At 40.8% G+C, this 144,179-nt stretch overlaps 3 protein-coding genes across 3 annotated transcripts; 2 read left to right on the forward strand and 1 right to left on the reverse strand.

Annotated features, from left to right (window-relative positions):
• Positions 1-2,859: 2,859 nt before the first annotated feature.
• On the reverse strand, positions 2,860-59,960 carry abcc3 (ATP-binding cassette, sub-family C (CFTR/MRP), member 3). The gene is made up of 31 exons (XM_069664699.1): positions 59,706-59,960; positions 42,505-42,681; positions 40,977-41,102; positions 38,140-38,277; positions 35,489-35,614; positions 35,157-35,218; positions 33,576-33,707; positions 29,610-29,855; positions 28,646-28,823; positions 28,319-28,480; positions 28,089-28,181; positions 27,302-27,505; positions 25,089-25,235; positions 24,890-24,977; positions 24,513-24,579; positions 24,288-24,414; positions 21,928-22,104; positions 21,500-21,667; positions 19,261-19,444; positions 19,059-19,167; positions 18,766-18,919; positions 17,706-17,913; positions 16,822-17,132; positions 10,501-10,700; positions 9,430-9,556; positions 8,179-8,280; positions 7,509-7,655; positions 7,266-7,424; positions 5,672-5,838; positions 5,349-5,543; positions 2,860-3,963 (listed from the first exon to the last, which is right to left on the reverse strand). The coding sequence occupies exons 1-31, from the start codon at positions 59,739-59,741 to the stop codon at positions 3,852-3,854; spliced, it is 4,629 nt and encodes a 1,542-aa protein (XP_069520800.1). The 5' UTR covers positions 59,742-59,960; the 3' UTR covers positions 2,860-3,851.
• A 10,948-nt stretch (positions 59,961-70,908) lies between these two features.
• LOC138593578 (ras-associating and dilute domain-containing protein-like) lies at positions 70,909-101,612 on the forward strand. Its single transcript, XM_069664650.1, has 18 exons — positions 70,909-71,036; positions 73,574-73,770; positions 75,395-75,569; positions 78,006-78,235; positions 79,175-79,626; positions 83,886-84,182; positions 84,281-84,685; positions 85,824-85,861; positions 85,949-86,175; positions 86,536-86,648; positions 94,291-94,555; positions 94,857-95,029; positions 96,191-96,335; positions 96,469-96,653; positions 98,702-99,131; positions 99,212-99,426; positions 100,516-100,655; positions 100,740-101,612. Exons 1-18 carry the CDS (start codon positions 70,909-70,911, stop codon positions 100,831-100,833), a joined length of 3,909 nt encoding a protein of 1,302 aa, XP_069520751.1. The 3' UTR covers positions 100,834-101,612.
• Positions 101,613-103,010: 1,398 nt separating this feature from the next.
• sult2st2 (sulfotransferase family 2, cytosolic sulfotransferase 2) lies at positions 103,011-112,230 on the forward strand. Its single transcript, XM_069664648.1, has 6 exons — positions 103,011-103,175; positions 108,505-108,716; positions 109,178-109,304; positions 110,016-110,110; positions 110,201-110,381; positions 111,801-112,230. The coding sequence occupies exons 1-6, from the start codon at positions 103,037-103,039 to the stop codon at positions 111,908-111,910; spliced, it is 864 nt and encodes a 287-aa protein (XP_069520749.1). The 5' UTR covers positions 103,011-103,036; the 3' UTR covers positions 111,911-112,230.
• Positions 112,231-144,179: the final 31,949 nt, after the last annotated feature.

Raw genomic sequence — 144,179 nt, forward strand, 5'->3', positions numbered from 1 at the left:
TATGATGTGAGAGTGATATTAACCTTCTCATTGGTGTCTATGCCAGAAAAGTTCTAATTGGAAACAGGGCCGCCCATAAGGGGGGAAAGGGGTGACATTTCTGGGGCCCAGATGCTAGAGACCCCCGGAGGCAACCAGAAACCTTGCTCAGCCTACATATAAGCAATTCTTAATTAGAACAGAAATACTGCACCTTTCACTGGACCTTTTCAGGGGCCCAGCCATTTCTGTGTGCGAGCCTGATTGGACAGCATGTACCAAAATGTTGAACTCTTTCTTTAACCTTTTGATAACTATATAATGAAAGAAAAAAAACAGGTTGGTATTCACACAGAGGGTTCCATAGCGTCACCCATTTCATACTGAAGACTCTAGTTTGGCATTTTGGCTGTGACAATATTTAGATGAGAGGTGGTAACGCATTACTCGCCACGCTGTTAAGCACACCATGCTTTATCATGTATTTTAGATGGGATCATCCACCCGTCTGTTTTCCACACCGCTTATCCTGCCCAGGGTCACCGGGAGGCTGGAGCCCATTCCAACTGCCATTGGGCGAGAGGTGATTGCCAGCCAATCACAGGGCCAACACAACCTTTCACGCTCACACCCACACCTACAGGCAATTTAGAGTCACCAATGACCCTAACGAGCATGTCTTTGGACTGTGGAAGGAAGCCGGAGTACCCAGAGGGAACCCACACATGCACAGGGAGAACATGCAAACACACAGAAAGGCCCAAATGGTCTGAACTGGGGTCCGAACTCGGAACCTTCCAGCTGTGAGGCAACAGCGCTGACCACTGCACCACCGTGCAGCCAAATGGGATCATAATTCACAAACTAAACATCATCCTCGGCTGCACGGTGGTGCAGGGGGCTCACAGGTCACAGCTGTTCTGTGTGGAGTTTGCATGCTCCCCCCGTGTGTGCGTGGGTTCCCTCTGGGTACTCCGGCTTCCAAAGACATGCTCGTTGGTGAATTTAAAATTGCCAGTAGATGTGAATGTTTGCGTGAAAGGCTGCCTGTCTCCATGTGTCAGCCCTGTGATTGACTGGTGATCAGTCCTGGTTGGGATCGGCTCCAGACCCCCCGTGACCCTGAACAGGATAAGCGGTAAATATAATGGATGGATGGATGGAACATCATCCTGTATTGAGGAAGACCTTTGAAGAACATGTGGTCTGAGGTAATGAATCATGTTTTAAGTCGGGTCACTGACATGCAGTTGGACATGTTTTTGCAGTCAGTGGAGTTGCCCCTGCTGGCCATTATAAAGAATGCAGGTTTAGGGCAATTCTACATTTCCTTCACTATTAAAAAACCAAAGGCTACATCCACTTCTTACAGTCTATGAACAACACTGAAAAACCCTGAGTAGTATCTGGAAAGAAAACAAAGAGTTCTTGCTTTGTCACCACTTTGCTGAAGTTGTTTTCTCCCTCTCGCTTCTGGTTCCTGCGCCCGCAGCACAAACTGACAGGGCAAGTCAGCAGACAAGCAGAGCCAAACCTCCCTGCCGTTTCATGAGGCTTTGCCCATAGGCAGGGACATTACCAAGCAAGCTGGCAGCTGCACACTCATTCGTCTGTCAGTTTTGGCACATCTGAGACACAAAACGAGTCCGTGCCTTAGTAATTGGAGCAACATTGAGATGTACTAACCGCAGCTTCTCTATAAAACATCAGAACACTCTGTGAATGTGTGTGTGGGGGGCAAGATTCATCTTGCTGCTAAGGGACTTCATAAGGTGCACGCTGCGTGTGTTTCTGTTGGCTGACATGACTTCCTCTTAATCCTAAATCAATAGTGAGAGCAGGGGACATCTGATTTCTCACCCTTAAGTGCTTAAACACATCCTTTCCAAATATTCATTGAGTCGTCATTATCATTGTTAAAATGTGCATAAAACACAAAAACAGAAATGTCATCTGTTTGTCTGAACAATATTAAGTTTAACATCTGTTGGAAATCATGTTTGTCCTCATTTGGTGTGTGTGTATGGGGACCTCCATGGATGGTTACGTCTGACGCTGCTTACAGTAGCCTTCTTCTGCTGGTCTGCTAACAGTTGACCTGACCTCAGTTCCAGCAGAAAAAATGTTGCCTAACATCTTCATAAGCGAAATTTTGTTTGTAAAAAATTCAGAGTGAGAGTGAAGCTTGGGACGGGAGAGAGACGTGCTTCTTGTGGATCCCTGATAGACTGAGCGCACTCTTGTGGATAACTGGACTAATTACAGTTATTTGTTCACATTAATTCCACCAGGACAAATTATTGTTATGACTGAAGGTAAATACACATCCAGTTTATTGGATAAAATGCTTCCTTTATGAAGGCTGTAATGTTTGGATTGTTTTTTAAATGTTAGTGTCAAACTTTTGGAGGCTCAAGTTTGCGGTGCTGTTGATTGTGTTCCTTACTTTTCCCACCTCATTCACAAGTTTCTGCCTTTGTCAATTTCATCCAGAAGCTACTGAACACACAAGCTGAAGACAGCAGAGACGCCGGCTCGCTGAGTACTTTCAGAAAGAAGCTAAAAACTGGACTTTCATGCAGGCTTTTAAAACTCTATTTTACACATTGTGTGCTTGACAAATTTGAACCTTTCATCTTTATTATTATATTATTATTATACTATTAATATCATATGGGTTTTACTTTCCATTTGATTAACATTATAGTAGTCTATTTATCCCTGTTATCCCAGCACTTCGAACTGCAGTTCTTGTGTGAAAGGTGTCATGCAAATAAAGTTTATTGTTATTATGAATGATTGAAGATTCAAAGAAATGCATTTGTTAGGTGTACCATACATCCTGGGGACTGAGTGTTTTTCCTTTTCCTTAAATAAATAGACCTTTTACCTCAAAATCAATGGATATCATGTGAAAGCTCATTGTGATCAAATACTTAAGTTGTGCTGCATTTAGACAATGATTTCTCCTCAGTCTGTGGCTGACATTTTAAATCTGATCCTTGTTTCATTAGCAGCAGACTATTAACTGTAATTATCAGCATGATAATGAGTAGGAATAAATGCTTACATTATCCTCTGACTTTGTATGAAGGAGTCTCTGTTAATAACCAGTGGCCCTTCTAATGACTAGTAAACAGCCCTTTGATGTGTGAAATCGTGGGATGGCTTACTCCTTACATCACACATCATCCAGACAGCACACAAACATTGTTCTTCCTTTTTTTAATAAAGGCATTGTCATATCTCATATTTTGGTAGTACAGAATTCAAGTTTTTATAGATTTGGTTCACAAAAGAATCACATATTTAACTGAGCAAACTTCCCTAGATGAAACAGTTCTTTAAAAAGTAGCTTAAATAACGGTACAGTACAAAAATAAGTGGGTTTATCACAAAAGGATGTTTTTTTTCTTTTGAGGAAAGTACAGTGGCACAGCATTTTTCTTTGTAGAAAAAATAAAATAAAAAAGTTCCTCCTTTTCTTTCTTTTTGTTGTTTGTTTTGCAGCAGACAGCTGATAAAAAAAAAAGATACATTCACTGGCTTTCTTTATCCCACTGGCAGAAGGCACTAAAGAGCAGACTTGGATCAACTAGTACTTGCCCTTATGGCTTGTTATGATTCCTATTCAGATGCCTAAGGGCCGTTGTTTGCCACACAGGACAACACAGTCAGTGCCAGAAACGTAAGACGATCACAGAAAAGTATGTACAGTAAGTGTCCTGATGTGGGTGCAGACAAACACTACAAATATTGGCAACTTCTAATTGATCCAAGTCTGCAAAGCTTAAATCCAAGCTTAATTCAAAACCAGCAGTACGTGCCCTGATCCTCCAGCCTGGTTTGTAACATTGGGACAGAAGGCGCTTCTATTGTGTCAGTCCTGCATCCTTCGCCATGCCGTAGAAGATTCCTCTCTGTGATAAGAGGTTTGTAGGAGTGTCAAACTCGGCTATCTGTCCCTTGTCCAACACCAGCACTCTGCAAGAGGAGAGAGGAGAAGAGAAGTCATTCACAGAGTCTGTACTATATCTGGGCTATTTCGCTATTTTAAACCTATGCTCTATTGTTTACATATTTTCAAATGACTGGTAAGCACAAAACGTTATGGAAGAGCTTCAGTAGATTTTAAGCCTGACATGTGTAAGGGCTTATCGCTACAACACAATATCTGCAAGTACACCTGATTGAATGCAGGGTCACATTGTTATTCTAAGGCTTTGTTCACACTGCCTTAAAGCCTTAGTGCTCAATTCCCATTTCTTGCTCAGATCTGATTTTTTTCTTTGGCTGTTCACTTTATTTTTAAAATGTTGCTAATATCAGATTGCAGTGTAGACTGGTCCTTAACTGACCCGCATGCGTAAAGAACAATAACAAAGACTACACGCAGCATGCTGTTGTAGTCAGCGTTTACGGTTTCATGTATAAATTGATGTGCCGTTGGAAGCCAGCGAATTAGCCCCAACCAATTTATACATGAAACCGTAAACGCTGACTTCCACGGCACCCATGTTTGTTTATGTACGACAGCGTGCTGCGCGTAGTCTTTGTTACTGTTCTTTTGCGCATCAGTCAGTTCAAGACCGTGACTTGTTCACACAGCAATCTGATATTGGCCACATTTTAAAAACAATGTGATCAGCCAAAGAAGAAAATTGGATCTGACCAAGAAATCGGAATTGAGCGTTTGCAGAGTGAATGTAGTCAAAGTGGCCCAAAAGTTCAGATTCCATGTGATTTGTGTTGTTCACACTGTCATGAAAAAAACAGACCTGAGTCACATATGAGCAAAAAAATCTGATTTGGACCACATGTGTCTGCAGTCGGAACGTAGCCTAAGTGTCTGAGAACATTACAGAAAGGATCCCCACAGAGAAAGACCTTTCTGATAAGGTAAGATCTTTTTTCCCACCAGAATCTGCCGTAGCATATCTCTCTTTAAAGCCACCAAACTCTGTTGACAAAATAATCTAATATTTGGTTAATTTGTTTTGTTTGTTTGTTAGTTTGGAGCGAACACAAGATTTGTTTAACACACAATAACGCACACAAAGAAAACAACCAATCAAGAGAGACAAAGAACTCTCATGTCCTGTGAGGTAAAATTACTGTTTTTGTCTATGGAGTCTGGTGGCTTTGAAGATAATGTCTTTTTTATTGTATCTTAATCTTTAAAGGTCCATCTCTGTAGGAATCCTTACTTTTACTGCTGACAACTTCTCACCAGTGATCAGCAAGTGGCTGAAAACACACAGATGTGCTGTAACATGCCAGCAAGAACACTGAAGAAAAGACTGCTCAAAAGTAAAGATACAATACAAGATACAAGTACTCATATAACACTACCACTCAAAATACAGAACCTTGTATAATCCATGATTGTGTTGAGTCTGTGAGCAATGGTAAAGACGGTGCAGTCTTCAAACTGGATCCGGATGGTGGACTGGATGAGATCATCTGTCTCCAGGTCGATAGCAGCTGTAGCTTCATCCAGGATGAGGATCCTCGTCTTCCTCAGGAGAGCTCGAGCCAAACACACCAGCTGCCTCTGGCCCACACTGTCATCAGTACACAACACATCAATCACAGCACTGCAGAGAAACTTTCCTCTGTCTACTCCCACTAATACACACAAAAGTTTCCTTTCCAACGCTGCTTTACTGCATCTTCTTCCCCCTGAGCTTACCTGAGGTTCTCTCCTCCCTCTGAACACTCCAGCTCCAGTTTGGCCGGCTGGTTGCTCACAAACTTGTGGAGGTGAGAATGTTCCAGAGCTTTCCACACCTCTTCATCGTTGTACTTCTCAAAGGGGTCAAGGTTCATCCTCAGAGAGCCTGAGAACAGGACGGGCTCCTGTGGTGGAGAACAGACTTTGAAGGTGTTGAACGATAAGAGACCAAATACACCTGGACTAGCCCGCCTTTCATTCGTCGTTGGCGGTTGTACGGTAGTTACACAAGTTTTTAGTCAGGTCAAGAAGAAATACAGAAACTATCAATAATGCATTCTCTTAATTGTGGTTTAATTAATTAATTCAGTATCTTTTTTTTTTAATTGCCTATCATTCATTTCATTTGCAACAATAGAACATAAATAAATCTTGTGTTTGAGAAGTGACAATATCTTTTCAATTATTATCAGCTGTCATGATTCAATTTTTAAAGACAGATGTATTAGTTTCCTGTCCTCATAAGTCGTCTCTACTATCTGTACACTGGAAACAGCAGGCACAGCTAAGCTTAGCTACAACGTTATAATGTCATTTAGCAGACGCTTTTATCCAAAGCAACCTACATCTGAGAGTTCATACAACACAAGCAACGATCAAGACAGGAGGAAACAAAGTCAGCAACAGCTCCGACTCTGCAGACCGAATGGAGATTGGTAACTCATCCCACCACCTTGGGACTACTGAGGAGAAGAGTCTAGTTAGCAACTTAGGGCCCTGTTGTTAGCGTAGTGGGCGGGACGGAGTGTAGACCTGGATGAGGGCGTTCAGGTAGGCAGGAGCCGTTTTTGTTGCTGTTTTGTAAGCGAGCAACAGGGTTTGAATTTTATGCGAGCGGCGACTGGGTGACGTGCTGTTTTAGGTTGATTAAAGACCAGTTGCGCTGCTGTGTTCTGCATCATCTGCAGGTTTGAATGTGCATCCAAGAAGGCCTGCCAGTAGGGAGCTGCAGTAGTCAATGCATGATATTACAGGGGCCTGTACCAGCAGTTGCGTTGCATGCTCTGACAGGTAGGGTCTGATCTTCCTGATGTACAGGGCAAACTGACATGCCCGAGCAATCGAGGCCACATGAACCTTAAAGGTTAGCTGGTCGTCAGTTATGATGCCCAGGTTCAGGCAGACTTAGTGGGTGTAAGTTCAGTTTGTTCAAGCTGGATATTGATCAGTGGTTGCACAAAGAGGGTAAACAGCTAGCCTGGATCAATCGAAATCTAAAAACAAATCTGCAATCAGCACCTCTAAGGCTAGCTAGTTAAAATAATTAGTGGTTTCACAAAGAGATCTGAAAAATGTTGTGGGAAGACAAGTTACTTTCTGCTGTGGTTGCTGGTTGTTGACAACCTCATGATGAAACAAGATTTGGGTAAGTTGCTGCTCCTGACCACGAAATATTAAAACCAAAGGTTTTACAAATTAGCTTTTCTGTTGGATTGCAATATCGAAACCACAGATGAAAAAAAGTACTGGGCTTAAAATGTGATATCCATAGAACCAAAGTTTATCCTCTCTCTGCTTCTGATTGGAACGTGTGTGTGAATGTGTTGGTTACCTGTGGAATGATGGTGAGTTTGGACCTCAGGTCGTGCAGGCCTATGTCGGCTATCTTAACCTCGTCAATGGTGATCTCTCCTGCAGCAGCTTCCAGCAATCGGAAGAGGCAGAGCGTCATGGAGGACTTGCCGGCTCCTGTACGACCCACGATACCAATCTGTAGAGAAGCACAGCTGTGATTAGAGAAGCCACCCTGTTGACCTATTATTGTTTATTGATGGATTCAGCACACCCTCCCCACCTTCTCTCCGCCTTTGACGCTCAGAGTGAGCTTCTTTAGGACGAGGTCCAGTCCCTCTCTGTACCGAACGCTGTAGTCGTGGAACTCCACGTTCCCCCTCATGGGCCATTCAAGTGGGGGCTTCTTGTCCTCCACCTCCCAGGGGGCCTGTGAACACCAACGCAGCATTTCTGACTAGGAAAACTTTCTGAACAACTCATTAGCCTGCTGGGCTTCTAGCAGAACTGATTTGTTTATCACTCTGAAAGTCGAAGAGTTGGACCTCAGTGTGAGCAAAGTCACCGGGAGCTGCCAGACATTTATTTCACACCTGGGACACACTGGATGCTCCGAACAAAGGCTGGTGCTGAGAAAGAACGCTGTGTACAGTACAAATGCTCTGTTTGTCTTACGTAACAGAGGGGCCCTTGCTGGCACCAGGTAATCTAACGTCTCTGGAACTAGTTATGGTTTATAGGTCTTGTGTTGTTTGAGAACATGTCTTGGCAGCAGGACAGCTTTTTTGGAATGTGGGTAAATTCCTACGTTTAATAGCAGCACGAAGCCAACACTATGTAACTTTTGAAAGCAAACACATGCACAGCTCAACTTCTGTGGAGGATTACAAAGGGACAGCAGCGGGCACATCGTCTATGTTCAAACATACAAACACACATATAATACCAGATACCTCTGTCTTGGTCTCAGAGTACTCCTTCACTCTCTCCACTGCTACTATGTTGTTCTCCAGATCTGAGCACATTCGCACCATCCAGTTCAGGGACATGGTCACCTATGAAACAATAAAGGTCAATGCCATGTAATGTATTTCTGTGATATCCAATAGGTATGTCTGCTGTAGCTTGGAGGTATGATTAATTACAATATGACTTCAACTATATCCACAATTAGAATCAGCTGCATGTGAAAACTACTTCATATGTTGCAGTTGAGTGCTTAAGATCATAACCAAGGTTTCAGTAAGTAGCAAAACATATTAGATAAATAATTAAATGCATTAGCTAAAGTAGGTAAATGGTTAGAAAAACAGTGATAAATTCATATTGTTGAATATTTAGCTTAGAGAAAATGGTATAGATAAATGGTTAAAACAGTTAGCATGAAGTTATAATTAAAGGGCTAGTTAGCAGAAAGTAATCATCATATGGTGAAAATAGTTAATCTAAAGTAACTGAAACTATATAATACTTAGGTTAAAGTAAAGGATAAGTTGTTGAAATAGTTAGCTTAAAGTTAAAGATGAATTAATATTTATCTTTATATAAAATCAGCAATAAAAGTTTAGAATATGGTGTTTGGTCGATCATATCTCTGTTGTCACTTTATCATTAGCATTTAATCCGGTATCATTGGAAAGCTCGTTAATTTCCCTTTCCAATGATGGTCCATTTGTAAGGATCGTGCATTTGTGGGAAGACCAGTACATCTGAGAAGTGGGTGAGGTCCCAAGGAAAATGTGCCAAATTCCCTCCCATTGAAAAACAGTTCAGACTATTCTCCTGTTGGTATTCACTCTATTGTTTTGTTGTTTTGTTTGGGGGATTGTATGATTCAACTCTATCAGTAACAAGAAACAAAGAAGACATATTGGTAATTTGATGTTTTATGTATTGAACTACAGTGACTTTTTTGCTACTAAATGCTTTGCTATGTTCACCCGGTAGTTATTAACTTTGTCTGATGCTTGGTGATGTGTTTATAGTGCTTGACGGGTTTATCGATTTTCGGTTAATCGGTTTATATATTTAAGTTTTTTGGCAGGCAGTTGGAAATTAGGTTGATGAGAGCAGAGTTTGCGGCCGTAGAGAAAAATCAGCTTAAAAAGAGTCCAGAACATTTAACTAATGATAGCTACTGCTGTATGTATGTAATTTGCAGTAAAAGCAGTTAAATGCTACACATTGCAGTAGTAAGTGATTACCTGTAGAGCGTAGGACACTGACAGGCCCACAAGGCCGGGGTTCAGACTCTCCTTTCCAGTCACAGCAAACAGAGCTGCAAACAACACGATGCAGTTCCCAATGAACTCGATACGCACACCAAGCCACCTGCGCGAAGCGTGATAGTTAGAAGAAGTCAGACCTGGTGGAAAACTGAGGAACTTTTATATGTTTCAGGTGTAAATATGTTACAAAGTGCAACAACCATAGGATAAATAAGCATTCAATCACATATTTTCAGGCATGCTGTACTACTGGTCACTGTAAATGAGCGATGTCACAGCGGTTGATTTGATGATGTCTTTGTCGTTCTGTACTCAGCCACTAGTCTGATAGGAGAGGCAGTTTAGATTAGCATTGGCCGAAGCTTTATTATGTCGACGTGAAGCACAGCAGGTTTAAAGTTTAGCATCTTCTATGAGATAAATGTGTGATCAGCAGAAGTTTGAATTCATTCATAGATGATTTTTTATCTTTTAAGTACAAATTTTGTTACTGATATTATGACAAACTTATATGATATAGGAAAAGTCAATACTTTGCACTTTGAATTATGACAGAGTTCTGTTACGGTAGAAGCCATCTGGAGTCGGATCGAGCTACAATTTTGACCAATTTCCTAATAAAGGGATGATTTTGTAATCATGTAAAAGAGGCTTTTGAACCTAATCGTTTATTTTAATTATAAATCATTTTGGTTTAAAAAGGCAGTTATGTGTCTATGTGGCTTGAAGCAGTGACTTTCTACAGTCTTGTCATCCTCATGAGCACGGAAACAAGCGGAGAGTCAGGCGAGCTGTTTTCAGTCTTTGTGCTTAGCTAAGTTAAACAGCTGCTCGCTGTATTGTAGTTTCATATTTATCCTACAGATCGGTATAAAATCTCCCCTTTTAATTTGAAGCACTTTTCCAAAAATATCCCCCCATATCTCTACAGCTGCCTAATCCATTAACACCAGCGGCTGCGTACAGAAGGATAAAAGATGATGCAAAGTCTTTTCAACAACACTGAAACACAGCTGCTGTTCTTCTGAGCTGAAACATGAAACTTACCTGTTCGACACTATACCAGGGTAGTAACTCTTTTGGTTCTCATCCACTTTCACATCACTCATCAGAACAAATGCAGAGTGTCTGCCATAGGCTCGGATTACACTAGAGCCAGTGACGGTCTCAGAGAAATGGGAGTATATGGGAGAGCGGCTGACCGACTCCAGACGCTTTAGCTGCCGAGACGTGGCAACATAAAATCTCTACAGGGGTTGGGGGGAGAGAAACAAACACAACATTACAACTGAACAAGTCCTCACAGATGCTCAGATATTTAAAAAGCAATAATGATGCACACAGATGAGCCCACACACACTCACACACTCGCAGGCACGCAGAGAAAGCCTGTGTGAACAAAACACCTGCAGTGCTTATTTAATATTCCAATTTACACGTTTGATAGGATGCCAACTAAAGTTACATAAGCTCCTCAGAGGAGGTGAGTTCAAAGTCTGCATGTAAATCAGCTCTCCTCTGTTTACCTCAGTGATGCCTTACACTGTAGGCTGCATGTAACCCTATAATAAAGTTACCAACATAGAAAGAGGACCATTAATCGCTTGTTAAATGTCCATTTCTGTACAATAAAATAAATGTGTTGTTAAACTGCAGGTGTTTTCTTTTATCACACATATTAAACATCAAATTTATAGGCTAATAATTAAATACAGTTCTTTCAAAGATGTTAGATTACTTTCTACACGTCATGTTAAAGAGTGGTTTGGCAGAATTGTTTGCAGAATGTCAACGAGTATCATTATAAAAGAAGCCCCTCTACAGGAAAGATTATAGACAGATGATGCAACAAAGAAACAGGCCATGCAGGAGGGATGCCATGACAGACATATGAGCTAGTGTCAGTACAGCTGATTTCATTAGGAGGTCCAGTTAGTGTATTATATTGAAGGTGAGCACAGATCAAAAACGCCCCATAGTCAGATTCCCTTCAGTGATTGATGATTTCAGGTGAACAAGATTTGTAAGTGTAGCATGTTTAGGAAATGAGACAGACTCATTTGATTGATTGTCTGATTTACTGCAGGCTCCTTACATTGCTTTGAACTATATGAGAGGTTCTATTAATTGAATGATTGATAGTGTTTTATTTTTAAACTTGATAACTGAAGGCTAGGCTTAAACCTAATTTAGTTTGTATGATATCTACTCAGAAGGGTTAAAGGGCTCCTCCAATGCAAGCTGTGTCAAAAGCAAAGTGGCAGAGTGACTTGGATCAAGCTCCACTTGGTACTAGATCCTTTCTATTTCAAAAACAAAGTCTCAAGCCCAAGATGAAACATCTCTTTGTTTGTTTTATCCCTTGCAATCTTGGTTGTGTATTTTCACAGACTGATAAGTGTTCCTTGCAACAGAAAGGATTTTGGTGGAGTGCACCTTTAACCAGACGTGATAGCAGAAACAGGCCAAACTGTGCCATCTGGAGGTCCGGGGAAGGGGTGCATTTTTCTTACCTAATAGTGTATTATCAAATCTGAATCTAAAATGGCCATTAAAATAAATTATATAAAAACCACTTACATGAGCACCTACAGCTGTCACAAGCTCTTAATCTCATTTTAAGAACAAGAAGAACCCAGAGATGAACCACAACCCATCGGTCTTAAAGCTAGTCAGAATCCAATACTCCTCATCATGCAAACAACTAGCTATTTTTTTTGCAACAAAGTTGCTGTATTATTTGGAATTCATTATATTAATGGTATCATTAACAAAATCAATGCAGCAGTGATGAACACTATAAACCCTTCATTTAATAAATGCTGTCAGGCAGAGCTGCTCCTGTGGCAGGAATAATCACACTGACCCTTGGTGAAGAGGTCTCTTCTGGCACTCAAGGTCTTTGCAGATCTGTAAGTATTGTTAGATCAACACTGGATGGAAAAAGAGCTCTCCTTGATCTATAGTGTAAATAGTTTCTTTCAATCCTGAGTAGCAACATAACAGTATAACTAGTAAGATTAATTCTGCCTCCAGAGCGGCTCTGCCTCTGAGGATTAATGCCATACCAGTAGAATTACAAAAAATCTGAATAAGAATTTTACTTTAGTCAAGCTTTGTTTCAAATGATAAACTTTAAAGATCATTCATGTAGCAAACTGGAACAATGGTGCTGCTGCCACAGACTAAAACTACAGATCAGCCACTGAGCCAATAAGGCCCAGCCAGCTATGACTACTGGCTAGCAGAGACCAAACTACACTGCAGCTACAGCACTAGAGCAGCAGTGATCAACACCCCAACCACATGCAACAGTCTACCAGCACACACACCCAACACTCGCAGACATGCATGTTGTATTAATGAGTTAGCAGACTTGTTTCCTATTTACCTGAACCCACCAATAGAACACCATTAATGGGGCTATGACTATGAGGAACATTGGGGTGAGGGCAGAGCATATGAGCAGCACATTCAGTGTGTACCAGAAAGTGCGCATCCATATGTCAATATTGTCTGGGATGTGGGAGTCTATAGCATCAACGTCTTTGCTGAAGCGGTTTAGTAACCGCCCAGTGGGGGTGCTCTCGAAGAAGGTCTGCGGAGCTCGCAGGACCCCCTGAAGCATGTTGCAGTGCATGAGCTTGGCTGCCCGCAGCATACTGTAGCCCCGGCACAACAGGCAGTTAACCAACAACAGCACACCTGTGAGAAGATGGATGGAGGGAAGGGGGAGGGATCAAGTGTGACAACACAACAACACCTGCGTTAAATGGATTAGGAGCTGTTCCTAATGTCTTATGAAACATCTACTGTAAAGTCAGATTTTACAAAGTCACATTCCCCCATTGAGACCGAAAACAAGATGGTTAAAGGTTTTTTTCTATTATCAGTTCTGCTCAGTTTTTTCTTGTTGTGTGTCATGTCCTGAATGGTTCCTACTACTCGTGCTTACGAGAGTACAAAACCATCATGTAGCTAACTACTGTTTTGTGACTACCTGGATGCCTGCCAGTGGCAGTAGACTGAGTGGATGTCTCCTCACGCTCTGCACAGCTCAAGATCTCATATGAAAAAAGTCACATAGGCAACATTAGCAATGTAGCTTTAAATACAACGTGGTAGCTGACTCTCGGCTTCTCAGAATCTCCTCTCCCCAAACAGGTACCGAGAAAGCAGCATGACTTCAATTCTTCCAGTCTGTTTCACTCTTACTGGCTACCAGTGGCAGTTAAGCAGGTAGATGATTCATACCAGCAGTTTCACATAGAAACAGACACTCAACTACTGGTTGACCCCAGATACAAATGGTAGAATGGCGGATGCTACAGTGGATCCAGAGGCAAGGCAGGTTTACCTGCTACCCCACAAGCCTCTTTGATTGTCTCAACAACCTAGTTGGAGAGCCTTTTTAGACCGATCTCGTCCCTTGCTTTGAGTGCTTGAAGATTTGCATTGCTCAAATGTTCTGCCACTGTCTGAAATGGACAAACAACAAAATCCCATTCTTCACCAACTGACCTTCAATCAATGTTGCCATGGCGTACAGATATAGCTGCCACTTGAACCTTCAAGGTTGTAGTAGCCTTGCTTATTTTTAAAAGAAAGTGAACTGAAACTACCACAGTTTGTCTGACAAACAGGTCCCCGTGTAACTGGCCGAGGAGTGTGAAGCAACCATATGCTTCATGGCCACCTGGGGGCAACTAGGGTAACCCTGGAATTTGACAATTTTACCCTGTGCAGCACGAGAGCTATCAAAGAGATTGAAGGGAATGCATAGCCAGCTGTTGGGGAGAAAGTCCAATTTAGGTGTGATACCGGAGAGGACAATGAGTTGTGCACTCTCAGGCAAATAGGTGTAACTGGGCTCCCATGTACCAATCCTAAATCATCTGCACTACCTCAGGGTAGTAACCTACATTCCCCAGGGAGCAGCCTCTGGCCTAAGAGGTAATCTGCCACAGAGTCTGATTGGCCTGGGAGGTGCACTGGTCTCAAGGAGGACAATTGGGAATGAGCACATTTCCATAGTGTCTGTGCTTCCCTTAGGGACTTCAGTGACCTTGTCCATCCTTTATGGTTGAAATGACACACAGCTGTCATGTATGTCCAAATGAGAAAATGCTTGCCCTTGGACTTGAGTGTGTCAGGACAGGAATCAGAACCTTTCAGCAAACATAACACACAAATGCAGCAGGTAAACAGATAGCTAGCCAGTCAGGCAAATGTCTGACGATGACAGAGGAGCTGTCCTGAAGCACCAATACCAACTTGGTGACTGAAAAGCTCGACAACGCCTCTTCTACCTGAGGAAACTGAGAAGAGCGAACCTGCCTCAGAAGCTTCTGGTGAATGTCTACCACTGTGCCATTGAGAGTGTGCTCACATACAGCTGCACAAAGGCGGACCACACTTGACCTTTTGCTCTCAGGCAGAAGATACAGGTCCATCAGGCAAAAAGGTCCAGGATGATGAACAGTTATTTCCCCCAAGCAGTCGGAGGGTATCCAGCTGCACTCTGACCTTTGAATCAAAGGCAGGATAACAAACACCGAACAACACAGAATGGGCTTTCCTCCTTGGACTTGCAACATACAGAACCAAAAAGGCGCAGGCTACCACGTGGTCTTCATACGGGTGATGGGACTTACAGTTTGACTACATGTCACACACATTCCTTTGTATATATGAGATCTCAACCTGCGCTGCGGGCAAGGAGACATATCCAATTCATTTACTGGTATGGTAGCCAGGAGGAGTTAACAGAACTACCATAGATGTGTACTACGGGCAAGTTTGACAAAGCCAGGTGTTTCTTTGACAAAGAAAATAGATGGGGATTTTAATATAATTGGAATAGTAAATACATGAAGAGTGATCGATTACTGAAATCAGTATTCCACTGGGATTATTATTTTTGGCTTTGGCTAAATATAGCATGTATCATCTGCAGACTGTCTTACAGATTGAAATAGTTGACTGAACTTCAGGGCAATGATACAAGTATATATTAAAAATGTACAATGTGTGTGCAAACAGAAAACGTAAGGTGCAGCACTTCTAGTGTGCCAGCAAAGTGGAGGTGGGAGTCAGCTTAAATAAAGTGGTGCAACACAACACATCAATATCCAGAAGAACAACATTGTTTTTAAAGGTGATAAGAGTGCTGTTGATAGACTCATGCAGGCTACTGATTAACCTTAATATACTGCACTCCAATACAACACCAGTCCTCATTTAAAAGTTAGGTTCAATCTGTATACCTCAATGAATGATACTTAGAAGAGTCTTTGTTAGACTCTTAATGAGTCAGTCACTTTTAAGAAACTGTCTTTAATGTGGATGAGTCACATCATGGCTGATACCTATCTGGTGGATCAGATCAGTGCAATAACTGCCCTAATCCGAACTCTTATACAACGTACCTCAGGAACATTAGAGCCTATAACTAAGCTTGATGCGTGTGTAATACATTGGTTTTAAGCACTTTGTTCGGTGTTCGTATTACACGAAGATTAAATAGAAAATGTGCTCACTGGCAATTCTGTACTCTCCATCTCCTAAATTACAAAACTGTTTAAAAAATCTAAAATCTGCTTAAAAATCAGTAATTTGATTTAAATATGATTTAACACGTAGATACTTTTGAAGGAGTTCATTAAGAAAACTGTGAGGATTTCTCTACAAACACAAATAACCTTTCAGCTAACCAGCCAACTGCTCTTATACTATCTTAAAATCAGACTCATTTTGCCATGACAACAAAACAGCTTCAGTCACATAAATAGGCTACACATAACAAGTGTTACATGTTCAGCTTAATAGACATCATTAGAGTGATCCTATAAAACAAACCCAGACACCCTTCAGATAGTCACACTGGCCTACAATAAAGACCCATAAAGGAAAGGAGATCCTGTTGTGTTAACTATTGTCCTCCACTAGAGGGAGGTTAAAGATCACTAAAGACTGAGAGGAATTACTTTTGGAGCATCAACTTCAGTATTTTGTATGCATGTCGGGGCCGGCTGTATTGCTCAACATGACTGTGTGCATGTCCTAGTGTGTGTGTGATTATGTGTGTGAAAGGGTGTGGAAGCAGGCTGCGGGCAGGACAGGAAGTGCTTTTGCTGCGGAGAGAGCAATGTGAATTCATGATTGAAAAGGAGATAATCACGACTGCAGAGGCTCATCACGGACAACAGCACAGGCTACGGAGGAACAAAAGCAAAAACTGGAAGGTTAAAAAAGCTGCTGCGCCAACATGCATGGCATGCCATTCAGGAAGAGGAAGAGTCAAAAACTTGGAAAGAAAAGAGGAACAGGAAGCATCATCTGGCACATGAGCATCATTCTCCTCAATACCTGGACAAAGACGTATATGAAAGCCAAGGGCGCTATGACAACAGCAAAGATGGGTGTGCTGGAAACGATAACTATCATGGTGGAGAGAGAGACGAAGACAGTGCCCAGTAACATGAGCACAGTGGCTGGAAGAGCCTCGTCTATGATGTAGATGTCCTTGGAGAAGCGGTTGATGACGCGTCCTATGGGCGTGGTATCAAAGAAAGACTGTGGGGTGTGAAATTTGTTGTCGAGCAGATTATAATGCAGCTTCCTGGCTGCGCCGATGTTTCCCATGGCTAGTGTGAAGGAAGAGATCATGACCAGGATACCTAGAAGGAACCAGAGGAGGTGGAGTGGAGGAAAAAGATATTGGAGAGGAAGGTTTTAATGTAGAATGAGAAAGCGATGGAATTACTAGATGACACCGACTGCAACTATCCTGAATGTAAAGATGTAAAGGTTAGAGATCCAAGTAACATTGTGTTGCACATACACAGCCTTTGTGCATTGACCCAACAAAAACCACCAGACAATAACAATGCATACTAATTGGTATACATAGTTGTAATGGTGGCCCTTTATGTCTGTGCATTTTAGCTATGTTCTGTGAGTCCAAAGCACCTCTTTACTGAGCAAATTGTACAAAAAGAAACATTTAAACCCAAATACACTCAGTAAATATAATGAGACAAAAGCAACATAAAGCTGTGTGGGTGGAAGCCGCATTTGGCACCATGGGGTTGAAATAGCGTTTTAAGTTCAATAATAAATTCAGCACCATGATGTGGCAGCACATTAAACACAGTTTAAACCTCTTTGCAAAAAACAGGTATCTCTTCAATAATATTTCAGTAAAAACATTACAACATTTATTCTTTTGAATTTTAAAATGAGCTTCTTACCTTGTGCAATGCCCAGCGCTGCGTACACCCCCACCCTCATATTAACATTCTGCTGAGTCTGATTTCTTGAGGCGTCATTGGTCCATTGGCTGAGCCAGACGTTTGCTCCGATGGCCGCTGCGCTCTGACAGCAGTACAGGAAGCAGATGAACACTGACAGCAGAGGTCCCACCGCCTTAGCATACTCCAGGTACACTTTTGTTTTCACCTGGTGTGGAGAACGGAGACAGAACGGTTTAAAGACGAGATCGTTTAAAGAGTTTAGACAGAGTTAGTTCATAAAACCTCAGTGACAAAGGCAGAAAAACCACCATGTTTTTATAATGGAGATGATTGTATTTGTTACTTTATGTTTTTTAAACACATAAATGCTGCACCACACTTGTATAGCGCCTTTCAAGTCTTCTGAGACTCAAAGAGCTTTACACTACATGTCAGCATTCTCTCTGTCATATACACATTGGTACACTTATTTAGTGCCATACAGGGTCACTAATCTGCTCATCACTGGCTCACATTCACACACCACAGGCTATGTATCCAGGAGCAGTTCAGGGTTCAGTCTCTTGCCCAAGGATACATCGGCATGTAGACTGGAGCTGGACATTGAACCACGACCTTCCGAATGGAGGAAGACTGACTCCACCTCTGAGACACAACCGTCCCCCATGGTGTGATATTGCACATTATGGGGATAAAGACACCGAACTTTTGATTGAGAATCGAATGCCTTGATCTGTCTGCAGCATGATGCATGTATGATCTGAAACGTTTTGATGGGAAATGTATCAGGTTTTATTCTATTCCTCTTCTTAACTGTGATGCCGCCTAAAATACTGGATGAGAAGTGAGAGTAGTGTTCAAATGAAATCAATAGATTACCTATGGCATTTAAATAAGACCCATAGTTTTAGTCTGTTAGAACAACATTCTATTTCTGTGTCAAAATAAACTTACAAAACTTTTATAAAAAAGGCTAAATGTCTTTCTGAAAATAGAAAAGGACATTTAAAGCTTTTTGAAAGAGAGAAATGTGGAAATAGGAATTTGACGGACTGACCCTTCCTGTTTCCGTTGTCTCTGCCTGGATGAGTTTCTCCCCCTCATGTGACTTCTTCTTTTCCTGCTCACCGTGTTTCCTCTGGCTGCAGCCCTGCCTCCTCACTGAGCGGCATCTGGGGTTCTCTCCGTCTGCTGAAATAACGCTTATCTGCCTGTAGGGAGATATGAGAGAGATGTAGGGTATATATTTGGAGAACGGAGGATCTTTCATGAATATGTCTTCTATATTTTCATTACATTTTAAAACCCTTTTTAGTGACCAAATGTTTCCTCTTAAAATACTTCCTTTACCTTATGAACTTCCTCTTGGCTTCATTTATCACTGGTTCATTGTCCACCATGTCTGTGTGGTTGCTAAGGGCATCCTCAGGGAACAACTCCTCCTCTTCCAATAAGTCCTCTGTAAAGCATTGACAGAATTTTTAAAGGGCTTTCTTCAAACAGCTCATCCATAAAATCCTGCATGTTTGTAAAGAAGGAAGTAATGCTCTACCAGTAGCCTCCTCCTCCTCTACGATGTCCTCCAGGGTGTAGTTCCGGAGAAACTCTGCGAAGGCTCCGTTCTGCTTGAGCAGCTCCTGGTGGGAGCCCATCTCTGACACCCTGCCATCCACCATCACCATTATGTTATCGACCTGCGGCAGGAAGCTGATGCCATGTGTCACTAGAATACGTGTCTGAAATCAAACAACAAAAGAAAGCTTGTTATGTTGCAACCACACGCATGAGAACATAAAAGCAAAGATAAAGACGAACGTAAGCACACTTTATATTTCAAGCTCTGCTTTAGAGACATCTTTAGTGATATAAAATGTGCTCTTTCACAGCAGATACACAGGAACTCAAAAGCTCTTATCAGAAACTGGTGTCATGAATATGAAGCAACAAGTAATAAAGTGATGAAGTGATAAAAGTTACAGCTTCCTCTCCAGTAAAAGATAAGATACAACTTCCTATACTGAAACATGGCAGAGTCTTCAGCCCCTGCTAGCAGCTCTTTGAAACAATATTATATTTGCAACAAGTTGTTGAGTTGTTTCCAACTGTTTGATTATACTGTGCACTGTGTGTGCTCTTTGTTGTCTGTCTCTTTGCTGCTGTTTAACACCGGAAATTTCCCCATTGTGGGATCAATACAGGTTTTTTTATCCTTATTCTTGAAGCAGAACCATGGTCACCAATTTAGGTTTACATACGAGTATTCTTATGTTTGCTAATGAGTTTGTTCTTTGCGTTGATGTATTATACGACAATTAAAAACTTAAAGGAATACTCGACTCAAAAACATGATTCACTTTATTTGCAATGTAAGGGAACATAAAAAATAGAATGTTTTTTTGTCTTATGCTGTGCAGCTCCGAAACGATTCAGATAACAAATATGAAGAAATGCACACACCTACATCCAAACATTGCCTTACAGATAAAAATAGAAAGAATACATAAAAAAATAATGTGTTTATTGGCTCCAAGTAGGAATGAAAATGAGGCATAGGCCTATATGTGTGAGTGAAGAAGGCTAATAAGTAAATGTAATGTGATTCAGAGTTAGTAGGGGCTGCTGTGTTGCTGTGTTTTTCTCATTATTACATCTGTATGACTGCTGTCGGGGGCTGAGACAAAATGCAGGCCCTTATCCAAAGCTGGCAGCTGTAGTGAAGCGCTTGCTTTGCATCCCTGCCTCATCAACCATTTCAAAGAACATATTTTCTGGTTTTCTTGAGCTCTATTGAACACTGAACTTATGCAGACTGTGTGCAGGGCAGATGTGCTGCAGAATGTTTTTACCTGCTACTCCTGTAGTGCATGTGTGGTGTACGGTTAGAGTCTTGGCCCAAAAGGACACATCATCAAGTCAAGATTGTGTCTTCAGTTTTTAAACCGGCACAGCTTTGTGGAACTTAAGTCTTTACAGTTGAGTTTGTTTCATGGGTATGTTAAGATCTCCAGACTACAGTAGGGTGTAAGGGACAAAGTAACTCATCCACTGCAGGCTGATACTGGGAAATCAAATGGTGATAATAACAGACACACCCAAAACCAAACTGCCAATAAGCTTAAGTCAGTGGGCCCTTGGGCTCATAGGCACAGCTTACGCTCTGCTGTCACATCTGTTGTGGCCAGCTTCAATGATAATATCGTTAAAGTAGTTGCAGCAGCTGCTCCACGATGGTCGGCACAGAACGTAAATGAATATATAGTACATAGTAATATATGTACATAGTGGACGCAAATTTGAGGAAAGCATGAAAACCTGTCGAATATTTGCACAGTCATTATGTGTGCATGTGTTTGTATGCTAAAACCGACAAACATGTGGGTGTTTATCTAGATGACTGTGTAGCAAAATCTGTGTCATGGCAGGATGTGACACCAGTTGCAGCCACTAAACTCCTAAAATGTAATCAAGTATTGGACCTGATGATGGTGCTGGATGAAAGTCAGGAGAACTAAAGGTCTGAGGACCATGTAGACTATTTAGTAGTTGTTGAGATATTAAGGCTGACCTTGAGTCCGTTATTGCTGTGCATAGAGAAATGTCTCTAACATGGTAAAAAATGACTGAGCTACTGAAGTCTAAAACAGTCCTGATTTGGTGCAACACAATGTTATATATGAACTAACCACACATTGTACTTCATTTACCTCTGACGTGCCTTTCATGTAATCACAGACTGGACACAGGTAATTTCTTCATAAAAAGATTCAAACGTGTATTGAGGATCTCCTTACCTTGCCCTTTAGCACACCTTCTGGGCCAATGAGGTTGTCAAAGATGTGTTTGGCCACGTGGGCGTCCACAGCAGACAGGGGGTCATCCAGCAGGTAGACATCTGCGTCGCTGTACAGAGCTCGAGCCAGACTCACCCTCTGTCTCTGCCCACCAGAGAGATTGATGCCCTACAGGATCGATGCAGGTCATTAGAATCACTTTGATTTACCATCAGTTATATATCAGTAAGTTTTCTTAAGACACAAACTTATCAAATGATGGGAAATGACAGGAAACTAAGAATTAATTAAATGTCTGAATCCTGATGTTTGATAACAAATATAAAAACATGGCTGAAAGGAAACTAGAATCACAGCTGATTCCTGAGAACAGAAACAAAAAGGTTACTCAGTAACAGAATGGAAAATGAAAGCGCTTCTTTTTTAACCTTCTCGCCTATCTCAGTCATGTCTCCTCCAGGCAGCACTTCCAGGTCAGGAGTTAAGGCACAGGCGTTCATAACGCAGCAATACTTCTGCTCATTGAAGGGCCTCCCAAACAGGATGTTGTCCCGCAGGGTGGCATTCTGTATCCAGGCCTGCTGAGGTACGTATGCCACTGATCCCTAAAGAGACATAACAACAAACTTCTCTTTATTTAAATCACACATCAGGTTTACAAGATTCCTGTCCCAGATTTCCAAGAGTGTCCTCATATTCCACTCTCATATCTATCGGTTAAATAAGTCCAAAGTCAAAACATTTCCAGGACACCTAAAGTTCGCTCGCTGACATGCTGCAATTTGTTGAATTGATCCCGAAGTGTAAGAACAACAAGCCTAGCTGTTTGCACCTGCTTCCAGAATTTATGCTAGGCTAATACCCTGTTTGCTGTAACGCTATATTTAGCATACAGCAGGCATGTGAATAAGTGTATATCCTGATATGTTTGACTTTTGATACCACTCTCATATCTGTGAGTAAAATGAGAAGATGTGTTTAATGTGTTTTTATTAAATCTAAAGCTGTATCAAGCTGGTAATTAGCTTAAGTTAGCATAAAAACTATAATCAGGGAGAAACAGCTAGCATGGCTCTGTCCATTGTGACAAAAAAATCTTAAGAAATTCCTACTTCCTAAAGAACACTTATTGGCATCACAATGTCACTTTGTTAGATTAAAATGTGCTTAAAACTAAATGCAAATACAACAAGCAAGCTAGCTGTTTGCCCTTATGTCAAGACTTGAGCTAATACCCTGTGGGATCTCCCTTCATATTTAACAATCAATTTAGTTGTATAAACCAGTGTTGTAGTACTCCTGGTTTATCCATCCTGATTTTCGTGACTCGTGACTAGACTTGGACTTTAGCACTGATGACTCCGACTTGGACTCGCGCGTTGACAGCATTCGAACTGGGAAGATGGACAGGAGGACTCAGACCTTTTCACTGATAAGAAATGTTTTATTATTTTTTAATAATAATTTACTCAGTTTCGAGTGAGAGCTGGCACGTGTGTTCATCTGCATGTGCTGGGGATTGGGCTAACAGGGTCTTAAAAATTTTAATTTTGGTTAATAGCGGGTGGGTTGCAGGTATTTAAGAGTTTATTAGACACCTGCAGTGATCACACCGCAGCATAATGAGTGTGTCTCCCGGCGCAGTGCACATTTAATCACCACGCACAGTGCTATATCTTTATTGATAATTTAAATCTCTAGACACACTGACCGGATCAGTCAGAGTCTAATTATAATGAAATGAAATGTGTTTCCCACACAGTCAGTCGAGGTTCATACAGTGAAATACTTGTGGAGTGAAACAGCGGTCTCGGACTCGGACTCAGGTAATGGGAACTGGACTCGGACTGGACTCGTATTCTTCTTTGGTGACTCAGACTCGACTTGGACTTTAACACTGCGGACTCGAGACCTGACTTAGACTCGAGTTTTCGAGTCGACTACAACACTGGTATAAACATTATGCCGTGCATCCTTTCACTGAACTTGCCATCAACGACCACTTCAGCAGATTATACACAGACAGACACTGATAACTTAGATTAAGTATTATTGTTGTTTTGAAAATTCGAGTGCAGTTTTGGGTTTTTCTGTAAAGGTCTTAATTTTCTTACATTGACTACAAATCTGAAATGCTTCTATTGTGACGCATAAACTCAGAAAACCTCTGTAATACTCTTTGCTATTTTTGTCTTTCATTTCCTTTTAAGAGTTTTGAATGTTTTGTCAATGAAATTTGCATGTGACCTGCTTGTGACACACTTTGAACTCTACTAATTAGCCCTTTTGTACACACCTTATGCGCCAACTTGTGCATACAGCACTATATAAATAAAGTTCAACTGACTCACTGGTTCCACCTCTTTTTCCACCTTTTGTGAATGTGTGTACACACTGGGCTAATGTATAACAGAGCTGGTTCTTTCATAGCAGGTATAGAAGTAAAAGTGAATAAAAAAAGCTACATTTTGAAGGCTGCTTAGTTCTGCACTTCATTCACCTGTACCTCTTTAGCTGCTAAAAGCTTCACTATGTTTAACAGCTGGTCGCTAACTTGGTTTGTTTGCTGTTTAGTGTTGGACAGCATGTTCAGTGTTAAGACAGAACCAAAACAGTTCAATTAAAGGCCATAAAGGCAAAATAATCTGTTAAATGACACTCTGAGCTGTGATGAACTGCAGACTGGGGTGATATTTCTCTGTGGGTTCATCACGACAAGCGATGGCTTTCACTTAGAGTGAAGAATAACCTACGAGGCGGTCATACAGAAGATTAAGTTGAGACCTACCCGAATAGAAACCTCTCCCTCCAGTTTCTCCATTTCACCCAGCAGTGCAGAGATTAGGGAGGACTTCCCACAGCCAACATGGCCGACCACTGCCAGCAGTGAGCCCTGGGGCACCATCACATTAATACTGCAAACACAAGGTCAGCATTCACCAGTTTTAGGAATAGCCTCAGGTATACCAGGACAAACACACACAAGTGCAAACATGTTTGAGACATAACATACTTGTGCAGAACTGGAGGATCTTCTTTAGCCCAGGTGAATTTCCCATTGACAACTGTCACGGAAAAATCTGTTAAGAGAAAAGAATTTAATTTTTTCACAAACATTTTTTTCAGCAGCTTCCGAATAGGTGACATGTGATGTAGTCTGACACAGCAAAAGGCTGAAAGGCATTTCTTAACTATGAGTCATCCAAAAGCTCTTCACCAAGTCACTGGGTGAAAGGTTCAAGCTTTGTATAAACATACATATAATGACAATGCAGGTTTTATTCAAGTATTACAACCATAAGTGTCTGCTTGAAGTCTGTTCAAAGATTGTGCAAAGAAATGACTCAAGCTGGGCAGGGTGGAGAAAAGGAGGAGTCGTGTTCAGTCTACCTGTCGCTGTGTTCTTTCTGTCTACTGAATTTGGGTCCAGTTCATCATGACTCAGGAAATTTTGGATCCGCTTCAGTGAGACGCTGGCCTGCGATGCAAAATAAACACACAGGCACTCAATGAAACCTGCAAACCAATCCATGCAGAGTCAGAAGGAAAAGAAGAGGAATATTACACGACAAGAAGAAAAAGTTCCCACCTGTACCATACTGCTGATGACTTGGGGAAGCATGTTGAGAGGAAACCTGAGGATGTTAAAAAGCGAGAGCGACACAAAGGCCTTCTCTGCATCCAGGATGTTATTCTCATCCACAGTCACGTACACAGCAAATGTCGTCAAGGCAACCTGGAAACACACCAGCAAACAGGCCTCTCAGACATCATGGTCCATCAGTTCACTGTAGAGATACACAGCAGTCCCTGCTGTGATGCTAAACACACTTGGACATTAATCTGAATCGCAATGACTCAGCAAGACCTCATTATTTACAGCTGGCTTTTTTCACAACATAGATTGTACAGAGTTTATAGTCACTGATGTTACCGGCTTTACTATAGTATAACAGTATGTGATCAATCAACCAAGAGATGCATGCATGTGTGTATGATGTAGATGAATGTCGTATAGGTAGTCGTGTTACATTTAAATCCTGATGCAGATAAAGTAACTGATAAGACTGATGATAAGAGCCAACATTTTAAAAAGTGCAGTTGTTCACTCACACTAAGCCCCCTCACACTATCCCCTTATTACTTGCCTGGTTGTCATGGCACCTGCACAGAAAATCTCTGCTTCCAATAACAAAAACAACAAAACTAACAGACCTCCTGGATCAGGTCATGCTTTTCTCTAAGTTAATGATCCGGGTCATATAACAGGCAGTCAGCTGATGAGAAGTGAGTTTCCATGGCATTTGTGCTTGAGCTTGTCCAGTCTTGCTTTGCAGCAAATAATTCCCAACTTCTGTTGGCAAGTAAGATAACCAACCGCCCTGGCTCACCAACAGGTTGCTTGAAATTCCAGGAAAAATGATGGTAAACATTTATGTGCAGCATAACACAAACTGCAGCAGATGTGTCATGAGTTTCCAGTTTAGTTCTGGTTTTGTCTTGTATTTCGGTGTTCAGTTACTATTTCTTGTTTTAACTTGTCACTTTGTCCCTTGTCATGAGTTTTCATCGTTTAGTTTTGTATTTAGTTTATTCTGTGTTCTTGTCAGTGTTTAGTCTTTAGTTAAGTATTTCACTTGTGTCTCTTTGGTTAGATCATCTCTTGTTTTACTTTGTCACCTTGTCTCTCGTGTTGGTCCACTTCCTGCCTTCGTGTTTCCCGCCTGTTTGATTATGTGCCCTGCCCTGATTGTTTTCACCTGCCCCTTGATTGTCTCACCTGTGTCTGATTAGCCTCACCTCCTAAGTTTATTTAGTCTTTGTGCTCCCCTGTCTTGTGGCCTGTTCATTGTCATCCTTCTCTGGATATTCTTTGTGCTTCCCCTGACCTCTCGTGTCCCTTGGATTTCCTGTTCCTGGTTTTGTTGTAAGTTTTTTGCTCTGTCTTTTGATTTTCCTTTTTTTGTCTTTTGTTGGATTTTAGATTTTGTTTTTGCTTTTTTGCGTTTTCTTTATTAAACCTAAGTATCTAAATCTGCATCTGGGTCCTCACCTTTTTGGGTTTTACCGCAAACCCTGACAATGTCCTGTAAATATAACCTAAAGTTGGGGCCACTTGAACTTGTGTTGTGTGTTATTGTTTGACTGGCATTGACATGAAAAGGGCATATCCCTGGTCCTGGCACTAGTAGACTCCTTCTGACATGTAACTCACTAGGACTGCGACTGTGCGCAACACTACAGTACATGCTACACTTCAGCAACAGCTCATATGTGAGGCAAGTAGTTCATGCCACAAGGTCACACTGGAACATATTTGTTATTGGTAGCTTTCACGGATGAGAGGAATGCTATTCTTGCATGGTAGCTAAGCAAGTGTGGCTAGCCATCTGTTGTGAATAAAATCAACTGCTCATCCAAACAGCAGGCAGACACAGTTAAAGACTCACTGATTAACAGGAATCAGCAGGCGTCCCATCCCACCAGAAACATCTCTACACTCTACACAGATTCTACATTTTACTTTTCTAACATCTTAAATCTGATAGTAGCATCATTTAGTTAAAGTTGCCTTAATACTGCTGAATGATCCCCTCAATAGTGCATGTATAATCTGAATATGAAAAACGATTTTGCAAACATTCATGCAGCCTGTTGGATTTGCAGTGTCTGACATTTAACTTTTCCATCACACATTCACCCAATTAGGTCAAATCCTAATCACGTCCTACTTCACTTAAGATGCACTTAGCAAAGTCTCTTTAAAGACAGCCAGCTTCCAGACATGTGCACTAAGCGTACCAGGAAAGGGGCACTGGTCCAGGCCATGGTGGACAGCGCTCCCAGGTAGGCTGTCTTGCGCAGCACGTTGAGCTCCTTCTGTCGAATAGCCAGGACCTTTTCTTTGAAGGAGTTCTCCCAGGCGTACAGCTTCAGAACTTTGATGCCATTCAGGATCTCATTCATCAGCTTGATACGGGAGTCCTTGTACTGCATCTGCTCCACCTGGGAGAAAGGAAGAAGAGGAAAAAGATAGGGACGAGAAGACAAATTGCTCTTTATCTGGAAATTACAAGACCACATTATTTTAAATGTCCCTCTTTCTCTGGTTAGAAGCAGTGTTTCTTTTTTAAGCTGCAGACGAGGGATAATATAAAAAAGAACTGTAAATACAGGCATTATTACATGCATGTTTCCATAGCATGAGGAAGGTGTAATCTGTTCTCCATCATCAAGGGATCTCTTTATGGCTAGTATGAACAGGTGATATGGATACAGTAAGCGAAGCCGGCTTCAGTTGTCATGTAGGTGACTGGCTATTTTTTAAGACAGAAATGAAAAACCATTCTTTGAATACATTTTAAGATAGATAGATAGATAGATGCATGTAGCAAATGTATGCAAAACTATGTATCACTAATGTAATGAACTAAACTGTACTATGCATTCAGAAATTACTCTCCCGATTTGTATCATATCATTCATTTTCTTCAAACTTCATATATGCTTTTACCACCAGGGAGTTCCACTGAAAGTTTATAGAGAATTCCATTTAATCAAACATAAGTACCAGTCTGACTCTTTATACCTGGTAGGCTCGGGTCTTCATGGCAATGACAGCATTTAAAGGGATCAACATGATCATGACAGCTACGCCAGCCAGCACAGATGGACCAAGATTCTGTAAAATACAGGCAGTAAATCAATATCATATAATTAAAAGAAAACGAGAACTGTGTTTAATAAATTGTTAATGTGAAAAAAAAAAGAAGTAAAATGTCTAATCTACAGTAATCCATGTATAGTTTGTGCATGTACCTGCCAGAGGAAATACAGTGCCAACATGATCTGAAGAGGAGCAGACCACAACATGTTGAGGAAGGTGGTGAGGTCCATGAACCTCTGTGCGTCCACAGACATCAGGTTGACTACTTCGCCCACAGTAGATGAACGCTTGGCAGCGTTGGTTATCACCAGCGACTGCAGGACAGTGACACACAAGAGTGTAACAAATGCATTTTCTTTATACTGTAATAAAATGTACGATAGAAGTGGAGCTATGATGTCTCTTTGAGAGTTGGTGCATTTGTGCAAGTGCATGGTCGGTGCAGTCAGAAACTAAAGCTGTGAAAATGTCTTGCATACCTTCCTGTATATAGCTCCTATGATGGCTGTGCGTACATTCATGCCGGTGACAAAACAGTACTGAAAGTGACGATGGAGGATGAGCGTCTGCAGGAAGGCTGTGAAGAACATGAGGAAGGCCAGCGAGTAACCCCACCAATCAGGAACACCCTTCTGTTTTGTGAACGAGATCAGCATCCTGCAAGAGTGCAGAGAGAAGGGAACAATTCTTTGGAATCATAATGGGACTACACATTTCCCAGTATGTGTCTTATTGTCAGTTATTAGTCAGCATAGTGCAGAGTCTAAAAGCTTAACTTTTCTTTCATTTTGTTGCTCTCTGTTGTGTCAGATTAGATCAAAAAGTGAGATAATTCTTAGTTTCAGATATGAAGCAATTTATGACTTCTATTTATTGGATAGAGCAGATACAGACCTAAATCACTCAGAGCTCCTAAGCAAAGGAGGACAGAATTATTTATATTTTAATGGTAAATATCAAAATAAGTTCTGTAAAAGAAAACGATCTGACAGATAACTATAATATCAGAACTTAAAATTACACTAAATATTACATTTTTGATCTATGGCACCAGTAATAAAGCAGCTACCACTATTAATTTATCTTATAAAAATAGATACATAACAGGTTAATAGAAATGTAATAGAATCTTTGATCGCTTATCTCTACACAGAAATACGGCTTTCACAAAAAAGCTGCTACCATGAGATGTCCGCCCTGATTCATTAGAGGAAGGAAAAATCTGTTTACAAAATGACTTTGCATCCTGAACAACAACAGTATACTATACTACTATAAAGTAATCCAGCATGCAAAAACACATCACAATATGCAAAAAGAGATCCTGAAAATAGTTTTCAGGAACACTGAAACAATGGTAGCTTGTTGTTGCTGGCTGGAAATTTGCAAATGTGACAGCACGCAGTATACAGTAGCAGCATGATGTGACCTTTTTCTTTTTACCTGAGCAGCTGAGGGTTAACGAAGGTGATGACATCCTGCAGGAACTTGAAGGCCGAGCCAATCAGAAAGTAGGGTCCAAAGGCTCTGAGGAGGGAACGTAGGAATGAGGGCTGATGGGGAGCAGCTTTCTGATTGGACAGCAGAACCTCCACTTCCTCCGGGCTGCTTTCACCTCCTCCTCCGACGTGGTTGGTGGTCGACGGCGGGGGCTTGGAGTACAGAGCCTGGCTGGATGGATTCTGATCACTGGAGAATTTGGGAGGTTGGTTGGGACAGAGACAGGGATACGATGGAATTTACTATACTGTATATTTACACATGTAGCATCTTTCTAGGGTGATTGTCAAGCAGGCAGGGCTTCCCTTGCCAATGAAACATATAGGTACTGCAAGTGATACATAGATTCAACAGAAAACATCGACAACAGGTCTTTAAAAGGCTTGGTAGGTGATTGGAGGAATACTGAAATCAATCAGGTATTTCAGAGATACAAGCAGAGACGGTTGAGAAAGGGGAGGGCAGACTGGGAGTCGTTCACTGTATCTGTGTCACAGGGGTCTCACCACTCCCCTGCCACTTTAAAACTAGCCCCAAGTTCTGAGCTCTTCACCCAAATGGGAAAGGTAAACCTGAGTACAGATAATCACCCATATCTTTGCCCAAAAGTATACTATACAAGACTCATACAAGTGCTGCCAAGGTTTCTTTCCGGCCAGATAAACATACATGTAGAGGAACTTGTCTTTGAAATCATGAATTAAAGAGAAAACAATGAAAAAGCATGTTTCTCTGCTTAAAAAGACTGTTATTATAAGAGCTGGCTTCCACACTGCTTTTGTGACTTTGATGTTTTGGAGTTTGTATTTGCAAATGCACAAAACACTGTGCAATGATAATAGGGTGCACATTTCCCATCCCATTTTTTCTCTGTTTGTTTCCCCTACAATAAACAGATTCACAAACATCTGACATTTGTTTAAAACCTTCACTAGCATAACACTATTGATGCTGTGTACAGATCAGTCGAACCACAGCCAGTACATTGAGTAGAATAAACCATTACTATGGCTAGAATACTATATAAAAAAAATATATTTTACGACCTGAAGAGCTTTCTTGTGTGTAGTGTGACGGCTATGACCAGTCAGTGCAGAGTATGTAAATTACATGCTCAGTACAACACACAGACACACACAGAGTTTCATGAAAGGGGAGGAACTGCCAACTACTTTGTATCTTCCTGTTTAAAAAAAAAAAAGTATTCCTGCTGAATCCTGAAACTTTTCAGCTGATGATTTAAACAATCGACAGCAGATAAACAACACACATGAAAAAAGTTGGTCTACTTCCGCAACGTGCTGCCACAATCTTGCACACTTTCTGTTAGCACAAAATGTTCCACTGTGGTAGTCGAGCTAGGTAGCTAGCTTGATTAAGTAAGTGTTATCATAGCGGCCGTTTACAGCAGGGGTAAATCAAAGAATTGCTGCACTAATAATTTGCATGCTGGAACCAGTGTGGAGAATCGTTGCCTGTTTGTGATACTGCTTGTGCATGCTTCACTTGCCTTGTTGTATTGCCTGTCAATGTTTGCCTGCTAGCTACCTGCCCAATGCTTGTGTGCTAGACTGCATGCCATGTATGTACTCCATGCCGTCAATGTTTGGATGTGTGCTGCTGCCTTTTTTCTCCTTTTTAGCCCCTACCCCTATTCCCTCAAGAGGCTTTGCCTTTTGCCAGGCTGCCATTGTCAATAAGAATCTGTTCTTAATGACTTGCCTGGTTAAATAAAGGTTAAATACAATAAATAAATAAAAAAATAAAATGTTTGGAGTGAAGTTGGCCTTTTTCAGCAACCAGCCAAATGTGGTTTAAGTTGGTTTTACTCACCAACTTGGGCTTTTAGTATTTGGCAAGTGACAGGTGCTAAGTTTGGACCCTGTTTTTTTCACTGGAATGTTCTTAAAGATCTCAAGCCATACTATAAAGGTCTCCAGTGAAAGGAATGTTTAGCAAACTATACAACCTCTGTTGTAATACCAGCTTAACGCGCAGGAGATGGATTCCAGCAGTGAACTAATTGTCGTTTACAGCTCAACAGGACAAGTGAAGGAATTCAGCTTAACACCAAACAGGTTTCCATACCGCAGGTGAATAGTCTTTGTCGAGTTTTGATATATCGTTTTACAAGTTGTTCCCAGTGAGAAAGCACAATGAAACTCCTGCAGCACAGGAGAGGAAGCAGCCGGCAGGTCAGAGTTCTCCAGTCTTGTCGAGTGTGTTTGTACAATCCTTTTTCAGCACGATGAGCTGACGTCTGGTCCTCAGTGACCAAGCAACTAAACTCACTTCCTGTCTGTAGCTGAACACTGTTGAACATTGGAATGCAATATTGCAGACATGAGAAAAGTAACACATTCTGCAGGATATTAAACAGAGCAGTGGGGGGGCGGATCACGTCCTCCAATATACTCGACGACTCAACAAGCGAGCAGAATACTTTAGATTTGATAAGTTCTCTCTGATGTCTGCAGATACTGGAGGACAAATTGGATGTTTTCTTTATTTTGCTTTTAGCAGATCAGCTCAGCTCGTTTCAGCTGAGGTGTAGCAGCTCAACTATATTGGCATCTAAGTTTTCCTGCTGCGAGAGATACAAAAAACATGCTCATGGTTTTACTTGTGCAAACTGGGTGAACATATGTCTTCACACAGACAAGTAAATATGCATTACAACGCACACAAAAAGCCCTGCCCTCTAAAACAACATCCTCTCCACTCTCTGCTCTGGCGAGGAAGTGCGAGGTGGAGCAGCTGAATTTGACAAGATCCAGGCTTGAGTTTTGTAACACAAAAGCAACGGTCACTTGTTTTGAGACCAAACATTTCAGTCTCATTCATCAGGCTATCATGCACTTAAGTAACCTGGTGTCCACTTCCTGCAATAACCTCATGTTATTTAAACAAGAAACTTGTTCAACACAGCCAAAGCTCTGGGGGAGAAACCTGATCTCTCATCCATCCATCAGGTAAATGTTAGAGTCTACCTTTTCTTATTCTAAAAACAATGAATGGATTGATTACTGAGTACATATAAGTGTTGTGTTTATAATCCAGAGCCTAATATATCTCACTCCACTGTGTAACCCTGAATTTTCCCTCTGGGGTTCAATAAAGGATCATCTTATCTGACCTTCTGACACATCAGTAAGCCTGTACTGTTGCTTCATGAGCAGCTGAAAGGAAACATCACTTCACTTTGCTGTGTCCACTAATAAAGAAATACATTGACTTAAACTAAAACTGTAACAAACAAAGTCAAATATATGTCCACAGTAGTGCGGCCGACTAAATGTTAACTAACAGACCAGATAAAAAAAGACCGTCTTCACTATGGAGCCTCGTCTTCCTCTGCACTGTATCACTATAGTTTGTTGAATCAGGAAAAGAAAACAAAAACAAAAAGCTCTTCAAGTGGCAGCATCATATGTCAGTAATACACTTACATTAAGCCGGCCTTGATTCAAAAATATGGCAGTGGATAATGTGATTATTGACCAGCTGAGCGTCTCGAAGGATTCCAGGTTACAGCAGTTCTCCGGTTTCCCTTCTTAACCTGATTTGTACCAATGACCTGGAGGGTATTCCATCAACACAGCTAATGCTGAAGCTCAGTTACCTGACAGTGTAATGATTTAATGTCAACTTAGGTTAGAGTTCCACCTGTTCCTTTTACGCAATTCAGCTGTGTCTCATCAGTGTTTACCCTAATGAGGCTTGAATACAAACGATGTAAGTACATTAACAGTCCATTGTGATAAAACCCTCTTAATACAATGACTGCCTTTATACTCTGTGACATAAAGTAGAGCTATCATAAGAGTGACATAGAGCACATTTAACATGTGCTGTATATTTCTTAAACTAACATTACATTGCAAATGATACACTCCCTTACAAACATACCTCTTGGCTTTGGTCTGCTCCTTATCCCATTCTTTAAGGAGTTTGGGCACCATCACTTTGGAGCTGTCGCGCTTGTTCAGGGACCACAGGTCTTTGGCTTCCAGGGGCATTTTGTAGCCTTTGATGGCCATCCTGACAGAGAAAAGAGCAATTTAATTCAATCTGGAACATCAAGAAATTCAACATTAACACATCACACGGGTCGTCAGCCTCTTCCTGTCTCACTGCTTTTTAACCTTTCTTTTATCTTTGTGTTTTTCATTCTCTGGACAACATGTGATTCAAAAACTAAAATCCTTTGTCTCTGATATAACTCATAGAGAATGCTCTCCTGAAGACACGTAATTGAGTTTCCTGGATTTTGCTAATCATCATTATGTACTCATGGATCGGATTTCACCGGAAATTGGCTTAATGTATTTTCCGGCACAAGAGGAGATTGGCTTACAGAAGAAAACAGAAAGAGGATGCTGCACTTCCATCAGAAAAAGGGCAACATCTTCTTTCCTGCAAAATCAAAACTCACCAAAACAGATAACAGAAGCGCTGCCAGGTTCTACCAATCATCTCAAACATTGTGACATTTCTTTATAGTACAAAGTTATGACTTCACAGTTATTCTGTTACAATACTGAAGGGGGTATCAAAGTGTTCAATATATAATACATAAAAAAAGAATTATGTGATAAATGTTGCCCAAGGTTTTGCCACAAGTCATCGCCCCAAATTACCTTAAAGACAATTCTTTTCTGTCAGCCTCCCAGCAGGCTAAAAATTACTGAAATTAGCTGCTGGCACAATTTAGTTGCTACAATAAGAAAATAGTAATTAATCAACCAACTAGAGGCAATAAAGACAGAACACAGACAAAGAATATCTCCTATCTATGTTGCTGAACAAGGCTGCAACAAGCTACTAGCTGTTGTGAGGTTGGCTTCAAATTAAGGATTAATGAAAAGTGCAAGCGTTAATGGCAGTAGCTAGCTGCTAATTGTACTGTGATTTGATTTTGAAGATGTTACCCAGAAAATAATACACTACTTTACTAAGAGCAATAACACAGAGAGACTTTCTCTATTCTGCAAGTGAAGAGGAGCTAGCTAACACTGATGACAACATATCTTGATATTGAGGGATAATCAAGCTTGCAATGTAGCCCAGCTAGGCAGGTAGCAGCCTTGCTAGGCTAATTGAAAGGTTTAGGAGGTTTGTTATCGCTGCTGTGCTTATTGCAGCTAGTCTCTAGTGGGTCAATTCAAGAGTTACTTTATAATTGTTGTTGCTATAGCTAACTGGAGCTTACAGGCTAAGTTTGGTAGCTATTGTTGAGCTTCCTGCTTAAGAGAGGCATTGACACAAAAACAAATGAAATTAAACACATGAATATTATTTTAATTATATATTTTTATGTTTAACTATGCAACACTTTGAAGCCCCAAACACAAACGGAGGATAAATATGGACTTTTATAACTTTGTATTTTCTTACTACTAAAGTATTAAAACAATACTACAATATAAAATGTGTGGGTCAAGTTGTTGTTGATGTTCGTTGCAGATGCAGAGACCAGTGTGAACCCACCTCGTGAACCACCAAAACGTTATGGTGGAGAGAAAACCTGCTGTGGTTTCAGGGCAGGGATTCTAAAGAGGAATAGAAAAATGTGGACAAAAATAAGGCCAGAGAGGTTAAACAAGGATAAGGAGGACGTACTTCTGAGAGCAGCCAGAAACAATCGTGCTGTCTGTGTGTGTGAATGAGTGTGTGACCTGCTTTAACAAGCACGTAGTAGCCTAAGAGCAAGCACTCAGACTTTCAGCCGCTCACACGACCGGAATTTAAGACGTTCTCACACACAACATACAGACACACACAAACAGACCCGTGCTTCAGGGGTTGTATGTATGACTCACAGGGTCTGTGACAACATTGGAGAAGAGAGGAGGTTTCTCATTGAAGCAGCAGAGGATCAGCTCACAGACCACCAGGGCGAAGTAGAAGTAGAACGTGGTGAATCGCAGCTTGTCGCTCACTTCGCTCTGAAATGTCAAACAAGGGCACAAACATACACACACAGAGGTGAGCTCAGACATACAGGCAGCCCTTGTCAAGTAGTGTTCACATGTAGGGAAATTAGGCATGATATGCAGGGACTAAAGTTTACAGTTACACTTGTGTCTGAATGGACAGAGAGGATCATAGCATGAAAACAAAATATCTCACATGGTTAAAGTTGGTTCACATTCATTCTTGTAGACTCGGATTCCCATTCATCAGTATCCAACTCAGTCAACAAAGCCCAGTACAGATGATGGAACAGTGTAAACACATTAATCAAACTATATGACCTTATTGCGTGTGTGTCAAGATAACACATGCAAATGTACGAACAGTAATCTGCCATGTATTCATGTGAGTTCCCACGACAACACTCCTTCCCTCCTCTGCCACACTGCCAAATTTCTGGATAAGCTTTTCGGAATCATATTTGGACTAACTTTCTGGATCAAGGTGATTATAGCAGCTCACGTCTGCAGTGGCCTTAACTGACCCGGAGATGGCTGCCCAGTTTACCACCTGCCTTTCTTATACTCTGACCCACTGACCGCTGAGGCTCTGCTCACACGTCTGTCTGCCTGCTGTATGAGGCTGCTCTTACTTTATCATCAAAGCCGCTATAAAAACCAAACCTTTTTTAAGCATTTTTGGCATGAACAAAGACTGCCAGCAGTGACAGCAGTTAGACACATCTTCTGCAATCTGGCATGCACCTGCATGTCCTATAGGTTCAGTCTGCCCACGTATGGATTTAATGAATAGACATACTGTCATTTAGGCTCTTCTGTATCATAATGACTTGCATTTCTTATACATTTGGTTGGACTAGTGGATATCTAGTTACCTGAGTTTTTACAATGTTGAGGGCGTACCAAGTTAGCTCCATGAAGAAAGGGAAAAATACTTTTTTGCGACCTTGGGAAAGAGCAAAAGCTGAACACAACGCTGACATAGTCTCTTTTAAAGGGCAGCAAATTTGTTAGCAAACAGCCTACTTACACCTCTAACAGACAAGCAGCATTTGCATCATCTTTTTCTGACAACTTAATAAATGTAAGTTGAGCATTTACTCTCCCTTTAACTCAGCTGTTTTGACCAACTCCATTATAAAAAATGTCTGTCTGACTGTTTTCCTTCTGGTGCTGGTCAGGCAGCAGTCGGGTGGTTTAGCCTACATCCACACTACTATGTTTGCATTTTAAAAAGTAAAAATGTAGCTACATTTATGACGACAAATCACACAAATGTGCAACTACGTATGAAGCTCCCTTTCTGAATCACTGCTGACCCCATTTTAGTTTGAAATTTTCAGCATGTCCGTCCCTGATTTGTCAAGCCCCTTTTCTTCAAAAGAGAACAAACATCATCAGCCTTGACTGCAAGCACTTAATGTGGGGGTAAAACCATCATTCAAACAATTTGAAGGTCAAGCGTTAATTCATTATCAACCCAAATGGAGCGCACTGTTTCGGTTGAAAGAACTAGAGCCTGTTTTGTGTCTGTTAACACTGGTAAACACATGCCCAGTTTAAACAGTCATGTGATGTGCATTTTCAGGCGTGTTTGTGTGGATACGTTTTGAAAAAGTGCTCAAATCTGAAACCCCATGTTAAAAACACATAGTGTGGATGTAGCGATGAAGGTGTAATGAGAGCAGTGGGAGTGAGGCAAATGTTAAGGTTGCAGGCTGGAAAATAAATATAAGAGGAAATGCGCTTTTTGCTTTGTAGTCCAGTGGAAATCCTCTGTGCGTTTATCACTAACTTACCCTTACTACTAAAGTAGTCATACAATACAATGTTAACAGTTACACGTTTGATTAAAGCAGCTGTCAGGCAACTTTGTTTTGCTTTAAAACAGCACTTAGCTTAGAGCTCTACAGTACTGGAAACCAGATCCAAGTAGCCAAGTAGTCACCTGGGTCTATTTATCAACAACTGCACTGTATCAATCTGCGTGGATATAATATGCTTAGTTTGTGTTTTGGAGCTGCTTCTGATACATATTCTTTATAGTTTTTCCATGTTGTCCTTCTTGAATCTTATACCTACAACATGCACCGTCTTATCTTGTTGCTTGCAGCGTTTGTTTACTGTGTGCTGCTGCTCCGTTGGAGAGCTGTGCAGCACTGGAGGTGAGATAAGTATGCTAGGAACAACAGGCCCACTATTCCCTCTGTGCTTAGTGGTGGCCTGGTCTGAACCCTTCAAAATATCCACTCACTGTAAGCTCCCAACCAACTCTTGAGACAACAGCGGGGGCGGGGGGGCTGTTGCAGTGTACTCTTAAACGTCAGGAACAATGAGGATGATAGGAGGCAAAAAATGAGAAAAAGGGAAAGTAGAACAAGAGCAAAGATAACATGAAGTACAAGTAGGTAAGGAGACAGGAAAATTGGGTATATGAATCCGAGGGAGACGTTGAAGGGGGAGGATGAAAGAGCACCAGGCAGAGAAGATGAAGACAGACACGTGAGAGGCATTTGAGGACTGAGGCGTGTTCTCACCTGGTTGGAGGCCTGTAGGATCTTGGAGCGAAAAGGCACGATGGCACACAGCACAGACAGGAACCAGAAGATGAAGAGGACCCCTGAGGACTGAACCCCGCGTAACCTCTCAAACTGGATCAGAAACGTGGCCAACAGCTGAGAGAGAAGGGAGTGGGGGAGGGGAAGGTGGACTGAGTTAGATTACTGAGGGCATGTAAGGTAAGCCTCAGTCTGACTGGTGCTGGCCGTTTCTCTTTCAAACACTCGGGTGTGGGTTTATTCCAGTTTGCAACGTACACAGGAAATGAAGGGTAATGCCAAAACATAGAAAATGTAGAATAACTGATATGTGGTGATGAAACTTAGGATTAATTGACACTGAAATTCTAAAGTCTTATACACATACTGGTGGCATAAAATGTTTGTTTTTTTTAATAAATACACAAACTGCTAGAGCAGACAGTAAAACAAGACGATTCTAAAGTGGTGCATATAATTAGGATTTTGTATGGATTTAGGAAAAAACATAATAGACAGATATCTGAGGCACAAAAGTGATTTAGCTAAATTAATATTTGTGAACGCTACTTTTGTTTTGTTGTTGTTCTAATCAGTTAATTGTTTATGTTGTATTTTGTATAGTGACTTTGTCTTTTATGTGCTGCAGTACAGGAACTTTCTGTAAAACCATTTATAATAATCAAATGGCAATGAAATAAACTGAAAAGCTAACATGCCATGTTTGACAGGTTAGCATGTTCACCATGGCACGATCTTAAGCCCCTTATACAGTGCCAGTTCGGGCCGGGATCTTCTATGTACAACGCACGGAGGCGAAATGGTGGGGCGAAATCATTCCGCCTCTGAGCCGGCAACGAAGTAGTAACAGAGGCGTAACAGAGGTGAAACGGCGTCTGTGTAAACAGTGGAGCCGACAGGGTGGAACAGCATGTGCATTTGAAGCACACCCTGTTTGTTTACCCCTTGCGCACGTTTTGCTTCAACAGCCCTGAAGCGCTTTGTAAAAACTAGGGCTGCCCCCCTGAAAGTCGACGAGTCGAGTCTCTGTCTGTGACCCCTCAGTCGACTTGAAAGGAAAAGTCGAGCCTTCATTTTTTGTTTTTTTTCTCGGTGACATGCGCTGTTAACTAAAGAAAGATCACAGATCTGTGTGAGTTTTTCATGCTCTGTACCTGGCTCAATAACGTCACCATCTGTCCGTATTTCCGTTACTATAAAGTATAAAGTACGTATCACCATGCTGTGACGCGGATCTTTCTGTCTGTCTGTCACTGTTAACTGAGACTCCAGTCTGCTGTGTAGTTTATACATTTCACACAGACCTTTAGAGGAGCATCAGGCTTCATTATCAAACTAAGCTGTATATCACGTCATCACTTCAGTCTGCGATCGCTCCCTCCCTCCCTCTGTGCTCATGCTCTCCCTCTCTTAGCGCTGCGAGTCTGCATCACAGTTTTTTTAATGATGTTTTTTGATGTCTAATGAAGGTGAAGAGGCTCCTTGTATATTCACAGGGCCTAAGGTCCTAATATATTTAAACACTGCTTTAGTAAAAACACACACTGGGGCGACTTTACGCCGACGTTGCTTATTCCAATGTAAAATGGCAAAGGCTGCATGACGGCGGAGCTTCATTACGACACTGAGGCGGAACCGCACTGTAAAAAGGGCTATTGTTTAATGTGATATTATGCTAACATCATGCAGGTAATATGTGTACCATAGCTGTGAGGTTATTTAGGTTCGTTGGCGTGCTAAAACATACACATGCTTACATTTGCCTGGACTTCCGTTGACATATTTTGCCAAGTGAAAACTTAGGCCAGCTGGTTGCCACAGATAAAAAGTCAGATCAACGTTCAGATTAGGACATTGTACTGACATGACTCTGAGTGTGATACAGCTGTGTCCTCCTAAACAGTTTATCTTTGCATTTGCTGCCTTCACGTCACCTTTTCATGTCAACAGTTGTCTAATACTGCACAGGTCTGTGTGTAAATTTCAGTGTCTTTTCTTGCTAAAAAAGAAACTGATATCATTGTTACATGAACATATACACTTTCTTTCAGTGGAAGAACAGCGTGTGCTCTGACTGCACATGAACCAAACCGGTTTAACTGGAATTTATCTCAGATCACCTTGTTCAGTCGGGTTTGTTAAAAAAAACACATGGATCAAGTGTTTTAAAAAAGACGGTAAAGATGTGCCAATAGTAGCAACTGCAGCGTGGTTACAGCGTGCAGTTACTGAATGTGAGGAGGAGAAGGAATTGACTTTCCTGTAACAGGAACAGAGCGAAATATCTGTATTTACACAGGCTCCGGTTAGGCCTCTGTTCTTACTGGCTAAATAAATTGTACTTCCTATGAACTCCTGTTTTTTCAGCTATCCAGTTGAAATAATGTTGTATATATTACATAAAAGAGGGAACATTGACATAAACATTAATATATATATGGCAGGGTTTGCACAGAGCTGTTATCCTCAGTAATTTCTAAATAAATATGTTTCAGTAGTCATCATATGATCTCATTCTGGCTTCTACATTATTTTATTTTAGAGTTTCTTAACAGCAATGAAAGAGGCAGGTTTGGAGATGCTATCTTTCATCAGACTGTGTCCTCTGATACCATCTCTGCAGTGTGTGCTATGCATCAGCCTGCATTTGGATATGTAAAAAAGTGTAGTGCAGTAAAATCTAATTCTGCCTTCAAGCCATTACTTGTTCAAACAATACTCCAGGTATGTAATGTTGAACATGTTATACCTATACAAAGAAAGTCTTCACAGAATTTGTATTCCTGTGTAACTGTTTTCGGTGGAAACATCCTCACCATGGTCATGCCGAGAACCAGCGGAGTGACAAAGTAGATGGGCGGCTGGCTGTTCCCCTGCCGCAGCTCGTGGAATGTGTAGAAGAGATCTGTCCAACACACTATCCATAACAACAAACCAAACACCTGAGAGCAAACAGACAGAAGGGAGCAAAGGTGTAAAAACAGACATTAAACTGTAAAAACAAAGGGAAGTAAGAGAGATGATTAACTGGCTGACAACCTATCTCTACATTAGAGAATGAGGGAGTGTTTTGGCCTGTTCTGTGCTAACTGTTTACACTCAGAGCCACTGGGTTAAAAACTGACAGAGTGGGTTAACTTGGTCCAGTACCAATGGTGTTTTGTCCCAGTGTCAGTGTAATGATGTTAATCTTAACCAGTACCCATGAGTACAAAACCACTTCGGGCTGGGCAATATCACGATATATATTGTCAAAACAATATGAAAATGTCTATCGTATGTGTTTTTCTATATCGTCTCTATCGTGATGTCATAAACCAGCAGCTGAACTGCTTTATGGCAATTTTTACGTCATTTTCAGGTTCAGCCCAAGACAAAACTGAAACTCAGTACTGTTTATTTGTCAAGTATTTAATTCACACAGGATTATCTAAAAATAGGCTTTACCGTGTGGTTATTTCAGATAATTATCTGTTAAAGTACCAGAAAACACGATATATCGTGATATATATATCGTTATCGAGATATGGAAAATCCTATATCGTGATATAGGATTTTGGCCATATCTGCCAGCCCTACTTAGCGCTATATTAGGAAGCATAGTTTCAGCTTTTATATTAGAGTGATACAAACTGACATCATTGGGCAATGCACTGTACTGGCTCGGTACCACGTTTTCAAACGATACAATCTCCATTATTTTTACGTTCGATAGTACTGAAAGATCCCAAAGCTTTAAAAAAATCTACAGTCAGATCTTCAACCTAAAGCTGTTGCAAGCAAAAGAGAGAGCGCAGCTGTGGTCGTGCGACATGGACAGGAAGTGAGGCCCTGTGCGAAGTATTGATTAATGTATCCAGCAATCTTCGCAGCGACTTATTAAATTCTCCCTTTTTAAAAATTATTTTCCTTCTCTTAGCACCGACTTGTGTTTATGAAATTTGTCGCGCTCACCATTGTGTTTGAGCCACATTGGCGATGGTGACTTTGCAGACATTCATTTAAATGAAAATCTTTATCACTTTAAAGTGCTGAGTCATTGTTAAATCGTCAAAGATTAGAGTGTCTCATTTTCTTGTTATATGCTTGTTGGAAACTGGATCTTGTTTTACAGCTTGTATTTCTCACTATATCAACCTTAAAGTTTCAGTCGACTTAGTTCTAGACCCTGTTCCCAAAAATATTTCTTCTTCTTCTTGTTCTTCTTTTGACTTATACTTTGTTCATAGCTGAATTATCATTCTTTTCTTACACAAACTATTCTTTACAGTAAAACTCTTCTACAGAATGCCAGATGTATTGGTGTAACATGGTGTACACAGTACTGAAATATACAACTCTCACCGTTTTAAATCTGTTCATTATGGACATCATGATGTAGCCTCTGTTGTTCCTCTTGAGATAGAAGAGGTAGATGGGACTGACAGCCCACAGGTAGATGCACGGCAGCCATGACAGGACAGAGAGCTGGAAACACTCTGGAAGGTCGGGCTGATCTGTGTGCAGCGTCTGATTGGCTACCTGCAGAGAAAAACAACACAGGGGGGAACAGGACTTCAGCTTACGGTCCTGCACAGTGCTCTGTGAACCATGCAAGAGTGTCTGACACACATGCATCTCCACATGTCAACAGCCCACACAAACACACCATCCCAACCTCATACGACCAGATGCTTCTCTTGAACTGAAATATGTAAACACTTGGAGAACATTTGGTTTTCTTAGTGGTCAGAGTATGGGGAAACATGATGTTACGTGTGCCACAGAGTCAACAAGATGACTAAAACTTACGATTACCAGCTCTATGAGCAACGTCTAAAAGGCGGTTTAAACTGTCAGAGTAACAACATCCTGTATTTATTCCTCTTACCCTGAAAACCTTTTCACCAGGAATATAATGGTGTTTTTTATTTAACTAACATTATAATAAACAGCTACAGCAGCAGTCCCATTTCAGCTAAATACATTACATGTATGGCTGTCAAAATAAGACGTTAATTTCGATTAATTAATTATAGAAAAAAATGAGTTAAAAAGATGAATGCAGATTAGTCGCACTGTGTTACATCCCCTGACCTCATACGTCACTGAGCAGACACCCTCATAGGGCAGCTTTGTAAACATGATGGAAACACATGACACAACATAACCTGGCTTTAATTTTTTATTATTTTATCCATCTGAGATCTTTCAATAAAAAAATGACTTAATAAAACAGACATGGCATCGCAGACAGAGAGACAGACAGAAAGGGGGGGCAGGGCAAGCAGCTGTGTGCAGAGGTGCAGGTGTGTTTGGGGGGGGCTGAAGGAAAGCAAAGTAATGAGATTAAAGAAGTTGGCGATTTAGCACTTAAAAAAGGTGAAGTGTAATTAAAGTGTGGAAGTAAGACATAGCCTAACCATCTAGAAACAGGGTAATGCAGTGCAGACTGAGTAAATGTGATGTGGTGCTTCTCACATAAATCAGTGACATTTATTACAAAGCCTGTAATTAATGACATGAAATGTTTTAAACGCCTGACAGCACTAAATACAGGTCTACAGAGCTTTACAACTATCTTCGGCTACAGAGCATGCAGCGTGATTGCAATACAAACAGTAAAAATCAACAAGACTGCTACTGCTATCTATTACTGCTGCTACAAATGTTGACAGTCCTCCTTCCCTGATGACATTTCATACATTGTTTCCAAGTTGTTTACCTGGAAGTTATAGTAATCGTAGCATCCAGAGGGGTAGAGGCGGTATGACCCCTATAAACAGATGACCAAATGTAACGCACGGTTCTATTGAACATTGTTGGAAACATTTGGGATAATGTAGGAACACTACTCCGAAATATGACATCTATCTAATCCTTTTTAGACATTTTAATACATATCATGACTTTAATTCAACAAGTATTGTGTCATTCATATATTATTCATTTAATAAAACACATTTTTTGGGTCAAAGAACTAAATTGAATCACTTCTGAATATAATTTGTTCTTTTTTATCCCACCATGAGATAAAGGTGCAGTGATTTGTTAAATGAGCATACCTCACAGTGAACGTGAGCTCTGCCTGACAGATAGTCACTGAGTTGCTGAAGGCAAAACTGTTCGCCTCCCTCTCCCTCATGTCTTGAACCAAATATTTTATCTAGTAATTACTTGTCATGAAAATGTACATGCTGTACACTAATGAAAAGACGTTAAAGCATGGAAGTATGGTTTTTCATTGGGAAAAGTTGTCAATCGTTCCTTGTACATGGTGCTGCACAGCTGTGCATAAACCCCCTAACAACTCGTAGTTTGGTTGAGAGGTCTGGAAATACACATTCACAGCATACGCAATTTTTAATATGTAAATAAATAAGTTCAATTAGTGTGTTTGTATCCTCTTAACTTACTTCCAACCCAACCTAAAGATGTACAACACATAGCTGACGCTCAGCTTAAACCCCTCCTACCATAAGCAGGGACTATCTGCACAGGAAAGCAAAGGAGATAAAGCGCTAATACCAGCTCCAACCAAGTAGCATAGAGCAGAGCATCTCCCCTGCTGTGTGCAAGAGCGGCTCCACATGTGATAATATATCTATGCAAAACTTTTCCACAACATTGAATGAAAGCGTGCGATTCATTTATGTTGCTGCTGGAGAACAATGACTGAGCGATCCTGAGGACATCCGGAGAAGAAAGGTAAAGTAAACATCAGTCATAGTGAGACGCAGCCTTGACACAGCAGTTATCGAGCTCCCCTGGACAAACACAGTCGTAAGCCCACCCACAGGTAGAACCAAGATAAACACAGCTGCCAGCCTCCGGCCACTCTCCCTTCATCACCACACCCTCCTGCTGAAGCATGTGTGTACAGCTACTGTAAGTGTGTGTGAAAGTGGTGTGGTGGTTAGAAGGTGAAGGGTAATTGCTCATGCTGGTGGGTGTGTGGAGCACATTGTGGAGGGCGGCTGGAAAATGTCTCCTCTACTTCCTAAGTTCTTAACATTTTGGCTCATGAGTCCTAAACACGCGGGCAGCGTGAGGAGGTGGTGGTTTCACAACTCTTCCTGGCAGATTTAACAGATCGCAAGTAAAAAGGTTCAGACTTTTTTTAACCCAAGCTTGTAACCTCTGTGTTTCAGGTTTTGTCACGTAACCAGAATAGATTTCTAATCTTTACCAATACATTTTGTTTTACAATATAGCTCTTATAACATCTCAGCAGAACAAAACAATTACAGTTCAACCGATAGTGGTCTTTACATAAATCCAGCAGTTCTGATCATTTATTTATGATTAACAAGCAAAAATAAGAAACGTTTAATGGTTCCAGGTCTCCTTCTTGGTCATACATTAAAGTAAATCGTACACACAACAACACACATAATCAGGTTTCCTTGTGTTTCTAGGATAACATGTCGGGTAAGTTTGACAGTTCAATCTTAACAAAATATATGGATGATCAACCAATAACCTAAATAATTGCTAGTTGAAGCCTAAACATAATACATTTAACTTAAAGGGGGGTATGCTAATTTCAGGCTTTATATTTCACTCTGTGATACCCGTGGAGTAGCTTAGCATAATTTACAGTTAAAAAAAACTATTTTCTCACGCTGGTGCTCTGTGCAGGCTCTCATACAGCCTCTGCCTGAAACGACTCAGTAAACTCTGTCCCTTTAAGAAACCCCGCCCCTACAAGCCCACTTTCTTCTGATTGGCCAGCTCTCTGAAGCCTGCTGAGGCTGCACTTTGTGACGTCACAGAGCCTGGGGATTACTCCAACGTACTTTTACGTACAGATTTGAAAATTCATCCACGTTTAGTCTGGACATCCAACATTGTAAAATTATATATGTGTGTCTTCAAATGTGAAACAGCATAATTCCCCCTCTTTAAAGGTTAGCAGGCATCTGGGTGGACTAGCAGCTTAGAAGGCTGACCTATGAACTATAGATGTAGAGTTAAACCAGCATCATTCCCCATTTATAACTTCACTTGTTACTATAATCTCTTTATTGTCTCTGTGAAAAAGGACTTTAAGCTCTTATGTATGTATATTTTCAGACATGTCTAACTGGTCCGTAAAGTGAGGCCCATGGTTCCCTAGGCAAAGCCATCAAAGCATGAACACAATGAAAAATGTATTTACAGGCATATCCATTATATACTGAGACACTTGAACAAAACTGTGCATTAGCACGTTCCATTCTTATTATTGCTTTGGCCTCTCCGCTATGTGTTTGATATAAGTAATGCTTCTGCAGTGCAAACACAACAACTTCTATATCATCCAATCACACATATCTCCTTCCCTCACAGCAGCACAGCACTTTTACATGAAACAAACATCCCTGTGTGACTCAGCATGGACCACAATACTGAAAAAGTTCATGTCAAATAAAAAAGCATTCAGATATCTTATCTGCATGCTGGAGGAAGAGGCAGTAAGCAAACACCATGTTTGATAACTGAGCATAGCTCAAACACCTCACATATATCTCAGTGACAAAGACACTAAATGTACACAAGATGTGGTTTAATGACTCTCATTGAGTCTCTGTGGCTCACCTTCAAATAAAACAGTCAAGTAAACATGTAAGACAGATGTCTGCGGATATTACCACCTTTGTGTTCCACTGAAAGGGAAAATAGGAATCGTGTTCATGGGTGAAAAAAATTGAAAGCCTATGATGTGTGAGCTGTTTGGTTGCCATGAATGTGCTTCTTGCATACACCCTCCCTATCTAAATATTTCATCTGATACAGAAGATATTTTCAAAGCTGTGGCGTAAAAAGGTTTCAGCTTTCAGACACAATCTCAAATGAATATTTCGTAACTTCACATACGAGGTTGCAGAGCCTTGAAAAATAAAAAGCTAACGTATAAAAGCAGCTCAAATGATCATCTCTTATCAGCAAACTTGAAAGAGAGGAAAGCTGCTCTTAGCACTCTGCAGCTCTTACTTAAGGCAGAGCGTCTGGCCTTTCTTCCATTTCACAGGCTTTTACAGGCAGTTATCACCGCTCTGAAACCTGAAACCTGAAACTTTAACAAAAGGTGAGATGAAAAGGGTGAGGCGCTGTGCGATAACAGCCAGCCAGCAGAGACTTGGACACGAAGATGAATTCACTCAGCTGAACAATCAAAGAGCGGGCAGTCTGAAGCACATTAACTGTTACATGAAGCAGACAGAGCGAACCTACAGCTCTGCCATCTTCCTCCCTTGTGAGTGGCATCACTCAGTGGGATAGTTGCATAGCACCTAGTAATTATCCCAGGATGGTGAAGAGCCAGAGGGATCTATTGCTAAACTACATAAACAAAATAAAAACTGTATAGATGTATGAAAATACATTGCTTGCTTGACACATGAACAAAATCAACGGTAATAGGGCGCAGTCAGATCTAATCCGGTTCAATACACAGCATCAACTCTTTGTTCCTTTTTTTTCCAGTTCAGTTCAGTTCAGCAGAGCACCAAATTCCTGTATTAGTCTCTTTACCTGTAAGATGAATGTTTCCAAATGAGAACTTTATTAAAGTTTTAAGTCACTTCGGCATCCTTTTCACCTTATTATTTAACCAAAGATCAGAGAAATCTGAGAAACACGCTGAGCCATTGTAGCAGCAGCTCGGCTCGGCAGCCCCCAAATGAGGCCTACAGAATCTGCAATGTGTGTCAACATTGTTCAATACTATAATGTCAATGTGACATGCGACAAATAAGCAAATAGCGAAGAGTCCCTATGAGCTCCAACATACAGTTCCTGTGTGTTTACACAGTGTCTGTGTTTGTAACACGCTGTCTCTCCTCAATCCAATATACAAAATGATAATTTAGCATAAGTCATCCCTCCAGGATTTCGCAGGCTTTTTCTGTGATGGCTTTTTTAAAAAGCTGTATAACAAGTTGCAATGTTTTGAGGCTTTTTTCCTGTGTAACACATTACACATTCACTTTGAGCGACTGGGACAAACGCTTCCATAAAGCCTTCTAATGGCTGAGTGAGCCGTTTGGCTTCTGACATCACTTCCGCTCCGTTCAGCGTCAGGACAAAAGAGAGTAAAAACTGAAAAGTCAATAGCTACAAAAGGCTCACTCTGCAGTGCACGTGCACATTCAATGCTATCCATACGTGAAAAGAAGAATCTACATGTTATTTATTACATTTACGCTGTTCTGCTTGATAATTGTGCCGCTGTGGCAGTATAAAACAATTGGTAAGAGACAGGGGGATTACTGTCTGACTGTACAAAGACTGTTTGAAATCAGCGCTGAGACAAACATCTGTAACAAGTAAGTAATACGGTAAAAGATGCCCTCCAAAGTTTATACAACACTGCAGATCTCGAAGGATCAATATTTTGAATATCAAAGAACTGACTTTGATAATGTAAAAGACCACTCGCGGAGAAATAGGACGATGGGTCAAATTTGCAGAAAAGTTGGCCAAAATCGCAAGGTCGATAAAAGGTTGCTGCAATTTGTTGAATATGTGCAAAATTACAGAAGCGCAACTTTGCAGCTCCCTGGAGGGACTGATAAGTGCTGTCCTTCTTCATCACAACATCTTTCTCATTTCCCTGAAGGTACCGGAGGAAGTGGTGCGTCTGTATGGTCCATGTATTCAAGTCTCCATGTTGGCAAAAGTGTTTCTTTTGCAATGTGTTGCTTGTTTATATTGCAATGACGATGAGAATGTGATTTATTGTGCAGCCCTGGTAAAAACCTTGTGAACATTTAACACTGGAAGGTCATTTTGGCACCAGGTCTGTAAGGTCACAGCCTGCTATGTTGTTGTTGCTTTTGTGTTGCTCTGTGTACAATGACACAGCAAATCAGCAGCATATCATGTGGTTAGAGTTAGACCAAAATGTGAGTTGACCTATAGGGTCTTTTGATGGATGATTCTTTTAGGAGGCAGCCCTACCATTAACCCTAATATTAACTTCTATTTGTAAGTGTTAAAGCAAACCAACATTCCCTCAGCACAAAGATAGAATGATGTTTAATGTGAGATTTCAAATGATGGTTTCCCAATGAAACAAACGTTAACATCACAGAGAAAGAAGAAGCCACCCCTGCGATAAAAAAACAAGTAGACAGGCCAGAACAAACGTGTCCAATCACACAAGTGTTTACCCAAACTTTACATTAATCTTCTGCTCTTTCTTGTTATGTTGAATGAGTCCGCCTACACAACGTTGGGCTCTCTTTGTTGTCTGCATGGAGGACAACAGAGCGTGCCAAGGAGACATTTGTTATAAAATGGGCAGATCCTGCAGCTGAAGGAGGACAGCAGACTGGGACCAGCCCTATTGTAAAGGTAAATAACTGAATGTTAATGTCAACAATAAACAGCTCTGTTGTCTTAAATTACAGTTTCACTCAGACTGAAACAATTTGGACAGAGCGTATGGCTCCAACACGCTGTCCAAATTGTTTATATATGCTGGGCTTGTAGATGACTCACACTCTTCAGTCTTTGCGTTTTCCTTTCCTGTGACTTGATGTTGTGTGAAGTCAAAAGACAAAAAGTTCAATCCTGGTTGTACACCTTCTGAGCGTTTAAAGTCTCACAGTGTCGATGTGAATTGTATCTAAGATGTTTCACAAGTGAGCCCACCAATTTAATTTCAGGATGTAATCAAAAACATCTGCTTTCTGTGGACATCATGTTATAGAATGGTATACGTCTCCACTATGAGTGGGCATTATAGAGAATAATTGACTGAGACAACATAAGTGGTAAAGCCGTTGGCAGCAAGCTGGCGCCAGGTCAAACAAATTGGTGAATCACACAGACCTAACAATCTAATTTTTAAACAGCTACTGGGACGGATACGTAACTGATTGGTACAGTCAAGAAACAACAAATGATTCTGTACGATTGTTGTCACTATAAGGTTGAATATTAGGGCTGGGCGACATGACTACATACAATTTGATGATGCTGCCGAGCTTACATACATTTAGCATTTTTGTCAACAGCATTAGTGGAGGACAAAAGCGGCTGTCACCACTGCTTTCATGCCGCTTGTTTCCAGTCAATGTTCACCCTTTCTCCAGAGGACATCCACTTTCCAGTAGAATACGGTCATGCACCGTGAAGAGCAAGGTAAAACAACAGACTAACTGGCTAATGTCGCATCTCTACAGTGTGTGATTGGCTAAAGCAAATTAGTCTTTCACTCATCCTGTGCAAAACCAAATGTCAACGCTGACATACTAACAACCACAACTATGACTTATTCTTATCTAAATCTAACCAAGTATGTGGTTAACATCAGTAACACTTTGGTTAGGTTTAGGCAGCACTTGGTAAAGTTCAGGTAAAGATTGCAGTTTGATTACACAATAAGTGAACGTAAACTTTCACACAGGACATGCAGAATTAGGCGTATCTTTATTGGATGAAAAAAAAACGCTTAGTGCTAGGGCTGGGCAATATGACAATATATATAATTTAAGCAATATGAAAATGTCTATCGTATGTGTTTTTCTATATCGTCTCTTTGGTGATGTCACAAAACCAGCAGCTGAACTGCTTTATGGCAATTTTTACGTCATTTTGACAATGCTTTACATTCTAATCCTTGCACGTGGGAGTGAACCTGGAGTGAACCATAGAGGGAGACTGTTTATTAACATGGACATTAACGTGCAGAAAAGGACTCAGGCTCAGCCCAAGACAAAATGGAGTATTTAAGTATTTAATTCACACAGGATTATCTAAAAACAGGCTTTACCGTGTGGTTATTTCATATAATAATTATTTGTTAAATTACCAGAAAACACGATATATCTTGATATATATCGTCATCGAGATATGGAAAATCCTATATCGTGATATAGGATTTTGGCCATATCTGCCAGCCCTACTTAGCGCTATAATACGAAGCATAGTTTCAGCTTTTATATTAGAGTGATACAAACTGAAATCATTGGGCAATGTACTGTACTGGCTCGATACCATGTTTTCAAACGATACAATCTCCATTATTTTTACGTTCGATAGTACTGAAACTTTAAAAAACCAACAGATCTACAGTCAGACTCTCTACCTAAAGCTGCCGCAGGCAAAAGAGAGAGAGCAGCTGTGGTCGTGTGACATAGACAGGAAGTGAAGAGAGCGAGCATGCTTGTAGTAAACAAAGCAGTGAAACAGAAATTAAGACATTGTTTTCTGATTGTTTCACAGCGGTTACACTCAAAACAACAAACTAACACGCCTACACCTCCGTACAGCCCCGCCGGTACAGGATTTAGTTTTTATAGGCCTGACTGTTGGCTGAGCTTCATACCACTGCCCAGCGACTGACATCCAACACACAGCAGAATAATAAGAAAAACAAAAATACTGAGGAAGCAAAGATCCTGTGCAGATACAGACACCACATGCATTGGAGGAAGTCAGAAACTCTAAACCACTTTTGTGACACAGCGTTAAGCGAAATTGTCTCAAGTGGAATTTTTGATCTAAAGCGGACGTTAGCTGAACTTGCTGCAGATGTCAGTTTATAGAGAATTATAAGAATCTAAAGTGTTGTCAGATGACCGCTGATGGGAGCCGGGATATGCTTAAGGCAGATTATGTTCAACCTGCTTTTGCTCTCCACACAGTTTTTCCCGCATACGCCGCAGCCAGCCGGTACGTGATCAGTCAATACTACTCGGACTACAAACAGAAACCAGAACACTTCCTGTACTACAATCCGGTTGTGCAGTTGGTGTTATGGTGAAAGACTTCTCTTATGCTTGCTAGAGTATTCAGAAGTTTGGAAAAATGCTTTGCAGCAGGCTGTCCATCTGTTCTCTGTTACTGAGAAGCTGTGGGGTTGTTTGAATGGAAGGCCCACGACAGTAAAGACTGCAGGAGGACAGGAATTGCTGCTGGCCATGTTCACTTACACTCCAACATGGAAAACATTGGTAATGTTATTCATGTCCGTCATAGTTAACTGGACGCCACAAAATTCCTTGAATGCGGATTATAGGATTGACATTCCTGTCTGTCTGTAGTGGACTAAAGCTTGTGATTTGGAGGGAACCAACAAAATGCTGCAGAACACACAGGAAGTGACTGAGACTGTGCAGACTGTCAGCATCATAAATCACAGGCTAGCCTGCTGTAGAATATGATAACATGCAGGAACTATGTATTTGACTTGTGCCACTAATCTAGTTTGGATTTGAGCAGCATGTTGGCATAATGCAAATTTAAGATCATGTGGGTCACATAGACTTGCACTTTTTTAGCGACGTTTTGTCACATGCAGGGCTGTGAGATTTCCTCCCTTTCTGAGGTGCTGATGAGACAATTTCACAACTCTCAATTCCTGATTTTATACTGGTTTAGCAGTCCTTCAGTTCAGGAAACAGACATACGTTTTTTCTCTGTGAATATATACAATTTTAAAGATTGCGAGATTAGAGGTTTATCTAGCAATTAGTCATATAAAAAATGCACTTTACTATCAGTGTTATTTGCTTGTTGCTTTTACCCTTGTTCAAAATACATTACATTTTGTAAGTGATTACTTTTAACATTATCCTCAATCATTTGTAGCAAACAAGTAATTTAATGTTATACTAAGATACTTCATGCAGGTTTAAAGCTCCGATCTGACAACTGTTTGTCATTTAAAACTGACAACATTGATTTGTGCTATTCTAAGGGCTTCCCTTCAACTTCATCGAGGGGGAAAACAAGCAATATTGCGAAAACTGTACACAAGATAATATGAAGAAACAGGAACTGACATCATTAGTTGTACAGTTTTGGACAGTGCACACTGGCTCAACAACTACTGGGCTGGGTACTAGGGCTGTCAACAAATATTCTAAATTCAAATATATAACCGAATTGTAATAAAAAACAGATATTCAGATATTAAAATTAATATTCGATGTGAAAAAAATCTGCACTACCACAGCTGTCTCGGGAGCTCTTGCAGGTTCTCGTATGTCCGTACACACATTCTCTTGGTTACAGAGCATCTTTGAATGCACACAACTTTACTTTATACGTTAATAATTAACTAGTCTAGCTGAAACGAGCTAATGCAACAACCGTGTGGCGTGCAGCATTGATGGCAGAGAATTCAAACCCCATCCCAGCTGGAAAGAGATTCTCACCTGCACCAAAACATACAGGGATATCTATGTTGATTTTTTTAAAGGGCATGTATGTTTATGTTTAAATGAATAAACTTGTCACAGCACAGCTCGCTTGGAGCGCTGAATGTCCGTTCTACCTTAGACGACTTATTTTATCTGTTGACTTTGCAACAGGAAGCCTACTTCAAAACTTCAAAGTACTACTGCTGGTTTACAACGCGCTGAACGGTCAAGGGCCAAAATATATTTGTGATCTCCTGACACAGTACGAGCCATCCAGACCCCTCAGGTCGTCAGGGACAGGTCTGCTTTCTGTCCCCAGAGTCAGAACCAAACATGGAGAAGCAGCAGTCAGTTTTTATGCTCCGTATATCTGGAACAAACTCCCAGAAACATCCAGGTCTGCTGAAACACTCATTTCTTTTAAATCAAGACTCACCTGTTCACAGCTGACTTTTATTAAACGATTTTAATACTTTTATTTTAATAACTGATTCTAATTATTTATATCTGCACTGTAGCTTTTACCCTTATTTTTTATTTTATTTTATTTTTATATTTTCGCTTCTATTTTAGCTGTTTTTATTTTATCTTCACTTTGCTTTGTAATGTCCTGTTCAAAGCACTTTGACCTTCAATGTCCTGTTCAAAGCACTTTGAATTGAAATGTGCCATATAAATAAACTTGCCTTGCCTTGCCTATGTTGATTAGTGGTCGACCGATCTTTTCAATGGCCGATGCGGATTCTGATATTTAGAGGGCAGGGCGGCCGATGGCCGATATATGAGGCCGATATCATGTTGTTGCTTATTTTTGCATTTGATAAAATACAACAATTTGATAATAATAACAAATGAGACACAAAAATTGCTAAACTTGAATGAACATTTATTTAACGCTGTTGAAAAATAAAGTTTTAGTGCACTTGAGAGGGAACGAAAAATTCGTAAACTTACATAAAAAATAAATAACATCATTGTAGTTATTGTTATTGAGTTAGGTGTTTAACAGCAGAGCCTTCCCCTTTAAGAACAATGGCCTTATGGGTTACGTATGCATGTGACGCCTGGCAGGTTTGTTATGGGAAGTGAGTGTAGACTGTGTAGAGAGAGTACCTGCAGCAGACTCCCTGAAGCACATGCTTCCAGCCAGCCACACAGATAAGTAGATCTTTTAAAAGGCATGTTTATTGGAAGTAAGTTTGTCTGTAGTTGTATTGGAATGCCCTCGTGGACATGTTGCGCAAAAATAGATATTTTAATAGTTCGAACCTGTGTTTTTTTAGAAGGAATAATCTAACGTCATTTTTGACAGCACTACTGGGTACAGGGAAGGAATCTTGCAATACAATATGGATTATTCTATAGGGGTAACGATGTTCAATGTATTGTGTTACACAGTACATTAATGTACTAAGGTAAGGTACTAAGATAATTCTATATAGTTATTTTAAATGCCACGCTGCCTTTGCTGACATTTTCCAGGGCAATTTAAAGTGAGTGATCCATATGACTGTCAAAGTAAGCGGGATGAGATGTTTTGTTAAAAATCACCACTTAAGCATGTACAGGACAAAATCAGCGAAGAAGTAAGAGGTACGGCTTTGTCCACAGGAGCGCCAAAATCCTCACAGGAGCTTTCAGATTTAATCACAACTCAGCAAAGGAAATTACATTTACCTGTAAGAAAAACAATCATTTCATAAACCATCGATTAAAATAATACAGTGGTTTTGATAAGTGACTCAGTACAACGAAACATACATGTTGAAGGTGATTCTGATGGGAGTCGATGATAAACAGAAAGAAATAAACAAGTCAAAGGCATTTTTCAAAAGCAGTGATAGTGAGAAATTCCTCCTGCAGAAAACATCTTGGGCAAGTTAAGGTCTAATGAGTCATTCAGCCACAAGGAGAAATCACTACGCCTCACTTCCTAGCACATTGTACAGTCATTATCAGAACTACTATCATTCCCGTACAGTCAGGAAAGGCTCGGACCTTTCAGCTATGCTGTATATCTCTGCACTGTAGTAAATTAGAGTTAGAGGCAGACTTGCAAAGAAATCCGCACCAACTACTGGGAATCATTCAATTCAAAAAGTCCCCTATCATCATGACTCCGACTTCTTCAATTATAAACAACTTCCTCTTTTTTAGTTTTCAGTTTCCATTCAGCTTAATCTCCACCTGACAGCACCCAACCCCTGACTAATGAAGACACAAACTATTCCAGACTTATGCAACACCTTATGTCTTCTGCAGTGTGTGACGACACAGTGCATTCGAGGTAAACCCGGCTTCTCCTGCATGCCCGTGCTTACCCTCAACGCACAAATGTAATCCAAGCTGCTGACAGGCTGAACTGTTGGTTTATAAAGCTGCTGATAAAACAGGCTTTGGATCAGGCTGTTAATATGTGTTCCACATGTCAGACTTTGGGTCTGCCTCTGCTACGCCTTATACACTCGTCATAGCTTTTATCACTGGAGAACACACAGTCACTATGCCTTTGTTTCTTTATGCGAGTGTATGTGTGTGTGTGCTGCAGGCAGAGTTTATATGAGGGTGCTGATGACTGAACTACTGTTGTTTCAGCCTCAGGGAACACTTCAGTAAAACCACAAGTCACTTTTCATCACATATCACAAGCATGGTAGAAAAAAGAGACACATTAAATAAATTATCGCTGCTGAACATGTGTCACAGGATCTTCCTAAGCAGATACATTTGTCTTATTGTCATGGAATAGTAGATTCAAGTTCAATTCCTCTGAGCATTTTCAAATTGTTCTCCTAAACCAGCCCAGCATGGTAGATGTTGCTTCAGCAACAGACAATAAATGTATTTAAATTAAGAAAAATTCCCAGCTTCCGTTGTACACAGTTCCAGCAAGGAGTGTGTCGTTCTTAGCTAGTCAGCAGCGCTGCTAACGTTAGCTAGCTCTCAGCATCGGTAATATACGGGGGAAGCCTTGACCAACGGCCACAGAGTAGCTCCTACCTGCAATGCGTGGACCTCTCGAGCCACCCAGTCATTCGTGACATTTACCGCTCTCTACATCACGGGTGCCTGGCAGCTCGAGTCTCGTATATTACAAACGCAAGTGATGCACGAAAGCCACACAGCTGTGAACGTGAGTCTGCAGTTGCCCACACACAAGCTGAAAGCGATGTCTCAAAGAGCTGACGAGCATTATTGTTTGATTATTGTGTCATGATTGTTTTGAAAAACATACAAAATAGGAGTTTTACAGTGTTACCTGTATAAAAATATTATTCTAAATGGCAAGTTTCTGATAAATACAGGGCAGCTGGCCTTGTTTAACTCAAAGTAGGCCTATTTCTTATTTCACATTACTTGAACTTGTTTTTCTTAAAATGTTACAGTTGACGTCAAGTACTAAACTATGTTTTATTTTAGCAAGTTAATCAAAAATACATTGTGTTTTGTCTTTGTATCAAATATAAAAGCTGCAGAATCTTGAACACATTTTACTGTGCTTTAATGTCATACAATAATTTGCCACTGCAGATTTCTTAGCACACAGCAGACTTGTGTAAATCCTGAAATAAGCATCCCTTTGTAACAAATGGGGCATTGACTGAATCGAGAATCGCACAATTTCATTTGTCTGCTAATGCAATTCAAAATATTGAGATTGAAAGTACATTTTTACTTTTCAACAAGCAGTTGGTTAAACAATTTTACACTTTTGTCAGTGTCAATGACCATTTTCTGGGCTTTTAATTCAATGTTCCTCAGCAGATTAAGTTTTCCTGGTTCTTATAAAATTGTAGAATCAAACCAATCTGTAAACTAAATTATCCTTATTCTGAGCATTTTGTTGATTTAAATATTAAGCTTCAAAGTTCAATTTTTAATTCATGTCTCACTGTGGCTGCTCCTTCTTGTGCCATTTCCCTTCAAAATATTTAAAATCATTCCCTGTGATCTTGTTTTGTAGGCAGCAGATTAATGGATGATTGTGGTTATTGCTCATCATGCTGATGAAACTGGGATATACACAGGCCTTTCATCGGCCTCTCTCTTGAAGGTCCAAGTCGCCAGGAAACCAACAACAATGAGTCTTTGCAGAAGAGGTGGAGAGGGGTTGATTGTTTTGTTACTGATCTAAGTTGAGACTTCAGAACGTTCTCATCTTTAGTTATTGAAAACATTTTCAAATATTAAATTACTAATAGAATTTCAAGACATTTTTCTTGGGGTTTTTTTTTATAATTCATTATTAATATTTCAAAACACAAAGTGTAAATTGGCTATTTTGCATACCGGCTTATGTGTGTTCTAGGGTACACTTACATCGGGCAAATCTGTGATTTGATCATCAATTGATTGCAAACAAAGTCCTTGGTGGGGGCTTAGTGTTTAACCTAACTCGCTCTGAACATGCTCTGTTGAGTGCTGGGGGATTACAACTGGCTCCAGTTTGTTTGAAGTGGACGTAAACAGCAGCAACTGGTTTATGTGTCCTCAGGCGACCTCTTTCACCAGCCAGCACTGAGAGTAATATCCCGCCAGAAGAAAATCAGGTGCACAGACTTAACCCTTTTAGAAACAACAAAGTGCCTTAAAGTTATTGAGTTTGTTATATTGTGGGGTATTTGTCATGGCAGAGTGGGCCAAAGGCTTTCCAACCTCCTTAAGTCCAACAGACCCCACGTTAAATAGATACAGCATGACAAAGTCTTTGATAAGATTGACCCCAATATGCGAATGGCAGAGGATCCAAATACTGTGTTAGGGGGACCTCAGCCTGGTGCTCAAAAAGCATGACTGTTGATCATAGGATTGGTTATAACATATTCAAAGCTGCACTAATCTATATTTTGATATCAACAACATGTGTTAAATATGAAACTCGTCACTTATTGATGATAATACACAGAGAATCATTTGCAAAAACATATGTTGTTAATATAGTTTTCTTTACAAACTGGCTAAGCTGCTGTACACTTACATGCTCACACATGCATGATACAAATCAGGTAGGGATAAGTACAAGCATATGCAGGACGGGACAAGCCCTGTTAGTATATCTATTTTATACAATGGTAACATATTAGTTTTGTTGTTATAGCTTGACCTAGTGTACACCAAGATGCCCCACATTACTCCCAAAATAACAAAAAATGACATTTTAAGATCTACAATGTGGCACTACAATAATAGCCTTCATTAGTTTTTAATTATGAAAATATGTAAATATATTTTCTCAGCCTTTAAGTGAAGAACACTGTTTTACCACGACGACACATCTACAAACAGACTTTCCTATAGTCACGCGGATACAACCATATTTACAAACATGACCTTGCAGCATTTGCAATCTCAAAACTGGTATGATCGGGATAAAGAGCATCAATATATGTGGGCTTTTGGAGTTTCTGTTGTGTTTTATGGCTGTAGGAATACACAATTGCAACAGATCAGTGCAACAACCAGGTGTAATGATTGTATGAATTAAAAAGGAAACCCACGCTACTATTTCTTAGGCAAAAAAAAAGACACTGAGCATGACCCCAGGTAACTCTAGAGTGACATCATCCTCATAGTCTACAAGGTGGTGCATGCTACTGTGGGTCCCTATGGAAAACCAGGTGTTGGGAAAAATAGAAAGCTTCCATATTAATCCCATTTATATTACCTGTGTAACTGTGGTGCTACTGACTCGTTACATTATAAGCTACTATTATAGACTACAGTAAAACCCATCTCCTATATCCTTAGCTTTACTATGAATAGGGTGTCAACTTTGTTTCCTTGTTTCATTATTGTCTCCTACATTTATTGGCCTATATGTAAGTGACCGTTGCTTCTATAGTTGATTTTAACACAGACATGTTCCCATTTGGACTTCACTAATTTACTATGTCATTTAGCAGACGCTTTTGTCCAAAGCGACGTACATCTGGGAGTTAACACGACACAAGCAGAGTATGTAGCATACTACCCATAATTAGATACTTTCGACTCAAGGGACGCTGCTCCTGTATACTGACTCTAAGATAAGTTTACGGACCTTATCGTGCTAATGGTGTATCATAAATGCCACAATGACATTTATATTTAGCTACATTTCACAGGGTTTTACGGGAATGTTCTTTCTCGAGGAAAGAGCAGCACAGTGTCCGACTTCTTAATACACCAAACGAAAGCATCTAATTCAACATGACATTAATTGGGAGCTTGTTAACACAGTAAATGCTATTAAGTGGGTTATTTATAGTTAACCATGGCCGTAACTGCACTTCTGAATGGCTGCCCGGAAAGAAAACAAAAGCCGCTAATGACATAACATTGTACAACCTTGTCATGTAGTGCCGTGAAGTACACACAGGCCAATGGAGTAAAAGTATCCTGTGACACAACAGTCATGACAAACCGCCGGTATGACGAAAACGTACTCACCCAGAAGGGACGCTCAGGTCCGCACAGCCTCTCCATCTCCGTCGTGGCGGGAGACCGGGAACCACCGGAGAGCTCTTTATCCCCTCTACAGGTCGAGCCGTTTCTTGCCGACCTGCTTTCCGATTCCTTCTCTTACAAAGCCGCTCGCTGACTGTCACATGCCACACAGACAGGTATGTGTTGCGGAGGCGCCTCAGTTTCTGTGTCCCCCCTCCGACAGCGTGGACCGACCTGCGTCAACAAACGCTCTGCTCCTTCCGCTCTGCTCAGAGACGGGAAAGAAAAGTCATCCGGAGCCAGCGAAGAATTATTTCTATGGGAGGGTGTCGTGATGGCAAGGCGGGGCGTCCGCTTACTAAGCCCCGCCTCTCTCTAGCTCTCTCCGACTACCCCACACTCCCACACATACATACAGACATACATACTCAACATGACTCATCAACATGAAGGCATGGTATGTTGCTGAGTCATGTCGTCAGGGTGGTTTGAGGTACAGAAAACAAAAGTAAGATTTTGAAGCAAAACTGGTCCCAGGTGTTCTCAGTTAAGCCAAATTAATTAAGAGTCAAGTCCGGGACAAGAACAGAGTGCTGTACAGATGAGCATTGGGGCTAGCACAAGGACAAATATGAGTTGTTGTTTATTCTAAATTATAATAAAGATCACAAAAAGCGAAGAAAATCTTCCTCCTCTGAATTCATCTTCTATTTTCCTTTTTTTCTTTTTTTTTTTATTGTGCAAGAGAAGTGCTCAACAAGAATATAACATTAAGATGACTGACAATGTGTACAGACAACAGCCACGATGACAAACATAGACAAAGAGCCAAAAAAGAGTTATTAATAATAACAACAACAACAACAATAATAATAATAATAATAGATACAAATAAAACTACTAAATAATAATTAAAAAAAGCATGCTTGAGTAGAAGCTGCCTGTATATTTAGGAATGGAATAATGTATTTTGAATGAGGGTCGAAGGCATATGTTGTGTTAAATGAGAGGAAAAAAACATAATACTATCCCCTGTAATAAATAAAAAGGCTGAGAAATAAGGAGGGAGGGTGGAGGGGTAAAAAAGGGAGGGGGGGGTCAACACAAGACCCCAGGGCCATGGCGGCCTCGGACAGGTAAAGCTACAGGACAGCAACGTTGGGACAGAGGTATGTATCAATTTGAGGGCTTCTTTTTGTTTTGGGGTTTTCTTTTTCAGATTGCTTATTTTCTTTTTTTATGCCTGGCTTGAAAACTATCCTATAGGGATAGTAAGACACAGGGTTATAATTACAAATGTATGTGTGTGAGAGGTGACAGCTGGCTGGTGTAGTGGAGCTCCTAGTGTAGAGATGTGTAATAAGATAAGTATGGACAGAGCAGCCTACATACAGGTCCATTCTGCAGCTTTCCTGAACCCATGCTAAAATGAAAGTGAGAGTATAGATATAATGACTAAAATCTATCACACACACACTCATTAGCACTTACACTTTGGCCCCACCCACTGAGTGACTAACTTCATAGCATACTTCTATAGCTGAATACAGAAGTTTTAAATGGAATTTAAAGCCTGTCCCATCTCACAAACCTGTTATGCTGGAAATGTATGTTGTTTGTGTATGTTTTTTGTGTTTTTTAAGTTGAAGAGACAACAGACAACACATTTCATGTTGGGGTTTTTTTTGCTCTGAAATTTGATGGACTTAGAAAACTTAAACTTCCATTTTTGCTTTCCTCAAGCAGTTTTGTACACTAGCAAATAAGTACACCAATCGCTCCTAGACAAAGTGACGTGACGTGACTGTGACGTGTAAACATGCCCTATGACATAGCATTAAGTAACCCAGCCATTATGGAGATATGGTATCTTGTTACATACCATGAAACCATTACAACTACCAGAGCTGCTACCAGTGACAGAAATAGTTTCACCCAGAGGGGGAGGTCTGGTCTGTACAGCTGCACCGTTTCTCTGGGATACCAGGAATAACAGTATAGCAGTTGATACAGACTCAGCAAGGTACCACTGGACTGCTCTGTATTTAACATTTGTCTGTTTGGCCTGCTTTTCTTTGCATACGTGATTAAAGCATGTTAGAATCGTTAAATCTCAACCATAAGGAGGCGTCAGATGTACTTGTCACTTTGTGTTCTGACAGTCAAGTCCAATATAATATCTATCTACCATGTCCTTAGACGAGCTTATGCCAAAATTAATAACCCCCTGATGATACAGGCCTGCCCACTTTTGTGTCAGATCACTCACAAACAAACCCAAAAAGTATTTTCTGCAAAAATAGAGCTGTGGCTTCCTAAAGCTTCCAGTCTAGGAACAGTGTAAGAAATCAAAGGCCATACTTCAAAAGGCTCCCACCATGTGACTGGTTTCCTCTCAGATGCATGTGTCTGTTCACAGGGACTCAGAACAAGAGTCTAAATAGTCATAAAATGTTAGGGTTCCTCTAACAAAACCAAGAGTCTGATAATTGTGTCCACTTTTCACTGTGATTATGCTACATTCACTTGGTGGAGATGGTGGTAATTTCTCTATGATTAGGAGAGTTTGGGATTTGGGGATTCAATTTAACAATATCACTCCGTATGCATTAACACTTTATGGCTTGTATAACTAAGCGCTGTTTTCCTGTAATAACGACTTAATTTCAGTTGTTTTCTCAAGATCTCGAATTATTTATCTCGTTATCGCAGGATAACAAAGCTTGTTTTCTCATGATAACGGGTCGTCGATCTAGAAGACAAAACAACAGGCTGGTCACTGTGATATTACAGACCAGGACATGCCATGCTGTCATTGCCCACACGAATAAGGTAAATTAAGCCTATTTATATGTTTGTTTTGGGCTGGGAATATGAGTTATGACAAGTTATGACAATGACAAGCATCTTGCCTCATATCGACACATATCAGGACTGGACAAACATGTGGAACGTTAATGTTGTGAAACAGTTGCAGTTTGGTCAGGTTAAGGCACCAAAACTACATTGTTTAGGGAAAAACTATTGTGGTTTGGGTTAAATACAGTAAGTGCGCAATAGTCACGTTAGTTAAATGATGTGTTTACTAGATGTAAGTGACATAAGGTTTGTGATTTAAGGTAAGTGACACATAACTCGAAAGGTTGACTTTCAAGTTATACGTCCTGTAAGGTCGTAGGGTCAAACAACTTCCTCAAGAGATATTTCTTTTTTGCTGTTTTAGTTCAGGCTGTGTTTGGACGCTTTTTGAGATGAATAGTTATATCTGCCTGAGCCAAAGAGCTCTTAGATACTGAGCATTACATTTCTCAGTAATCTCTCAGTTGTGGTGGTGGTTTATGAGACTAATCAGTTTTAAAAAAAAACTGATCAAAAGATGAAAAGGTCACGCACTTTACTGCAAGCAAGTCAATTCAGGTCAAGTCAAACAGGGTTAAGAAATTTACAGTGCAGTGTAGTGTTCAAGGGAGAAAGCAGTGGAGAGACGGACCTATGCGTTTAGGAAGGTCATTCTGTTCAGCACACCCACACTGTGCTTAAACTGTGCTCTATGTAATATAGAGGCACACAGCCGTAAGTCCCCTGGTCTCCTGCTGCAGGTGTCACTCCTTCTTTCCCAACAGAGGAACTGATTACCGCACGTTAAGCCCTTCTGTTCTTTTCCAGTGTTCCAAGAAGAGCTCGCCTTCGCCCACCGGAGAATGATTTTGGGTCCATGATTAAATGGATATCCTTTCTGATGCAGTGACACTAAATGATATTACCCATGAGAGGACTTGCAAAGTGTGAACTCATCTTGACATGTGAGGGAAGCCCTTTGCTGTATTTACTCTGCAGGAGCTGTCACAAGTCCTCAGCATTGAGCAGTGTCACGTTATGCAAGTAGGGCCTATACAGAGAAGCTCCACCCCAGGACCTGTAAGCCCATTTATCTCTCCAGTCAGACCAACAGGGATTTCCCACTCACTCATTGGCTGGCAAATGATTTATTCAGGAGCACCATGACCGCCTTTAAGTAGTGAAAATGAATGTCTGAAATATTTAATTTATAAGTCAACAATCCTGGAAAGCCAAGAGGATGATTTGATAGAAAACACCGTCTTTGTAAGTAAGACAAAATAGATTAAAACGCTGCATTAACACCATTTACACCATGCTGCTCTTAATATTAATATTGTGATGTAAATTGATTGTTATCCTAATTTTTCATTTGTTGCTCCTTGTTTTAAATTGCTCTCGTAATAACATGAAAGCAAATCCCCAGCATGTCACACCTGGTTCACGTGTCTGCAGGGATGAGCACGCCATCTAGTGGTCAACTGGAAGTTACTGTGACACATATAGACGGCATTAGGATCAGGATTATGTTTATTTTTAGCATTAATGCTGAGATCAGTTTTAGTTTCAGGGGTAAAGTAAATCTAAGACAAAGTTTGTCTTAGATTAAGCAGCAGATTTGTATTCACATTTCCATTACTGTCCTTTGTAGTATTAGTGGCCTAATATTAGCATAAGCATTACTTATTTAGTCAGTTTTAATTAGTTCAAAATTTGCTGAAGTAGAGTAGTAAATACCTTAATGACAAAAGTACAACAAACTTTGACTCTAAGGAGCAGTGCAGAAATATTTTACTTAAAGTCCAGTTTACTTGTCTGCGGTACTACTCAGCTTTCACAGGATGATCAATATACAAGATATGGCTCTAAAGGAAGCTTTGACGAAGTCAAACTCCTGATATCAGGGTTCATCACCATCGTAGAAGTCAGCTCAGGGTATTATCTTCTTTATTCCCCTCTCTATTTTATTAAGAATAAAGATAGTGGTGTGAAGGACTTCGGGCTTTATGTCCTCCAAACTGCGAATAACACAAATTGTAACAGTCAATCATTTATACAGACTCTGTCCTAAGGCATTAAAAGGTAGTGTTTTGGTTTACATTCAAGGCTTAATGAGCGAGACAACAGGGTGTTTCAAAATATATTTATTTATTTTATATAACTTAATCTTAAACTGCAGATGGTTGCTGCAAAAATATGTTGGTCCAGTTTAAGTCTTATCTGAAATTGTGTCCTCAACATGTTGACACAAAAGCCTGACAATTTACTGTAGCCTATGTATTGTAGGTTTATTAAAATCCACCCTCAGCTCACTCTCGTCTCACTTTAGTTTTCAATGACACATTTCTTGCAATGACATGATTCATGGCCAGGTATTTCAAGAGCAGTTTGCACGTGTTGCCTACAATGTGCGAGAGAGATATAAATAAATAAAAACATATTACTTAATTAAGAGATAAGAGCTTCACCACTGTAACTGAAAATGTAAGAAAAGTAATTGGGAAAAATTTAAAGGGAAATATTTATACTGCGGCTCGCACACAGGCGTGTCAGTAAATTGCCAGGGAAACAGAACGAAGATGCAACAGAGGTCACATCAGGTCCTCAGACCTTTTGAATTTCTCACTTTCCACTTGGACACGAGTTGACCTGCCGCAAAACCCGAAGCTGGAAAGCTAACTGTTGGAAAGCTAAACTTTTGGAAAGCGATCTTTTGGAGGATTTAACCCCTGGAAAGGATCTTCTGGATCTACTCTCACCGGATCTTGTTGGAAAACAAATTTGTGGAACAACACTTCTGTGGGAAAAGTGAACACCTAGGAAATGGCCCTCAGGAGACCCCCCCATCAGCGAAGAGTCTGCTCCTTCGGCATCAGGCGTCAGCTCTTCAGCCAAGAGAAGCAGGCAGGAGAACCACGAGGAGCTGGGGAGTGTGAAGAGGCCGAGGTGGATCTGTGAGGAAAGTCCTGAGGAGCCATCTCCCTCGACTTCAACTCCGCGGCAAAGAGGTGCAGGGAAGCGAACCCCAGCACCCGAGGTAGCATCCTGCACCAAGTTAAGTTAAGTTAAGTTCTATTGCCTAATTAGGTAACACAATTACTGTAAATCGCCATAGGTGCTGCCAAAGAGAACAAAACTGAGATCTTCAAGATTACCACTTTAAGATGGACCACACCATCAATCAGATATATTCAAACATTTTATTATTATGATGAAATGTGAAATGATTTGAATATGAGGATATTAATGATGAATGAAGGTGGCTGCGGTCTGGGGAAGGCTTCGTTGAGGATCAGCAGCAGCTCCCGGGCTGGCGGACCCCTAAGGAGAGAGAAAAAGATGGATAGACAGAAGGGAAGGGGGGATGGGGCACAAGAAACGAGAACAGACAAGTGAGAAGGGCGGTGCAACTTATATAGGTACATGACAGGAAATGAGTGATTGAGGTGTGGTCCTGCTCCTGAACTTCAGCTAAACTTTATCTCCAACAAGTGAATGATCTGCTTTTACATCTGAGCAACAGCTTCTCAAATCACTGGGTATCTCCGTGCCCTCCCTGAGGAGGCAACTTGAAAACCCAGAAACCCATGACATGGACCAAATCTTGGATAGGACCCAGAATACACTGGAGAGATTCCTTGTGCCCTCTGGCCTCAATACTGTAGATCTCCCTGCAATCAATGGAGGAACCACTGGATCACAGGAGCTTATCTCAATCATCAATCTGGGAAAAAGGATTAAGTATGAAAATCTGACTGGCAAACAAAGTATCCTAAAATACAGGACAAAAAAAATATTTTCTTTACAGACAAAGAAGGTAATGTATGCAGTTGTCTTAATGAGTTTACATATTATACCTGTTTATCTATTTAATGTTAATTCTTAAATTATACAAAGGTGACATTTCTACGAACTCTGTTGTTCTCTGAGTTTTTTAAAATCAGGTTTAGATGACTGAACCAGAGGTGAGTTTACTTATTTCACAGTTCAACTGATTATTTAACTCACTTTAGTGTACTTAATCGTATTTTTCACTATAAGGTTTAGTTAATGATACTAATGGTAAGTCATTAGTTCATGACGACATTAACTGAAGTCTCCTGCATATTTTAATTTCCCTTATTTTGTTGTTCAAAGATGATTTATTTTAAACACTTCGATTTCTCTAAGGTATAGATAACAACACCACAGGTAAGTTATTCATTCATGACAACATTAACAGAAGCCTCCTGCAAGTTTGAATTCAACTTTTCAACAACTTTAAGAAGATTTTTCTCACTTTATTATATTTTTGTTTTTTTCACAGATCTGTAAAAGCGTTTAACACCATACAAAGGTAAGTTCCCTCCTTTCAGGTCGTAATATCTCTGATGCATAATGAAAATATGGTTTCACTTATTTACCTTTTGTCAAGTGTTAACTTTTTACATGATTATGAAGAACTCACTGATTCATATTTTACAGACTATTTGTGCTTTTTATTCTGTCCCAGCTTCACGCTCAACAATAGATAAGAGTTTCGTGTGGCAGCGTCTTCTCTCACATGTCACTTATTTTTTGTTCTTCACACACTGGGACCTCGTCTCATTCAAGGGCTTCTAGAGGACGGAGCAGACGACTGTTTATCAGGCGGTTGTATTGAAGTGTCCACTAATGATGATGTTTTGTTGTTGTAACAGGTGGTCCTAGTCCAGCAGAGGCAGCTGTTCTTCCCCAGCCATCAGGATTACACGCACTGCCGCAACATCCCCACAAGAAGAGACAACGTGAAGATCGAGAGTCAGCATCCAGGGTTTCCTTGACGACAGAGAAGACATGTTTCCGCCAGAGCAGATCAGAAGTTTGGACGACCACAGGATGATCTGAAGAGCAGCGGTGTCCTTGGTTCAGTGAATCAGTAAGTAATCCCCTCACTAAATCACACAGGCAGTGAGCATGACATTAGGTAGCGGTAGTTCAAAGCCCTCTCACAAAATAACCGATAGTAATATAAAGTCCAGAAATATTCATGACTCTTCTCACCTCACAGGACTCGACTCTTCGAGGTACCTGAGAGTGGGTGTCAACCATCCAGCAGCCGCAGCAGTCCTCTGAACAAACTGAGCCCCTCTCAGACCCCACACCCCGTCTGAAGAGCCACTGAGAGAAGATGAAGAGGAGCAGGCCAGAGGACGAGGAGCGTCCCAAACTTATCAGAACAGAGTGACTGTTCTCTGAGATGGTTGATTTTGGAAGCCCCTCACACACACAGGAAGCTGTACTATAATAAAAACTATTTCCTATACTAATATATTTCCTGGTTTCATAATATTTATAGCGACTAGAATGCTTCCATAGCAGCTGAATGTCTTATCAGATAACTCTGTAAAAGACCATGAAAATATCAGTCAAAATACAAGAGAGTTCTGAGGAACCAGCCCTGATCAGGGATGAAGATGATCACATTTAGAAGATTTTAAACACTTCAGAAAGTAAGGCTTTATCCACCATAAGGGCTGTAAAAACATGCACACATTTTCTGTTATCAAACAACTGAAGCATCTCATAATAATTGATAATGAGCAAAACATTGGAATCAGGTGTGTAAGAGTACGGAGAAACCTAAAGCATGCAGGAAGGTAGCTCTACCTCTTGCTCACAGCATTTCGGGACAATGCCACCATGAGGCTTTAAGAGTAATGTCTTTACTCTTTGAAATGTATTGCTATTAACCTCAGTGCAGAAATTCATGGATCCCAGACAAAAATCCAAGTGAATATGGAGACCCCTTGATCTCTCCTCCAGCTTATCTGGGTGAATTGTATATGACTTTGGTCCATGCACAATAACCTTAACGTGACATTCCTCTCAGCTTAAGCTGTACTTTGGGTTTAGTTCCAACCACTGTTGAGGCAGCTATGAGAGCTTAGCTCTGCAAGGTACATATCACTTCATACTGGAGGAAGTTTCACAAGAACAACGCTCCCTCAGGGACAAATATGTATCGTTAACCAAAGCTGCTTAGAAAATGTGGTTTCAACTTTTTGTAAGAAAAAATAATTGTTAACACTTTATATTAAGACAAACATATTCACTATTAATTAGTTGCTTTTTAGCATGTTTATTAGTAGCATATTACTTAATTAGTCATTATCAAGCACTTATTAACACCTTATTCTGCATGACCCTATTCTACAACTACTAGGCCATTAAATATGGGTTTTCCCTAAAAAGCCTCCTAATGACTGCTTGTTAATAGCAAGTAAGGAACTTGTTGCACAGTTGTGCTGACTTTGTCCTTCTGAATAACAATAACAATGACTTTATTGATACCCAAAGGGAAATAGAGAATAGAGCCGGTGTATCTCAATAGACCTCTATTTTTTTTCAAGATGTAACCAGTTCAGTCAGAGAGTCGGTCGTCTCTCAATTGGATGGGTTGGGGGTTCAATCCCTGACTGCTACATTTACATGTCGAAGTGTCCTTAGGCAAGACACTGACTAAACCCCAAATTGCTCATGATGGCATAGCCGTCGCGTAATGCATAGATCCTGATTGGAAACTGGCACTTAGGTCATCAGTGTGTGAATGAGTGTGTGAAAGGGTGAATGTGACATGTAGTGGTTGGTAAACTAGAAAAGCACTATATGAGTACAGTGCATTTACTCTGTTGGTTGCAGTAGTTGTGTGCCATAATGAATTTACTAAGTGTCAAGAGGAGGCAACTTTAGAATAGGGAACCTGTGTGGGTTAATTGTGTCAAACTGCTAGTAAATTAATCATAAGCAAGACCTCACTTTAGAATGGGTAACATATTCCAAGACAGACTTAATTTGAAAGTTATTTGGGCTCTATTAACACTTGTAATTGGGTGTTTTGTTACACAAGAAGAGACCATATTTATCAAGTGTTATTGAGGGAGAATGACTATTCCTGCGGCACTACCATGTTATCAGGCCCATACTGAGCAAAGCATATTACGATGGTTATTAATGTACAACAACCTCCTGACTTGCTATTAATAAGCAGTAATTAGGTTATTAAGGGAAAACCCTTAGTTAATGGCCAAGTAGTTGGAGAATATGGTCATGCAGAATAAGGTGTTAATAAGTGCATGAAAGTCATGCTACTAATAGGCATGCTAATAAGCAACTAATTAATAGTGAATATGCGTGCCTTAATATAAGTATATTAATATAAAGAGTTGTCAAAAAAAAGATTTTTATCTTAATTATTAACATTATTTATTTTTTAGCAATAATCAATACATAAGACAAAGCCATGCCTGGGCACGCCCTTACAGCGGTCAGGATGGAAGAAAGGGGGGCGGGGCTGGTCAGGGGAGATTCAGAATCTGACAATGATTCCTGTACGGCCCAAATTGTTTGTAGTTTGAGTTGTTAATTATACGAAATTTTCCTTTAAAGGTATTTAAACAACTTGACTGTAGTTAAACAACCTGTAGGCGTCTGCAAAATGTAATTAAACCACTAGTTTAACAACTCGTGTATAGCAGTACTGGGGCGATTTATAGAAAACTATATCTGTAGTTACACATGGTGGGATGGGTCTCATGCGATCACATAGTTCCATATCACTTCTATGTAATTCTATAAGACGAATAACTTCTCTGAACGTTTCACTGACGGCTGCAGAAATCCTGTAAGATCAGTTGTGATCTGTGTCCAGCCAGAAGATGGAGTCATGAACGCAGCAACGACTTGAAGCTACTGAAGTTCATTTGGTTCATGGCGCACAGGACCGTTTCTCTGCCGTCGACCACTTATTCTACAAATTGCATCCCAAAGTCTTCCTCAACGTGGACACACAAAATAATAGTCAATTGGCTTTATATTTGAATATCAAACTAAAATGCGTTGTACTGGATTTTATTTTGAAAGTTTTCTTCTGGGTGGGCGGGTTTGCGCACTTGGCACCTCCAAGCATTTGCGCTGTCGTCGCACATCTGGAGAGCGGGTTCGTTCGGAATTTAAAACACACTTCCCTCCTCCAGCAGCACACGCACTAAATTATATAATATAAACAGTTTTCGGTTTTCTGACCTGTCAGTTTCATTTTACTCATCTGAGGTGTCAGCGTCCGGAAACAGTGTGAAGTAAAGCTGTAACTCGAGCCGTCATCGGTGGAAGAACAGCCCGGCTGCAGCAGCCCCAACAGCTGGATGAGGTCTGGAAACATCTGCGGCGTCTGTTCCGTAAAATGCAGCAGCAGCTGAATCTCTCTGTGCCACTTGTCCTGGATGAAACATCTCAGGAATGAGTGTGCACATCACAGGCTGAAGGGACATGATAGGAGCCCTTTGTCTTTATTTGGAAATATCTGCAACAGTTTCTCTCACGTAGGAATACCCAGGCTGAGCAGACAGGAATGAATCAGATGAAACTTTCCTCTGAGGAGCTGCGTTCCCTTCCACCAAGACCTCCGATTATACCTGCAGCTTCACCGAAGAGACGGTTTGTTAAGGTGGGAAGGAAGACAAGTGATGGCTCTCAGCAGTGAGTATGAACGACTGAGAAACAAGCACAGCGTCTACACGTCATATTACCTAAGAGTTATTATGACTATATTGTACAGGAAAGTCTTATTTTTATGCTCTTATTTTTGGGAAATGTGTTTTTATCTTATCTTATGCTCTTATAAAGTAACCGAGAAACACCAGTCAGTCTGCTAGTCCTCTCGTTATTTGTAAGTTAAGTGTTGTGGGGGAGAGCGGGGTAGGGTGTCACACTTTTTACTCTCAAGTGTATTACTCCTCATTGACACATCTTCCAACAGCGAAGTCATTCTCATCCCTTTTTTTATAAACTATTTTAACACAAAGTTATTAATCTAAAATACACTAGTCTGACACATTGTGACAACCTACCCCATCACAGGGTTGGTTGTCACTGTAGTTATCAGTGGGGTTGCATTTAAATATAATTGTTTACTCTTTATGTTTATGGAATAGTTCAAACCATGAATGTGAACAATGATTACCATAAAATTCGGTGTATAAGAGGCACTTTTAATACATTTCTTTTTCATCTACAAAGTGGGCTGCGTTTTGAATACTGGTGCAACCAATATACCAGTATAAAATGTAGAGAGAGGTATTTTATTGTGTTTTGGTATATTACCCAGCATTGGTGCAATAATCTAGCTAAAGCTTCGTCATGGACATGCGCCATCATGATTGCCAGTGCAGCCACCACCCTAACAACAATCAACGTAACCGAAGGCCGAGCTCAACTACCGCACTGGTAGCACCGGTAGCTAGCAAGATTGCAAACTCGGCTGGCAAAAACAGACGTTAGGCTATCATTTGTGTTTCAAATGATAATAAATTGAAATAGTGTTGAAATAACTTGTATGCACATTTTTATTGATAAATAGCTATAGAAAACCCTTTTCCCCTCTGGGAATCCCCCCCAAAAAACAGACCAGTCTTAATATTCCAGTGTGACTTATATTCCAGATTTTACGGTATGTGTCAGAATTTTCCTCTATAATGGGACTAAAATGGAGGGATTTTTATGTGTTGAACAAAAACAAACTCTAAAAAAAGAATAATTTCATTTTCACCATGGATTTCACATCCAATGAAACAATTATCTTCGGCACTTATCCTGTTCGGAGTGGAGTCTATCCCAGCTGTCATTGGGCGAGAGGTGGGGTACACCTCCTGATCACCAGTCAATCACAGGGCTGACACATTGACACAGAGATCCACTCACGCTCACATTAACACCTACGGGCAATTTGGAGTCACCAATGAACCTAACGAGCATGTCTTTGAACTGTGGGAGGAAGCCGGAGTACCTGGAGGGAACCCACACATGCACAGGGAGAACAGGCAAACTCCACACAGAAAGGTGCCCTTCTTCTATGTACCAGGGTTCGAATTAGGAACCTTCTAGCTGTGAGGCGACAGCGCTAGCCACTGCACCGCCATGCAATGAGATGGGAAAATACTTATCTCCGTTAAAATGTCATTAAAAGGATATTGTTATTATTTTTATATTATTTGGGTTGGCTGTCACTAGAACGCCAACAAACCAGCAGTGAGACAACCCACTTGACCTGACCTCTTCATAAAGTTTTAATGTTTTAAATTTGCTACGTGAGCAAGCAACTGAATATAAACTTAAATCAAAAACAACAGCAACATGAATAATTCCACTGACAAATACAAATTCAAGCAAAATATTTGTTATGAAAATGATGAAACAGCTCCCTCTAGTTTGGCTGTAATAAGCACTGTGAAAACCAACCCGTGAGACAACCAGCCCCAGTCTCCCCCAATGGGTTTAGCCAAAGAGAAACAAAAGAATACAGTAATTACATGGAAATAACAAGAAAGGTATAGGAACATTTTTAACAAACCACAACTACACCATGGAGTATTTAGGTTCTCATTAACCTCAGCTAACCTCAGCTGTGTGATGTATTAAATCTATTAAACCACAATCAGCTCATATGCAAACATATTACATCACGGCCCTCATGTGTCGTTTTCCCACAGACTTAATATCATTATTCAGAAAACCTAAAATCTAAGCGATGGCGTCACTGCAGAGAACCTTTGAACCTTGGCGTTAAGGAGCTTACAGGCTTGGTTAAAGTAAAACAACACGTCTTTATTTCATTCATGTACTGAGGGAGCTGAGGGAGGCATGCTGAAGGAGACTGGAGGGTATTGTGCTGAGGACACACTCGTATGTATGTTTCATTGTAGCGTGGTGTTAGAACTTTATATTGAGGTATACTGGAGCTATTCTTATTTATTGTTATGTGTGCATGAAGTTTTCTGCTATTCATGCCCTTCTGCTAAATACTTAGTTGTTCTCGTCGCCATCTCATTTTTTCTTTTCATCACTTTAATTCCTCCCTGTTGAATCAACTGTAGTTCTAAATGTAGTTTTTCTATCTTCTATTTTCCACTCTTTTTCTTTATTGCTCTACTTTTTGACCCGCCCACCTCTACATCCACTAAATGGTGAGAATATCTGCATCTTTACTGAGCACTCCATTCTTCTCCTGTTTTATTCAGATCAGCTTCGTCCACTTCATCAAGCAGCAGGTCAGCTGAGGGCGTGGCCATCAGACAACCCAGCAAGAGCCGCATCCGTCGCCATACCAACCGCCTCTCAGGTGTCTTCCTCCGCGTCCCCACCTCCAGCTCAGGCTCCATGGCTCTGACAGCAGGCATCAGGTCCTCCCTGTCCATCCAACCCAGGAAGGGCAGCAGTAAGTCATACCAACCTTACATTTCTTTCTTCCTGCATGTTTGTCCTGGGATTTTATTGCAACTGCAAGACAAGGTTTACTGATGCTAGGTAGCAATTTAACATTAAAGCCCCTGAAAACGCAAATCAAGAATAACCTTTGTATTTTGGGCTTTATTCAAATAACAGTACGAATTTTAAAAGTTTTAAAGATTAGTATCTATCCAAATTTGTCTTTAAAGTTTCTGTAAACTTTCCTGACATTGGGTTTGAATTAAGCATGATAAAGCTCAGAAATGTATCACAAAAACTGTCAATTAATTCTGCTATCAAATCATAGAAATAATAATACTGTAGCTATTCGGCTAATACCATCCAGTTTGAGCGCCTTTTGTCGATGCTTATTAATTAGCACAGTGGTTGAGTGATGACAGCAGTTTACTTTTGGTGGCAGGTGTTGAAGCTCGGCAGACTGGGCTTAGCTCTAATAATTTAGCTTTAGCTAAACCAATGTGGGCATCTCAGCTAACATTGCATGTGTACAGTATACTCACTGCTAACTGTGACATAGAAAGCAAAGCATTTGCCAGCACGCCACTGATTGAACATTTGGAATGAATCATTTTCACATAGATTCTGTTTCCTCGGATTATAAGTTTTCACATTTAAAGGGCTGGACTACACTGACTGTCACATGTGCCGTTCAGACTCTTGTTGATGCTTAATGAGACTTTAAACTTTGATTTCAGTCATGCATTTTTTCTATTTCAAGCCTAATTCTCAAAGGCTTTAATAAATAATAGTTGCATTCATTTTAAGATGTAACGTTTATGTTACATTTCAGTTAACTATCAAGGCTGCCCCCTCCCTCTGGAACCCCAACACATCCGAGACTGTACCGACCTGAACTCATTCAAATCAACCGACCCACCTTTTTAGAACTGCTGTTAACCTCTTTTTTCATTGTTTTAATTGTGTGGTTTCCTTTTATTGTGTTGTTCTGTTCTTATTTTGTTTCTTTAGTTGTTTTAAAAATGTAAAAATGCCTTTGAGTATCGTGAAAAGTGCTACATGAATAAAATGTATTATTATTATTATTATTATTATTAAATATAGATTTAAAAAAAAAAGCCTGCAGGATTGAGCGAGGTCATCAATTTTGAAAAGTGTGGGCAATTAATAAATAGGGAGGGTCAAAAATAAAAATATTGCATTCTGGGAAATGCAGGATCTCGCACTCAGCTCAAACCATGTATAACAATACTATAGTTATTCCACATGAATATCTGTGCAATTATTTCAACCATACAATATGGTTCATTTACTCTATTAAATTGATTAACTGAAGTGTACATTACGAATGCAAATGTACAGTTATGTCACTAGATTTTTAAATCTGGTTTTGAATGGCATAACTCTGAAGAAATGGAGAAACCAGCTCAACTGACATCAGTCGGCCCACGTATTCCATTATTTCCTGTTAGTAAGGGTTTATTGTAAAATAAAAGTCCAGACGAGTATATCCAATATAAGTATTTTTGATATACTCTGATTGCCTCGCTACCTTGTCTGTAATAAATACCTATCTGCCATCAGAGCTTTTTAACCAAACAGCCTTGAAACTTCTTTCCTTTGTTGTCATTCAGTTATCTCTGCAGACGCTCTGAAAGCTGACGACCCCTCTGAGCTGTCCAATCAGATAACTGCTCCAGGGATCCTGAAGATCTTTGGAAATGACATCTGTGAGGGAGCTCACTACAAGAGCGTCCTGGCCACCACACACTCCAGTGCAAAGGAGCTGGTCAAAGAGGCCCTTGAACGGTGAGGCCAAGTGTTATCTGTACACGTGTGTGTGTGTCTGCCTGCCATATGTGTCTGCTTTGTACGTGAGAGCTTGTGTTTGAGTCCATCCAAGCACTTCCTGTGCTGTTAGACACGTTTGTGCTGCATCATTTGTATATAAAAGCGGTCAGAACAGTCCGTGATGCACAAAACTTTGGCGCTTGATAAAAGGAGTGTTCATGTTGTTGTGATTATTTCAGATGAACAAAGCCGACTTGACCCGTCCTTCTGTTGCATAGTGAACATAGTGTGCGAGTGTGCCAATAGTTCATTTAGTTGTTCTAAAAAGTTTAGAACAAACCACAGACTTGCGTGAAAGACAGCCAGTGTCAGCCAGGCCTGTCTCCGGAGAGTGAACGTCTGTCAGTATTTGCAGACATTTCAGCCAAAAACATAATGGAATGATTAATGCAAGTGGTTTTCAGCTTGTAGAGGAAAGAGTAAATCATTTTTCTTCCCCTCAGTGAAAGTTTACACTCTAGCATGACATTTAGCTATATCATTACTAGATATCTAAATTAGTTATGGTTTGGCAAATACAGTGAGCAAAATGGCAACTATGACTGTGGAGAGGGTCAGTTCTGTAGGCCTGCTGTATGGAGGTTTAATGGAATATCCATGGTAAGATGTTACCTTTGTTACGTTGAAAACAGTTAAATCAATTTATCAATTATGATGATAATGGCCAAATTATGTTCTATCCAAAAGTATCACATGTTGCAAAAAACCCACAGATCATAACACGACTATAAGCTATAGCCTATACAAGCAAAGTAAGCAACTAGCTTGGCAAAATTTTAATCTCGAAGATCCCAGTTTTGTTCTCTTTGGCGGCACCTATGGTGATAAACGGTAATTGCAGGAGCACACTTCCCAGATATCCAGACAGTGTTTCATGTGTGACGTCCACAGTTGGCTCCAGTTGTAACTCTTGATTTTCCTGGCCGATGGTTGCTTTCCTTTTTAGACTGTTTGCTTCATCTGAGCATCGAGTTTGTTTCTTTTTCTTTGGATTTTCACTTATTTTTGAAGTTGTATCTGTAGTCATCCATCTTTTCTTTGTTTGTTCAGCCATAGTAGATTACTGTTTACTCGCAACACTCAGACCGGAAAAGCAGCCGCTTAGCTCCGCCTACGGTGGATTATATACAGGAACTGGGATAGTTCGGTCTTTTTGAAGTAGAGTTGTACAAGGTATTTATCAATAATAGTGTACTACTTACATTAGCTAACAGTCAGCACGGCCAATGTTTGGAGAAGAGGCCAAGAGTACCACATACTTTAGCTACTTAAAAGAGTCCTACATATTAAGAAAACATTCAGTGTATGCTGTATTTGTTATTTCTAACTGCTTCACCTTCCTCAGTTGATGGTGCTGCTGTCGGACTTCCAGGTGACCCACTTTGAGACACCTCCCTAACCCCAATCTCAGATCACATCAGCTATAGTCTGACGACAATGTAGCCTCTGGGCACAACGGTGAACATGCCAAGGCATGTAGTGATAAACGATTTCCTTTTCCGCGTGCTGCATTGTATACAGAAAAAGAGCCCTTTTTTCTTGTGATTTACTTTCATTACTTTTCCGAAATTTAAACATCATGATGCAGATTAGTAAAAAATCTAATTGAAGCTTTGTCCGGTCTGTCCTCAAGAGGAAATGCTCATTTGTTGAACGGAGTTCAGATCAATCTGATGCATTCAAGGAAGTCTGGAAATCTGAATGGCTTTCGTGACACCGCATCAAGGGAATTAATCTCTAGTTGAATTTTTGATCTAGAACGGATTGTTAGCTGTTAGCATGCAGATGTCTGTTTAAAGAGATAATAAGAAGCTAAATCGTTGTCAGATAGCCGCTGATGGGAGCCTGGATGTCATTACAGCCGATTACATTCCTCCTGCTTTTGCTCTCCACACGGACTGTTTTTCCTGCATATGCTGCAGCCTGCGGATACGTGATTGGTCAATATTACTCGGACTAGAAGCGTAATACAGATTCTACATTCCTATGTATCCGCTTGCCATCACTCCATAGTAGCTAGCAAAACTGGCTATAACTTGGTTAAGCATGATACCATGGACCAAAACTTTGTCTTGTCCAGTCAGACCTCATGTGCACGCAACACTTTGACTCACAAACACACTAAATGAAACCTATTCTAAGGCAAATTATATCACTAAAACTGCAACCATTCATTGGTAACTTAAGGCACCAAAACTTTTCTGATAGGTGTAAGAAAAGATCGTGTTTTGGGATAAAATAATACATCAACATAAGCTTATGGTTTTTTTTGACGGGACATGAGTATTGGTCAATTTGCAAATCCAACCCATCAGGGCTTTATGTAAAGTAGTCACTGTTGTTTAGTTAGTGTATCAGTATGATTATTTTATTCAATCTGTCTACGTCTTGTAGGTATGGCCTGGGCAAGAAGGAGGCAGAATCCTACATTCTTTGTGACACTATCGGCTCCATTGGTGATCATTGGAAGACGGAAGGTTTCAGAATCGTGGGCGACAATGAGAAGCCCCTCCTCCTGCAGTCGCTATGGAAACCCAGAGAGGGCTTGGCGAGAAGGTTCGAACTCCAAAAGAGGAGCTCTGTGGAGGAGAAGGCATCCAAAGACAAAGACACCATTACAGCTGGTACAGTGTCCAATTATATCCTCAGGGTGCTTTAGGGACTCATAATTTAACAGCGTGACACATTGTAAATCAGGGTGTCTGCATGTCACGGAAGACCATTTTTACTATTGAATAAAGCATTGTCAGTGTTAAATCCAGTTTTAGAGTTCTCACAGTAAAATGTGGTTTGTTGGCACGCTATTTTTTTCCAGCTCAAATCAGCCAAGCCACACAAACCAAACTGTATTTAATATGTCTACAATTTCTTTTTTCTTTCTCTTCAATTTCTGTTACAAATTTGGACTTCTGTTTCATTCTACAGACATGAAATAGTCTAAGAAACTTAATTTATTGAACACAGACACATTGTGATTTAATAAAGCTTTTTCCAGTGGCACACCCGGTCTGTTAAAGTTTTACATCCACTGATATTTACAAAGCATGATGCAGCAGAACTTTCCGCAGATGCTGGAAACAAACTCTTTATGGCACTGTAAATGTGCATGGTGGAGCACTTTCTGTGATTACTACAGGAGGCCGGAGCTGTGGTTGACACAGCTGTGGTCATGGTGTAAAAGTGCGTCCTGTTTTGTGTTTTGCTTTTATGAATGGTGCAGCCTGTGATAGCCTTCTATCAGTGTCAGCTTGTGGATGCCTGCTCGGTGGGTGAACTTTTTTTATTTCCATGAGCTCTGTCTTTCTTTCCACTGAGGTCTGTTTCCTGTGTGGGGCTTCTCCATGTTGACTCTGGCATAAACACACCATGTACAAATGAGCGAACACACGCAGGCTCACACACAACCCACCTTACTTCAGGAAAAAAACGGGTGTTGCCCTATCATTGCATTTCATTCCCCCTGGGCTTAATGTATTTATGTCGCAGCTAAACATGCACACGTTTAAACAGCAGTTTCAGTCTCATTCCCAACAGTTGTATTTGTTTATTTATCTCTCTGTTAGGTATCAATGCCCAGGCTCGAAAGCTGCAGAAGAGCCGCTCCAGAGTGACCTCCACCTTCATGGAGAGGACGATGGGACGAAACCACAAAATGTGGAGGAGCAAAAGTGAGATGGACCTTTTAGATTCTGACACAGAGACCCAACAGGACACAGATCATGCTAAATGTCAGAGGGATCGGAGCCGGATCCTGAATCAAACTTCAGTGCACATTTCAAAAACAAGCCCAGAACAGAATCACATTCACAGTCTCGCAGTTCCCTCCGAGGGGGACGGCGGGTCGCAGGCCAAAACAGAGACGCTCTGTCCGTCGAAGCCGAGAGGCGAGCGGGAAGGAGAGGAGTCAGAGAGGGAGGAGACGGAGAGCAGCGACGATAGCACCACACAGTACTCCATTCACCCACCTCATGACTGTCCATACCTGCTGCTGCTGCAGGGCTGCAGTCCCGCACAGGTATCTCATTCAGTCACACTTTACATTACAGGGGCGAAGTAGGTGAAGCTATTTTTGTTGCCCGAGGTCATGGAAGTAAAAGTGTCATTCATTTTTCCCATAGACAATTTTTAATGACTCACAGATGGGGCTCTCGACTTGGCAAGAAACTCCGGCTTAAATCTTCAGACCAGTTTAAAAATATTTCATAAAAAGTACAAGCCTGTGTTCTAAATTTTAATTCTGTTATATTATTTTGTTAACAATGCTAATGATAGCAAAGACTGAAAGCACAATAGAAATCACTTGCAAAATGTGGTTAAATTCTGGAAGTAGGTCTGTGGTGTCTCTTTTCCATGGTAACAGTGGCCAAGGCTAGTAGGTGCAGTACAGTAGTAGCCATGCTAAAAACGGCAAAACAACAACGTTAATATAATTAAAACTAGCAGCCGAAACATCTGTTGAATAACTTTATAGTTACATCATCTGGCAGAGTCCAGTGTTCCTGTGTAGCTTTTTAGGATTTAACATTCAGGATATTGAAAAATTGAAATGTGACAAAACACTTCCTGCAAAAAGTTTCCCATCCCACTTCACAACTTTAATAGAGACAGATCATAACAAGTCAATATCTGTAAACCACGCTAACTAGAGGGAGAAAAATTGTTTGTTTGGATCCCACAGTTTTCCCTGCTCCATGTTGATGCCTCATGTCTTTTTGCCTGTATCCACATTTGTTTTCTGAAAGCTCATTTACTGTTGGGATGCTTACACCAACTTATTTTTGGGGTCTTTACTCAGACACTACAGCTTTTGGGCATTTTTTTGTTGTTTGCTACCAAACGAAAGTGATGGCAACTTTATGCAATACAAAGACAGCCACGAAGCTTCCCCTCCAGTTTGGGCAGGACTTAATTGAGCTTTGTCTCATGGCTGTTTATTAAAATCCTCCCTGAAAAGACATTTCTCCAATTCTATTTTGGTCCGTAACGAGCCACATTTTATCAAGCCTTGGATTTCTGCACAAGCATTGTGCTTGGGGCTGTAGTAACAGACATATTTGGCATTTAAACAGTTGGAGGTGTGTACATTTTTGGCCTCTATAAAAACAAAATCACAATCACAAAAGAAAATCTGTTAAACAGTTTGTTCATCTGCTCTTACGTAAGCTGTGAATGTTAGCAGGTCCCACTACCTAGCAATAAGAACAGTTGTAATGTAGCATTACTTCCAATACTTACAGCATACATTCATTAGTATGGTTTTGGGTATGGTTTAAAAAGAATAATGCAGAGCGTAGAACAACAATATTCACTGTGTAGAATAGTTTTCCTCCTTGTTAGAGCTGATCATGAATGCGTCTTAAAATGTTACGCTCACATTAGTAGCTCTGACCTGCTTCCATGAAAAACAACCTGGGTTAACATTTGCTTAATTAGCAAGCCAGCTACTGCTGATAAAATCTATCAGTGTCTCAATTCAGGGGCTGCATACTTCGGAGGACACAGGCTAGAAAGATGCATCATTCGTAGCCCGCAGAGACGAGTCTGCTCTACAGAGATTTCCTGTTTGCATCACTAGCTGTTCCCGCCCATACCCTTGCGTCAAAAAGAACCGCCATCTCATTGGAATTGGCACGCGATGATTCTCGGGATACATTGGACTAAGAAGGATGCACCCAAAGGATCCTTCAGGATGCATTATATCAGCCGAATTTGAAGGAGCCTTTGAAATGGGATAGCCTTCAACAAGCAATCTGCCTTGAAATACATCCTTCGAAGGATGCCCCTGAATTAGAACATAGCTAGTGACAGTATCAATTCTCCCACTTAAATCAAAGTTTCAGTTGTTTTAATTAAGGACCAATGGTTAGAAAACTGACTCCTAGATACCTAGTTTTGGAGGTAAATCAGCCCTTGTTATTAAATCATAATCTCTTGAGGCCTAGCTACAGTAACTCAGGGAGCAAGGCTCAGCGAAATGTCAATCCATTGCTCTCACATCTCGCAAAAATCACTCACTCACATCACTCACATGTATACGAGTTGATTCCTGCGAAAGTTTTTACCTGTTAATTGTATTCATTTCAAACAGATCAATGGACTAACCTGTTATATTTTTCCCTTTATTCTGTTATATTCTCCAGAGCTGCAGCTCTAACAACATGTTTCCTCAGTGTAAAGAGAGAGATAGAGGGGAGAGTCATTATTTGAAAGGTCAGCAAACTGAACGTAGGAAAACCGTGTGTCAAAACACCGACCAGGAAACTGAAAAAGACAACCCTGGCACTGCTTCCTGGCTGATTACGCATGGTTTCAACAGCGGGCAACCACCACACACATGCAGGCACACACACAGAGGCTAATCCTGATACACTGCTGTGATTCTGACTCTGCGTCACAGTTGTTTTCCCAAAAGTCATAAGACTTTAATCTACTACCATAAATGTTATTAGAGATGAGGTTTAGGGAGTTGTGTGTGCATAAATTCAGCTGGTCATATTTGTCTCATTGGAAAAGACAGGTAGCACAAAGAGATTGTCAGACATAATAAACCCTGCACATTGTTCTTGTCACTCACTGTGGCTAATAAAACATTGTTTGCCTAATCTGTCTTGGATCAAGACTGTAATTCTAATACCTCCACATGATCAGGCTGTTGTTTCGTAGCTAGTTGTGATTATCTGCTTAATAGTGATTCAGCCTCAGCTACAGTTTTATACATTTTATGTACCTTGTGTTGAAGCCAGAATACATGGTACACACTTAGAAACTCAGCGTTTCCTTTGCTGTGGCAGCAGGAGTACATTAGATTTTTCTTGGTTAGTACATTATGTGTACAGCCTGTTTGTTGCTAGCTATGCATCCTTAATAATATCACACTTATCAGACTTAATCACACTTAACAGACGGACCTTGCTTACCAAGATAGCACTCAGTAGCTGACAACTTGATATTTACTAACACCAGACTCTTCTTCGGCTCCACCCTCTCATCCAAATATGGTCATTGCTGGCCAAAAAACCAAGGTAGCGAAAGCTAAATACCACATTCTTGGCTTCAAAACAGTAGTCCACCATCCTTTGGGTTATATCACAGTTGTTAAAGGACCAGTTCGTCGGTTATCAACCTCAGTCTTATCATGCTATTATGGAGAGCTCAGGGGCAGGTCCAGACTTTTTCGACTGGTGTGGCCCAACTGGGGCACTGACTTGCAGGGGTGGCATGAAGTATGTGTCTTCACACACGCAAATGAATAGCACTTAATTAACCCTTCCTTCTAAGCTTAATTCTTTAAAGACTCAGACAATTTAAGTACTAAGGGAAATGTGCCACATTGAAATGGAAAGAAAGCTACTAGACAGCCTGTTGCAACACAGCCCAAATAGTTGAATTTAGTCCCGCCTCTGACAAGGCAAATAGCCAATCCTAGTTTAGTATTTTGAGGTGGGACTTGGGGTGGCAAATCAGATTTGAAGGGGGCCCAGGCCACCCCTGGTCACCCCTCTGGATCCGCCCCTGGGACAGCTAATGCCATTATGGAATAGGTACGTAAAACGCGTCATCTGCCAGGGACCACGGAGCTTGCTAAATTACATTTCCTCAATCAAGGCCAGCCGCCTCCGATGTCATGTCTCGTTAAAAATTGTCACGTTTGAAATGTAGCCTGCAGACCTGAAGATTCTTTAGACGATCCACCGGTATATTCTCGTCTTTTTTCGGATTCTGTACCGCTCTGAGCCATTGCCTGCAGCGAAAACGGTAGTATTTCACTCCAGCGTCTCTCGCTGCGCCGTTCCTTTCAGAAGAAGGGGTGCAATGCACGCTGGGTGTTGTAGGAATGTAGAATGGGCGAAACCACAAGCTGTTTGTACAACTTTCTCCACAGCTATGGCGCCAATTTCAAATATTATTGCTTCAATCTATTACAGAGAACACCAGCTTTGACAGACAGCGGCTTTTCCCAGGGTCAAATTGCTCCATTCAGTCCAATTCGTATGCAGGTCAAAATACAATATTCAAGTACAGTAAATGTTCTTAGCTGCTTTTCACTTCTGTTCATTGAAATAGAAGACAAGCAGAGTAGAAGTGAACTGGCTGGTTTAACAGCCAAACAAACAAAGAAAAGCGCACTACATGAACATATCAAAACAAAAATAAAAGAAGAGGCATTAGAGTACCCGACACCATGAGTTTGAGACAAAATCAAAAGAATGGAGAATATCCACTCTGCTGTTGCAGACTGTATGGTAAATTCATGTCATTGTTCTCTTCACACAGGACTTTGTCATCTACCTTCTTGCTGGGCAAAACATTGTATTTGGTCGGCAAAGTGATATTGAAGACGACTCAAAGCCTGACATTCTTCTCTTTGCTGCTGACATCCTCCCGAGACACGGCTATTTTCATCGGCATAGTGTTGGCAGCCCCACGATGTTTGGCCCGTGTCAGGACGCCGTGGTCATGAAGAATGGTGAAGTGCTGAGAGAAGAAGTGCAGCTTAACCCTGGTGATGTCGTTGGATTGGGACAGTGCTACCTCTTTCTTTTCAAGGATCCCTTAGCTTTGACAGAAAAGGTAAGTATCTTCCTTTACCTTAACTCACTGGGTGAAAACATACAAATATAAATAATAAGGCATGCTTCATGATTCATGTTTCTTTCTTGGAAATGAAGGAAGTGAACAATTCTGCTTCTGGACCCACCATGACTGCTGTCCCCTGGATGCTGGATCACACCACGTCTGCAACAACAAAAAGCAATGCTATGATCATCTGCAACACCTGCATCACAACCTGCACTGACCTCGAGAGCTCAAGCAGCAAAGGGTCCCTAAAAAGAAGCCTTCCCTTTTTAAAAGCACCTGAAGGCCACAGCCTGACTCTGACGTACGAGAGTGAGGACGAGTATCACATTGTAAAGGAGATACTAGCAGGAAGTAGCAGCATCAGAGACAGACCCCCACTGACTGTTTCTTTTTTGCTGTGCCTGTGTGTTCAGTATTCATCGTCATGTCTTCATACAACAGACCTGCGCAAGCTGCTTTTGCTTATTGCAAGCGGAGTTCAGAGTGCCATGTGGGTGAGTTTTGGAGAAACAGATGTTAGAGGAGATGGTGTGATTTTTAAGAGGTCCTTTTGACAAAAGAGAACTCTCCAAGGAGTACTACATGGCTAACAGCAAGGTGCAAACGGAAATGGAGAAGGCCTGCTCACAGCAGTATTTATAAAAGCAATTTTTAATGTTAATCTATTTTTATATTAGCACTAGAGGTCATTAGCTTGTAAATGACAGCAATTCCTGTAATCAAATGAACTGATAGCAACACAATCCCAAAAATATGGGAACAGAATAGACATGAGCTCTGCTAGCTATTGTAGATGATAAGAGCTAGCATGATCACTATCACTGCTTGCAAGCGGGTTGCGGTTAGCTTGCCAGCCTAAGTAGTTCACTGGCTAGTCCTGAGTGACATCACCAGATTGCGTCATCTTTCTAACCCACTTTAGATTAAACCAAGCCCACTTCATGACCAACTGTTGTGTTCCCATGACACCGTGCCAGTCGTTCCCCACACCAGTCCCCAGTTCTCAAAGCTCCTAGACCAGGAATTCAGCTAATGGGAGTGTTAGCCGCAGGGCTTACTGTGCTAACTAGCTAACTGTAGCTACACTAAGCAGTACATTTAGCACGAACAGCAAGAGGACACCAGAGGAAAAACAAGGAAATATTTTCTCTATAGAATATGACCTAGTTTTACCAAAATCAGTCATGGTTTTGTTCAGTATGTGAGGCACTCCATTATGGCTCGTTTGTGTGCTAAACAACAGTAAATTCAGTGCTCCATATTAGCTTTCCAAGCTACTATAGCTATAATATTATGTTAGACCCGTGTGAGTATTGAGTTTCCATGGCATTACAGGCGTTAAGGCTTTTGTCATACAGAAGTTTGATTGAAGAGTTTGAAGAGTTACAGATTATTTTTGAGGTAACAAAACTTTATTCATTCCATTTGAGTCTGACTACATCTGATGAAACTGTTGTGATCAATCTGCAGTCTACTTGATTATTAGTTATATACTTTATACCTTATCGTCTTACCATTTTTTAGTTAATGCTTTCTTCTAAATATCTTCACTTTTGTATAAGTAAAGGTTTTAATCATATTGACACTACATTTTGGTGGACTCATTCTAAAGCCTGTTATGTTGTCACACAGGAGCACACTAAGGACCTGGCTGCAGCTCAACCTGAAGCGTAAGCGCACTTAAAGCTTTTTCCACATCATTTCAGTATATTACAGTTCACAGACTACACTGCAGACTTCCCTCTTTTGTATTGCAGTCTTAATGCTGAAGGCTTAAACCCTGAGGAATTTCAGGATCTCGCACTGCATGAGGCGATCTCAGGACTGCGCCCCCTGGTGGTGTGGATGTCCAACAGCCTGGAGCTGCTGCAGTTCATCCAGTTTCAGCTGCCTCTTATTCTGGAGTGGAGAACCCAAAAAGAGCAGGGACTGGAAGAGGACGAAGAAAGGGAAGATGAAGGGAACAAGGAGGTGGAGAACTGGGGTGAGTCACCTGTTGAGCTTCATTTTTGATTCAGGGATCATGGAACAATGTCATTTCTGGTATGGTGGTGTTGTCGTAGATGTAAAGCCAGATTTAGCAGGTTGAAAGTTTAGAGCTAAATACAAATATTTTGTGTTTATCGTCTGATGCTTTAACTGCTAAAAAGAAGTGTTAACTTGTTACAGTACATGTTTATATTTCTGTGTAAAAATGAGTGCAAGTCGTTCTCAGTATCATTTTTTATTCCTCAAAGTTTACAGTTTCCCAGTGAAACGAAAGCACACATTCAAAATGTCACTGGAGCTGGATAATACCGCTGTATCATAAAGACTGAAGCTAGTTTGTATGTGTGATTTTCAGCCCTGTTGGAGCTACGCCTGTCCTGTGTTCGTTCAGCAAGTGAGGAGACATTGGCTGTCCTGGAGGAGGTCTTGTTGCTTGCCTTCCAGCAGTGTGTGTACTACATCACTAAGGTGAGAGGATTAAATTGCCCCAACTGATCCCTTCAGTTTACAGCCGCTGTAATGGCTGCTACTTAAAGTCTGCTGGCAAATGTCAAAGTATCAAGTAAAGTAAAAAAGTAAAATCTTTTAAAGTAAAGTCAAAGTGTGCACTAAAAGTGGAGATCGGATTATTTCTTTAAGTGATATTATGGGAAGGACCGCAAATAAGAAAGTCTTCACTCTCTTCATAGTCACCAGACTCCATAGACAAAAATAGTCATTTTACCTTGCCTCTACTGGTGTGTTTAAATTAGTTTTATTGTGTGATTTTTGTTCTTTTTAAAGAGTTAGCTCATATCCAACACAACACATTAACAAAAGCTAAACTAACAGACTGTTGCAGTAATAGACTCCTGTGCTCTGTAAGGTAAAAATGAGTGTTTTGTCAAGTCTGGTGGCTATTAATTGAGAGGTATAGTCAAAAGTTGCGCCCCTCAGAGGCAAAAACAAGCGCTCTAAGTGGATGTAGTTTGACAAGCAGTTGCCGACTGAAAATCTCCTCACGCAATTCCCAAACTTCTTTAGACATTTCAAAATGTCAGAATTACCCTCTAAGCTTAATGACTATTTGTACTCAGTGCCATGCATGAGTAACTAAACATCGACCTTATCAAAGCCAACAAGGCACTTTACATGGCCAAGGGAGGAGACAAAGTCAGACTTGTTCGGCACCTTCCTCTGTTCCTCTCACACATGATTCTGATGTTTCGTTCAAGAAAGGAAAATAATCAGAGTCGGGCTGAGAAGAAAAAGAGCCCAGTTAGCTCCTCTGACAGCTTTCTAATAGAGCAACCAGCCATACAGCCAGACCACACTGGGGGCTTTATGACATTGGAGAGAGACAAGACACCATGGTCCTTTTGTGTGCGTGTGTGTGTGTGTGTGTGTGTGTGTGTGTGTGTGTGTGTGTGTGTGTGTGTGTGTGTGTGTGTGTGTGTGTGTGTGTGTGTGTGTGTGTGTGTGTGTGTGCGTGCGTGCGTGTGCGTAACCATGCTTTAACCACGCTTCGGCAAGACAGTGCAGGATCTTAAATGATATTATAGACTTGATGTGAGAGGGGTGGCTCCTAATGTTAAACATAGAGAAAGATCACTGGATTCTGCACTTTAGAGCATTTCAGCATTTCCTTGTCTTGCTTCAGTCACACTCTTTTATAGACGCAGCAGGCAACTGTTCTTATAGTAAACAACCTTAAATGGAGTGTACGCTCTCTACCAAGGAGCAGCAGATAAACAGCTAAACAGCAGACAGACAAAATTAGCAGTTAGCTGTGAACGTTAATGAGCATGTGGTAGGCTATTAAAAGAACGTATTTGTATAGAGAGAGCAAAAGGGAGCTAACAGGAGAGGGGATATAATGTAGATGTTTGGTGGCCAGAAACACAACTCCAAATATATGAGAATGTTGCAATGTCTGCATGATTTATAATAACATAATTCATTTCTAACAAGTCCGCCCGAACAATTCCTGTCATGTCAATATTGCAGGTACAAGACGTTCCTCTGCCCCCCACTGGTCAAGTAATGTAACTCTGCTTTCATTTAAAAATGGGGAAGACAACTTTGGAGAAACTATGAGAAATTTAGTTTATGAAAGTATCCAGCCTTAAAAATGCTAAAAACCATACCAGAACACATGAACCAGTACTTCCCCCTCACTACTGGGGCAATGCAACTAGCTAGCTAGTTTTAGCTTGTAAAGGAGGCCACTCATGTGCGATGACAGTACAGACAGACTGCACTCTGGTAGAATGAAATGACTGGAAAGACTTATAACAGGCCTAGAAAACATTTTTTCCTGTATTTTATTTGCATGCTGTCAGAATGAGAATTTCATCAACTATAAAAAAGATAGAGATAAATAAGGGGTGTTGATTACAAAATGTGGTTGAAAACTTGCTAAAATAGAAGTCTATTGCTGCATCATCCCCCCTAAAAAGAAAAATACTTATCTGCTCTAAGCAGAGATTTACTTACACCACAGGATATCTGGGTAATAAAGTCCTCAAAACTTTCCTCATGTTTCCAATTATGTCTCCCTGTCTATGAAAGTAAAGATCATAACTTTATTTCTGTAAATTGTGCAAGGTCTGTCCTCTGCTGCATTCTCACTGAGAGTTGCTTGGGAAAAGAGCAAATGGTATTTCATTGTAGCCACAGTTTTTCACTAAAGCACCACACCCATTACATGGAATAGAGCCGGGAAAGTTCCAGACACATTTCCATTTGAGCTGTGTGGGTGTGGGTAAAAAGACCATCCAAAAATGACTAATGGGGAGATTGGCCTTTTCTGTTCATACAAGCTGACATTTCCTCCTCAGCCAGTAGCTGAACTCGACATGATAGCTGAGCTGCGTATCCACTCAGATTCTCTCCTGCGCAGCCCCGCCAATGACCTGGATGTTCCAAACCACCAAGGCCCAAAAGTAAAGGAAGCCATGTCTAATATTGAGCCACATCAGAGATAGCATTAGCACAGCGCTGGCCTGTTAGCAACTGCCAAACCAAGGTCTCACATGTCCTGCCAGTTGGAGTTCAGATGGACTTTGTCCCTGATGTGTCAGATTTGAGGCATCTTCTATGTCAGTTTCCCTGCAGGAAGGAAGTCACTGATATCACCTTGTATCTCCAAAGAGGAAACTATAGGAATTCCTCAATAGTTGCTGCACAGCGCGCTTTAGACAGCACATTTTGTGCTCAATGCAGGAGGATGTGGTTGTCTAACTACCTGCCTCAGAAAGCACTCGTTTCTCTCAGCAAGTCTGTCTGATGAATCAAATGACTTCCAGATGTGGTTTGTCAGTAAATCCATAAATGATCCAGAAATAAAAAGCACTCCGCTCCTGGAGTTTTAACTTGAAAGAATTTATTCAATTGCCATTCATGTCTGAATTCCCCTGGTCTGAGTTCACCGATGTGCTCCCAGGGAGACATGGGCTGGGTGCATCTTCAGTACAACAGATATGTTATATGATGCAACTGTTAAATCTCCTGCAGATGACTGAATTAAAAGGTGTTTTAGTGGAGTCACAAATCACAAATTTCCTCGACATTTCTCTTCAGTATTTAAGTAATTTAAAGTAATTCTGTAAATTAAGTAATTTGATTTTATTAAAGTTTATAGAATAATATGTCCAAATCTGTGAATTCCAGTAGTAGTAGTTATTAAACCTGGATGCTAGTTTTACATGTTTTTACAGTTTTATATGTTGGGGTTAAAGTGAGTCACAGGTACAAAAAAGTTTTCAGGGCAACTTTTTGCAACTTACAGGTTGAAATTGTTATGAAAAGTGACATTTCAGAAGGTAAGAACGTTCTTTATCTTTACTCTCTTTAAAGCCACCAGACTCCATTTACATTCACACAACATTGCAATCAAACGCACTGGTGGAGGCAGCAGTTGACGATAGCAACTCCTGAGTTCTGTGAGGTAATATTACTGTCTCTGTGAATGGAGTCTGGTTGCTTTGAAGAGAGCAACGTAACGGCTGTTTCTGGTTAAGTTCAAGCATCTCACCTTGACAAAAAGATCTTTATCTGTTGAGATCCTTTCCAAGATGTTGTCAGACACTTAGATAATAATCTGAGCTTGTGACTGGAAGAAAGTAGAACTTAGTTGACGTGCTTTTATCAAGTGCACTTGCCCAAAAAATTAAGCCTGTCTTGTGTCTTGTGGCTGCTGGGTAAAGAGATCTACAGCGGTAATTCCAACGTTCTTTGTACCCGTTGGTCATTTAGACCCTAAAATATCTCTAATAAATATGGCCGAGGTTTAAAATACCAATCATACTGTACCATTTAAGGCCATTTAAGTCCTTAAAGCAGCGGCTCAGCTTCAGTTCCAGCCTGGGTCCTTTGCTGCATGTCATACCCCTCTCTTACAGCTAACTTTCCCGTCTCTCTACAGTTGTTTCACTCTCAATAAAAGCAAAGAAAAGCTTTAACAAAAACAACTGAATTACATGTTTTATCAGTTTTATCTGGAAGGCAAAGATCTGTAGTTGCACATTAGATTGATGGATTGCTTCCTCTGGATGTTCAAAAATAGAGTAATGAGTGTGTGAGCTGTGTGATTTGGAAATGTGTATTGATTCCCATTTCCTTTATTTATTGTATAATGTTGATTCAAAAGTGGCTGAACAGACGCCTGATTTATTCTGGTGGGTAGATGAGACAATCAAAAAGTGGAATGGCTGTTTCATTTTAATTTGTGTAATTTGCCACTTTTGTCTCAAACGCCTGGAAGAGAATTACTGAGATTACTGATGAGGACGATGTAACTGTGTGGATGGAGAGAGCTGCTAATGTGGGTACGCAACCTTTTCAGTGTTTTCCTATAGTTGGCCTGTTTGGTGTGTTTTTCTTGGTCCAGTTGATCCAGGCCGCGTCGTGTCATCCATCATGACTGCCACTTCACAGCAGGCTCTAATCCACATCTTTCCTGGACTGACAGAACAGAATTTGTGTGGAATGTGGATGTCAAGCTGAGCAGTAACCTGGCTAAGACCTGATGATTTACTCGAGTATCTAACCTTTCCTTTCACCATTTGACAAGGTGATTGATGTCTGTGCTTACAGCAGTGCAGCCAGTCTGACCCAGAATAGATGCTGGTTGAAGACTATGAGATTTTAATGTTCCAGGTTGTAAACAAGGCAGGCAAGAGGAGACTGAGCTGTGTTATTTGTTTTCCTGACCTCTTGTGCTGTGATCAGCTATTACTACTGAGTTGTGATTGGCTAGCACTTGTGTCTTCAAGTTTGCATTCAGAAAGCCCTTTCAACCAGAAGAACAATAGACCGCTGTTGTAAAAGTTCATGTTGGATGATTTTTTTGGTCAGTCTTTCCCTGAACCTAAACAAGGAGTGCTTGTGCATTAAAACAAACCAAATTGAAACAGTTTCAGAGCGTTAAGCATGTACTTGGTTAGGGTTTAAAAAAAGATCCTAGTATGGGCATTTACTTTCATCATAAACTGTATAAATGAAGTGGACGTAGCTTTTGGTTTTAGGGTGAAGTAAATTCAGAAGTGCCTTTAATCTGCAATCTTCCAATGGCTAGCAGGGGGCGACTGCATTTGATGCAAAATGGGTAAACAGCTCAGTCTGTAGGGACTTGGCTTGGGAACCGGACGGTGGCCGGTTCAAGCCCTGGTACGGACCAACCATGGAGTTGGATCTGGTAGCTGGAGAGGTGCCAGTTCCTTCCTGGCCTCTGTCGAGGTGTCCTTGAGCAAGGCACCGTATCCTCCAACTCCTTGGGGCACATGTCCGTGTGCAGCCCCCTCACTCTGACATCTCTCCATTAATGCATGGGGTCATAGGGTCCTGTTTGTGCATGTGTATATTTCGGGCCTATGTTTGTGTAGCAGGAAAAAATCGAATTTCCTCTCTGGGATTACTAAAGTATGTCTTCTTCTTCTTCTAAAATGTTTAATTATATGAAACAAGGTTAGAAAAAGTCGATTAACTACTTTAGTAAACATTTTCCTAATAAGTTTATGGGCTCAAAAATTGGTTTTAATCCTTCTTCAATAGGGCATGATGTTTATTTTGTAAATTACCGCCCAATTTAGGGTGAACTCAAGGATAAAGCCGGGTGTGCTTAGGGCATGGCTACCCATGATTGGCAAGTCTCTACCATGTTGTCAACATGTATAGAGATGTAACAAGGTCCAAAAATTCTCACTTCTGGTTCCAAAAAACAAGATGGTGACAGCCAACATGCCGAACAAGAGGTAAGAGTCGAAAGGGGGTTTACAACTGATCAGTGACGTCACTGTTGCTACGCATGCTTCTTATACAGTCTATAGTTTCACCAGTGTTGTGACCAAGTCATCTTTGCTCAAGTCCCAAGTAAGTCTAGAGTCATTTGGTCCAAGTCTCAAGCAAGTCTCGAGTCATTTTTTCTTGGCCAAGTTAAGTCAAGTCACAGCTTATGTCAAGTCAAGTCGAGTCCTTAGTGAAGGCAAGTCCCGAGTCAAGTCACTTTTTTTCACCCAAGATAACAGGCAGTTTGGAGTGTTCAGTAAATGATCAGTAAAATGGATGTTAGTGTTGCAACTAATGTTAAAGCTATCAATGCTACAGTAAATTAAATCAATCAGATAACGCTACGTTACTGGCTGTTCCGACAAACGTTAGTGAACAGATAGTATCTGGCTAATGTTAGCTAACATCAGCCCTCACACTTATCGATCCCAATGAGTCTTCAGATGCAAAACAAAGTTTGACTGAGGAGTTTGACTGACAGCCAGTCATCCACTCATGACAATCACATACCAGGGAGCTTTTTGAGTCGTCCAATCATGATTCCCAGTTTGAGAGTTAGACAGAAACTTGACAACATTGAATTATATCATTTTATATTATAACAGCTAACATTCAGAGTTATGAACATGCAAGTCAACCGAGTAGTCATGCCTTAAGGTCTTAGCGGAACAAATTTTATTCTCTTGCTCACCTTTTTTCTTTTTTTTTTTTTACCTCCCATCCAGGGCAGAAAGTGCCAGAAAGCCCTTACCATGACAGAAAGTGACACTGGCCCTGCTATGTAAAGAGTGCAATCAAATCTAAAACCAAACAGAAGTGGTAACATTATCTTAATCTCTGTTTATCTGGGATATTTCATGGTTGTTCATCCAGTGTGAGGTTAATTGCTGCGGGATGGAAAACAAAAGGCGCCACTGGTGAGCAGCTATTCCATCTGAAGACATGTCATGATGGATACAGAAGGACTTTAACAGGCTTGTGGTCAGACTGTGTGTTTTGTTGTCCATCACAATGAACGCACAAATAAGCAGACGACACAGAATACACTTTTTGACTGTGTAATAATGCATGCCGTGGATGCATGTGGTAATCCCAGAATGAATGGATCCTCTCTGGCTTGGCTCTGCTGAGTGATATTTTCCAACCAAATCGCTGCAAGATTATTTGACTTAATGTTTGCCCATTTCCATTGTCTCACGTGTGATGGGACTGGGAGCCTTGGCTGTGTGTTCTAATGTTCATGTTCTGCCTTCCCTGCCTGCGGCGCCTTACAGTAAAATGTAAAATGATCCTCTCAGGGTGGATTCCTTCAGAACTCTTCACTCAGCAGCCCTGTTGCAGCACCATGCCAAGCCCACATCAGCCATATTCAGCTTTTTAGGAATGTGGATCTATGGCTGGCGCTGGCCTCGGAAGCTTGGTGGGTGTAAGAGTGAGATTGAAGGGGAAGGGGGATGTCTGTGTACAATTAGCCTGAACAAAGCTATCGTTGTCCTGGCTCGCTCTAAAGAGCAGCGACGACCTTTGGCTGCAGAGGAGGAAATGTTACAAACTCTATCTCTCTTATTTCTGCTGATTTCTCTTCCTAAGTGGCTGTGTTGTAGTGAGAGAAACACAGAGATACAGACGTGCAGAGGCAACATGGGTGGTCTGAAATCTGCATTAGAGGATTACATATTTGGTTTATTCCAGCGATCAGAACATCCACCACATATTGTTAACTTTTCCAACCTCAAATTGACCCACAGGAATTGTCAACCATCTGCGATTCCACATGGACGAGTGAGTCACCCTCAGGCTGAGCTGCACAGTTCCCTTTACTCAATCAATCCTGTCTCATCAGGTCCTCTACCCCATCCTGCCGGGCCTTCTGGACTGCAACATAATCAGAGGGTGTCTTGACCTGGAGGTGACTGAAGAAAGTGCTGGGGTCCTGGGTAAGGGTGGGCTGCAGGTCCCTGGTGAGATCCAGCAGCTTGAGGAGGTTCTGACCGAGACCTGGAAACTACTGTCAGACTGTGAGCTCCACCCAGAGATCTCCTCACAGTTGATCGGCTACCTCTTCTACTTCATCAATGCATCACTCTTCAACTCCCTCATGGAGAGAGGTACCAATGCATCACTGCTTACAATGAGCCAGTTACTGGCTACTTGTGTTGAACAAACATTACCACAGCAATCTGTCAACGGGCATAGAAGCTGAGCAGCGTATCCAACCTTCCATCCTAATATGTTCACAACTGACTCCAAAACACGTTACAACCAAAAGGCCAAGCTTTAGGTGCAAAGCTGTACCTCACAAACCAATGGATGACAATACAGTTATAAGGTCCTCTTCAGTGTATGCTGTAGACCTTGGGCTAAGAAAAGAGATGATTTTATAAATGAATATCTCCTGATGTATTACAGGCTCTGAGCGAGGCTTCTATCAGTGGTCCAGAGGCGTTCGCATGCGGTCCAATCTTAACTTCCTCCTGAACTGGGCCCACACAGCTGGAATGGGAGAACTGGCCTTGAAGCATACACACACACTTTCGTCTGCAATTAATCTGCTGGCTACACCTAGAAAGAATTTACTACAGGTAATACACACACACACACACACACACACACACAGAAACATAGAGATTCATTAACTATAAATCATCCCCAGAACATGACAGCCTCAGGAGCCAGAGTGGATGAAAAATGATACTGTATGTGCGTGTATGTGTGGCTATAACTCATAAGTGTAACTCCACTTTATAGTGTAATATAACTATAGAATACTATAGTAATGTAATAATTATATATTTTAGTTTTTATGTCGTAAATTAGAAATGAACAAATAAATTGCAGACAAAAAGTTTTCATCCAAAACCACAAACAATCAAAATTTTAATCATATTCAAACATCAAACAACAACTGTGTAAATTCAAAATACTTCTGCTGTGTGCGAAAATAATCTAGCAAAGCAGATTCGCAACACAACATCACAACACAACTCTTGTTGTTAGCTAGCAGCCGCATGTCAGCTCTAGCTAACGTTAGCCATAGGCACACAGAACATTTAGAACATGACAGAAGCGCTAACTTACAATATTAATGCAGGTTGTTCAGACAGTCCTAATTTATTCTTCTAAACATCCCCATTACCCTCTTTGTTTGTCCTTAACCGTGTTAGCACTCTGCATCCTCACTGCTAGCTTAGCTGTCTGTGTGTCCTCACATCACCCACATTAAACGTTGTTGCATAAATTAAAATATGAATATGTTTTAGGTTTTTAAATATATATTTGAGCCACTTTAATGTATCTATCTGGGGCTTAGCTTTGTTCAGTGGGGACAAACCCTGCTAGCCCCTCTCTCCTGCTGCTGTTATGCAAAATATAAAGTTATTAACTGAACTTTCAACTTTTTTTATTAGCTATATACCATTAGTGACGTCCAGACTACCAGTTTATTAAGTGTACATATTTGAGTGCTAGAGTTGGCCGTAGGTCCTGATCATTGTGGCTCACAGAATCAAAAAGTTGAAGTGTACAACAGAAACCATGGATGTAGACATTGCATGCGTATTAGAGTGTAAGGCTTTTTTTTGGACCAGGCAGTGTATATTTATTAAATGAACATAGTTTTTGCTTCAGTAAGATTCAGTAAAAAAATCACAAAAAATAGTGAAAGTAAAAGTTAAATGTAAAGGGAATACACAGTAAAACACATGATCATGATTCCAGGTGTGTGCATGTGTATGTCTGTGTAGAGATCTTGGGTGTCCTTGCGGTCTGACTATCCTGCCCTGAGTCCGGCCCAGCTGAACCACCTGCTGAGTCTTTACAGCCCAGTGTCTCCCTTCAGACACACCTGGACTCCATCTGTCATTGACCAGGCTGCAGCGCAAAAAACTGGTGAGAGGTCGACAATCTGGTCACCTTCTAAATTATACCCACCTTCAATCACAGCAATTATTGTGAATATGATAATCCGCTAAATTCCTACAATTCTATTTTAATGCAATATCTCCCTTCCTTCCTTCCTCAGATGAAATCCTGGAAAGTTTTGACACCCATCATCCTCTGGTGCTGCCAGACAGCGGCTACCAGTTCCAACTGAGAGGGGCGGTAACAGATTTCGCCCTGATTGAAGAGCTGGACAAGCTCAAAGAGTTCATCTCCAGCTTTTATGACTCACAGCACCATGAGGTCATCGATACTGATGAGCAAAAGGTACAACAAATGCCATTCATGCCTTTTGATATATTGTTGCCACTAGTCGCTACGTATTAGCGTAGCATTTCCACCATCTTGATTTTGTTTTTGCAGCATTATATGAATAGTTTTGCTTGTTGGCACAAAAGAAAAATTACAGCTGAGGCTGATCAGAATGAGTTTAGGTTTCACAGAAACAAAGACTGAGTGGGAATTTCCAAATGTCATAGTTACCCGGTCGATATACAGTATCCATTCATCCATTATCAATACAGCTTATCCTGTAAAAGGTCGTGGATTATTTGCAGAGAATTACGACTGGTTAAGATCACAGAAATATGCAAACAAAGATGTTTTTCAAACCTCAAATAATGCAGAGAAAACAAGTTCATGTTCATGTTTTTTTATTACAGCGTTTATGTGTCTTGGCGTGCCCTCCACCAGTCTCTCACATTGTAAGGCGACAGCGCTAACCACTGCACCACCACCCAGCAAGCAATTTTGCGGCTAATAGAAGGCTAATAAAAGGCTAATAGCCACCAATACATAGACCTGGCGTCTGGGCTAAAACACGGCAAAATTTGGGCTGTCAGTGAAAGTTTAGTCAGTTTGAAAACTTGGATCGTAGACGTTTGTGTTTAGACCACATTTCACCTGCTTCTGTCACAAGATTCATGACACATTCACAAACATTTAGGGCAATTTTAAAGTCTAAAAGTGGCTGAAATTATTATATAAGTAAGCAGTGCATCACAGTCAGTCAGGGTTTTTTTTGCAAAAATGGGTTAACTTGGACTCAATCGCCCATCAGCTGCACTTAAGCCAAGTTCTCATCCCTGTCGACCACCAATTCTCTTGTTAATCACATGTCCATTAGGTATTAATGAACTACGTCAGCATCCAGGGGTCGTTCAGCCTTCACAGTCAGAGCTGCACAGCCTAAGTACCTGGGCATGCTCAGTCTTCTTTTTTCTTCTTCTGTGGGGAATGTTTAAAACTGTTCCCTTTACGATGTCTCTGAATCTTCTTTTTAACATCACACAGCCCATAAAGCGCAGTGTTTATGATTTTTGTATGAAAAATAAAATGTGTTGAAATGATGTCTTTGTGTAGACAGGATTTCACACACCACTGCACAATGATTTTGGAGTAATGAAGCTACAGTCATCACTTTCATCACTCTTTCATTGCTATGATGAACAAATTAACAAAAGGATAAAACAAAAAAGTGTTCCTGACACGTTGATGTCGTCACCGTATTTTAGCCAATTGAGAAAAGGTTGAAATGAGGTCTTAGATGTCCAAATGAACCAAATTTCAATGTTGAAATCCCGGTTGGTGCTCACTGGGTATTAGGCACCAAAGCATCTGCTAAAGATAATGCTATTTTGCCTGATGTTTAGACAAGCTACACGTAGCCTCTGAATCGTGGCTATACATAAACCATGTCAAAGAAATTAAAATAAAAACCTTGTAATCAATGTTGACTTTGCTTACATGGTGGGATATCAAACATGTTACAAGCTATGTGAGCAAATTAAATCTGTTTTATTAAAATTTGGGCTACACATAGCCGAACTAAAATCAGGGCTATATCGAGCCCAAACGTAGCTGTGCATGCAGCCCCCATCTGATATTTCTCTATGTGAAATATATAAAACATATATAAAGACATTGTAAGGTGTTGTTTTGTAATCAACAAATGTCAACCTCATGGCGGACGTAGGATGCTTCCTCAGGGAAATATAAATATACAAAATTTGATGCCATATTTCAAAGTTTGTTCTGTAGTATAACAGTTGCAAACCTACATATTGATATTTTTTATCTGTCACCAAAATATATTCAGTTTCAGTAATTTAAAGCCGGTGTTACTTTTTAAATGGCTTGGAAAGTTCTGCTTTTGAAATATTTCCACAAATCTGTTAATTCCACGATGCCTCACCTTCCTAACGTCACACCCTTAGATTATTTTCATTCTCATTTTAATGGTCCCATTTAAAGTAAGCAAGTTTAAATTATTTATTCTAACTAAGCCAAATTGTCTCATTTTATTTGTCTTATAGGTTGATACCAATCTCTCTGAGGCTGAACTGACTAAGATGGATGTCCTTCCAGTAGCCAGTGAGGAGTCCTTGGATACATCACCAGCAGAGATGGTCTTATCTAATAACCTCCAGTCCCCTTCCTCTACCTCTGTTGCCTTACCTCCATCACCTCCTTCACCACACTCTCCTCCCTCAACCCAGTACTTGAATGAGATCGGCTCCTGCGGTGCCCTCCTTTTGTCCCATAAGCTCAGAAATCTGGAGATGCAGTCCAGAGGGACGGACAGAGGCTCAGTCAGGAGGTTGACTCTGGAGTCGTCCTGTCTCCCCACCCCACCCAACACCCCCCACATCATTCATCCTATTGATTTGGTGAAGGCGGATAAATGGGTGAAGGGTGAAACCGAGACACTTCCCTGGTCCTCTGGTGTGGATGCACACGATAAAGGTATAATATCGAGATAAGTCACCATTCTGCCGTACATCTGTAGTGAAAGACAACTGATCATGTCCTGTTTTTCTCCTCAGGTGGATTAGTGTTTGAATGTCTGTCTGCACTGAAAGGAGACTCTTTGAAATCAGAGTACCCCAGTTTGAAGAGGCTTGTTAAGCTTAAAGAGGAAGAGGAGAAGCAGGAGGAGGAAGAGGCAGAAGACCACTATGATGACAGTGATTATGAGCTTTTTAGCTTGGAGCTGGAGCGAGGTGCATGTGGAGTTGGTCTTGCTCTGATTGACACAAGGGTGAGTGAAAGAGTCATTTTCAGTTAAACAGCAATTAAATATTTTAAACATACAAAGAGCTACCTATCATGAGTACACCATCCCAGTACTCAAAGTGCAATGCATTCTGCCATAGTTGTCCGACTGAATGTACTTATGCACTCTCTTTATAAGTGTAAGAACAAAAGATAGAGACATAGTGTACGTCATGAGCTAAAAACCTATCCAGTACTCATATAAGTTAATAAGTAAGTAAAATATTAAATGCTGTATGATGGTGCTATACGGCTCAGACTTAACTGGCAATGTTGTCAATGAAAGTATGAAGTCACTACTGAGTTAAACAAGATTTAAAGTGGTAATCTCTTCGTTCTCTTTGGGGCCACCTGTGGCAATAAAAGGCAATTGCGGGAGCACACTTCCCAGATATCCAGAGAGTGTTGCATGTGTGACGTCCATGTCCGGTTGTAACTCTTGATTTTCCTGGCTAACGGCCGCTTTCCCTTTCAGACTGCTTGTCTTCATCTGAGCGTCGAGTTTGTTTCTTTTTCCTTGGATTTTCACTTATTGTTTAAGTTGTATCTGTAGCCATCCATCTTTTCTTTGTTTGTTCAGCCATAGTAGATTACTGTTTACTCACAACACTTGCAGAGACTGGAAAAGCAGCCGCTTAGCTCCGCCTACCCTCTCTGGCAGACCAACCACTGCTGGCTGATGGAAAACGCGTCACTAACTGGGCACCGCTTGTAATTTTGTCCACGAAAGTCACACCAGACACCCAGTCTGTAATACTGCAAAGGCTTTCACCAGTGGGCCATAGGCTCAGTCACCATTGTGTTACCTCATTCGGTGATAGATAGAGACTTAACAGACATTTATTTAAAAGAAAATCTTTGAGATTATTACTTTAGAATTATTGCTAGCCTTAACAAAACACAACCACACAGATCACATAAAATGACAATTGTTAACCTTTAATGAAAGACATCAAACTTTTTTTAAGTTACCAAAACTAATTCATCGCATTAAAGAGATGTTATCGATATCTGGTAATGCAGTTTCAAACAGGGAGCATTTTTATCGGTTAATCTTTTGGACCTCATCTTCCAGGACACTTCCTTGAGGGTGAAAGGCGTCTTCATCCGAGCAGTGGTCCCGGACTCTCCTGCAGCCCGGTGTGAGAAGCTGTTAGCAGGAGATAGGATCCTGGCTGTTAACGGGGTCAGTCTGCTTGGAATGGACTACCAGAGGTAAGAATGATTTATGTCCAAATCAAGGCAAACATGCGTTCAGTTTCTTATTTTTTCTCTCTCTTTCACCTGTTTGTCTGCTAGTGGAAAGGAGCTGATCCAGTCATCAGGGGACAGACTGAGGTTACTGGTGGCCAGATCTGAATGGATGGCCAAAGCTATAAAGGCTGAATGCTGACAGCACTTCTAACAGAGACATTGAATGCACCATGAGCAAACTTAAAGATGACTAGAAGAGCTTGTTGAACATTCACCAGTGCTGCCTTTTGTTTTCTGGACACTTCTATTCAGAGGCTTAACGCTGACTTCTTTTTACACAGTATAATTAAACTCTTCAGAAGTCTACTTGTTTAACAACTAATTGCTTCCAATCGCAAAGTCTTCCATACAATCACCCTGAAAGCCACCACTAGAAGGACCACAGTAGTGACACACGCTTGTAATAAAATATGCATCCTTTAAAAGAAACCTCAGCATGTGTCGGCCAGTACAAGCTGATGCTGTACAAGCCTGCATGAGACTGGTACATTTAGATGCTTGATCAGCTTTTGGTTCTAAAAACACGACCCAATATCTGAATGATCTATCTCTTCTGCTGCACTAAACAAAAGCTACTGTGTCCACCACAGGAGAAAGGATGCCTCAGTGAAGAAACAATAAGTCTCGCCATGAGCTCTTTGTAAGGTCTGTCTGATATAGCAGTATGCTGATAACATTTCATCTATGCAACACTACATTTCTCATTAGCTTTAAGCAAACAAGTTATTTTATGTTTCTTCATTAACAGGATCGTTTTATGAGCTCTTATTATCCCAGGTTTGTCCACAGTCACAGAAAGTGAGTCCACCAGTATTTTTCCTTTAAGCTAGGGTTCAGATTTTATTACTATTTTTGACTGTTTATTTTAGTTGGCTCATGTTTGTCTGTTGTTCCAGCAATAAATACTTGTTAACCCTTCACTTGTGTAATTTCTATTCAGTCACAGTGAAACATTGATTAGGGAACATTTCCAGCATAATCTTTCTGTCTTCTTTCTTTCATTTGTGAAACAGGTGTGTGTGTGTGGGGGGGGGGGGTATTTTAGGGTGGAAATAATAATTTCCCTTCAATCAATTCTCTTAATTGCTTTATTCACATGTGACAACAGTTACCTGCAAAAGACTAACGACTATAATACACAAGTAGCAACGCTGGGGTCTAAAGTAACTCGGGTAATGATACGTAGCTTTCACACTCCACCACCTTCCCAGGTATACTCCTGGTCTCCCACGCCACCTAGTGACTGTAACACAACATAACACAGACTGAAACAATGACACCATTGACACCTCTAGTTACGTTTTGCACACCATGGTGTCACCTGATTTATCAGGAACAAAATCATCAGAAAAACATTGGTTTAAAGCAAACAAACATCTGCATCATCCTCTTATAGATGAGTTTGTGGTCACTTACAGTGTACACAGTGTAATACTTTTATAAACTTGATTTGATAATCTTAAACTTCAAACAAAAGCTAATACTTAACTAGAAGAGGGACAAGCTGCATGCTATGTGACTGCATGTCATAAACTGATGGACACATATCAATACATTATAATATAATAATTATTGGCTACTTTTATTTTTTTTTTAATGTTGTGTTGTTGTGTTTAATATTTGTTGCCAGATGAAAATTGTGCTTTGATGCTATGGTGAAATTGTTTTAATATAACTTTCTTGCCAATAAAGCCATTAAATGTAACTGAATTAAATTGAATATATCAACGGAGATGCAACAATACGGTGTGATTTGACTCTGCGGGCCAGATTTAACTGGTAGCCTACACGAAACTACAAGCCTTTAGTCAAGCCAAACCTTCTAATCGCATTCCTTCTTGCAAAATCTGCCTCTGCAGGAGAGAGAGAGACCGGAAGAGATGTGACATTCATGTGGTGTCGGAATAGTTGTCCAATGGGAAGCATCACGTTAGGACTCCCTCAAGTCTGAACAACAATACAGAAAGTGAGAGTAATTTTAGTACCCCAATTACCAAGACTTGACGTCATATTACACGAACCATGGTATAACCAAAGTAAAGATTGGCATGATTGTCAAAAAGTTTTTGGGTTATTCCCGCATTGCATATTTTTTAATACGTTATGAAGTTATAACAATTAGTTATAATGTAAGTGTGAGTGACCGAGGTTATTTCCTTGCAAAAAATATATTTAAATGTTATATCCATGTTATAATTAGAGCTTGTAAACACACCGAAGACGAAAAAAAGAACAATTTAGCAACTCGGGAAATGGGACAATCCGAGGAGCTCGCGAATGCAGCATGTTGCTTTGGCCATTCGAGCTGCAGTGATTTTTGCTCTTTTGTTTTGCTTTGAACTATGACTGAGGCAGAGTTATACACGCTGTACAAGGGGGTCTTTTTGCCTTCAAGTCTGCATCCTCCACAGAGCCTCAAATACTATGAGGACTTTACTTTCCGCCCTGATGATATCCTTATTGTTACGTATCCCAAGTCAGGTAAGCTGTCACTGTTTCTTGTTTAATGCGGGGTTCGTGAAAAACATGCATAAGAAGTTGCCATTGTATTGTTAGTGATGTCAAATGTAGCAGGTTGCTGCAAGGGATATTTGCAGACCGCGTTTTCGTACTCAGAAGTGTAATGTATTCATTTATATATATGATGTATTTTTAAAAAAATAGTAAAAAGTAATTTTACACCCGCCCACTCCCCACGGACAGGGTGTTTTTCTCCGCTCGATTTAAGCCTGTTTGTCTAAAAGAAAGAAATATTTTGATGTTGCATTTTGGTGGTTCGACTCGCTGTAAACATTTTACAATTTTTTAAGTCGTTTATACATCATTTGGCATAACTGATAAAGCCAGTGTAGTTAATGGACAAAGTAACAAGCGTGTTTGTGCTGCTTCCTGGCGTAGCGTTGGTTACAGACTCCCGGACAGCATCCACAGAGACTTGACAGCACCTGGAACGACAGAAAGGCTGACCTACTTTTAACTAGCCTATGTATTGGCTACATATTGCACTTTGTACCACGTTATGTTAGGCAACGTTTCATATTATCTACTCTAGACATTAATTTCCACCGGAGTTGTTTAGGCGTACTCAATAGAGAGTTATGTCCATATTGAATGGTCTATTTACTACAGGCAGTGCCATTGACAGAAATATTAATTTATGTTAGAATATACTGCCTTGCATAAGTACTCACCTCCCTTGTACTCCCCCCTCCCCCATCGACGGGATGCACACAAAAGAAATTGGTTGCACCTCACATTTGTTAGGAGGTTTCACAGCAAAGCACTCAAATATTTTAATATTTATAATTTCAGAAATGTTGAATACCGTGTAATTCCTCTTCAATGATTTCACAAATAGCATTACAGCACAAAAGCATTTTCAGTCTTCAAGTTGTGGAACCTGCAATGGTCTACACACTGTACATCGGCAACATTACATGCAACTACCCTAAATCACATCAATAAAGCATGGTGTGCAATAAACAAAGTGTCATTTAAAATCTATTATAACATTCACAATCCCTCAGCTAAAGAAATGGCAGGCTGCTTACTATGCCACTTTAAATCAAACTGAAAGTGTAACGCTTGACAAAGCATGAAAACAATGCAGTTTTGCAACAACAAAGTGCAGCAGCAGGTCTCTATTGGAAAATCAGTGCTTCCATCATGAAGCACAGTTTCTACAAGAAGCACACTGATGAATATGTGTGGAGTAATGTAAGCCACGATCCACGGCATCACAATGGCATGGGGTGGTTTTAAACAATGAAACAAATGTCTGTCAGCTCCCTTGAATAAAAAGATACTGTACAGTCGGTCTATTGTTTCCCCGTTACTCGTTATCATCGAGCTAACACTGGAAAACAAGCACTCAACTGTGCAGCTTAAAATCTAAAGAGTAAAGCCTTAAGTATACAATTAAAGGTTTGGTCAGAGCTTTCAACTAGCGTTCAGACCTGGTATCAACATGTGGTTTTTGTGATCGGATCACAAGTGGACAGGTTTAGGTACAGGTGTGAACACACCCAGGACAGATAGAACATGGAACATGGATCAAGGGAATTTGCTAGAACGACTGGCATGAAGACAAGTACAAACTGGCACAGGACAAAGGGAGACGCCACAATTAAAACATGAGGAAGGGAATGACAGGTGAAACCGATTAGGGAGGGGCCAGACAATCACCAGACGCGGAAACACGGGCAGGAAGTAAAGTGATCTGAAACAAGAGGGAACAGGTTACTTTCAAAATTAAACAGGAAATGACAAAAACATGAAAGAACGAGTCAAAAATGGTAACTTAACTAAAGGAAAGAAACGAGACATGACAGTACTCCTCCCTCAAGGGACGGCTCCTGACGGCCCAGGAACATCCGGATGCCATCTGTAAAAGTCATTGATAAGGGACTTGTCCCCAATAAACGATGACTTGACCCACTGCTGCTCCTCAGGTCCGTAACCTTCCCAGTCCACTAGGAATTGTTTCCCTCTGCCTCTGTTGCGGACCCCCAGCAGTCTCTTAACCGTGAAGATTTCTCCGCCATCGAGCATGCGAGGTGGAGGGGGGGGTCTGGACGGAGGCACCATGGAGCTTTCCTTAACAGGTTTAACCCGACTTACGTGGAATGTGGGATGGACCCTCAGAGAGCGGGGAAGGCGCAGGCGCACAGCGGCAGGGTTGATCACTTTCGAAATGGGGAAAGGTCCCACAAACCTGGGACCCAACTTCTTAGACGAGACGTGAATAGGTAAGTCCTTAGTGGATAGCCAGACCCTCTGACCCGGCTGGTACTCTGGTGCAGGTCTCCTCCTGCGATCAGCGCTTCTTTTAAAGCGGTCCTGGCTTCTTAAAAGAGCCCTCCGTGCAGCCTCCCAGACCTGATGACACCTCCGAACCAGCGCATGAGCAGAGGGGACCACCACCTCCTTTTCCGACTCAGGAAAAAGTGGAAGCTGATAACCGTACACACAGTGGAAGGGAGAGATGCCAGTGGAAGCCGTAGGGAGAGTGTTGTGGGCGAATTCCACCCACACCAGCAGTTGTTCCACGAGGCGGGGTTTTGGGCCACCAAGCAGCGAAGACAGGTCTCCATTACCTGATTAAGGCGTTCAGTTTGCCCGTTGGATTCAGGGTGGTATCCCGACGTGAGGCTGACAGTGGCTCCAATGAGAGAACAAAACTCCTTCCAAAACCTGGAGACTAACTGGGGACCCTGATCTGAAACAACATTAACAGGAAACCTGTGGATCTTGAAGACATGATTACATATTGTTTCTGCTGTCTCCGTAGCAGAAGGAAGTTTAGGTAAAGCAATGAAATGAGTCATTTTCGAAAAACGGTCCACCACCGTGAGCACGGTGGTGTTACCTTCAGAGTCCCGCAGTCCAGTAACAAAGTCCAGGGAGATTTCAGCCCATGGCCGGCTGGGAATAGGCAAAGGTTGCAGGAGCCCCATCTGCGCTCTGGAAGAAGTCTTGCTTCGAGCCCAGATAGGACACGCCTCCACATACTCCTTGACATCCTTTTCCATGGCCGGCCACCAGAAGCGCTGCTGGATAACAAAAAGGGTGCGTTTAACACCGGGGTGACAGGTGAACAACGCGGTGTGAGCCCAATGCACCACCTGTGGCCGCTTAGTCTCTGACACAAAGAGACGGTTAGGCGGGCAGCCAGCAGGCGGCGGGTTCTCACCATTAGCTTGCTTAACCTCTGATTCTATTCGCCATGAGACTGCCCCTGCCACACAGTTCAGTGGTAGGATAGCTTCTGGCTCTTGGCAACAGGCTCAGGATCATACAACCTGGAAAGGGCATCCGGTTTAGTGTTTAGGGATCCTGGCCTGAAAGACAAAACAAAATCGAAACGATTAAAAAACAGAGACCACCGGGCTTGGCGTGAGTTAAGTCTTTTTGGGTTCTTGATGTAGTGTGAATTCTTATGATCCGTCCACACGATAAATGGTTGCTGAGTCCCCTCCAGCCAGTGACGCCACTCCTCCAACACCACCTTGACAGCCAGCAGCTCTTTATTTCCCACATCATAGTTCTTTTCTGCCGGTGACAACTTGCAGGACAGAAAGGCGCAGGGATGCATCTTGCTGTCCTCTGCTGATCTTTGGGACAGAACCGCCCCTATCCCCTCGTTGGAGGCATCAACCTCCACCACAAACTGCCAGGCAGGGTCAGAAACGGACAGAATGGGAGCGGTTGTGAATAACCTCTTCAACTTCTTGAACGCCTCCCCAGCCTTGGTGGTCCACTGAAAAGAAGAATTAGAAGAGGTTAATGTATGCAGAGGCGCCGCTACAGCGCTAAAATTCCGGATAAACCGCCTGTAGAAGTTAGCAAAACCCAAGAATTGCTGCACCTTCTTGCGGCTATCTGGAACCGGTCACTCTGAAACAGCTTTTACTTTAGCCGGGTCCATTTGGATCTGTCCCGGGGCTACAATGAAGCCCAGGAACGATACCGACCCGGCATGAAACTCACATTTCTCTGCTTTGACATAAAGATCATTAGCCAGCAGGCGAGTTAATACTTGACGAACGTGGTTCTGGTGTGTCTCCTCATCCGGAGAAAAGATGAGAATGTCATCCAAGTAGACGAACACGAAACTGGCAGATGGCGCAGGAGGCGGTCGAGCCGGGGATGGCGGGCTGTCTCCCATCCGGAACGAGTGCCCCTCGAGGCGAAGAGAGAATGGTGTAGCCCTCCTCTAATCCCAAAATGTAAATTACACTGAACCAAAAATTATCTGCACAGATCAGAGTCACCTGAGAATTTCTCAGGAGCGGCTAATCGGGGCGGCATGGCAGGAAGGACCGTGGGAGCAGCGATGATGGTGCTGGAGGTTTCCGAGATGGTCAGGGTGGCCTTCAATTGAGTTACCAGGTCTTGAATCTGTTTCCCCAGCCGACTAACATGAGAGGTAACCGCCTCCTTGAACTCGTTCTGCTGTGCCGAAAGTTCCTTAACTTCCCGCTTAATGAACGAGACCTGCTCCTCCTGTCTTTCCATCATCTGACTGTGAGAGCTCCCTGATTCTTTCCACTCACTTGTGTCGGCTGGGTTCATATTACGGGCCAGTTCGTTCTGTAACGATCTGCATAGACAAAGGTGAACCCAAAAGCACGACAACAGACTAATAATCAAAAATAGAAAATATTTATTTACCATAATTTCAAATAAACAAAGCACAAGAAATGACAAGAAAGCCTGAACTCACCCTGATATCACAACCTGACTTATGGTAACCAAAATTCTCACAAGAAAGAAAAATCACTCTTTAAAAGAGGAAACTCTAAACTAGAAACAAAACTCCTAATCTAACAAGAAATGAAAATCACTCTAAAGAGAGGAAATCTAGACTTAATAAATAAACAAAGAAAATCTCAAAACTGGCAAAAATGCGGAAACAAAAATAGTCTAACTAGAACTCTCACCGATCTGACTTGGAACATGAAACAGGAACATGGAACATGGAACATGGATCAAGGGAATTTGCTGGAACGACTGGCATGAAGACAAGTACGAACTGGCACAGGACAAAGGGAGACGCCACAATTAAAACATGAGGAAGGGTATGACAGGTGAAACCGATTAGGGAGGGGCCAGACAATCACCAGACGCGGTAAACACAGGGGCAGGAAGTAAAGTGATCTGAAACAAGAGGGAACAGGTTACTTTCAAAATAAAACAGGAAATGACAAAAACATGAAAGAACGAGACAAAAATGTTAACTTAACTAAAGGAAAGAAACGAGACATGACAGTAACTACTCTTTATAAAACCACCTGTTTGCTTGTTTTAGGCACTACATGGATGCAGGAGATAGTCCCTCTGATCATCAGTGGAGGAGATCCAGCCTCTGTTGAGACGCTTCCCAACTGGGACCGTGTTCCCTGGCTGGAGGAGCATCGGGCCTGCGTCCTTAATCTTGAACAGAGGCCATCACCACGCATGTTTACCACACACTTCCGAAACAACATGATGCCACCATCCTTCTTTGAAGTAAAGCCAAAGGTAAAACTGCCACATGACTTTTGTCCCAGATCATGAAGGTTGTCACAGTTTCTAAAGCTTGGTTGATTTTGTGAAACGATTTCAGTTGGGTCAAGTTAAGGCAGTTTTTGGTTAGATTGAGGAAAAGATTATTGTTTTGGTTAACATAATATGTTAATGTTGACTTTTGGGGAAGAAAAAAGAGCAAGCGCAAATTGCAAGAGTTTTGCAAATCTAGGGTCCCTTTCTAGGCACAACCTGTATGCACAGTATACATAAATAAAAACAAATAATAGGGCCCATGTTTAAAAATAGCAGAATACTCCTTTAGCATGTAGTAAAGTCAGACATACTGATGTATACAAGAAATCCTAGGCAACATAAATGTTTTCTGTAATGTCGTGTGATATATCACGCACAATTCGTGTAAAGAGCGTATACAGATCTTTTAATGATAAATTGATGTCATGTGATTACTGCAGGTCATCTATATCATGAGGAACCCCAAAGATGTGTTAACGTCTTCCTTTCACTACTTCGGTACAACATCCTTCCTGGTAAAGCCAGGCCCACAGAGCGACTTCCTGCACAAGTTCCTTAATGGAGAAGGTAAATATTGTTACATCTATACAATGTACATCATTTATTCATTACACAACAAATCACAGTTATTAAGAGGAACCCTCAACTGAACTGTATTTTATGTGGTCACCGTATTTTTGGGTCATTATGACTAACAGGTACAAAAAGTTTTGGAAGTAGATTTCTACATCCAGCAGCTGCCACACGGGTGGTACCAGCTGTAATACAGGTGGTACCAGCTGTAATACAATCCTTGTGGGAAAATGTGCTGATAAAAGAAATGCTTTTGTAAGAGCCTCGTTTGAGCCCAGAGACAGACATTTCATTCCTCTCTTCAAAGCCACCAGACTCCATTAACAAAGTCCTTGCAGAACAAAGTAGTTGCTTGTGTAACACTGCCTCAATCAGTTAGTTTTATTTGTGTTACACAAATATTGTGTTGGATCTGAAGTAACTATCTGATACTCCAATGTCACACGAACAAGCTCATGAATGAGATAAGAGAATGAGATGAATGAGAAAATACGCCAGCGATTCAGAAAACACATCAGCATTTCAGAAAATACGCCAGCATTTCAGAAAACACGTCAGCATTTCAGAAAACACGTCAGCAATTCAGACATGATTTGCTACTGTGTTTTGCACTTCAGGGCCACCATACTTTAAAGTTCAAAACAAAGAAATGACCTGTAATAACATGCATTTTATAACTACTTTTGTGATTTTCTTTTATTCTAGTTATGTTTGGCTCATGGTTTGATCATGTGAAGGGCTGGCTGAATGCTGAGGATAAAGAGCGCATAATGTACATCTCCTATGAAGAGATGATAATGGTGAGATTAAGCAATAAATAATCCTCAGAAACAGTTGTGACCTCACAAGAACACGCAGCCATACTGTGAGATTTGTGTGTTTCTCTGCAGGACCTGAAGGACTCCGTTGCCAGGATCGCTGAGTTCTTGGAGAGATCTCTGGACGTTGCGGTGGTAGAGAAGATAGCAGACCGATGTTTGTTCAAGAAGATGAAGCAGAACAACATGTCAAACTACTCTCTAGTTCCTACTGAATACATGGACCAGACAAAGTCAAAGTTTCTCAGAAAAGGTCAGTTTTAATATGGGTTGTACCCGGCTCAGAGTCCTGTCAGTCAAATCGAATTCAAACTCCAACATTAGCCTTTGTGAGTCTCATGTTTTACCTGTAAGACACATGATCAGAGTTTTCATAAGTGCCAGCCGAAAGCCAAACATTAATTTATTTCCAGTCAACTACATACTCAGGGGGGAATTCACTAACGGTTTGCGCAGCTTTTGCACCTGCAAAACCTGTGCAAATGACACAGAAAGACTCTTTCTGGAAGCACATGCAGAAGATTGAATGCACCCCAAAGTGCGCAAACAGCGTCTCTGTGCTCCGGTGCTGTGTCCTTATTTAAGTGAGTCATTATGCAAACATTCAGGGTAAATTTGGCCCCTTTCTATGCAAATGAGCCTAGTGGCTAAAAGCACCTAATTCACTAACGGCAGCACTAACAGCACCGGGCAGTTACAGTGAAAATATTGCCATCTACTGAGAACTGGTGGTAACTGCGGCTCACCTTTTATAAGGCTGTTACGCTCTGAGTTCCCAGTGACCATGACACCAATTCCACCTTTTGTGTAATAAAAAAAGTGCATTTGTCTGTAAAAACAATCGTAATGCCAATCAGTTCGGGGCTGTGCAAGGCTTAACCCCGAACATGGGACAACACTTCTTCCACGTGTGGAGGATGTCTGGAGTCATTAAGCATGACGAGGATTATTATATATATGGACAAGCTGCTGTTGTGCGCTCGTTTATAAAAATGAAGCTGTGTCAAAGAGAGTGAAACTAGTAAAACACCTGTCGAGACTGGACTTTACAATTAAAAGAGCTGCCCTCTCCTCTCCCTACTACTGCCTGAGAGCGCAGCACCGCGCAGCACCGCGCAGCAGAGCGTGGAGGTGCAGACAGCTTCTCTCCACAATCAGACACAAAACAAGAGCAGGCTGCACGGATCTGTGAAACTTCATGGCAGTGTTTGCGCTTGAATATCATCAGTGAAATTTGCTTTGTGTATCTGACCTTGAGACGAAGCAGATAACGAGGGCAAATGATGCGCTATTTATGGTGCTATCAGCGGCCGCAATTCATTCTTAGTGAATTCCCCCCTTAAGGTTTCATTTCACGTTCCCATAGTTTTAACTGTGTCTTTTAACCAGATGATGTATTATGTCAGCTAGTGAGCTAAGGTCATTTGCAGCTCGATTGGCAGTTTCTGTGAGACACAGATTTTTCATGTGCTTCATTCAGTGTTCTGAGGAACAATAAATTAATCCTCGCAACATTCACTGGAAATAAATACCAATTACCTTTTGAGTATATATGCCATAAACAAGTTACATATTGTCATATAAGTGAGAACAATAATTTGAATTGAAAAACAATTTCAAATATTTTTTTCCAACTGAATTAAGATTCCTTCTTTTGCATGTTGTGTTTCAGGAGTTGCCGGGGACTGGAAGAACCAGCTCACAGGGGCAGAAGCAGAACACTTTGATGCAGTGTACAAAGACAAAATGAAAGATGTCACATACAAATTTGTATGGGATTAAAATACACTTAATGAAAACATTTAAATGGGCCTTTTCCACCATACAGTGATGATACCTGCCTCCAAACATGAGGGGTTACCCTCGTTTTCCATGTGCCCAAGTGTTTTAATTGGTTTGACTTCTGGCAATACTGATCATTAATTCACCAGATACCATGAACTAACACATGCACTAATGAATTGCAACACTAATGCATATACACTAAAAACAAATAGTATGCATATCAATAACCAAGTTATTCTTTGTGGTACTAATGAAATATGTATTAAGTACATAATATACATGAACTGTTAATAAATGCTTTACCTTTTCATTGAGAAGATGGGCTTGTCATTCTTTAGGAGAAAAATGTCTGACAGTTAGACAGTGTGAGATTCAAACAGGCTGATACCAGAAAGGATGTTCGACAGCTTATTGAATGCTATACAGCTGGACCATAGACTGTATAAAAAGATATCTATCTAGATCTATATATCTATATATAGAGTCATATAGCTGGACACAGACGGGGTTAATGAAGCAAGTACAGAAAGGAAACAAGCCGCTCAAAAGAAACACATGAATCACCACCACCAGTATATTTTAAGGTATCTTTAGTAAAGCAATTCCCTTAAAGTTCCCGTGAAACAACAAGCAGAGATCTGTTTTCTGTTTTTGATTTTAGTGTAAAAACAGGAAGCTAGGGAGGGACATTGATTTGTGATTTGCGCTCACATTAGCCAATAGCGCTGAAAGTGAGAACAGTTAAACACAAACACATGTTGGGAGTGAGAACATTTTCCATTCCCATACTTACAAAACAGTAACGCAGAGGTGTGTGGTGATAGGAGGTCTGCCCAGAGACTGGCTGCTGCTCTGGCTTAAATACATGAGGCACACCGGGCCCAGGTGTGTCCCATTCTCCTGATTAGCCTGCCACCAGGTCTGCAGTCCTGGAGACAGAGAGCAAAACAGCAGTAGAGCCTACCAAGTAGAGGGGCCGTGACACCCTTGCTTTTAGCCCTTAAAACAGGACATTCTGCTTTCCAGTGCCCATATTCCTTACAATAGTTACACATTCCATCAGACTGACCTCCTGGAAGTCTTTCTGACCTACAGCCAGATCACCTGACCACTTTGCTGAATGAACCTTGACCCCAGCATCAAAAGCCTTGGACTCAAAGTCAACCTTATGCGTCAGGACATACTCGTCTGCAAGTGCAGCAGCCTCTGCAGCAGTTTTGACCTTGCGCTCATTTATACAGGTAGCAACATTGCTTGGCAGAGTATTTTTAAACTGTTCCAAGACTACCCAAGTCATCAAATGTTTGTACCTCTAGAGCCATACACCTCCGATTAAACTGAGTTACTAACTCCCTAGCAAACTCCATATTAGTCTGCTGACTTGACTTTTCAGACATCCTGAAGCTTTGCCTGTAAGCCTCCGGCACAAACTCATATGCCTTCAACACAGCATTTTTAACCGAAGAATAACTTTGGCTTTCACTCACAGGAAGGGAACAGTAAGCTTCTTGAGCCTTGCCAGTTAACACACGTTGTAATAAGAGAGTACGCTCAGAATCAGGCCACTTTCTACTGTCAGCTACACGCTCAAACAATGAAAAGAAAGTGTCCGGATCATTCTCACAGAACTTTGGGACCAAACGCAAATTGCTCGCCACATCAAACCGTGGTGACAACTCAGGAGATACAGATTCAGACAAACATTAAACATAGAGTCCGCTGTGACCCTACCATCACGAATCAGACTTAGTTTATACTGCTCCAACTCGAGTGTTTTAAATGGTAAATGGACTGTACTTTATATAGAGCTTTTCTAATCTTTGCGACCACTCAAGCTGCTTTTACAATACATGTCACATTCACCCATTCACACACTGATGGCAGAGGCTGCTACGTAAAGTGCCCAACTGTCAATCAGATATCAGTCACACCCGTTGGCTATGCCACCGGGAGCAATTTGGGGTTCAGTGTCTTGCCTTGCCCAAGGACACTTCGGCATGTGGCCTGAGGGAGCTGGGGATCGAACCTCTAACCTTCCGATTGAAAGACGACCGACTCTACCACTGAGCCGTGACACTACTAATCTCAACATGGACAAAATCGTCGCTAGGATCAGTTGCAGGACTTTGTTTACAACCTTAAAAGAATGAGATTTGAATGAGATAAGTTTTATTGTGGATGAATTCATGAAGGTGAGGAAATAGCTGTCATTCTGAAACCCTCTTTCACTCCTCGATGTGGTTTGCCTCTTCATCACAGGCTGAAGAGGAAGTAACACAGGGCTGTTTCACACATGAGACAAACTTTAGACAAGATAAACTGCAGCGCTATCAAGAGAAAAGTGTGTCAGTATTGTCCCTCTGCAAAACAGCACTGCCATTAGATATTATTTATATTATTGTTTTATCAAATGAATCCACGTGTTCAGCAAGTGAGCGTAGCCCATCACAAAGCAATATGTACATGTACATTTACATATATTACAAGTAGTCTACATGTAATAAATGTGATCTCCTTCTCTGATGAAAAGTTTACCAAGGCGCGCACATCCAGGCGATAAAGTCCACGTGCTGGGCAGAGAAGGCACATAGACATACACTGATCATGCTCCCAAGTAGTTTTTTTTTCTTGTTTAACTACCACATTACTACCATATGCTCTCTCATGCTTTCATTCTAAGGTTTTACAGGCCTGCAGACTAAACTGCAGCTCTAAAAGCAACTTAAAGATAAAGAAATAACAAGGGAGACAATTAAGACCAACATTGTTATTAGGATTTTCATCTTTCTCCCTAATATGGAAATAATAATAAATATGGGTAGAACTTCAGCTCAACAGGAAGAATGCAGGGGGAGGAGAAGTGTTAACAATGACGTATTAAACATTCTGCGGGTATTAAAAACTAAAATTACTCAAGTAATATGAGGAAGCATAAAGTCATTCTGACGGTGAGATTTGTCTCTGCTCACTCATCAACATGGCCGCTCATCTCAGCGCTCTTCTCATCCTTACTGGACTCACAGGTCGGTCACCTGGATTATTTTATCATTTATATTTTCTGGTGATGTCAGAAGATGATGTGACTATAATTTAAACTTTTATCTCAATTGATTGAATATTTTCGTGGGTCTTGTTGCAGGAATTCACAGCCTAACTACAGTCAGTAAAGTGTCAGTGAAGAGAGGAGGCTCCGTCTCTGTCCCGTGTCTCTATGAGTCTCAGTACACAGCTCATGTGAAATACTTGTGTGAAGGACAGAAATGGGATTCCTGTTTGTACGCAGTTAAAACTAAAACAGCAAGTCTTTCAAGAAGTTATTTAATCTTTGATGACACACAGCAGAGAATCTTCACTGTGACCATCAGTGACCTGTCTGTTAAAAGGTCTTATTACTGGTGTGCTGTGGAGATAAATGGTGGGGAAGACATCGGGACGTTATTTCAGCTGTCAGTCACCACAGGTAAGAAGCCTTAGAAGGGACTTTTTAACCTGTTTTACATATTTTGGTGTATAAAGTATTTATTAAAAATATTATTTGGATTGCTCCAGTAAATTGCTTCAGCTGGCAGCCATAAGACGGAAACAGTAACAATGCTTGTTTTTGCCACTCACAGGCTCAGACTGTAATTAAAATTGGCTGACAACATAAAGAGAGGATCGCTACAGAAAGAGCTGTAAGCTACATTGCTATCTTCTAAGCCACCTGATCCCTTTGACAAAGACAGTAACTTTACCTCACAGAACACAGGAGTTCCTGGTCTCCTGCTGCCTCAATCAGGTAGTTTGTTTGAGTTATGTGTTGGATTCAAACCTTTAAAACACCAAAGTCACACAACGATACAAATTAAGTAACTAGTTGATGCAGCAGTGGATCAGCAACTCCTGTGTTGTTTGGAGTTAAATTACTGTTTTTGTTAATGAAGTCTGGTGGCTTTGAAGTGGGCGATATATCAGTTGTTTCTGTTTTTATAAAAGTACATTTCTATGTAAAAACAAGGTGTTTCTCTGTTATAAACCTAAATGTTGTCAGACACTTAGAATAACTATTTGATCCCATTCGTACTCTGATTGGGTTCATTTGCCCCTCAGGCTTACGCTGCAGCCATAACAGCTGGTTTCCTGCTGCCTGCTGAAGCACTCTACAGGAGCAATTATAGAATATTCCTCTTTAAAACACCATGACTAACTTTTCAATTCCATAATGGGAAATATTAACAATATGGAGGAAAAACAGTTTTACAGTTTTCAGAGCAAAACAATTTAATATTTTAATATCACAATAGCATCATCAGTCAATAATATTAGATTTAAATGTGAATAATGTCATTAATTTACCACATGTAACCTTTGCAGAAAGTACTGATGCCCACAACATTGTAGAAAATGCTGTTTGTTGTCCCTCAAGGTCAGCCCCGGCTCTCTGTGGATCGTCAGGAGGTTACAGGATTTATTGGAGAAGATGTTACCGTCCGTTGTCACTATATTGTTGGTGGAGAAAGTCGGTGGTGCAGGCTGGGAGGGTCCTGTGTGAAGGAGCCGTCTGGATCAATAGAAGGAACAAGAGTGACCATTAATGCAAAAGTCTCCAAAGTTTTCTCTGTGACTCTGAGTGGACTGAGGACACAGAGCAGCGGCTGGTACTTCTGTGATAAAGGAGGCCTACAGATGCCAGTGCATGTAACTGTTCAAGAGAGACCCAGAACCAGTAAGTACCATAATACTGACCGACAGTACAGACGAGTACAAGATGTTCAAATGTGAAGTTATTGGTCTTTGCAACATGAAGTCAGTTAATTAACATACCTGGCATGTCTAAAATGTGATATTGAACATATCAGTATGATGTTTACTGACAAGCGATTACAATTTAATTAAGCAGACGCTTCTGTCCAAAGCGACGTACATCTGAGAGTTAATACAACACAAGCCACGATCAAGACAAGAGGGAAGATAAGTGTCAACAAACAGCTTCAAGTTTTTTATTAATCATCAGCAACAACATCAACAAGGTCAATATTGTCATCATCATCATTATCATGAATATCCTAATCAACATCAACAACATCATCAATAGCTTCAATATCATTAAAGATATAATCTCAAAGTTCTCAGTTTCGTTCTCTTTGGCGGCACCTTGTGGTGATTTTTGTTCAGCCGTAGTAGATTACTGTTAGACCAACTCTTGCAGACCAACCACTGCTGCATGATGGAAAACGCGTCACTAACTGGGCGCAGGATCTGATTTTGTCCACAAATGTCGCCACAGACACCCAGTCTGTAATAATACTATATACTGCAAATGCAAAGGCTTTCATCAGCGGACCATTGGCTCAATCATTATTGTGTTACCTCATTCGGCAATAGATAGAGACTTAACAGACATTTATTTAAATGAAAATCTTCAATTATATCTGTAAGTGCAGAGGTGTTCATGAAGGAGCAACATGTTTAATTTGTTTTTCATTTCAGGTTTGTCTTTTGATAGATGGTTCGAAGCTTTTGGTGCTTAGTTTAAAAACCCAGTTATAGTGATTACGGCGTTACAATTGTAATGTAGAAGTGATATTTTAATTGATTATTGTGGTATGATTCTGTTAATCATTGTGTTGTTCCCATAGCAACACTTGCACCAAACACCGTTTCAAACACCTTTTCAACCACTCCTGTGTTTCACACGACTGTCTTGGCGTATGAAGAACACACCACAGTTCAGGCTGGATCCCACAGGTCAGTCGCCTCACTGTGCTATGGCTAACTTATAGACAGAAAATCAAAAGTCATTGGAAGGGAATCTGAATGTATATATTTTGACCAATGTGACTTATATGAAATGTGGTCAATTCTTTTTGTCACTAATAAAATATATATATTTTCTCCTCTGTGTTGGTGTGTTTGAAACTGTTGCTGCAGTGCTCCCATTCACCCGCTGACTCTCATCATCCCTCTGAGTCTGTCGATCCTCATTATGATGGCGGCCTTGATCATCTGGTTTATTCTGACGAGAAACAGTAAGAATATTCAGAAGTTTTGTAGTTGAATATTTTTACTTATGTACAGCTTTAAGAGTCAGTAACAGGAGTTTTTACTGTTTCTCTTCTAGAGCAGACAAACGAAGAACCGTCAGCGGTGAGATATAATGATCATTTCTTTTTTCTCTCTCTTTTTTGTTTTTAACAAATAATGCTACTGAGCTGCCATCATGATTATTTCTGTTTACACTGGAGTACTGGGCATGCATCAGGAAGGTTAGCAGAACAATAAATGATGTGCAGATGCTCTTTCATAAATAACTATTATGAGCACAAAATGAGCTGCCCTTTTTCAAATTATTTTTAATACCTGTAATTTAAACTTTTTAATCTGAGGAAGTTTTTTTGCCTCAAATGCCCAACCAATATATCCACCTGTTTTTCGAAAATGTAGAAATACATACACATTTTCACAGTTGCATCTTGCAGCAGGACTATACTGTTTATTTTCACTCCTCTCATGTTTTTTTTCGCTGCTTTACAGGCTGAAGATGAAGTAACTTACAGTGCTGTTAGGTATGCGAGAAACACTTTCAACAAGGTAACTAAACACAGTTATATCAAGATAAATGTGTCAGTCTGTTCTGTCCCTCTGCGGAACACTGTGCCTTTACAGAAGGATATCTAATATCTCTGTTGTATCTAAATGACCCACATACCTGCAGATGCTGATGATTAACAATTATGAGCAGAAAAAGATTTTTAAAAACACAATTATTTTTAATAAATGTAATTGACACTTTTGACCTGAGGCAGAACGATGGCTCGGTGGTGGTCACAACCACAATGTCCACCTGTTTTTGAAAATGCAGAAATACACACATCATACAGCAGGACTATACTGTTTATTTTCACTCCTGTGATGTTTGTTTCGCTGCTTTACAGGCTGAAGATGAAGTAACCTACAGTGCTGTTAGGCATGCGAGACACACTTTTAACAAGGTAACTAAACACAGTTATATCAAGATAAATGTGTCAGTCTGTTCTGTCCCTCTGCAGAACACTGTGCCTTTACAGAAGGATATCTAATATCTCTGTTGAATTTCAATTATAAACAGAAAATAATTTTAAAATACAAAATAAAGAATTCACTGTTGCCCTTTTTACTTATTATTTTTTAATACATGTAATTTACACTTTTTGACCCTCAGGAAGAACTTTTGGTCAGTGACGGTTAAAGGTTCAAACAATATATCCACCTCTTTTTGGAAAATGCAGATATCCATGCAAATTTTAACAGTTGCATTTTAAGAAAACACTTTATTATTGCTGCTATTTTGCAGCAGGATTCTATTGTTCATTTTCACTCCTCTCATGTCTGTTTTATTGCCTTCAAGGCTGATGAGGAAGTAACTTACAGTGCTGTTAGGCATGCGAGACACACTTTCAACAAGGTAACAGTTATATCAAGATAAATGTGTCAGTCTGTTCTGTCCCTCTGCAGAACACTGTGCCTTTACAGAAGGATATCTAATATCTCTGTTGTATCTAAATGACCCACATACCTGCAGATGCTGATGATTAACAATTATGAGCAGAAAAAGATTTTTAAAAACACAATTATTTTTAATAAATGTAATTGACACTTTTGACCTGAGGCAGAACGATGGCTCGGTGGTGGTCACAACCACAATATTCACCTGTTTTTGAAAATGCAGAAATACACACATCATACAGCAGGACTATACTGTTTATTTTCACTCCTGTGATGTTTGTTTCGCTGCTTTACAGGCTGAAGATGAAGTAACCTACAGTGCTGTTAGGCATGCGAGACACACTTTCAACAAGGTAACTAAACAGTTATGTAAATGATAATGTTGTGAGCAGGTTACAGCAGAATGGAACCCAGACAGGGTGAGCAGGAATCCGATGTGAAGCTCACTATACTTTTGTATTTGCTGCTCTGGCCACATTTTTGGGAGTAGAGACATAAAATTTGCCTGACAGCTACCTCAGACCCTCGTGATGGTCAGATTGAATTTTTGTGTTGATAGCATTTACGGTCTTGGCACAATGGCAGAAGTTTGAGAGGACGTTTTCAGCTGAAATCTCAGTTAAAATCAACTACCAAACTAAGGAGTGACACAACTGCTACTCATGAACCATCGCCATGGCAACAGCTGAGTTCAGCTGGGGGTCACTTGGGTTCAATTGGAGCTCAGTTGACACACACACACACACACACACACACACACACAGGACATATATTTAAACAGTCTCTCAAGCATTTTTCAAGGCTGGTCTTCCATTTTAAACTCCTCCATTGTCCTCATCACCTCCTCAGTCCTCTTCCTCACCTCCAGACTCACTCTCATCACCTTACACATCTTTCATACTTCTATTCATTCATCATTCAAGCACAGCATTAGCAGATTAGCATCAGCTCTTAGACAACATATTCCACATCTTTCATACTTGTATTCATTGAAAATTCAAGCACAGCATTAGCAGTTTAGTGTCAGCTCTTCAACAACATATTCCACAACATTTATACATTACATTCATTCAACATTCAAGCACAGCATTAGCAGATTAGCGTAAGCTATTCAGCAGACAGCATTCACACCGCAATTTCTTAAGAAATTGCATTTTCTAGTTACAGTTAGCCCGCCTGATTGTGTGATTGCCCTCCTGATTGCGTGACATATCTGCAGATTCTCTTTCATAATTAATAATTATTCACAGCTGCCCTTTCTCAAATTATTTTTTTTAAATACATGTAATGGACACCTTTTGACTGTTTATTTCCACTCCTGTGATGTTTTACAGGCTAAAGATGAAGTAACTTACAGTGTTGTTAGGTACGCGAGACACACTTTTAACAAGGTAACTAAACACAGTTATATCAAGATATGTGTCAGTCTGTTCTGTCCCCACATATACATAAATATTGTAACAACTTTTTTTGTTCAACAGAATCAAGCAGAAGATGGGGATGATACAGCACATTAGCTGTGCATTAAACATCACTGTTTGTATTTGGTATGTCTACATGTGAGAAAAAAACGTGATGGATTGAATGTAAATGTTGAGACTTTCTGCTGCATGACTTTGTTATCTGTTCATCTTTCTTTGTCATCTTTTTTTTTTATTTGTGGATTAACATGACAAACAAGATAGTGACATTGTACAGAAAACACCAAAGAAATAAAATAAAATAAAATAAACCAATAGTATAGAGAAGTTACTACAGTGTAAGTGTTGATATCATTACAGTCTGGGAGTAGAAATTAGACTCAGGTATGGTGTGTGTGTGTGTGTGTGTGTGTGTGTGTGTGTGTGTGTGTGTGTGTGTGTACACTCAAAAGTGATCTAATTCACCAAAGTACACACAAACTACCCAAAATCAAACAACCTATAGTTCCAAATCACAAGAACAACACTGACAACCTATAGGCTTAATTACTTACAGCACATTATACCCATTTAAAGTGTCTCCCTGTAGTGCTTTCAACATTTTCTTACAAACAGCAAACTCTGGACATGTGGTACCAACACACCAGAGACAAATCTCCACTGATTACACAGTTAAAATGACAAACTCACAAAGGGAAAACAGTGGGCAAAAGCACTACCCAAACTTACCAGGAACACTTCAGCAAAAAGGACAAACTGGACAGGCCCCCATTTGTCACAGCCGGGCTCTTAGACTGCGACAAAAACGGGAGACACATGGGTATACTAATCAAAGAAGTAATTTATTTACAACATAAATAGTCAAAACCAACAAAAACATGTAGATATGAACAATCTGTAAAGTCAGTCGCATGGGGTGTGGATGGGTGTAAATGTGTTGCATGGATGTTGTGGTGTAAAAACAAAGAAGAACAAACAAAACAGTAACGCAGAGGTGTGTGCTGATAGGAGGTCTGCCCAGAGACTGGCTGCTGATCTGGCTTAAATACATGAGGCACACTGGGCCCTGGGGTCCGTTTCACAAAGCAGGTTCAACAAACTCTGAGTCTAACCCTGAACTCTGAGTCGATCTACTCTGAGATAGGAAACTCTGAGTTTTCGGTTCCAGAACAGCTGATCAGAGTTAGTTCAATCAACTCTGAGTAGGTTCACCCGGAGTTAAGTGCGTGCACGCTGACTGTAAAAAGCCAGCATTAATGGAGCCCCGACACCACGATTCACCATGGCAACGGTACACAAAAAGAGGTCCTCCTCCGTCACACCAGTGGAGCTTGAAATCCTCACGCAGACGTTCAGCGAATACGAGCATGTTTTTAGAAAAATAAAGTGACACGGCTGCAGCTGCAAAAGAGAGAGAAGCGGCGTGGGAAGAAACTGCTGCTCGAGTTAATGCGCAAGTTTAAACTGGTCTATTTATTTAATACTTAAACACGACCGGAAGCTAAAATGTATATTAATTTAGGAGCAATGCAGCGGGGGAAAAAAACATACATGGAAGCACTTCAATCATATTTTAAATATTAATCTAATGAAATATAATTCAGTGGCTGTTTTAATGTGCATTAGCTTTATCCCTAACATGATGCTGACTTCGCATACATTATAATTTATGTTGATTAAACTGAATGTGTTAGTTTAAATAAATAAAAAAAATCCAATAACTTAAGGTGTCTTATTTGAGTGCTCTCGGCAGTGGTGTTGGAAAATCTAAAAATGATGACTTTGACACAGATTTGTCTTTTGATTTTTTTTATCATAATTATAAAACACTTTTGCAAAGCGGTCAGAGCAGCACAGAGACGCAACGTTTCTTCTTTTAATTCGGTAACCGCTTAAACACACGCGTGAGACGGGCTGAATGAATGAGGAAGTCGAATTGATAGAATATAACAGAATATAAGAGAATATAAAACCGAATCGGTTTTATATTCTAGAGGGAGGAGACAGAGCGAAACTCTGAGTTTCCTGAAGAAAACCTGCTCGCGACCAGGTTAGGTTCATAGAGTCTGTTACTACGGTAACTGACCGAGAGCTTAAGTTACCTCCCTTTGTGAAACGGAAAACTCAGAGTTTCCCTCATTTCAGGGTTAACAGACTCAGAGTTTTCAATAAACCTGCTTTGTGAAACGGACCCCAGGTGTGTCCCATTCTCCTGATTAGCTGGCCACCAGGTCTGCAGTCCTGGAGACAGAGAGCAAAACAGCAGTAGAGCCTACCAAGTAGAGGGGCCGTGACACTACTAATCTCAACATGGACAAAATCATCGCTAGGATCAGTTGCAGGACTTTGTTTACAACCTAAAAAGAATGAGACAATAAGTGAGAGTGGCCGTCATTAGGTTATCAGTTCTTTAAAAACATAAATGTTACTGTATTTACTTTTTAGCGTATTTTATTATCTTTCTTTCAATTCAGTTTTAGAAGGGAGCACTTCTTAAGTTTTATTGTGGATGAATTCATGAAGGTGAGAAAATAGCTGTCATTCTGAAACCATCTTTCACTCCTCGATGTGGTTTGCCTCTTCATCACAGGCTGAAGAGGAAGTAACACAGGGCTGTTTCACACATGAGACAAACTTTAGACAAGATAAACTGCAGCGCTATCAAGAGAAAAGCGTGTCAGTATTGTCCCTCTGCAAAACAGCACTGCCATTAGATATTATTTATATTATTGTTTTATCAAATGAATCCACGTGTTCAGCAAGTGAGCGTAGCCCATCACAAAGCAATATGTACATGTACATTTACATATATTACAAGTAGTCTACATGTAATAAATGTGATCTCCTTCTCTGATGAAAAGTTTACCAAGGCGCGCACATCCAGGCGATAAAGTCCACGTGCTAGGAGAAGGCACATAGACATACACTGATCATGCTCCCAAGTAGTTTTTTTTTCTTGTTTAACTACCACATTACTACCATATGCTCTCTCATGCTTTCATTCTAAGGTTTTACAGGCCTGCAGACTAAACTGCAGCTCTAAAAGCAACTTAAAGATAAAGAAATAACAAGGGAGACAATTAAGACCAACATTGTTATTAGGATTTTCATCTTTCTCCCTAATATGGAAATAATAATAAATATGGGTAGAACTTCAGCTCAACAGGAAGAATGCAGGGGGAGGAGAAGTGTTAACAATGACGTATTCTGCGGGTGTTAAAAACTAAAACTACTCAGGTAATATGAGGAAGCATAAAGTCATTCTCACATTCTCATCAACATGGCCGCTCATCTCAGCGCTCTTCTCATCCTTACTGGACTCACAGGTCGGTCACCTGGATTATTTTATCATTTATATTTTCTGGTGATGTCAGAAGATGATGTGACTATAATTTAAACTTTTATCTCAATTGATTGAATATATTCGTGGGTCTTGTTGCAGGAATTCACAGCCTAACTACAGTCAGTAAAGTGTCAGTGAAGAGAGGAGGCTCCGTCTCTGTCCCGTGTCTCTATGAGTCTCAGTACACAGCTCATGTGAAATACTTGTGTGAAGGACAGAAATGGGATTCCTGTTTGCACGCAGTTACAACTAAAACAGCAAGTCTTTCAAGAAGTTATTTAATCTCTGATGACACACAGCAGAGAATCTTCACTGTGACCATCAGTGACCTGTCTGTTAAAAGGTCTTATTACTGGTGTGCTGTGGAGATAAATGGTGGGACAGACATCGGGACGTTATTTCAGCTGTCAGTTACCACAGGTAAGAAGCCTTAGAAGGGACTTTTTAACCTGTTTTACATATTTTGGTGTATAAAATATTTATTAAAAATATTATTTGGATTGCTCCAGTAAATTGCTTCAGCTGGCAGCCATAAGACGGAAACAGTAACAATGCTTGTTTTTGCCACTCACAGGCTCAGACTGTAATTAAAATTGGCTGACAACATAAAGAGAGGATCACTACAGAAAGAGCTGTAAGCTACATTGCTATCTTCTAAGCCACCCGATCCCTTTGACAAAGACAGTAACTTTACCTCACAGAACACAGGAGTTCCTGGTCTCCTGCTGCCTCAATCAGGTAGTTTGTTTGAGTTATGTGTTGGATTCAAACCTTTAAAACACCAAAGTCACACAACGATACAAATTAAGTAACTAGTTGATGCAGCAGTGGATCAGCAACTCCTGTGTTCTTTGGAGTTAAATTACTGTTTTTGTTAATGAAGTCTGGTGGCTTTGAAGTGGGCGATATATCAGTTGTTTCTGTTTTTATAAAAGTATATTTCTATGTAAAAACAAGGTGTTTCTCTGTTATAAACCTAAATGTTGTCAGACACTTAGAATAACTATTTGATCCCATTCGTACTCTGATTGGGTTCATTTGCCCCTCAGGCTTACGCTGCAGCCATAACAGCTGGTTTCCTGCTGCCTGCTGAAGCACTCTACAGGAGCAATTATAGAATATTCCTCTTTAAAACACCATGACTAACTTTTCAAATCCATAATGGGAAATATTAACAATATGGAGGAAAAACAGTTTTACAGTTTTCAGAGCAAAACAATTTAATATTTTAATATCACAATAGCATCATCAGTCAATAATATTAGATTTAAATGTGAATAATGTCATTCATTTACCACATGTAACCTTTGCAGGAAGTACTGATGCCCATAACATAGTAGAAAATGCTGTTTGTTGTCTCTCAAGGTCAGCCCCGGCTCTCTGTGGATCGTCAGGAGGTTACAGGATTTATTGGAGAAGATGTTACCGTCCATTGTCGGTATAGTGTTGGTGGAGAAGGTCAGTGGTGCAGGCTGGGAGGGTCCTGTGTGAAGGAGCCGTCTGGATCAATAGAAGGAACAAGAGTGACCATTAATGTAAAAGTCGCCTTAGTTTTCTCTGTGACTCTGAGTGGACTGAGGACACAGAGCAGCGGCTGGTACTTCTGTGATATAGGAGGCCTACAGATGCCAGTGCATGTAGCTGTTAAAAAGAGACCCAGAACCAGTAAGTACCATAATACTGACCGACAGTACAGACGAGTACAAGATGTTCAAATGTGCAGTTATTGGTCTTTGCAACATGCAGTCAGTTAATTAACATACCTGGCATGTCTAAAATGTGATATTGAACATATCAGTATGATGTTTACTGACAAGCAGTTACAATTTAATTAAGCAGACGCTTCTGTCCAAAGCGACGTACATCTGAGAGTTAATACAACACAAGCAACGATCAAGACAAGAGGGAAGATAAGTGTCAACAAACAGCTTCAAGTGCGATCGGACACTGGTGCCGACAGGCAGTGTACAGGGTGTTTAGTTTTTTTTTTGTTTTTTATTCATCATCAGCAACAACATCAACAAGGTCAATATTGCCATCATCATCATCATGAATATCCTAATCAACATCAACAACATCATCAATAGCTTCAATATCATTAAAGATATAATCTCAAAGTTCTCAGTTTCGTTCTCTTTGGCGGCACCTTGTGGCGATAAAAAGCTATTGCTGGCACAAAACTCCCAGATAACCACACGTCCACGGTTGGCTCCCTTTGTTACCGTTGAAACTTTTTTTTACTCGCTGACGGTCGCTTTCCTTTTTAGGCGGTTTGCCTTCATCTGAGCGGCAAATTTTTTTGCTTCTTTGGATTTTCACTTCTTGTTGAAGTTGTATCTGTAGTCATCGACCTTTTCTTTGTTTGTTCAGCCGTAGTAGATTACTGTTAGACCCTCTCTGGCAGACCAACCACTGCTGTGTGATGGAAAACGCGTCACTAACTGGGCGCAGGATCTGATTTTGTCCACGAATGTCGCCACAGACACCCAGTCTGTAATAATACTATATACTGCAAATGCAAAGGCTTTCATCAGCGGACCATTGGCTCAATCATTATTGTGTTACCTCATTCGGCAATAGATAGAGACTTAACAGACATTTATTTAAATGACAATCTTCAATTATATCTGTAAGTGCAGAGGTGTTCATGAAGGAGCAACATGTTTAATTTGTTTTTCATTTCAGGTTTGTCTTTTGATAGATGGTTCGAAGCTTTTGGTGCTTAGTTTAAAAACCCAGTTATAGTGATTACGGCGTTACAATTGTAATGTAGAAGTGATATTTTAATTGATTATTGTGGTATGATTCTGTTAATCATTGTGTTGTTCCCATAGCAACACTTGCACCAAACACCGTTTCAAACACCTTTTCAACCACTCCTGTGTTTCACACGACTGTCTTGGCGTATGAAGAACACACCACAGTTCAGGCTGGATCCCACAGGTCAGTCGCCTCACTGTGCTATGGCTAACTTATAGACAGAAAATCAAACGTCATTGGAAGGGAATCTGAATGTATATATTTTGACCAATGTGACTTATATGAAATGTGGTCAATTCTTTTTGTCACTAATAAAATATATATATTTTCTCCTCTGTGTTGGTGTGTTTGAAACTGTTGCTGCAGTGCTCCCATTCACCCGCTGACTCTCATCATCCCTCTGAGTCTGTCGATCCTCATTATGATGGCGGCCTTGATCATCTGGTTTATTCTGACGAGAAACAGTAAGAATATTCAGAAGTTTTGTAGTTGAATATTTTTACTTATGTACAGCTTTAAGAGTCAGTAACAGGAGTTTTCACTGTTTCTCTTCTAGAGCAGACAAACGAAGAACCGTCAGCGGTGAGACATAATGATCATTTCTTTTTTCTCTCTCTTTTTTGTTTTTAACAAATAATGCTACTGAGCTGCCATCATGATTATTTCTGTTTACACTGGAGTACTGGGCATGCATCAGGAAGGTTAGCAGAACAATAAATGATGTGCAGATGCTCTTTCATAAATAACTATTATGAGCACAAAATGAGCTGCCCTTTTTCAAATTATTTTTAATACATGTAATTTAAACTTTTTAATCTGAGGAAGTTTTTTTGCCTCAAATGCCCAACCAATATATCCACCTGTTTTTCAAAAATGTAGAAATGTCACGGTTTCACTTGAACAAAAAGGTGAGGACCCAGATGCAGACTTAGATGCTTATGTTTAATAAACAAAAGACAAAAAGGAAAATCAAAAGACACAGCAAAAAAACTTACAAACAAAACCAGGAACAGGGTAATCCAAGGAACACTAGGAAATCAGGGGAGGCATGAAGATAATCCAGAGTAAGGTCATGGACATAGACTAACACACGATGGAAGACATAGACTCACATATGATGGATGACAATGAACAGGCCACAAGACAGGGGAGCACAAAGACTAAATAAACTTAGGAGGTGAGGCTAATCAGACACAGGTGAGACAATCAAGGGGCAGGTGAAAACAATCAGGGCAGGGCACAGAATCAAACAGGCGGGAAAACACACAAAGGCAGGAAGTGGACCAACACGAGAGACAAGGTGACAAGAGGGTCCAGAGCTAGGGGTAAACAGTTCGAGACTTCAGGCATACAGCCTGGAGGGTCAGAGTCCAAACAAATGCCTTCAGGAGGGCGGCCGGGGGGGCGACCAGGCGAGCGAAGCAGATCAGGAGGGCGGCCAGGGGGCCGACCAGGCGAGCAAAGCAGATCAGGAGGACGGCCTGGAGGCTGACAAGGGAGCGAAGCAGATCAGGAGGATGGCCAGAGGGCCGACCAGGCAGGCAGAGCCTCTCCGGAGGACAGGCAGGGGGCCGAGCAGGCCGGCGGAGCCTCTCCGGAGGACGGGCAGGTGTCGGCCGGGCCGCCGACAGGGAACCAGGAGCAGGTGCAGGTGTCGGCCGGACCAACAATGGGGAACCAGATCCAAGTGCAGGTGTCAGCCGGACCGCCGACGGGGAACTTGGAGCAGGTGTCAGCCGGACCGCCGACGGGGAACTTAGAGCAGGTGTCAGCCGGACCGCTGACGGGGAACCAGGATGGGAATCTTCCAGCTGGGCCACAGGGGGTGTCGGCCGGAACGCCGACGGGGAACCAGGATGGGAATCCTCCTGCCGGGCCAGAGGGGGTGTCGGTCGAGACACCGACGGAGAGCCAGGAGGGGAGTCCTCCTGCTGGACCAGAGGAGCCATCTTGATCCGGGGAGCAGGAGTCGGCCGGGGAGCCGACTGGACCCGGGGTGCAGGAGTCGGCCTGGGGACCGACTGGACCCGGGGTGCAGGAGTCGGCCTGGGGACCGACTGGACCCGGGGTGCAGGAGTCGGCCTGGGGACCGACTGGACCCGGGGTGCAGGGGTCGGCCGCGGAGCCGACTGGACCCGGGGAGCAGGGGTCGGCCGCGGAGCCGACTGGACCCTGGGAGCAGGGGTCGGCCGGGGAGCCGACTGGACCCGGGGTGCAGGGGTCGGCCGGGGAGCCGACTGGACCCGGGGAGCAGGGGTCGGCCTCGGAGCCGACCAGAACACAGGAGCAGGAGTCAGCAGAGACTCCGACCAGGACACAGGAGCAGGAGTCGGCAGAGCCTCTGACCGGAACACAGGGGCATGAGTCGGCAGGACCTCCGATCGGAACACAGGGGCAGGAGTCGGCAGGACCTCCGACTGGAACACAGGGACAGGACTCGGCAGGACCTCCGACCGAAACACAGGAGCCGGCAGGACCTCCGACAGGAACACAGGGGCAGGAGTTTCTGGGGAGCTAGGCAGTTAAGGCTCTGGGGCTCTGGGCTGGGGAGAGGGGCGAGGAAAACGAGAGCCACGATGGCCACGTCTTTTCCTGGTGCCTCCGCGGGAGCCAGGAAAAATGGCCAAGCGAGTCCCATTCCAAGGAGACTGATCAAAATCATACTCCCCTCTCATCACTCTGAAAATGTAATGAAAATAATTAATCTTCGCAAAACAATCCAAATCCTCAAAGTCTGCTGGATCCATGTTTGGCCTGTTCATTCTGTCACGGTTTCCTCAGGTGAGGACCCAGATGCAGACTTAGATGCTTATGTTTAATAAACAAAAGACAAAAAAGAAAATCAAAAGACACAGCAAAAAAACTTACAAACAAAACCAGGAACAGGGTAATCCAAGGAACACTAGGAAATCAGGGGAGGCATGAAGATAATCCAGAGTAAGGTCATGGACATAGACTAACACACGATGGAAGACATAGACTCACGTATGATGGATGACAATGAACAGGCCACAAGACAGGGGAGCACAAAGACTAAATAAACTTAGGAGGTGAGGCTAATCAGACACAGGTGAGACAATCAAGGGGCAGGTGAAAACAATCAGGGCAGGGCACAGAATCAAACAGGCGGGAAAACACACAAAGGCAGGAAGTGGACCAACACAAGAGACAAGGTGACAAAGTAAAACAGGAAATGATCTAACCAAAGAGACACAAGTGAAATACTTAACTAAACAAGACTAAACACTGACAAGAACACAGAATAAACTAAATACAAAACTAAACGATGAAAACTCATGACAAGGGACAAAGTGACAAGGTAAATCAAGAAATAATAACTGAACACCGAAATACAAGACAAAAACATAACTAAACTAGAATGACTCATGACAAGAAATACATACACATTTTCACAGTTGCATCTTGCAGCAGGACTATACTGTTTATTTTCACTCCTCACATGTTTTTTTTCGCTGCTTTACAGGCTGAAGAGGAATTAATTTACAGTGCTGTTTGGTATGCGAGAAACACTTCCAACAAGGTAACTAAACACAGTTATATCAAGATAAATGTGTCAGTCTGTTCTGTCCCTCTGCAGAACACCACTGTGCCTTTACAGAAGGATATCTAATATCTCTGTTGAATTTCAATTATAAACAGAAAATAATTTTAAAATACAAAATAAAGAATTCACGGTTGCCCTTTTTACTTATTATTTTTTAATACATGTAATTTACACTTTTTGACCCTGAGGAAGAACTTTTGGTCAGTGACGGTTAAAGGTTCAAACAATATATCCACCTCTTTTTGGAAAATGCAGATATCCATGCAAATTGCATTTTAAGAAAACACTTTATTATTGCTGCTATTTTGCAGCAGGATTCTATTGTTCATTTTCACTCCTCTCATGTCTGTTTTATTGCCTTCAAGGCTGATGATGAAGTAACTTACAGTGCTGTTAGGCATGCGAGACACACTTTCAACAAGGTAACAGTTATATCAAGATAAATGTGTCAGTCTGTTCTGTCCCTCTGCAGAACACTGTGCCTTTACAGAAGGATATCTAATATCTCTGTTGTATCTAAATGACCCACATACCTGCAGATGCTGATGATTAACAATTATGAGCAGAAAAAGATTTTTAAAAACACAATTATTTTTAATAAATGTAATTGACACTTTTGACCTGAGGCAGAACGATGGCTCGGTGGTGGTCACAACCACAATGTCCACCTGTTTTTGAAAATGCAGAAATACACACATCATACAGCAGGACTATACTGTTTATTTTCACTCCTGTGATGTTTGTTTCGCTGCTTTACAGGCTGAAGATGAAGTAACCTACAGTGCTGTTAGGCATGCGAGACACATTTTTAACAAGGTAACTAAACAGTTATGTAAATGATAATGTTGTGAGCAGGTTACAGCAGAATGGAACCCCGACAGGGTGAGCAGGACTCCGATGTGAAGCTCACTATACTTTTGTATTTGCTGCTCTGGCCACATTTTTGGGAGTAGAGGCATAAAATTTGCCTGACAGCTACCTCAGACCCTCGTGATGGTCAGATTGAATTTTTGTGTTGATAGCATTTACGGTCTTGGCACAATGGCAGAAGTTTGAGAGGACGTTTTCAGCTGAAATCTCAGTTAAAATCAACTGCCAAACTAAGGAGTGACACAACTGCTACTCATGAACCATCGCCATGGCAACAGCTGAGTTCAGCTGGGGGTCACTTGGGTTCAATTGGAGCTCAGTTGACACACACACACACACACACAGGACATATATTTGAACAGTCTCTCAAGCATTTTTCAAGGCTGGTCTTCCATTTTAAACCCCTCATCACCTCCTCAGTCCTCTTCCTCACCTCCAGACTCACTCTCATCACCTTACACATCTTTCATACTTCTATTCATTCATCATTCAAGCGCAGCATTAGCAGATTAGCATCAGCTCTTAGACAACATATTCCAAATCTTTCATACATGTATTCATTGAAAATTCAAGCACAGCATTAGCAGTTTAGTGTCAGCTCTTCAACAACATATTCCACAACATTTATACATTACATTCATTCAACATTCAAGCACAGCATTAGCAGATTAGCGTAAGCTATTCAGCAGACAGCATTCACACCGCAATTTCTTCAGAAATTGCATTTTCTAGTTACAGTTAGCCCGCCTGATTGTGTGATTGCCCTCCTGATTGCGTGACATATCTGCAGATTCTCTTTCATAATTAATAATTATTCACAGCTGCCCTTTCTCAAATTATTTTTTTTAAATACATGTAATGGACACCTTTTGACTGTTTATTTTCACTCCTGTGATGTTTTACAGGCTAAAGATGAAGTAACTAACAGTGTTGTTAGGTACGCGAGACACACTTTTAACAAGGTAACTAAACACAGTTATATCAAGATATGTGTCAGTCTGTTGTGTCCCCACATATACATAAATATTGTAACAACTTTTTTTGTTCAACAGAATCAAGCAGAAGATGGGGATGATACAGCACATTAGCTGTGCATTAAACATCACTGTTTGTATTTGGTATGTCTACATGTGAGAAAAAAACGTGATGGATTGAATGTAAATGTTGAGACTTTCTGCTGCATGACTTTGTTATCTGTTCATCTTTCTTTGTCATCTTTTTTTTTTTATTTGTGGATTAACATGACAAACAAGATAGTGACATTGTACAGAAAACACCAAAGAAATAAAATAAAATAAAATAAACCAATAGTATAGAGAAGTTACTACAGTGTAAGTGTTGATATCATTACAGTCTGGGAGTAGAAATTAGACTCAGGTATGGTGTGTGTGTGCGTGTGTGTGTGTGTGTGTGTGTGTACACTCAAAAGTTATCTTATTCACCAAAGTACACACAAACTACCCAAAATCAAACAACCTATAGTTCACAAATCACAAAAACAACACTGACAACCTATAGGCTTAATTACTTACAGCACATTATACCCATTTAAAGTGTCTCCCTGTAGTGCTTTCAACATTGTCTTACAAACAGCAAACTCTGGACATGTGGTACCAACACACCAGAGACAAATCTCCACTGATTACACAGTTAAAATGACAAACTCACAAAGGGAAAACAGTGGGCTAAAGCACTACCCAAACTTACCAGGAACACTTCAGCAAAAAGGACAAACTGGACGGGCCCCCATTTGTCACAGCCGGGCTCTTAGACTGCGACAAAAACGGGAGACACATGGGTATACTAATCAAATAAGTAATTTATTTACAACATAAATAGTCAAAACCAACAAAAACATGTAGATATGAATAATCTGTAAAGTCAGTCGCATGGGGTGTGGATGGGTGTAAATGTGTTGCATGGATGTTGTGGTGTGAAAACAAAGAAGAACAAACAAAACAGTAACGCAGAGGTGTGTGGTGATAGGAGGTCTGCCCAGAGACTGGCTGCTGCTCTGGCTTAAATACATGACGCACACCGGGCCCAGGTGTGTCCCATTCTCCTGATAAGCCTGCCACCAGGTCTGCAGTCCTGGAGACAGAGAGCAAAACAGCAGTAGAGCCTACCAAGTAGAGGGGCCGTGACACTACTAATCTCAACATGGACAAAATCATCGCTAGGATCAGTTGCAGGACTTTGTTTACAACCTAAAAAGAATGAGACAATAAGTGAGAGTGGCCATCATTAGGTTATCAGTTCTTTAAAAACATAAATGTTACTGTATTTACTTTTTAGCGTATTTTATTATCTTTCTTTCAATTCAGTTTTAGAAGGGAGCACTTCATAAGTTTTATTGTGGATGAATTCATGAAGGTGAGGAAATAGCTGTCATTCTGAAACCATCTTTCACTCCTCGATGTGGTTTGCCTCTTCATCACAGGCTGAAGAGGAAGTAACACAGGGCTGTTTCACACATGAGACAAACTTTAGACAAGATAAACTGCAGCGCTATCAAGAGAAAAGCGTGTCAGTATTGTCCCTCTGCAAAACAGCACTGCCATTAGATATTATTTATATTATTGTTTTATCAAATGAATCCACGTGTTCAGCAAGTGAGCGTAGCCCATCACAAAGCAATATGTACATGTACATTTACATATATTACAAGTAGTCTACATGTAATAAATGTGATCTCCTTCTCTGATGAAAAGTTTACCAAGGCGCGCACATCCAGGCGATAAAGTCCACGTGCTGGGCAGAGAAGGCACATAGACATACACTGATCATGCTCCCAAGTAGTTTTTTTTCTTGTTTAACTACCACATTACTACCATATGCTCTCTCATGCTTTCATTCTAAGGTTTTACAGGCCTGCAGACTAAACTGCAGCTCTAAAAGCAACTTAAAGATAAAGAAATAACAAGGGAGACAATTAAGACCAACATTGTTATTAGGATTTTCATCTTTCTCCCTAATATGGAAATAATAATAAATATGGGTAGAACTTCAGCTCAACAGGAAGAATGCAGGGGGAGGAGAAGTGTTAACAATGACGTATTAAACATTCTGCGGGTGTTAAAAACTAAAACTACTCAGGTAATATGAGGAAGCATAAAGTCATTCTGACGGTGAGATTTGTCTCTGCTCACTCATCAACATGGCCGCTCATCTCAGCGCTCTTCTCATCCTTACTGGACTCACAGGTCGGTCACCTGGATTATTTTATCATTTATATTTTCTGGTGATGTCAGAAGATGATGTGACTATAATTTAAACTTTTATCTCAATTGATTGAATATTTTCGTGGGTCTTGTTGCAGGAATTCACAGCCTAACTACAGTCAGTAAAGTGTCAGTGAAGAGAGGAGGCTCCGTCTCTGTCCCGTGTCTCTATGAGTCTCAGTACACAGCTCATGTGAAATACTTGTGTGAAGGACAGAAATGGGGTTCCTGTTTGTACGCAGTTAAAACTAAAACAGCAAGTCTTTCAAAAAGTTATTTAATCTCTGATGACACACAGCAGAGAATCTTCACTGTGACCATCAGTGACCTGTCTGTTAAAAGGTCTTATTACTGGTGTGCTGTGGAGATATATGGGAAAGACATCGGGACGTTATTTCAGCTGTCAGTCACCACAGGTAAGAAGCCTTAGAAGGGACTTTTTAACCTGTTTTACATATTTTGGTGGATAAAATATTTATTAAAAATATTATTTGGATTGCTCCAGTAAATTGCTTCAGCTGGCAGCCATAAGACGGAAACAGTAACAATGCTTGTTTTTGCCACTCACAGGCTCAGACTGTAATTAAAATTGGCTGACAACATAAAGAGAGGATCGCTACAGAAAGAGCTGTAAGCTACATTGCTATCTTCTGAACCACCCGATCCCTTTGACAAAGACAGTAACTTTACCTCACAGAACACAGGAGTTCCTGGTCTCCTGCTGCCTCAATCAGGTAGTTTGTTTGAGTTATGTGTTGGATTCAAACCTTTAAAACACCAAAGTCACACAACGATACAAATTAAGTAACTAGTTGATGCAGCAGTGGATCAGCAACTCCTGTGTTCTTTGGAGTTAAATTACTGTTTTTGTTAATGAAGTCTGGTGGCTTTGAAGTGGGCGATATATCAGTTGTTTCTGTTTTTATAAAAGTACATTTCTATGTAAAAACAAGGTGTTCCTCTGTTGTAAACCTAAATGTTGTCAGACACTTAGAAAAACTATTTGATCCCATTCGTACTCTGATTGGGTTCATTTGCCCCTCAGTCTTACGCTGCAGCCATAACAGCTGGTTTCCTGCTGCCTGCTGAAGCACTCTACAGGAGCAATTATAGAATATTCCTCTTTAAAACACCATGACTAACTTTTCAAATCCATAATGGGAAATATTAACAATATGGAGGAAAAACTGTTTTACAGTTTTCAGAGCAAAACAATTTAATATTTTAATATCACAATAGCATCATCAGTCAATAATATTAGATTTAAATGTGAATAATGTCATTCATTTACCACATGTAACCTTTGCAGAAAGTACTGATGCCCACAACATAGTAGAAAATGTTGTTTGTTGTCCCTCAAGGTCAGCCCAGGCTCTCTGTGGATCGTCAGGAGGTTACAGGATTTATTGGAGAAGATGTTACCGTCCATTGTCGGTATAGTGTTGGTGGAGAAAGTCGGTGGTGCAGGCTGGGAGGGTCCTGTGTGAAGGAGCCGTCTGGATCAATAGAAGGAACAAGAGTGACCATTAATGCAAAAGTCTCCAAAGTTTTCTCTGTGACTCTGAGTGGACTGAGGACACAGAGCAGCGGCTGGTACTTCTGTGATAAAGGAGGCCTACAGATGCCAGTGCATGTAACTGTTAAAAAGAGACCCAGAACCAGTAAGTACCATAATACTGACCGACAGTACAGACGAGTACAAGATGTTCAAATGTGCAGTTATTGGTCTTTGCAACATGCAGTCAGTTAATTAACATACCTGGCATGTCTAAAATGTGATATTGAACATATCAGTATGATGTTTACTGACAACCGATTACAATTTAATTAAGCAGACGCTTCTGTCCAAAGCGACGTACATCTGAGAGTTAATACAACACAAGCAACGATCAAGACAAGAGGGAAGATAAGTGTCAACAAACAGCTTCAAGTTTTTTATTAATCATCAGCAACAACATCAACAAGGTCAATATTGCCATCATCATCATCATGAATATCCTAATCAGCATCAACAACATCATCAATAGCTTCAATATCATTAAAGATATAATCTCAAAGTTCTCAGTTTCGTTCTCTTTGGCGGCACCTTGTGGTGATTTTTGTTCAGCCACAGTAGATTACTGTTAGACCCTCTCTGGCAGACCAACCACTGCTGCGTGATGGAAAACGCGTCACTAACTGGGCGCAGGATCTGATTTTGTCCACAAATGTCGCCACAGACACCCAGTCTGTAATAATACTATATACTGCAAATGCAAAGGCTTTCATCAGCGGACCATTGGCTCAATCATTATTGTGTTACCTCATTCGGCAATAGATAGAGACTTAACAGACATTTATTTAAATGACAATCTTCAATTATATCTGTAAGTGCAGAGGTGTTCATGAAGGAGCAACATGTTTAATTTGTTTTTCATTTCAGGTTTGTCTTTTGATAGATGGTTCGAAGCTTTTGGTGCTTAGTTTAAAAACCCAGTTATAGTGATTACGGCGTTACAATTGTAATGTAGAAGTGATATTTTAATTGATTATTGTGGTATGATTCTGTTAATCATTGTGTTGTTCCCATAGCAACACTTGCACCAAACACCGTTTCAAACACCTTTTCAACCACTCCTGTGTTTCACACGACTGTCTTGGCGTATGAAGAACACACCACAGTTCAGCCTGGATCCCACAGGTCAGTCGCCTCACTGTGCTATGGCTAACTTATAGACAGAAAATCAAACGTCATTGGAAGGGCATCTGAATGTATATATTTTGACCAATGTGACTTATATGAAATGTGGTCAATTCTTTTTGTCACTAATAAAATATCTATATTTTCTCCTCTGTGTTGGTGTGTTTGAAACTGTTGCTGCAGTGCTCCCATTCACCCGCTGACTCTCATCATCCCTCTGAGTCTGTTGATCGTCATTATGATGGCGGCCTTGATCATCTGGTTTATTCTGACGAGAAACAGTAAGAATATTCAGAAGTTTTGTAGTTGAATATTTTTACTTATGTACAGCTTTAAGAGTCAGTAACAGGAGTTTTTACTGTTTCTCTTCTAGAGCAGACAAACGAAGAACCGTCAGCGGTGAGATATAATGATCATTTCTTTTTTCTCTCTCTTTTTTGTTTTAAACAAATAATGCTACTGAGCTGCCATCATGATTATTTCTGTTTACACTGGAGTACTGGGCATGCATCAGGAAGGTTAGCAGAACAATAAATGATGTGCAGATGCTCTTTCATAAATAACTATTATGAGCACAAAATGAGCTGCCCTTTTTCAAATTATTTTTAATACATGTAATTTAAACTTTTTAATCTGAGGAAGTTTTTTTGCCTCAAATGCCCAACCAATATATCCACCTGTTTTTCGAAAATGTAGAAATACATACACATTTTCACAGTTGCATCTTGCAGCAGGACTATACTGTTTATTTTCACTCCTCTCATGTTTTTTTTCGCTGCTTTACAGGCTGAAGATGAAGTAACTTACAGTGCTGTTAGGCATGCGAGACACACTTTCAACAAGGTAACTAAACACAGTTATATCAAGATAAATGTGTCAGTCTGTTCTGTCCCTCTGCAGAACACTGTGCCTTTACAGAAGGATATCTAATATCTCTGTTGAATTTCAATTATAAACAGAAAATAATTTTAAAATACAAAATAAAGAATTCACGGTTGCCCTTTTTACTTATTATTTTTTAATACATGTAATTTACACTTTTTGACCCTGAGGAAGAACTTTTGGTCAGTGACGGTTAAAGGTTCAAACAATATATCCACCTCTTTTTGGAAAATGCAGATATCCATGCAAATTTTAACAGTTGCATTTTAAGAAAACACTTTATTATTGCTGCTATTTTGCAGCAGGATTCTATTGTTCATTTTCACTCCTCTCATGTCTGTTTTATTGCCTTCAAGGCTGATGATGAAGTGACTTACAGTGCTGTTAGGCATGCGAGACACACTTTCAACAAGGTAACTAAACACAGTTATATCAAGATAAATGTGTCAGTCTGTTCTGTCCCTCTGCAGAACACTGTGCCTTTACAGAAGGATATCTAATATCTCTGTTGTATCTAAATGACCCACATACCTGCAGATGCTGATGATTAACAATTATGAGTAGAAAAAGATTTTTAAAAACACAATTATTTTTAATAAATGTAATTGACACTTTTGACCTGAGGCAGAACGATGGCTCGGTGGTGGTCACAACCACAATGTCCACCTGTTTTTGAAAATGCAGAAATACACACATCATACAGCAGGACTATACTGTTTATTTTCACTCCTGTGATGTTTGTTTCGCTGCTTTACAGGCTGAAGATGAAGTAACCTACAGTGCTGTTAGGCATGCGAGACACATTTTTAACAAGGTAACTAAACAGTTATGTAAATGATAATGTTGTGAGCAGGTTACAGCAGAATGGAACCCAGACAGGGTGAGCAGGACTCCGATGTGAAGCTCACTATACATTGTCTGTATGTATGTATACATTATTGCACAGCTATGGACTTGTGAAAATCAAAATATTGATTAGGAAATGATTTTAATTATTTAGAAATGATTATATTTCTGTTTTAAAATAGTCTGTTACACTCACAGTGAGAGCTGTGTCCATAGCAACTAACTCTGTAGCCTTCTTACAATGAGCTAAGCTAGCTGTTTTTACTCACATTAAATGGAAACATTCCCACTGACGGTGAAATAAGACACGGTGAACGGGACCGCAGGAGTCAGCGCAGCACCTGATTGAGGTTTTCAGTCTCGTCTGTTTAGTCTGTTGACATTTTCTATTATATTCACCATCGTTAAACGCCGCCGTATCCTGTAGGCTGCTGTGTTCTGTTTAATGTTTACTTCATGTGCTGTCTTCAGTTTTGTACATCTCTCTGTTGTAGCCTACAGTTTCTGTGTCTTTTAACCTTTATTGCTTTATCTCTATCTTTATCTCTATCTCTATCGTCATATTTACCGGATTCTTCTTTCAGCGGATTGATATGATTACAATTAGCCCTCCTGATTGTGTGATTAGACCCACATATCTGCAGATTATCTTTCTTAATTAATAATTATGAGCAGAAAAAGATTTAAAAAACATAATAATAATAATAATTCACAGCTGCCCTTTCTCAAATTATTGTTTTTAAATACATGTAATGGACACCTTTTGACTGTTTATTTTCACTTGATGTTTTACAGGCTGAAGATGATGTAACTTACAGTACTGTTAGGCAAGCGAGACACACTTTCAACAAGGTAACTAAACACAGTTATATCAAGATATGTGTCAGTCTGTTGTGTCCCCACATATACATAAATATTGCAACAACTTTTTTTGTTCAACAGAATCAAGCAGAAGATGGGGATGTTACATACAGCACATTAGCTGTGCATTAAACATCACTGTTTGTATTTGGTATGTCTACATGTGAGAAAAAAACGTGATGGATTGAATGTAAATGTTGAGACTTTCTGCTGCATGACTTTGTTATCTGTTCATCTTTCTTTGTCATCTTTTTTTTTTTATTTGTGGATTAACATGACAAACGAGATAGTGACATTGTACAGAAAACACCAAAGAAATAAAATAAAATAAAATAAACCAATAGTATAGAGAAGTTACTACAGTGTAAGTGTTGATATCATTGCAGTCTGGGAGTAGAAATTAGACTCAGGTATGGTGTGTGTGTGTGTGTGTGTGTGTGTGTGTGTGTGTGTGTGTGTGTGTGTGTGTGTGTGTGTGTGTGTGTGGGTGGGTGTGTGTGTGCGTGTGTGTGTGTACACTCAAAAGTTATCTTATTCACCAAAGTACACACAAACTACCCAAAATCAAACAACCTATAGTTCCAAATCACAAAAACAACATTGACAACCTATAGGCTTAATTACTTACAGCACATTATACCCATTTAAAGTGTCTCCCTGTAGTGCTTTCAACATTGTCTTACAAACAGCAAACTCTGGACATGTGGTACCAACACACCAGAGACAAATCTCCACTGATTACACAGTTAAAATGACAAACTCACAAAGGGAAAACAGTGGGCAAAAGCACTACCCAAACTTACCAGGAACACTTCAGCAAAAAGGACAAACTGGACGGGCCCCCATTTGTTACAGCCGGGCTCTTAGACTGCGACAAAAACGGGAGACACATGGGTATACTAATCAAAGAAGTAATTTATTTACAACATAAATAGTCAAAACCAACAAAAACATGTAGATATGAATAATCTGTAAAGTCAGTCGCATGGGGTGTGGATGGGTGTAAATGTGTTGCATGGATGTTGTGGTGTAAAAACAAAGGAGAACAAACAAAACAGTAACGCAGAGGTGTGTGGTGATAGGAGGTCTGCCCAGAGACTGGCTGCTGCTCTGGCTTAAATACATGAGGCACACCGGGCCCAGGTGTGTCCCATTCTCCTGATTAGCCTGCCACCAGGTCTGCAGTCCTGGAGACAGAGAGCAAAACAGCAGTAGAGCCTACCAAGTAGAGGGGCCGTGACACTACTAATCTCAACATGGACAAAATCATCGCTAGGATCAGTTGCAGGACTTTGTTTACAACCTAAAAAGAATGAGACAATAAGTGAGAGTGGCCGTCATTAGGTTATCAGTTCTTTAAAAACATAAATGTTACTGTATTTACTTTTTAACGTATTTTATTATCTTTCTTTCAATTCAGTTTTAGAAGTTCATAAGTTTTATTGTGGATGAATTCATGAAGGTGAGAAAATAGCTGTCATTCTGAAACCATCTTTCACTCCTCGATGTGGTTTGCCTCTTCATCACAGGCTGAAGAGGAAGTAACACAGGGCTGTTTCACACATGAGACAAACTTTAGACAAGATAAACTGCAGCGCTATCAAGAGAAAAGCGTGTCAGTATTGTCCCTCTGCAAAACAGCACTGCCATTAGATATTATTTATATTATTGTTTTATCAAATGAATCCACGTGTTCAGCAAGTGAGCGTAGCCCATCACAAAGCAATATGTACATGTACATTTACATATATTACAAGTAGTCTACATGTAATAAATGTGATCTCCTTCTCTGATGAAAAGTTTACCAAGGCGCGCACATCCAGGCGATAAAGTCCACGTGCTGGGCAGAGAAGGCACATAGACATACACTGATCATGCTCCCAAGTAGTTTTTTTTTCTTGTTTAACTACCACATTACTACCATATGCTCTCTCATGCTTTCATTCTAAGGTTTTACAGGCCTGCAGACTAAACTGCAGCTCTAAAAGCAACTTAAAGATAAAGAAATAACAAGGGAGACAATTAAGACCAACATTGTTATTAGGATTTTCATCTTTCTCCCTAATATGGAAATAATAATAAATATGGGTAGAACTTCAGCTCAACAGGAAGAATGCAGGGGGAGGAGAAGTGTTAACAATGACGTATTAAACATTCTACGGGTGTTATAAACTAAAACTACTCAGGTAATATGAGGAAGCATAAAGTCATTCTCACATTCTCATCAACATGGCCGCTCATCTCAGCGCTCTTCTCATCCTTACTGGACTCACAGGTCGGTCACCGGGATTATTTTATCATTTATATTTTCTGGTGATGTCAGAAGATGATGTGACTATAATTTAAACTTTTATCTCAATTGATTGAATATATTCGTGGGTCTTGTTGCAGGAATTCACAGCCTTACTACAGTCAAAGAAGTGTCAGTGAAGAGAGGAGGCTCCGTCTCTGTCCCGTGTCTCTATGAGTCTCAGTACACAGCTCATGTGAAATACTTGTGTGAAGGACAGAAATGGGATTCCTGTTTGCACGTAGTTAAAACTAAAACAGCAAGTCTTTCAAAAAGTTATTTAATCTCTGATGACACACAGCAGAGAATCTTCACTGTGACCATCAGTGACCTGTCTGTTAAAAGGTCTTATTACTGGTGTGCTGTGGAGATAAATGGGAAAGACATCCGGACGTTATTTCAGCTGTCAGTCACCAACGGTAAGAAGCCTTAGAAGGGACTTTTTAACCTGTTTTACATATTTTGGTGTATAAAGTATTTATTAAAAATATTATTTGGATTGCTCCAGTAAATTGCTTCAGCTGGCAGCCATAAGACGGAAACAGTAACAATGCTTGTTTTTGCCACTCACAGGCTCAGACTGTAATTAAAATTGGCTGACAACATAAAGAGAGGATCGCTACAGAAAGAGCTGTAAGCTACATTGCTATCTTCTAAGCCACCCGATCCCTTTGACAAAGACAGTAAGTTTACCTCACAGAACACAGGAGTTCCTGGTCTCCTGCTGCCTCAATCAGGTAGTTTGTTTGAGTTATGTGTTGGATTCAAACCTTTAAAACACCAAAGTCACACAACGATACAAATTAAGTAACTAGTTGATGCAGCAGTGGATCAGCAACTCCTGTGTTCTTTGGAGTTAAATTACTGTTTTTGTTAATGGAGTCTGGTGGCTTTGAAGTGGGCGATATATCAGTTGTTTCTGTTTTTATAAAAGTATATTTCTATGTAAAAACAAGGTGTTTCTCTGTTGTAAACCTAAATGTTGTCAGACACTTAGAAAAACTATTTGATCCCATTCGTACTCTGATTGGGTTCATTTGCCCCTCAGGCTTACGCTGCAGCCATAACAGCTGGTTTCCTGCTGCCTGCTGAAGCACTCTACAGGAGCAATTATAGAATATTCCTCTTTAAAACACCATGACGAACTTTTCAAATCCATAATGTGAAATATTAACAATATGGAGGAAAAACATTTTACAGTTTTCAGAGCAAAACAATTTAATATTTTAATATCACAGTAGCATCATCAGTCAATAATATTAGATTTAAATGTGAATAATACCATTAATTTACCACATGTAACCTTTGCAGAAAGTACTGATGCCCACAACATAGTAGAAAATGCTGTTTGTTGTCCCTCAAGGTCAGCCCCGGCTCTCTGTGGATCGTCAGGAGGTTACAGGATTTATTGGAGAAGATGTTACCGTCCATTGTCGGTTTAGTGTTGGTGGAGAAAGTCGGTGGTGCAGGCTGGGAGGGTCCTGTGTGAAGGAGCCGTCTGGATCAATAGATGGAACAAGAGTGACCATTAATGCAAAAGTCTCTGTAGTTTTCTCTGTGACTCTGAGTGGACTGAGGACACAGAACAGCGGCTGGTACTTCTGTGATATAGGAGGCCTACAGATGCCAGTGCATGTAACTGTTCAAGAGAGACCCAGAACCAGTAAGTACCATAATACTGACCGACAGTACAGATGAGTACAAGATGTTCAAATGTGAAGTTATTGGTCTTTGCAACATGCAGTCAGTTAATTAACATACCTGGCATGTCTAAAATGTGATATTGAACATATCAGTATGATGTTTACTGACAAGCGATTACAATTTAATTAAGCAGACGCTTCTGTCCAAAGCGACGTACATCTGAGAGTTAATACAACACAAGCAACGATCAAGACAAGAGGGAAGATAAGTGTCAACAAACAGCTTCAAGTGCGATCGGACACTGGTGCCGACAGGCAGTGTACAGGGTGTTTAGTTTTTTTTTGTTTTTTATTCATCATCAGCAACAACATCAACAAGGTCAATATTGCCATCATCATCATGAATATCCTAATCAGCAT

Source organism: Semicossyphus pulcher, unplaced genomic scaffold, assembly GCF_022749685.1.
Source record: "Semicossyphus pulcher isolate SPU_LCO1_2020_fin unplaced genomic scaffold, fSemPul1.0.p SCAF_16, whole genome shotgun sequence".
Classification (NCBI taxonomy): Eukaryota; Metazoa; Chordata; class Actinopteri; order Labriformes; family Labridae; genus Semicossyphus; species Semicossyphus pulcher.

Excerpts from the sequence above, each read along its gene's own strand:
- sult2st2 (XM_069664648.1), top strand. The coding sequence starts at position 103,037 with ATGACTGAGGCAGAGTTATACACGCTGTACAAGGGGGTCTTTTTGCCT. Across the intron at positions 108,717-109,177 it reads TCTTTGAAGTAAAGCCAAAG|GTCATCTATATCATGAGGAA; the intron begins GTAAAACTGCCA and ends TGATTACTGCAG. Across the intron at positions 109,305-110,015 it reads CAAGTTCCTTAATGGAGAAG|TTATGTTTGGCTCATGGTTT; the intron begins GTAAATATTGTT and ends CTTTTATTCTAG.
- LOC138593578 (XM_069664650.1), top strand. The coding sequence starts at position 70,909 with ATGAATCAGATGAAACTTTCCTCTGAGGAGCTGCGTTCCCTTCCACCA. Across the intron at positions 78,236-79,174 it reads CAAAGACACCATTACAGCTG|GTATCAATGCCCAGGCTCGA; the intron begins GTACAGTGTCCA and ends TCTCTCTGTTAG. Across the intron at positions 100,656-100,739 it reads CTTGGAATGGACTACCAGAG|TGGAAAGGAGCTGATCCAGT; the intron begins GTAAGAATGATT and ends TTTGTCTGCTAG.
- abcc3 (XM_069664699.1), bottom strand. The coding sequence starts at position 59,741 with ATGGAGAGGCTGTGCGGACCTGAGCGTCCCTTCTGG. Across the intron at positions 19,445-21,499 it reads AAGGTGTGCTAAAGGGCAAG|ACACGTATTCTAGTGACACA; the intron begins GTAAGGAGATCC and ends GTTTGATTTCAG. Across the intron at positions 3,964-5,348 it reads ACAATCATGGATTATACAAG|AGTGCTGGTGTTGGACAAGG; the intron begins GTTCTGTATTTT and ends CTCCTCTTGCAG.